Source organism: Sorex fumeus, unplaced genomic scaffold, assembly GCF_029834395.1.
Source record: "Sorex fumeus unplaced genomic scaffold, SorFum_2.1 ptg000044l, whole genome shotgun sequence".
Taxonomy (NCBI): Eukaryota; Metazoa; Chordata; class Mammalia; order Eulipotyphla; family Soricidae; genus Sorex; species Sorex fumeus.
This window is the reverse complement of record NW_026606101.1, coordinates 64,668,417-64,787,440: the sequence shown is the minus strand read 5'-3', so window position 1 is coordinate 64,787,440 and position 119,024 is coordinate 64,668,417. Positions and strand designations below refer to the sequence as shown.

The window sequence follows — 119,024 nt, the reverse complement described above, 5'->3', positions numbered from 1 at the left end:
AGCTAAGGATGCAGGACATTGACTTCCGGCTCCCAGACTCCCTTCCCGTGGTGCGGGCGCAGTCACCCGCTCAGGGGCTGAGCCCACTCTGCTGGGAACAGCCTCTCTTCACATTTCTAAGACTCAGCAAGTGTTCAAAGTCCAGTTTCAAACAAAGCCAAGGGCTTTCTTTCTGGAAAGCTGGACCGAGTCTGCTGTGTGACTGAGCACTGTCTTACTTACAGCTGGGTGGGAGCCAAGTTTCCGTTCCCCTCTGTCAATGCTGGGATGATTTGGGGGAGTCCTACTGTTAGCTGGAGACCCCTCCCCGGACGGTGTGAGGGTTTGGGGGACAAACTCAACAGTCAGCTCTGCCTCCAACCTCAGCTCCTCCACTGCCCAAATGCCTCTGACAAGTTCCTCAGTCTCGGACTTCTCTCAGCCATCAAATGAGGCGTTCATAGCATCTTCCATCTGAATTTCTAACAGGGATTAAATGAGTCAATGTAGACCCGGAGAACAAGGTGTGTTCATGCTCCACGAATCCAAAGGCCCCTCATAAAATCATGGTAGCCAGTGTTGTTGAGCACATCTGTCAGAGCATGTTGGACTGTTAGAGTACGCGGGACTCATCTGTCAGAGCATGTTGACTCGTCTCTCTGTTAGAGCATGTCAGAGCATGTCGAACATTCTGTTAGAGCATGTTGGGCACATCTGTCAGAGCATGTTCAACTCCCGCAGAGTCCTGCTCTAGACTGGGTGTCTGAGGTGCTGGTATAACAGCCACAAACCTATAGACAACAAAGGGAAGCCCAAAGAGGAGGAAAGAAAAGGAACGTTTCCCACCCAGAGATCTTACAAGCCAAGAACATGCAGAAAGCTCCTGAGGAAAAGTTATCAGACAGAATAATACAGTCTTTTGATTTTACTCACATGTGGCACTTAAAGAAACAAAACAAATGGACTAAATTTTTAAAATTAACATTTAGACCAAACTATGGTTACCAGAGGTTTTGGAGGATAATATCTGGGAAAATCAGGCAGAGGAGTCAAATGTATGCAGATGATGAGTGAGATTCTGCTTTTACCGATGAATGGAATACATTAGAGATACTGACATATACTATTCTAAGATGATTTTATAAACCAATGACCTCAATAAAAATATTTTAAATTTATTGTTTATAATATGAGACTGACACCCAAGGACAGTAGAGACAAGGGCCAGGAATACCATTCATGGATGGAAGCCTGCCTCATGAGCTGAGGGAGAAGGCAGCGGGAATAGAGAAGGGATCACTAAGTCAATGATGGTTGGAGGGATCGCTCAGGATGGGAGATGTGTGCTGAAAGTAGATAACGGACCAAACGTGATAGCCTCTCAGTATCTGTATTGCAAACCATAATGCCCAAAAGTAGAGAGAGCATGGGGGAATCTGTCTGCCATGGAGGCAGGGGGAGGGTTGGGATGGGTAGGAGATACTGGGGACACTGGTGGTGGAAAATGTGCACTGGTGGAGGGATGAGTGTTCGATCATTGTATGACTGAAACTCAAACATGAAAGCTCTGTAACTATCTCATGGCGATGCAATAAAAATAATTTGATGTTTAACTATTGGTTTTAATAAATTATTTTATAAAGAAAGATTATCTATATAATCTGTACCCTGAAAGCTGAGACTACCCCCCTAATTCACATTAAACACCCTCCAACCTGACTGCCCGGGGGAAAACCTGGGGGATTCCTCTCTCAGAAAACTGACCAGCCCAAGAACCATGGTTCTCAGGGGCTGTCCCTGGGCACTATTCCAGCAGAGGCAGCAGGGCCACCTCAGAAAACTGACCAGCCCAAGAACCATGGTTCTCAGGGGCTGTCCCTGGGCACTATTCCAGCAGAGGCAGCAGGGCCACCCCGGGAAGGAAGCAGCGGGTGTAGTGGTCTGAACATGTATCCAGATGTGGCAGTAAGACTGAGTGACTCACTTTTTAAAGGTGTATAGAATGTGGCAGAAGAAACAGAGGGTGATATTCAAGCCTAGGACATAAAAGGTCATGGTCACTTCCTCTGTTCCTCTCTCAGCAAGAGGAGTGAGTTACCATGTCACAAAGACTCACGGCGGCCATGAGTGGGGAAAAAGTTTTCTCACCACACACCAGAAAGCCCAAGGATCCAAGATATCACCTCACACCACTGAGAAGGTCCTGCATCCAAAAGATGGCAAATGACCAGAGTTGGCAGGGCTGTGGAAAAGAGCCTGATTCACTGTGGGTATAATGCCATTTGTTCAGACAATGGAAAATTGCACAAGATTTGTCACAAAAGTATGAATAGAGCTTCCATCTATTTTTTGGATCTCCCCCAAGGGCATAAAAGCATTCATTTGAAAGGATATTTGTGCCTCTTAGTTCACTGTAGTATTGTACACAATACTGATATTCTAAGATCTGGAAACTATCCAAGAGGTTAGAGGCCAAAATATTTGAGTGAATAAATAAATTGTATACATTATATATATACACACACAAGTTCTATACATATATATGTATAAGTAGATACATATACACACACAGCTTTTACAACTCAGATTATAATACTGAGCAAAGTCAGTCAAAGAGGACAAATAGATATGATCTCTCTTGTATGTAGAATGTAGAAAACATATTAGGGGAATAAATGGTGGCCATTGAAGTGTGTGTGTGGGGGGGGGCGGGGAGTTGAAGACCTAGAAGAGTGACAGTAGTATTCTGATGGCCAGTGAGATATAGCAGCATTATATCTTGAGATGTTAATATTAACACTGTTTTAATTAAAAATTAATTTTTTAAGTTTTAAAAACTCTCAAGTATTCCATGGAAAAGACCATGTGAAAGAAACTGAAAGATCATTCTATGACTGTCCCTCTCCTTCTCACTAACTACACTCGCTATGACACTCTCCAGATGTTTCTACATAGTAGCAAATTGGTTGATTTCATATTTTTATAGTTGAGTAGTATTCCACTGTATATGTACTGTAGTTTCAGATATCAGGTATCTGTTTCTAAACATATTCAGATATCTGTTCTTGGACACTGGGTAGTTTCCAGATTTGGGTGATTGTGCTGCAAAGGACATCAGGGTAAAAATGTCTTATCTAAATAGGTTTTTGGTCTCTTGGGGTAGATGTCAAGAAGTAGTATTGCTAGGTCATATGGAAGCCCAATTGCTAATTTGGAAGGGTTTTTTTTGAGAAATGTGAATATTGTTTTCCAAAAGACTAGACCAGTCGACATTCACACCAGCAGTGATTAAGGGTCCCCTTTTCCCCACCTCCATGCCAACATCATGGGCCGTTTGCCTTCAATTCTATCATTGGAGTATGCTGGGTAGATGTGGTGGCAGTATTCTTCCCAATCTAAGGAGAACTTTTAATACTATCACCCATTCAGGATGATGTTAGACACATATTCCTGAAATAAATTAAATTTTGGTTGCTTTACATCATCCATGTGGTATGTCATTAGATTCTATTAGATAATACTTTCTTTTAAGCTATTACATCTGTGGTCTTGAAAGAAACTAGTCTGTAATTTCCTTTTCAAATGCCCTTGACAGGTTTGGTATCAAGGTGATAAAATGAGAATTATTTCTACCTTTGTCATATTTGTAAAACAGTATCAAATTGTGTCTTCCTGAAAAAGGCAGACGTGGTCACTGGTGAAACCATGCCCACTGATGCTTTCTTTGTGGGAAGTTTTTCAACTTGGAATCAATTTATCTCATTTATTTAAAACTTTAGATTTTCTGCCTCTTGTCTCCTTTTGCGTGTACTGTACCAAAAGAATTTATCTGTCACTGTCACTATCACTGTCCTCCCATTGTTCATCGATTTGCTCAAGCGGGCACCAGTAACATCTTATAACAAATTGTGAGACTTGTTGTTACTGTTTTTGGCATATTGAATACATCATGGGCAGCTTGCCGGGCTTTGCCGTGCAGGCGAGATACTCTCGGTAGCTTGCCGGGCTCTCTGAGAGGGGTGGAGGAATCGAACCCGGGTCGGCCGCATGCAAGGCAGATGCCCTACCTGCTGTGCTATTGCTCCAGCCCTTTACTTATTTTTTACTTTTATTGGCAAATAATTGTTCATTTTATTAGTGTTCGTAGTCTTTAACTTTTGTTCCTGATATTGGTATTTTAAGCCTTTTCCTTTCTTTCTTCATCAGTCCAGCCATCGATATAATCTATTTTATTAATCATTTCAAATAAATAACTTTTGATATTATAGTCTCCACTAAACAATTTATAATTCATTAACTTCTGCTCTTTATAACTTCCTTTTCCTTTTTTTGGCTTTAATTTGTTATTCTTTCCCAACTTCTTGTTTTTTGGGGGGTTTTTTTGTTTGTTTTTTTTGCTTTTTGGCTCACACCCAGCTGATGCTCAGGGGTTACTCCTGGCTCTGCACTCAGGAATTACTCCTGGTGGTGCTTGGGGGACCATATGGGATGCCGGGGATTGAACCCAGGTTGGCCGCGTACAAGGCAAACGCCCTACCCGCTGTGCTATCACTCCGGCCCCCAAACCAACTTCTTGTTTTTTGCGGGGATCCACAGCAGTGCTGGGGGGCCAGTAGGGACACATCTGGTGGTTCCAGGAGATCACGAGGTACCACAGATTAAACCTGGGGTGCTGCGCATGTCAGGCATGAACTCCAGTCCCTTAGGCTCTCTCCCAGTCGCTAACTTCTTAAGATTTATATTTACATTACATAATTTATTTTCACAATTTTTTCTTTTCTAAAATATGCATTTAAGGCTAAATTTTTCCTTCAAGTAAAACTTTAGTGGCCTAATAAAAGTTTTATATGCAGCAGTTAATCTAATTTAGTGAAAAATATTTTCTAATTTAGATTTATTTTTTTAAATTGCATGTTTCTTGGCCAGGGATATAACTCAGTGTTTGAGCACTTGCCTCACCTTTATGAGATTCTGGATTTAAACCCTGGCACCACATAGTCCCCTGAGTTCTGCTGGAAGTGACCCAAGAGGACCAAGTCAAGAGTAGTCCCCAAGCACAGCCAGGTGTAGCCCAAGAAACAAATAAGCAAATAAATATGCTTCCAAATGTATTACCTAATTTCCCATACCTTATTATCAAAGTTATCTTTAAAATATAATTTACTTTTTAATTCTACTTTTGTCAGGGGACAAAACATATCCAATATTTTGGCATTGTTGAGCCTTTCTTTATGGTCCAAATTTTGTTCAGTATTAATAAATGTCTCCAATGCTCTTGAAAAGCACAGCCTGAAATTCTGGAATGGAATCTATTTTGTATGTCTACTAATTCAAGTTTGTTGATCTAGTTCAAGTCTTTTTAAAAAAAATTTAACTTCTGGGCACATCCAGTGATGCTCATGGGTTACTCTTGGCTCTGTGCTTAAAAATTACACCTGGGGAGCTCAGAGGACAATATGGGGTGTGGGGATTGAATCTGGGTCAACTGCATATAAGGCAAGCATGCTACCCACTGTACTATCTCTCCAGCACCCCCCTAATCTCTTGCATTTGTGCTTTTTAATCTTTTGCATTCTTGTTTTTTAATCAACTGTCTCTTAAGTGTTGACAAAAAAATTATTGAATTTATCTAGTTGTGTATCTGCTCTAGTTGTGTATCTTATTTCTTTGTCCTTTGATTTCCATAAGCATTGCTCTTCTGTGGTTTTATTATTATTGGTTGCATATAAATTTAGAATTTTAGGCACACACTCCATAGCCGCCACCATGTCCAGTTAGCTAGCGGCCCTGTACTACAGATTCATAATTAAATCTCTGAGGAGATACAAGCCCAGATGCTAAAATTCATGGTTACACCAGTCTCTTGGCTGAAAGCTCTGGGGCACCCTCAGGAGGAGGGTAGACTGAGTCCCCACAAAGTTGAAGCCCCAGCAGCCACACTCATACCCTACAGCTGCCCCCATGACAACAGCCCAGCTCCACTGCTTCACAACTAATCTCTGCAGAGACACCAAACTGCAAAAATTCCAGGTACACTGGATTTTAGGCTTAGAACTCTGGGGCCTTCTTGTAGTGGGGGATGAACAGAGGAAGAAACTGCCCCAAGCTACTAGGTGTGGAGCTGGCTATGAGGCCCTCCCTGCCTTTCTCACACCTCACATCCCTGGGTCCCACTGCTCTGGGCCTCACCAGTGATGTGGGTAGCTAAGGGCACGGGTCTGTTTCTGCCTTGCAAGGGGCACAGAGATCCTGGGATACAGAGCAAGCTGGGGCCTGTGTCACCCACCTACTAACAGACCTTAAGGAAGATACATATATACGTCCCAGCAACATAGTGGTAGAAAGGGACTTTAACGTTCCTCTATCACTGCTGGATAGAGCCCGTGGGCAAAAACTCCTAAGGAAGCACTAACCTTGAAGGAAGAAATGAAAGAGATAGACCTAGTAGACATATATAGGGTCCTTCATTGCCCAAAATATGTCTACACTTTCTCCTCCAGGGCACATGAGACAGTCTCCACAATGGGTCACATGTTGGGTCATAAAAACATATCTCCAGGGGCTGGGGAGATTGTACAGTAGTTAGGGCCTTTACCTTGTTTACAGCTGAACCAGGTTTGATCCCCACAACTCCATATTATTCCTGAAGCACTGGCCCAAGATTGATCCTTGAACACAGAATCAAGAGTAAGCCCTGTGCACAGTACAACAGTAAGCTCTGAGCCTGGATGGGTGCAGCCCCAGAACAATAATAATAATAATAATAATAATGATCATGATCATGATCACGATCATCCTGTTATTCGTCGATTACCTCAAGCAGACACCAGTAACGTCTCCTTCGTCCTAGCCCTGAGATTTTAAGAGGTGCCATATTCAAGGCTCTTTCAGGGTTAGGAGAATGAGACCCATCATTGTTAGTGGTATTTGGCATATTGGGTACGCCAAGGGGAGTTTACCAGACTCTGTCATATGGGCAGGTTACACTTGGTAGCCTGCCAGGTTGTCGAAAGCAATAATAATAATAATAATAACAAAAATAAATTTTAAAAAATGTTTAAAGAAAAACCACATCTCCATAAAGTCAAGAAAACAGAAATCTTATCAACTCTCCTCTCCTAAGACAATGCTTCAAAACTGGACAAAACATGAAAGAGGGAGGCAGGGAAACCCAAACTCTTACAAATTAAACAAAAAATAAATTAGGATTTTCTTATTTAAAAAAGAGGAGCCTTAAGAAATAAGAATCTCAAGGGGGAAAAAACATATTGAGGTAAAAATGGCTAGAGGCAGCAGAAGTGGAGAGTTGGTGTAAGGAACAGAGGTCACTTGGAATAGGGGGTAGAGTGAAGAAAGGGTGTTTAGGACAATGGTGGGGGAAGGCGGCATTCAGGTGGAGGGTGTGGTATTGGGCTCATACATGCATGCATCCCCCATTAACAGTATTGTAGATCCTGGTACTCCGATTAAAAAAATAATCTTGACATGCTTGAGGCCTTCAGCTCCCAGTTCTGGAGCACAAGGGGAGGCCATCAGAGAAATGGGTGAGGGGGATGGATGGCTGTGAAAATGGGAAGGTAAAGGGGCCCCCCAATATTCCAGGGAGGGGGATAGCATGCAGCCTTTTGGTATAAGTTTACTTCTAAGGAATAGTAATGAACACTGAAAATCTCTGGATTGCTGAACAAGTTTGAGAAATATAGATCTAAGCAATAGTTTGGCCTGTAAGATACAGGAATTGCATGAAGTTAGACAATGTATTAGTGTTTAGTCTTTCAGGAGCAAAATGAAGATGAAAAGCACGGGGTACATTCCTGGTCTGTACTCAGTGTCTCAGGTCAAAGAAGGGAGGCTAAATTCTAGACCATCTAAAGCTCCCAACCCACTGCTCTTGGCCTAGGACTTATGAATACTAGCAGGCTGCTGCCAGGGTTCCTGCTGGACTGAAGGGACCTGCCAGCCGCGTGAGGGTCACCATACACCACTGGGCTCCTGCCCTAGCCGAGGCTCTGCCACACACCGGGAGCAGTGCCTTGAAGCGTCCTGCGGAGGGGAGGAGCCAACCTCAGGACTCTGGGAAGAAGCAGTTTGCTTTTGTTTAGGGCATAGAATTTGGGGCTGAGGCTGAGCAAGACATATCCTGGGGTGCAGGAAGGTTCAGGGGTCAGCGGTGTGCTTTAGTTTATGTCACCCCAGGGGCAGACAAATCAGAGACATAACCCATGGCTCACTCTGCACTCCCCATGGTACCTGTTTCACGCAACATGAGGCACTCCAGTTCCAAGTTGCAGCAAACTGCAGGATTTCATCCCTCCCTTCACCCCTCCATTTCTTTCTCTCTCCCTCCCCTCCCCTTCCCATCCCTTGCCTTCCTCTTCTCCTTCTCCTTCCTCCCCCCTCCCTTCCTCTCCCTCTACCATATGCACCTCCTCCAGCCCCTCTCCATTTCGTCTTTTCTTAGGACAATAGTAGTTCACTTTGTGGACCATACCATAACTTCTTTAGCCACAATCCTTTAAAGATTTCAGGGCCAGAAAGATAGTATAACAGGTAGAGCACTTGCCTTGCACACAGTTGACCTGGATTCAATTCCCAGCACTGCATATGGTTTCCTAAGTCCAGCCAGAAGTGATCCCTTGGTGCAGAGCCAGGAGTAAGCTCTGATCACTGCCAGATGAGCCCCCCCCAAAACAAAGGTAAAGGTAAAGGCCCTCCCGTTGATCGTCGATTTGCTCGAGCGGGCCCAGTAACGTCTCCATTGGAGACTTTGTTGTTACTGTGTCTGGCATATCGAATACTCTCGGTAGCTTGCCGGGCTCTCCGAGAGGGGCGGAGGAATCGAACTCGGGTCGGCCACGTTGGCCGCTTGTAAGGCAAACGCCCTACCCACTGTGCTATTGCTCCAACACCCTTGGAGACATTACTGGGCCCGCTCGAGCAAATCGAAGATCAACGGGAGGGCCCCAAAACAAAATCAATAAATAAAAATAAAACCCAGTCCCATTTGGAAATTATTGGGTTCCTCGACTTTCTATCTCCCTAGGAAATAGAAAACTCTTTTGTGAAAATTCTAGTCCTGAGACTTATGGTTCTTTACCTTTTGGTTCACAGATGTCTAAGTCTGATGAGAACTCCAGGCCCTCTCCTCCAGGAAATAAAAAGGACACGTGCCTATTATTTTCTGCACTTGCTGCCGAGTGTTCCTGCATCTTTTGCCACTGAAGCACCCACTGCCTTTTCCAGCTTCTCCTTTTTCCTAAGAGGAGTATTAACCTCTTCTGACTGAACTGAAAAGTTGTTTGATCCTGGTCTTAGTAGGCAACATAAAATCCCCAAATTCTAGGTTCCAAAAGGAAACTTACGGTTTGAATGACCAAACTGCACTGTGGGGAAATAGCTTTCAGGAAGATTTTTAGCGACCTGTAGGTCTTCATTCCTGCATTCCTTCCATCCAACATGGGCTGCTAGAACATTGCAGCCAGGTCTAGGCTCATCTTTTCTCTAAACTGCACTTCAACCGTTTTCCATCAACCAGGATGATGGCCGTAAAGAGGAGCTGTACAAAGGCTTTCACTCTCGTTCGGAAACATCAGATCTCTCCAGTGCTCATGCACCCATCAAAGGCTCACCTGCCACGCAAACAAAAGCTCTGTGGAAGCCATTTCATGTTGATCTTGTGGGCCGCAGAAAGCTTTTGGGTCTTCCTCAGCTTTTGCACTTAGAAGCCTCAGACAGGGACTAGAGAGAGAGGGAACAGCAGGTAGGATGCTTGCCTTGTATGCAGCCAGCCCTGGTTTGATGCCTAGCTCCGCACACAGCTCCAGGGCCCTGGCAGAAGGAGGCTCTACACAATGCGGCCATTTTTTGCCACAGCAGCTAGAGAAGACATGTTTCTGAGCCAACATTTTCCGCCCTCACTTTGCTCTGCCTTGATTCTACCCTTGCTTTCCTTTTGAATAATTTTGTAGCAAAAGTGAGCGTCTCTTTCTAGAACAGGCCCAGACATTTTTTTCTAACCTTGCAAGCACTTCTACACTGGAATGGCTTGTGAATGTTAAGTATTTTTTTCTTTCTATTCAAGATGGGCTGCAGCGATAGCAAAGCAAGTAGGGTGTTTGCCTTGCATGCGGATGACCTGGGTTTGATTCCTCCACCCATCTCGGAGAACCTGGCAAGCTATTGAGAGTATCCCGCCTGCACAGCAAAGCCTGGCAAGCTCCCTGTGACATATTCGATATGCCAAAAACAGTAACAACAGGTCTCACAATGGAGACGTTACTGGGCCCGCTCGAGCAAATCGATGAACAATAGGAGGACAGTGCTACAGTGCTATTCAAGATACTTTCATGGTGTTTATTAGCCAGGCACTGTTTTTAGTATTTTATAGATACTAACCTTGACTAAAGTCCTATGTGGTAGGTCTGACTGTGTTGCTGCCAATCTATAGTAAGAAAGTTCATTAGGTGAGCCAAGGTCACGTAGCTAATCAATTCCTAGAATTGGAAGAGTTTCAAGCTGTATGCTTTCAACCCTAAAGCCAAACAGCCTGGGCTCGAAGGCCCCAGGCAAGTCATTTATTTCCTCTTTGTCATTTAACAATGACATAACTGCCTTCTAGCCTTGCTGAGTTCGAATAAAGCTCCATGGAAAGACAAGAAGCAACCCACAGTGAGATCTCAACTTTGTCCTCATCAGCTAAAATCTGCATAAAAGCCAGACAAAACTTCATGGAAAATTCTCGCCAAGAGGAATGAGAGGATTCACCCCTCCAGTCCCTCCACCCTCACCACCGTCGAAAAGGGGCACCCGATTCTCTGAGAACACCCGGGGTGGGCTTCATGTCTTCATCTCATTTGGGTAGCCCGATTAGTGAATTAGTGATATTAAGAAACTAACTCAAATTTGGTTTAGACAATTTTAATATTTGGCATATCTTTTGGAAAAATGAAGCAGAGATTAAATTACAATAAAATGTTCTGAAAAATGTACGCAGTTTACTACTTTGAGTTTAAATAACATAGAAGATGCTTAAGGAAGTACATAGTATCTCATGATTGCTTAAGTTCTTCCAGTGACTGCAACGTCTGCAACTCCCTCTCCGAGTTAGCACAAATAATGAAAACTTCAGGGCCAGGTTGGGCTCTACACACTCTAAGCTCAAGCTTGGGATATTACACTAATACCAATCATCGTTGGGACAGTTCTTTACAATCTATAAAGTCCTTTCAAGAAAATGTTTGCAGTGAATCATCAAAATCCTACGAGATAAAAGCCCAATTTTACAAGTAGATAAAGCAGCGGCCTGAAATAGTAGTTATTGTCATCCACTCAGTACTTGTTCAGTTCATGTATTGGACAGCCTACTGGCTAAGAATGCAGACGGGACTAGCCCCTGCTTTTAGGGAAACGTAACGGGAATGAGCATTTAAAGAAGCACGATGTGTTTAGTGCAATGGGAAGTGGAAATTCCAAGTCTCCAAGAGAAGGCAGGTAGAAGCGTATGGAAGAGGCAGCTGGCCCGAGGCACAACACGGCCAAAGGCACAACCCGGGAAAACGTCTGTCTGGAGGCCAGACATCTGCCCATGAGTTCAAACTACCTGAGCTCCTCGGGTTGGGTGATGAGAACCCCACCGTGAACCAGACAGGCAAAGGGCTGCCCTCAAGGAATCTGATTCTAGAGGTAGAAAGAGACGAGAGAGAAATAAGGAGAATGATCTGATGGGTGAGAGTATAGCAACTACAGCAGGGTAGTGAGCTCAAGAAACGGGAAGGTTTGGGGTGCAGTCAGGGCAGCTTTGCAGTTCAGAGTTTTACAGCAGATGCGAGGAAAGAGGATCAGCCACTCCTGAGCGAGGGGAGAGAAAGAGATTGCAGGTGAAGAGTCAGCTGTCCTACAGAAGCAGAAAGGAGGCCGGCATGGCAGGAGCACAGCTTAAGGCACATAAAGCAGTGGTAAGCCGGGCAGGCCCAGACCAGAGTCCTGTAGACTGGCAAGCAACTGAGATTTATCCCAACTGCAAGTAGCTGCCTCTGAAGGGGTGCAGAGATATAGTGGGTGACATTATTGCCTGTAACTTTCTAAAGGGAATTGCGGGAAGTGCTGTGGGGAATAAATTACTGGGACTGGGAGGAAGAGGAATGCTTTTTGCCAGAATGTCAGTGACACGGGGTTTGCCTGGATCAGAAGTGTGATCATGGAAGAAATGGCTGAATCTCAGATTCTGGAGTCACGACTAACAGACCGCCCAATGGTGTGGTATGGGGAAGAAAGGCATTAAGGAGAACTCCTAGGGAGATTCCAGGACATGTCACTATCCACTTCCTGGTTGCCCTTCCTTACTGGAATTAGGCATCAGCAGCTACACAACTTGATCAATTTCAAAGCATGATGAATGGCATGTAGAGAAACAGTACAGGGATTGCATGCGGCCAACATGTCGCAGCATCTGGTGCCTGGACACCATCAGGAACGACCCCTGAGCAAATACTATGGAACCAGTGGAAGGCAACACACAGGAAACAATACAGCATGGATGTGAGGCACAAGAGAGCAGAGAGGACAAAGATGAAAATGATTAAACTGCTTGGTCAAGAGAAGCATAGTTTTAAAACAGCAACAGGTACCTTTGGAGACATGTGAAAGGAAGAATTCAGGCAGGAAAACTATCATCCAAACAGAAGCACTTCCCATTGCTGAAACCTTGCCTGTGGGTTGGAAAGAGAAAGGCTCCAAGTAAGGTCATGGAAAGAGAAAGGGAATGCTGAAGAGACGCCAGCTGCTGGACCTGCTTCCAAAGCATCTTGCAGCCTGACAGTCCGCTCACACCCAGAGCCTGGACACTCCAGTAAAGGCCTGACCTTCGATTCCCACCGTTCTGCAGGCACCTTTTACTTTCACTTACTTATTCTTGGTCTGGGGGCCACACCTGTTGGTGCTCCGGGTTACTCTTGACTCTGCATTCACGAATCACTCCTGATGGTGCTCAGAAAATCATATGGGTGGGAGCTGGGGGCCAAACCTGAGTCAGCTGCATGCAAGGAAAACACACACTCTCCGATCTCTCCAGCCCCTCCTGAGGCACCTTCTGGAATAATCTCTTGCTGCTCAGCCCATCAAAGTGGACCCCAACCAACTTAATTACATGCTTTCTACCCTGCTGCTGGCTGTCTCCTACCCTCCTGAGACCTGGGACGGAAAGCTGCCCTCCCCCAACTTCTGCGACCTGTAACCAAGCCTGTGATTTTAAAAGAAGAAAAAAAGAGAATTCTTTAGTAGAGCACATGTTCTGCAGGCACTGGATTCAATCCCTGGCTAGTGCCAAATTTAAGAATAATAGGCAACATTGAATAAGAGGATCCTTTTGGATGTTCAACAGAAAATGCTTCTCAGATACTCCAGTTAAAATACCTCACATACAATTAGGCATCTGAGAGGAAGGGGAGGTTAGGTATGGTATTTAAAGGCACAAGACCAGGATGGGTGCTCGAAGGAAGAGTGCGATGAGTAAAAAACTCATTTCAAAGCCAAAGGGAAGTCTTTAGGAGAAGAGCCAGAAAAGAATGTGATGAAGTGGCCAGAGAATAGGAAGGAAGGTGGAAACATTAATCAGTGGCTCCGAGAGAGAGAGAGAGAGAGAGAGAGAGAGAGAGAGAGAGAGAGAGAGAGAGAGAGAGAGACCAGCCCTGCAAATGCTGCTCAGAGACTGTGAGTCAGTGTTGAAATCGAGAACAGAGAGCACATCCCTAGTGGGGATGAGGATGAAGAGGGGCGAATAAGAATCACACTGCAGATAACTTGCCTAAAGCAGTAGCCTGAGGCAACAGAGAGAGACTGGGAAACTGAGGTTTGATTTCACTTTCAAGAATAAAAAGGACCGGATGTCTGTGTGCGGACAGGAAGGAGCCGCGCCAAGCAGGGAGACTTCTTGTCTCTGCATGCGCTGTCTTCGCGCCCGCCACTCCAGCATCTGGGACCCTTGGGTGCAGCATCCTCGGGGTGCCAGGCCCTGCCTTCTGTCCCTCTCTTGCCGGGTAGCCTTCCCGAGCAGAGCAGATCACCTCCCCAGGACTTCCCAAGTGCCCCGCTAGACTTCAAAGTTTGTTTTTTTAGACACGCCACAGGCATCACGTACTTAAGCCAAACCCATCCCTGCAGCCCCGCCTGCCTCCACCTCTGAGGGCTCTTGGTCAAGGTTCTGCAGTAAGCGAGGCCTGCTAGCCCCTTCCTGCCTGCACACCACCTGCCCGGTCAGCAGCAAAGTACATCAATGAAGATCAGCTTGACTCTGGAATTCACACTTCTACCACATACTTTCCTTAAACAAAGTTCCTGCAGTTGCTTTATTTTAAAGAAATATCATCAAATCCTTATAGTCTACAGCATTCACATTTAAGTCAGTAAGAAAAAAATATCACTATGACAGTAAGTATACTATTATGAGAAAAGATCAGCAAAGTGGTTTATTACTGCTAGAAGTTCTTCTAGCAAACCAGCATGGTTAAGCCCACGAAGTACTGGCTTGCTGGGGTTCCGGCTAAGTCCTTTCGAGCGCCTCACGTTGGTAATGCTTCTGTGCTCATGTCTACAGAGCTGTTTCTTCAGAAGACAGTTGATTCTCTGGGTTTATTTCCAAACTGATGAGTACCGAAGCAACTACACAAGGGCTCTGAACTGTCTGACCGTCTTTTCACTCTCTCTCTTTAGTTCTTCAATATGGGCATCCAGGCGCTCTAGAATATGATGAGACCTCAGTTCCTCCTCCTCCAAAAATCTTGCTGCTACCGAACCCAGAGGAGATACAGGTACGGGACACTGTAAGAGAAATGAAAATTGACATATAAAATCAAATATTTTCTAACTAGTAATATAAAATGTGTTTTTTTTAAAGCACTCTTATCCTATAGACAAGTAGGAAAATTAAATCAGTAGGTTCAACAACATCTAACACACCTAATTATTTCTGACCAAAGTTGTAAAAGTGAAGTGCCATATAAGTAGTTGTTACAGGCCTGGAGAATACTTCCATTTGGATTTGTACATCCTTTCTCCTGAATACATACCTGTTATTTCAAACTCACTTTGAATGCTTCTTTGTTTTTAAAGTATAGAAAAACCAAGCAACAATAAAATTAGCTATGAGTTAAATTCAATGTTTTCTCCCCTTTAAAATTTTAATCCCAAGTCCCTTACCTGAAACCCTTGTGGCCAGTGGTATTTCAAAATTCAGATTTTAGAAAGGCAATAGTATATATACTTGACCCTCCTTTCCAATAAAGGAACTAGTGAGGATAGAGAGACATTGGCAGGGCTGGGGAACCTTATTTCCACCAAGGGCTATTATTTATAATATCAGACGGGATGACATGAGAAACAGACGTGTCATGAGCCAGGAACAAAACATGTGACTTCCAAGGTGTCAGATTTTGCAGACTGGACACTCCCTACACCTGTTCTAAGGGATATGGACATGCACAAACCCACACCCATGCATCAGGGGCACAGACACACATGGGCACACACAGGCACACACACCTCGTTTTGTTCTCACTCTGAAAACAATGCATATGTGTCAATTCTATTGTCTCTATTTGATAGGAGGAAATGGATGGGGGAAAGAGCTCAAGTGACAGAGCACATGCTAACACACATGAGGCTGTTGGACAGCAGGCAGCCCCTGGTGTAGCCCTGGTGGCCTCTAGACCTGCAAGCACTGAACCACAGGCCAGGGGTTCTCTGGGTCAGAAATGGCAGAGGGTGGAGGCAGTTCTCTGGGTGTGGCCTCAATTTTTAAAAGAAAAGAGAAAGAACATAGTCAGATCAGCTCAGGGATTTGTCTGAGACCCCACCAACGGCACCGGAATTAGGGCTGAAAGCCCACAGCCTGCGCTTCTTGCCTCCCGCTTGCTCCCTGCTGCTGACTCCATCCTCTGCCCTCCCTGTATGGGGGCGGGGGGGGAGGGGGCTTCCTGGCTGCCCTTGGCCCAGAAAGTCTAGGGACTTAGATGTCCCACAGCCCTGCACATATTCCCAAGTAAGCGTGCTGGTGAAGGATTGCAAACAGCTTCATGAGCACTCAAATTCACACAGATGAAACCTATGGCTGATGAGGATCAGCTTTATTACCCTAACAGAACCTGGGGTCACTTGATCACTTGATACCCCGTTACTCATTGATTTACTCAAGCGGGTGCCAGTAACGTCTCCATTCATCCCTGTTGCATGCTAGCGTAGCCCAGTGGCATCTGCTCGTTCTAGGAACATGAAGAGCCTCAAACCAATCATTCAGGGTCTTGACGAAGAAGTCTGACCATCTCGTAGGTGGGCCTCCACGCGATCTTTTGACATCCCGTGGAATCCAGTCAGTAATGGCTCTAGTCCAGCGGTTGTCTCTAAACCTTATAACGTGTCCAGCCCATCTGATTTTTGATGCCTTGGCAAATGAGACAGCGTCTCTGATTCTTGAGCATTGACGGAGATCGGAACTCCGGATTCTATCTCTCATTTGAGTGAAGCGTGATACTCCAAGCATAGCTCTTTTGATTCCTCTTTGAGAGACCCGAATAGCGTCCTCATCCTGTTTGCATAAGGCCCAGGTCTCTGAGGCATATGTTAATGCAGGAAGAACAGTGGAATCAAAGAGATGTGCTCGGAGCTGGAGGTTCTTTGTCCTCTTAGTTATTTCTTCAATGCTCTTGAAGGCATTCCAAGCCTCTCTCTTCCTCCTGCGTAACTCAGGTGACAGGTCATTCGTCATGTTGACTTCTCGACCTAGGTATATATAACTGTTGCATTTGGAGATGGTTGTTCCATTGAGTGAATGAAACATCAGGAACAAGATTGTTTCTCATGAACATTGTCTTTGTGAGATTCAGTTGTAATCCGACCTTTCCACACTCACGGTCGAAGTTGGTCAGCCATTTGTGCCGCTTGGCTGATTGGTGTTATTAGAACGATGCCATCAGCAAAGCGGAGGTGGTGTAGTTGCTGACCATCTATCTTCACTCCATCCCATTCCAGTCATCGCATGATGTTCTCGAGGGTGGCACTGAAGAGTTTTGGTGAAATGGTATCACCCTGCCGAACGCCTCTCTTGACATGGATGATTACTTCTTTGTAGAATGGTGAGATCCTGGTAGTGAATCCGTAATACAGCTCACGGAGGATCCTGATGTATTGAGTTTGAACACCCTGATTGGCTAGGGCTTCGATGACCACTTCCGTACCAACAGAATCAAAGGCGTTCTTTAAATCAATGAATGTTAGACAGAGTGGCATCCTGAACTCCCGAGAAACCTCAATGAGCTTGGTTATCGTGTGGATATGGTCGATGGTACTGAATCCTTTGCAGAACCCGGCTTGCACGCATGGTTGTCCTTCATCTAGTGTTCTGCCAATCCTATTCAGGATGACTCGAGCGAACAGCTTGTAGATGACAGACAATAGGCAGATTGGGTGATAGCTGCCAATGTCATGGATGTCTCCCTTGTATAGTAGTACAGTCCTGCTGATTTTCCATTGGGATGGAACCTTGCATTCAGACAGGTTGCGTGTGAAGAGAAACTGGGGTAATGTTCCATAATCAGCTACACTGGTAATGCTAAGTAGAATGAGGAAGTGTCTCTACATCATCCCACGACTTCAAGTTTCAGTACCAAGGAAGTTTTGCTGACCACCTTAGGAAGCAAGCTGGTTTTCAGGATTGTTGTTGAATTTCAAAATTTACTTTGTTTTTCATGTTGGGGGTCAGACCCAGCAGTGTCAGGGGCTCTGCGCTGAGTCTACTCTCAGGATACTGCTGGGGGACCGAGCCCAGGACACCAGCAGGCAAAAGGTATCTCAGGGCAATGAGCTATCTAGCTCCCCAGCCCAAGTGATTTTGGAAACTAAAAGCAAATCTTTCTGTGAACTTCTTGATATATTAGGTAAAAGGTAAAGGCCCTCCCGTTGATCGTCGATTTGCTCGAGCGGGCCCAGTAACATCTCCATTGGAGACTTTGTTGTTACTGTGTCTGGCATATCGAATACTCTCGGTAGCTTGCCGGGCTCTCCGAGAGGGGCGGAGGAATCGAACTCGGGTCGGCCATGTTGGCCGCTTGTAAGGCGAACGCCCTACCCGCTGTGCTATCGCTCCAGCCCTTGATACATTAAGCAGGGGAAAAAAAAAACCCTGAACTTTTATTTGTATGGGATCATATACCTAGTGATGAGAAATAAATGGTCCAAATCAAGTGCTTTCGCACAGAGCGCAAAACGGCGGTGTGCCAGCAGCCGTGGGAGCAAGGGTCCAGCAGCGTGAAAGGAAAGGCTCAGCCACTAGGTCCAGCATCGGGCAGAACCCAGTGCTTGGCTAAGTCAGAAGCCGGCCCTTCCTCCAGCCCCACCAGTTCCCTCCCAGGAGTCCCTCTGTCCTCTTCACTAGGGTGCAGGACCATCTTAGGCTCCAGATCTGTTTCTTGAATGCACCTCTCCCATGCAAAACTGGCCTGTCTGGAAAGGGCAGGAAACAAAATTTCAGACAGGGTCAAAGATGAAGGAATGCCCACTGCTTAAATTTTGGAACTTAGATACATTTTGAAAATTAACAGTGGCTGAATGTCTCTTCCTCCACAAGTGAAACTGTAAGACAGAAATACCTGAGCTTAAGAAACCCAGTAAGAAAAACAAAAACTATCACCCTCCTCACCCTTAAAACTAAAAAATAAAACTAAGTAAATGAATAAGATCAGAACATTTTCATACCAAAGGTAGCTCTTCTGCGTCACTTATACTTTCAGATACAGTGTCAGAAAAATTGGCTTCATTTATATCTAGGACTGAAGGCAGAGATTCAGTTTTATACTGAAAAGTGGAAGGCAAAGAGACCGTAGAGCTGTAATGGCTGGTGGAAGGACTCAGAGGGCTGAGGACCCTGGACATAGGGTCTATACTATCCACTGCTTGTCCTCCTGAAGAATGAAGACCTGCTGTACAGTGTTCAGCCTTTACTCCATCATGTCTGTGTTGGCCAGGGATTGGCCTGGATACAGATTGAAAAAACAAAACAAATTTAAAAAAACTGTAGCAAGTTGCCTCTCCTTTAACAGAAGTATTGTAGGCAATTCATTTGAAATGGAACAGTCAGAGTTAATAAGACTATGATTTACAAAATGAGCAGCCCACACAGATAACCCTTAACTCCACATTCAGGCCCCAAATCTCCACTGCGAGGCCCCTGCCCTCACAACTTAAAATAGGTCAAGGAAAACAAAGCTGCTGCCAAAGTGACCCAGGGTGGGTCATGCAGGACAGGGAAGTAATGTGCATATAAGAGCACATAAGAGTAGCTGTCTGGCTGGACAGACCACAGTCAAGAACAGCCTGAGCACTACTGGGCATGGCTCGGCCCAACTCCCACCAAAAAAAAGGGTACCGATAGTGTTGGGGGGTGAAGCAGGAGTGGGCTGTGTCAGCAGAGAATTTGGTAGGAAACCATGTAAGCCAGATAGTAAAAGCTGAAGCCAAGGGGTTTACTGCTAAGGAAGCTTTCTACGCACAGCCAACCTCCCATGGAGCAGGTGGGATTATGGAGGTGGAGAAGGTCTTAAAAGCTCAGGAGAGCTTTTTCCCATGCTGGGGAAGCCAGTGTTCTCTCCTGAGCACATTACCTTCATCAACTTCTCTTATCTCCCTTTATCTCCCTGAAACTCATTTTACTTTAAAAGGTAGGAAGGAAGGGCGGGAGGGAGGGAGTAAGCTCAGGGGAACAAGGATGTCCTTTTTGGTGACACTCAGAGTACCAGACACTAAAGCCTGATCCATAGAACCTCCTCCACTTTTAACCTGGTAGCAGCTGTCCTTGTGCACACGGAACTTCAGGAATGAACACAGAATCCTCTGATAAAAACTGATTTTTGTCAACTGAAAATAATTTTCAAAGAAATGAGAACGATATTACAGTAATGCACTGTGAAGAAATTTTACTTGAACTCTGTATTCTTGATCTCAGGTGCTTTGCTGTGTGTCAGTTGAAAGACAAGGTCAGGGGACTTTTGGCACTTCTGAGTAGAAAGCTCCAGCTTAGATTTGGTGTCCATCAAATCTTTCTGTAGTTGTTGATTCTCGGACACTAACTTATTTAATGCCCCAATATAATTCTCCTGAAGGTCTGTTAGTGAATTCTCTTTAGCCTAATAAAAAGGAATATGACAGTCACTTAATTTACATGTGGGTACTAGTGATTAATGATACTAATGATGGAAAATTACCTTTCACTCAGTTCTAACTAGTTTATCTGCGGCTCTACTTAAATTTATTGTTCCAATATTTGTTTTTGGCTCTCATATGAATCAGAGAGAGGGCCGAATGATAGTACAAGGGTTAAGGCACTTGCCTTGCATGTGGCCAAACCCAGTTTGATCCCTGGCACCACATAAGGCCCTGGAGCACCACCATGCTAATCTGCGGGGTGTTCTGTTTCTTGCGGCAAATGGGGATGGAAAAGTTTGAAGTGCCTTAATGCTCCAAGAAAAACTCCAGAAGCTAGATGAAGTATGAAAGCAAAATGGAGGAAAGTGGTAAGAGAGAAACAGTTAACAAGGAAAAAATAGCAGCCATAGCTTCCTCCTTAGGAAATAGTAGGCCTACTTCAAGGGAAAAAATGTGAAAGGAAGATTCTGAGAAGAAATTCTGGCTTGCAGAATTCTTAGATAAATACTTCATTCAGGTGTCCTATGAAATTACTACTTGCATCTGGTCTGAGTTCTGTGATCATAGACTCTATTGCTCTTCAACTCTAGGAGTTTCCTGTATTTTGGCAATACGGTACCTTGGGAAAAAAAAAAAACAGGAGACTGGACAAATGACTGTCCAGATATAATTATTTTTCTAAAGACAAATCATTTAAACTAGCATTCCAAAAAAATTATGGCAATCTAATTATGGCAATTAGATTCATCTTTTATGTAAAGATTTTTCTGAATATCTGATATTCTAAATATCTAATAATATTTACTTAAAATAACATAATTTTTCAACAAGTTGTCAATGCTAAATAAAATCTCAAAATAAGTCAACAGTGAAGCTACAAGTCCCAATGGGGGATGTAGACTCGTGAGCTGTGTGGTCAATGACATGAGCATTTTATTTCACAGAGAGCAGGGTGCCTGCCTTCCACACAGCTGACCCGGCCTTGATCCCTGGCACTCATGGTTCCCTGAGCACTGCCAGGAGTGATTCAGGAGTAAGCCCTGAGCACATCTGGGTATGGCCCCAAAACTACATAAATAAATAGCTATAATTAGCTCAAGAATTTATTTGTAGAAGGAATTTCTAGGTAATAAAATGCAATATGGTCCTTCCTTCATGGGCTGGAGCGATAGCACAGCAGTAGGGCGTTTGCCTTGCATGCAGCCAGTCTGGCCAAGACGGGTTCGATTTCTTCGTCCCTCTCTGAGAACCCGGCAAGCTACTGAGAGTATCTCGCCCGCACAGCAAAGCCTGGCAAGCTCCCTGTGATGAGTTCAATATGCCAAACACAGTAACAACAAGTCTCAAAATGGAGACGTTACTGGGCCCGCTCGAGCAAATCGATGAACAACGGGAGGACAGGACAGATACATATATACACACATATATATTGGGCTGGAGTGACAGCACAGTGGATAGGGCTGTGCCTTGCACGCAGCCAGCCCGGCCAAGCCGGGTTCGATTCCTCCGCCCCTCTCGGAGAGCCCAGCAAGCTACCGAGAGTATCTCGGCCCGCAGGGCAAAGCCTGGAAAGCTCCCCATGACTTATTCGATATGCCAAACACAGTAACAATTGTCACAATGGAGACGTTACTGGGCCCGCTCGAGCAAATCGATGAACAACGGGAGGACAGTAACTTCAGTGACTTCACAGTCCTTCATAATAATTCTTCGTAATGAATATGTCCACACTGTGTTCAGCTTCAAAACCAAAGACGTTTGAACTCCTGACAGGGTTTCCAACAGACTTTGCTATCATTACATGCATAGTTTAAAAAAGTAATGATTACCTTTTCTGGGCATCCTTAATTTTTTTCTTAAACATAATGTTTTATTAGTCATAGTTACAGCTAATGGTGTGTGGGCAGTAATATAAAAAGCGAGGTGTGCAGCGTACCCCTACCTAGAAAGAAAGGCCAGCAGCTCGCCACGGGAAGGTTCTGCGGCAGCAGCTAGCAAACACCATCTCGGGGACAGGCTCACTTACGCTAATCCCTAGGAGTGTCAGCTCCAAAACAGGAAGAAGTAATGACCACAGAAGACACTCTTCAACCAGTACTGCAATATCCAGGACCCCTGCAGATTCTGTGGTGGATTAAGGTTAGTTCTTGCTTCTACCAATTTAGAATTGGCTTTACGTGAATATGTAAAGCAAATCGATGAACGGGAGGACAGTGACAATGACTTTCCTTCTTATTTAAAAAAAAAATGTTTTTGTGCCATACCTGCTAGTGCTGAGGAGACCATGTGGGTGCTGAGATTGAATCCGGTCAGCCATGTCAAAGGCAAGAGCCCTCCCTCCCTGTTCCCCTTCTCTCTTCCTCCTTATCCCTTCCCATATTGCCACCCTCCCACTTCCATTTTCCATAGAAAATCTTTAGCTATTGTCTCCTTTTCTAGAATTTTTTTTCTCTTAATCCTTTCATTACAAGTTTCAGAAGGATTTGAGGAGGGAACAAGTAAGATTTAATACATGTTTTCATCCGCCACTTTAAATGACAGCACAGTGTAGTGTTTCGTAGATAGAAAGTCACAAAGAAACACTTCTATAGGTTAACACTTTATCAAAATTTTGGATATTGCAAGTAACACTACAAAGACCAATTTTACACGTTTGATCCTATAGAGTGGATTCTTTTGGAATGCAAACTGACATGTTCCTTCTGGAGAACAAGTGAGCAATAATTATCAAAATTAGAAATACATGTAACCAGGGAGTTATAGGCTATATATATTTACAAGTTTGATACATTTGGCTAAATTGTCCTTTAGAAAAGCTTTATCCATTACCTTTCTTATTAATAATACATGAGAATGCCAATTTCCCTGATCCTTACCAATACCAGAGATAATGACTTTTAAAATATCATTCTTAATCCAAATAGTGAAAGAACATTTATCCATTTTGTTATGATTCTTAGTGAAGTTGACAGCTTTCCTTATTTACCAAAGCTTAGAATTATTTCCATCAGTTACCTATTTTTGTTCTTTTACCCATTTTTCTATTGAATTATCTTTTTATTATTTCAGTCCGTTTGTTTTCCCTCAACCTAATAGTCACTTTTATGGGGTCTTTTGCCTTCCAGAAATTTCACATTTTTATGTTGTAAAATTCCTTGTGCTATAAAACTCTTTATGGTTTTATGATGCTTATAGAGAATCTTCCCCTTCCAATAGATTATCTTAAAAGTTCTGTATTTTCTTTTAACTGAAACATAGTATTCCCGAGCTTTCCCCAACCCTCCCCCCACCCCACCTCACAGCCTGCTTAATCAACCATGAATGAGAACTGTTTGGGCACAAAGGGCCACTATCTAACTATGCATCTTTGGAAGCAAACACTCTGGAAACAGGAAAAAAGTATTTTTATAATCTCCAGACATGTGACCTACATCAAGAAAAGCTGAGTCAGAACACAGGATCATTTTGCAAATTATAAGAATTTCATAACAAATTAGTTAAAAAGAGCATATTTATAACTCACTGTACAATCAAGCACTAATCAAGTTCTCTTAAGTTTGACAGGAGCTGGTATACATTTCTTATCCTTCCTCCCAAATTAATTTCTATCTCATGGGCAAAAATCTTATTCATCTATTCTGTGTCTATTACCTACTAAAATGCTTTGAGCATAAAATATTCTAGAATATTTTATTTTACTTAAAAAAAAATACCTTCAAACCGCTGAAGTAAAGAGGAATATTTTGCACAACTGCACCACTGTCTTCACTTTTTTTTGTTTGAGAAAGTTTCTGTAAAAGGATCATTCCATAGTATAATCTTAACTGCATCTGTAAATATCAGTATCTAAAAAGAGCTTTCTTTGAAGTATTGAACAGTAGAAAACTTGAACTTTCTTTTTATGTACTTCCGTACCTGATGTAAACTCAACTCCAGTTTCATCACCGTTTCAGAAAGATGACGGTTTTCTAATTTAAGTGACTCCAGCTGATTCACAATCTCCTGAGAAGGGAAAAGTAAAAAAAGAACAAAAATAACATCAAATGCACGTTACACAATTTTTCTACATGTAACTTTCATTGGGTAATGTTGTATTCTTCATATATAAGAAAAGGACATTTAAGTGGATAAATAACACAAGCAATTATTCTAAGAAAATGAATTGGCTCCCTGGCAAATCCCTAACAGCTCTCCAACGTTAGACTCCTCTAATTTGGCTTTGACCTCCAATATCATGTGCTATGTATTATGTACTACATTCACAAAATAAGTTGTTTTTAGTCCTCGTTCTCCTTAGCTTTTCTGCTCAAACATTCCTTCTTGAAAAGATTCCTACCTTCTTTGGGCTCTACTTCCTTAGTTAAAAATACCTGGTTTTCTTTCTTTCTTTCTGCTTTTCTTTAGTTATACTCCATACCTTCTTTATACTTCAAATGAATGGCATCCTACGGTTGGTTCAAGTCTCTGCCCTTCACATACAATGTTTTCTCATTATAACCTTGAAGTCTCTCAGAATACGTTTCATCCTCATGCAGACTTCCACAGCTCAATATCATCCTGCTTTTAATCTCTAACTTCTAGGCTTTGGTGGAACTGATTACTGGAGACTTCAAGCTTTTCTGTCAAACCAAATATGTCCCCTCTGCCAATTGCCCGACATTGTGCTTTCCCTACACGTTCATCATCTTCCCCAAACTTGCTCCTTATCCTGTATTCCACTAAAAATTAGCATCATGAACCACGTGACAGTCCTACTTGAATCCAGAGTGCATCCTTCCGGTCTCATGGAGTCTTCCACAGCGCAAGCACCTCACTCTCTCTATAGGAGTCTCTACTTGTCTGTACTTATTCTCACCTACTCCCCCACAGTGCTCACTAAAATGGTTAACAATGTCCCTAACAAGGTTGGACCAAGATGGAGGAAAGGAAGTGTTCTCTGAAAGTTCCTGTTCAATACAAAAACGTGTTAAGAGCTGAAAGAAACATAGTACCCCACAAAGAGCTCCCAAAAAAAAACCCACTGGAGAAAACAGCCATTACTCAGGGAGACTCAACTCCTCAAAACAAAGAACTGTGGGCAAGTTCTGCCCTAAGGAGCGCTTCTCCTGGGTGGGGGAAGGGGAGAAGAGAACTGAAAGACAAAAGTGACCAGCAAACCCAGCAAGCTGGTACCAGACAGAAAATGCCAATTTAGGCAATAATCACCTCGTAAAGCAAAGGTCTTTTAACAAAAATGTTTTTTAAAAAATTTTATATACATATATATATACACATACATACATATATATCTATATATATATATATATCATTAACAAAGTAAATCTTAAAAAACAAACCAAATCGGGGCTGGAGTGATAGCACAGCAGGTAGGGCATTTGCCTTGCATGCGGCAGATCTGGCTTCGATTCCCAGCATCCCATATGGTCCCCTGAGCACCACCAAGAGTAGTTTCTGAGTGCATGAGCCAGGAGTAACCCCTGTGCAATGCTGGGTGTGACCCAAAAAGGAAAAACAAAACAAATAACAAATAAAAGCATTTTTTCCTTTTTTATCTATTTTTTTCTAAGATTTTTTTTTTCAATCTTCACCTTATGCTCTACTGCTTTTACTTCTGCCTTTTGGATCTCCTCTTTGAGTCGCTTTTCCATATCAGAGGAAGAACTTTTGGTGGAAGCAATGGTGATATCCCGCTGGTGCAGTTCCCGGGTGAGCTGGGAGATCTCCATCTTCATTCCCTCTAGCACAGAGTTGTAACTTTGGTCAGTCTGTAAAATTTGTTCTTTCAACTGCAAAGGAACAGAAAGGAAAATGTAAAAGGTTGAAAGAAAAAAAGTATATATATATATGTATATATATATATGTATATATATATAAACATTAATTTAAATGAGGACATTTCTATTACTGAGATCTTGCCTCAAGCTATGAATTTTTTCTCTACATAAACTGCCAAAAGGTATTTACAAAATTGTGTTATCTGTTCTGAAGGTCATGTATTAGATCTCAAAACAGGCATAGACGACTTACTCAGAGAGGCTGAGAACCAGTACCCAAGTACAGAACACAATAGTTAGGGTACAGTTCCAGGAACTTCCATTCTTTTTCAGTAACTACAAATCTTAAAAAAAAAAAAAAAAGAAAAAAAAGAAAGAAAGAAAAGAAAAGAAATCACAGTGCCTATTTGGTTCCCTGGTCCACCAAAAGACAAGAGGAAAAAAAGGCTGGAAGTAATCCCAAAGAAGTAAAACAAAATATGAGTCAACCACTTGAGATAGTACGGGCCCTGCAAAAATCTTAATGATCAAAGGTGTCTACTACACCCAGAACAAAAGAACCACAGTCACCACTAGGTAATGCTAGCTCAAATAGTTTATAAAAAAAAATTATAGCTTTCAGAGATTTTTCATCAAAACATGATTAAAGTAAGTTCAAGAATTCAAAGGCAGCAAGTTTGCAATATATGGAAAGTATTTCAGATCCCTGATGAGTCAAAATTTGCCTAAGCACATTCCAGATTATCAAGTGGCCCTCTGGACTATCTTTTTCCTTCTTTCAAAATTATCCTTGTATAACCTTCCAACCCACACCTCAACCCATAAACTAATATAACTTTGTGATCCCAGATATATACCTTCTTTATTTCTGCCCTGTATTCATTGTTATATATTTCCATCTTCTTCAATTCTTCGTATTTTATCATTAGTTCTTGGCTTAATTGTTTACATGTGGAACTTACAGATTCCAAGCTGTACAAAAATAAAATAACATATTTAAACAAACCCCCCCAGATAAACTGATAAACCGAGTTATCTAGTTTACCTTCTTGATGTCCAAGAAAAATCTTAATTTATCACTTCTTCCCAAATAATAAAACTTACTTTCCACTCCCTTATCACTAGAAGCAGCTAAATCCAACAGAAACCTTTAGAGACCTTTGCTTCTGCTTAAAATTTAGCAAACTAAAAAATTCTACAGACTAATTAACTTAGCAAATTTGTTCTCTCTAGTTGTACAGTAATTGCCACCAACATTTCAGCCTTTACATACTTAATTACAACTCCATCCTACACAAACTTGCCAGAATAATCTAGCTGCTCAAAGGAATATTAAATTTGTCATCATTCCTAAGAATAAATTCCACTTCAAGTTTAAGAACCTCAGGAACACCATGTCTGTCTTGTCTCACAAATATTTTTGCTTCTAAATCAATACTTGACTATCTGGTATGGGTGCTTGCTCTGCTATGGGTCATGAGATATTTGATCCAACAATTCCACTTTTTAGCATTTACCACAAAAGTCCCAAAATGTTAATTCAAAAAGATGCATGTACTACAATGCTCACTGCAGCTCTATTCACGATAGCCTAGATCTGGAAAGAACCCCTATCCAAGAACAGATGAGTGGATAAAGAAACTGTGGCGTATTATGCATAGCAAAATACTACTCAGCTATTTAAAAAAAAAAAAAAAAGGATAAAATCCTGCTGCTCCCCGAGGGTATCATGCTGAGTTACATAGGTCAAAGGAAAAGGGACAAATACAGAATGGCCTCTTGCATATGGAAATGTAAGAAAGATAATAGGGAAATAATAAAAAACAGCCAATGGTGACAGAACCCGAGAGTCAGTCTACATAACTGAGTTCTAAGGCTAGAGAAAAAGGATGGCAAACAAGATGATTGCTTTGCTCAGATTATCTGGGTTCAACACCTTGTCATTTATATAATCCCTTGAGCCCTGCTAGGAGTGATTCCTGAGAACCTCTGGGTATCTCCCCACGCCCACGCCCCGCCTCCCCCCAAAATCTGGGCTTTTAAGGGAGGTAAGGAAGGAAACCTGGACACATGGCTAGAGGCACACTAGCCCTCCAGTGGGGGTATGGTGTTGAGGACATTGTGTGTCTCAAACATTACTTTTTTACAGTTAATACAGCACGGTAAATCACACTGCCTAAATAAACACTGAAGCAATTAAACAAAGAAATGGGCCAGAGCTATAGTACAGGAGCAATAGTACAGTGGATAGGGTGTTTTCCCCATCTCCTCTAACACGCCAGGAATAATTCCCAAGTGCAGAGCCAGGAGTAACCCCTGAGCATTGCAAGGTGTGACCCAATAAAACAAACAAACAAAAAAAGAAAACACACAAAGAAAGAAAAGAGAGAGAACAGACGGACCATGGCTCAGCATCACATATGAATCTGGCCCCCAGGAGTGATTCCTGAACAGAGCCAGGAGTAACTGAGTTGTATTTCCACTGACTGGCTTTGAGTAGTCCACATTTTGGACTCCATTTGGTTCATCGGTCCCTGAAGACTTGCATCTTGTTTCTTACATGTAGTGTGACCTTAGCTTCTACAGGTCACTGTTTCCTAATTAAAGAAAGGCCAAGATTATCCCTGACTTGCTGTTTTTCTTTTGTTCTTATGCCACACCCAATGGAGCTCAGGAGTTACTCCTAGCTCTGCATTCTGGGATCATTCGTAGTAGTGCTCAGGGGACTACGTGGGGTGTCAGGGTGGAACCCAGGATGGTTGCACGTGTGCAAGACAAGCACTGTACCCGATGTACTATCTTGTTGGCCTCAGAAGTTAGGCCATTTATAGATGTTAGATTTAAAAAAAAAAAACTTAAATTTTCATGAATTCTATTATACTACTTCACCAACAAAATAAAATCACGTTTACTAACTTGAACATTGCTTGAATGTGTACAGAATTATGTACCTGGTTTCTAAACGAGTCACCTCTGCCTGCAGTAGCTCTTCACTGGTGTGGGTGAAATCCAGTTTCGACAGCACGTTCTCTAAATCCCCATGCCCCTGACATGAGTACTTCCTTTCTGCTGTCTGAGACTCCTCGAGTGACCTATGAAAGCACACAGGACTGTTAACCTTTCATCTTTGCAAACCAAAACAACGCAAAATCATTTTGTATTTTCCAGCTGTTTCTGGTAAAGACGTCTGTGGAGTCCCTCCATTTTTCTCTTTTTGAAAAGAACACTGGAAGAATAAAGAGGCAAGAGAAATTTTCTTCCAAAGACAGCAGCAGCTCACACCTTCCTCAACTGGGATTTGGTGTTTTTCAAAGGAAGTAAGATAAGGTAACTAAAAGTCACTTTGTTCATACTTGAAAGCTTACGTTAAAAAACTAAAAAGCTATAGGAGAGCTCTGGAAGAACAAAAATGTGCATCAGATTTAAACTACGTAGAGCTCCTTAAAACAAAATGATGACTGTGCAATATTCAAACTGATGCTTAATGTCAAACCAACAAGTGGCTAAAGGGACTAATACCTAGACTCAAAATACTTTAGTGGAATCAAACAGATGAACTAAATAAAACAAAAATAAACTTCTTGACTGTACTGGCGGTTAATAGAAGAGAAAGGGTAAGGGTGGGATAAATCTTGACAAAGGTTACAAATGCATGATGAAGTCCAATTCTGGATTTTCAGTGCGAAACTTAATGAAGTATATATATACAAGCTGATATTAAAAAGTTTTCAGCCCAATAATGGCCAAAGGATTGTTTTATGTATCACAGTACATAAATTAGAGACCGTAAAAACAAAAAATATAACTAAAAGTATAAAATAATTACTTTTAATCATGCACAATTGTCATTTGTGATTCTAAAATAATTCGTAAATAAATTATTGTTATGGCTTGTGAGTCTAAATTTTATAAAGAATAAAAAGACCTTTATTGTCAAGAGATACTTCAAAGATGTGAAAACTATGTGAGTAATTTGTGAATATAAATCATTTTTGTTCGGTTTTGGGTCACACCCAGCAGCAGTCAGTGCTTAATCCTGGTTCTGTGATCAAGGCTCACTGTCGGCAGTGCTCAGCAGACCTTATGCAGTGCCAAGCATCGAACCTGGGTTGGCTGCATGCAAGGCAAGTGCCTTCCCAGCCATACTCTCTCTCTAGCCCTTTGTGAATATAAGTCTTTCAAAAAAAAAATAGTCAAAATTCACTAAACTATGCCTCATATTTCATCAGCATTTGTATAATTAGTATGCCACACACATATTTAATATCTCTGAAAGCTCACCTTTGTTTGCTGAAACAATTTTTAGATTCTAAAAAGACTGAATATACCTTATGGTTTCTACTGTGTGCTGAGTATCAGTAGCCTTTAATTTTACTTGTAATTCCTCCTTTCTCACTCTTGCCTCATGGATGAAACTTTGAGACTGAAGTGTTGCCATCAGTTCTCTCTTCTCTTCCCGTAGAACCTGCAAAATATTCAAGGGGGAAAAGTCAAATGTAATTAAATTTTTTTCTTTCATGTGATAAGGAAGTCAGGAATCTGGCTGTAAGTTGTATAAAAAGCACAATATAAAATTATTAATGTCTGATCCACCAGCTACAAGGTGGGGAAAAAAAAACAGAGACTTTGGAACTTAGTTCTAGATTATTTTCTTGTGACACAATACTGGCACTGCAATTTGAGTTTCTTGCTACCTGGAGACTTCAACACTTTTTTTCAACAAATGTATAAGTTAAATTTTGAAATTATCAATAAATAAATTAATTTCAGCTCTATGGCAGCTTTTTCTATTTACCAAACAAGTTTAATAAATTATTATACATTTGGCAGTACGATCTGTCTGATGTGACATCAAAGTGTGAGCCACTGATGCTACATCCTGGTGTCACATGCTAAGATTTCTCAAATTACAGTAATTTTAAAACACACCTCTAACAGTTTTTCCGATTCCCTGAGCTTCTCTTCTTTCAGTCGCTGCTCCTGGATAATAGTCACGTTGGTTCCAAGCAAGTCATTGACCCTCAGGGTAAGGCGCTCTATTTCCAGCTCATTGGCACAGATAGTGTCGTTGGCTCGCTGCAGCTTACTGCTCAGGTGCTGAATTTCTGACTGGCTGGACATCTCCATAGACTCTAATTTCTGTTTCCGATTGGCAAGCTGAGCCTAGCAATAGAGATCAGCAACAGGTTCAAGTGGAACGATAAAAGAATAATCGACGAATAAGGAAGACTAAAAACTAAATTTTACTTTCATATCTCCTCCCACTATTACTTTTCAATATTACTTAGATGCAATAATGCAGAAGGAAATACATATTTGGAAGACAAAGATGGTCTCTGTTAACAGATAGCACAACAGTGTAGCCAACCTAAGAAAGGCAACAAAAAGAATCCCTGGAATTAATAAGCAATTACATTAACAGTTATGAGAGACACAATTATTCTGTAACAATGAACACCTGGAATTTGAAATTAAAGCACAACACCATTTGCTTTAACTTTTAAAAAATTAAAATGTTTAAATATAAATCCAACAAAATATATAAACATAATCTATACAAGAACTATAAAATTCTAATGAATAAAGTCAAGGAACTAAATACATGGCACTCCATATTCGTTAAAAAATTCAGCACTGTCAAGGTGTCAGTTCTTCCCAACATGACATACAATTCAACACAATTAATCAAAAATCCAGGAATGGGGATCAGAGGATAGCCCAGTGAGCATTTGCCTTGCACATGGTCAATTGGGGTTGGATCCCCAGAACTGTATGTGGTCCCCTGAGCTCTGTTAGGAGTGACTGCCAAATGCAAAGCCAGGAGTAAGTCCTGAACATGACTGGGGGTGACCCCAAAACGAAACAAAACAATTCCAGGAAGAGTTAAGGCAGATAGTACAGAGGGAGGGGAATATGCAGGAATATGCACATCTTATATGAATGAGGCCTTGAGTTTGATTCCCAATGTTGCATGGCCTGAGAGTCCTACCAGGCCTGGTCGTGGTAGACCTTACCACCACTGGGCCCAAGCAGCACTGCACTGTTGGAACCACATGGTGAAGAGTGGTATGGGGGCCCCTGAGCAATGCTGAGAGGCAATCCCCCAACCCCCCCAAAAAACCCAACGAGTTACAAATATTGACAAAACTATTTTCAATTGTACACAAAGGCAAAAAATGCAGGATGGCCAACATTATATTGAAGGAGAAGAACAAAGTGGATGGCTGATGTAACCCGACTTCAACAATTAATGTAAAGTTACAGTGATCAAGTTAAGTGTAGTTTAGCAAAAGAACACACAAACATACCAAAGACACAGAATAGAGAGCTCAGAAATAGACTGGTAAATAGCGACAATTAATAAAGAAACAAGGCTGGGCTGGAGAGATAGTACACAAGGGAAGGCATTTGTCTTGCATATGGCTGCCCTTAGTTCAATTCCTGGCATTCATCCAGTCCCCGAGCACTGTCAGGAGTAATTCCTGAGTGAAGAGCCAGGAGTAAGCTCTGTGCATGACTGATGTGGCCAAAAAACAAACAAAAAACCCAGAGGTGACCTTACATTATACTGACTGAAACAATCCTTTTTCTACGCTTATATAGCTAACTGCATCTAATAATGACATTGTTTTAACAGATTACTAGATTAACATTAAAACATAACACATTTTGCTCTTTAACACTCATTTACTCTTCCAAATAAATTTTGCTTCAGCCAAAAAGAAGAAAGAATGACAAGACTGGTTTTGTTCCAAGGGTACAGTTTTTTAAAGCTGAAAAAACTCTACAGAGATCTGCATTAAAAAAATTCATGTGGTTGGGGCTGGAGCAATAGCACAATGGGTAAGGCATTTGCCTTGCCAGCATCCATATGGTCCCCTGGGCACCACTAGGGGTAATACCTGAGTGCAGAGCCAGGAGTAACCCCTGTGTATCGCCAGGTGTGACCCAAAAAGCAAAAAAAAAAAAAAAAAAAAATTCATGTGGTTAACATTACTGTTCTTAGCTTTCTATGACATGATTAAGATGGTGAATTTAGATTTGTTTGCCATAGTAAGACAAAAAGTTGGCAAAAGAGGAACAATTATGAATGCTGAGTAATGGGCACACATATTTACTTACGTCATCATGTTTCCCAAATGATGACCAGCAGCATTAAAAATGAATTACAGAAAGATTTAATTTTTCTTAGTTTACTAAAATATTTAGGAATATAAGCAATTTTTATTTTTGAAAAAAAAGGCACCAGAAAATAATAATTTCCTTCAAAGGGAAAACAAATGTTGGCTTTTTAAAGCTTCTTATTGTCACCTTAGACAACAACTATAGTAAATTAAAAAATCTCATTGTTACTAACAATGAAGTTTTAATAATCGAGAGTAATTATGGAGGCGATTTGAAAAAAGGATCTGCAATCACTAACAAGCACATTTCATAGATGAGTAACTGAGACTCAGTTTTTCTTATCAACCTGAAGACTACAATTAGAATGTAACAATATCTTATAGCTCTTCATGTTTGTATAGACTTTTAGTACTGAGCTCAAAAATTCTGGCCTAGATATCCTGGATTCTGTTGGCTGCTCTGACTGCCTAACTTGTTGCAGCCCAGAGAATCATTTTTTTTCCTGGAGGCTGCTGTGGGCCCTTCCTGCCAGAATCATTCAGGGAATAGCCATTCTAGGTAGTTTATTCAGTCACCTGATATTTCAGATAGATGATCAAAGCCAGTATGCTAGTAAGACATACAGCAGCACATAATGAAGATTATATAAAATCCCTCCAGCTATCTTAATTTATCCAGTCTGTTCCCTCACACTGTAAAACTGAGGAAACCACTGCACTTATTGGATTTCTCATGATACCAAGCAGACAATAAATAACTGCACCTTAGATAACTGCATCTGGAAGAAACACGGAGCCAGGGAGACAGTGTCCAGCACATAACAGATGGTCCCGGATATTCATTTCTATGTTCTTTTCCCTTTATACTCTTGGCTTTTAGTTTAACAAGCAAATAAACATATTCTAGGAAGAAATATCATCGATGACTAAGTGGCTTTTTGTTTTTGCCTAAGTTATTGATTCTCCCCTCCAAAGGGCTGTGGATGCCAGACACCCCTGCTTTGAGGCAGTGCACACTCTGACACGGTGCAAACACATCTCTCAGCGTCTGTGTTCAGATGGGCAGACTGGCTCAAGCGTCTGGCCAAGGCATTCTGTCCACTGTATTTCCCCAAATCTCAAGAAGAACAAGACACAATCAGAAGGAGAGCCAAGGCAAGGGGCAGGGACAGAAATAAAAGAAAGAGGAGGGAAAGAGGAAGAGAGAGAGGGAGAACCCAAGATTAGAGAGTGAATATAAATTTGAGATTGGCCCGCGCATGGAAGGAGAGGAAGCACAGGTGAGGGAGGGAGCCTGCAAGTGGGAGCTGTATTAAGGTAGTTCTGAAGTTTAACCCAAACCTCTCAGTTTCTCATTATTTAAGAATGTCTTTTAACCTACCTGAATTATCTCTGATTGTTCAGCCAGAGCCTTCCTTTGTGCCTCCAAAGAAGATACCTGCTGCTGATAAATCAAGCGTTGCTTCTCCCAGTCCAGTGATTTCTGACGGAATTCCTAAAGAGGCAATTACAGTACTTAAACTTCTAAGTGCTTCCCCTTGCTTGTGCTGCTTCCCAAGCTCCTTTCCTCTCACTCTTCTCCGCATCCATGGGGACACACACCTTTCTCCACAGCAGGAGCCCCGTTACTCACTTAGCTGACACAACTACAGCACAATATTGAATTCTTTGCATACTGTGCCCCTGGATATGTCTTTCTAAATTTAACACCCTAATGGTGAAGTGCATGAAACATTGAACACATGGTGATTTTCACAGATTTGCTGCCACCTAAGGGTTGTTATAACATTTTAGTGATTTTTTTTTCTTCCAGAAGACCTATGCTAACTAAAATTTCATAGTATGTTGATAATCATACAACCCTCACTACCCAAATTACTAATATTCAAAACCCTGTTCAGGAGTTGGACAGAGTGAAATTTTAGCTAAATCACTCAGTAGCCCAATTATTACTTCTTAGTATCTAACACTCAGCTACCAAACAGATTCAGATGACACAAGAACATCCTTTGGTATTCAAAAGTTCTACAATCTTAACAGAACTGCAAACTCAACTAACAAGAAAAATCTGTACTATAAGTTAGTAGACAAAACCCAAACAAGTTGCATAAACAAGAAATGTGCCCAGTGTTTCTGAAAAAGGAGCAAGTGAAAGGGAAAGAAAACTCAATCACTCATTCACAGGATCTTCAACTCCTAAAGCTTCTTACAGCTTGGGGCAGTTACAGGTAAACCAATTTTCTTACTATTCATTCATTCGATCATTCTACTGTATATGCTGTGTTGAGCTACACCCAAAACAAAGAGAAATCCTAGCCCCACTACACTGGAGGGCAGTAGCCAATACATTTATTGTGTAGTATATTACATAGCAGGGCATGCTTTACAGAAAATAAAACTTGAAGTGCTCAGAGGTTTAAGGACAAAATTTTTAAAAAGGAGAAACATCCTGGGGTTGGAGCAATAGCACAGCAGGTAGGGCGTTTGCCTTGCACACAGCCAACCTGGGTTCGATTCCCAGCATCCCATATGGTCCCCCGAGCACCGCCAGGAGTGATTCCTAAGTGCAAAGCCAGGAGTAACCCCTGAGCATTGCCGGGTGTGACCCCCCCAAAAAAGCAAAAAAAAAAAAAAAAGAGGAGAAACATTCAGAGAGATGAATATGAAGTTGTAGTTTACTAGACAAAGGGAACAGCAAGCACAAAGATGCTGGAGTGGAAGACTGGTATGTTTAAGGAAGAACAAGCAGGCGAAGGTATCTGGAGTGGCATAAAAGAAAAGACAAAGGCCATTTAACCAAAGTGGGTTATTAAAATAAGTTTGACTTTCAAGAGATATCACTGCAATGTTTTTTGGTTTTGGGGGGGTCACATCTGGCAGTGCTCAGGCCTTATTCCCAGCCGGTTTCAGGAATTACCCCGGTGTGCTCCAGGGACAATATGCAGTGCCTGGGATCAAACTGGGGTTGGCCATTTGCAGGCAGGTACCTTAATTCTTGTACTATCTCTCCAGCCCATTACTGTAATACTTTTGTATAGGAGAGAACATGATTTGATTTACACTATAACAATCATTTGCTGGGTTTGCAAAGAAAATATGGGTAACTCCAAAGTTTTATGTTCAAGCAAACTAAGGAAGGAAGTTGCCATTATGTGAAACAGGAGTATTGCTGGGAGGACACCGAAGAGAAAAATCAGGACCCTTCTTTCAGTTATGCCAGACTGAAGGCAGCTTTAGACACTAATTCGGAGATTTGAAAGAAGTTGGAAATTATTCTGTTGAAAACAGGTACTAAAATCCTTGCGAATTATGTTGAGAAATAACATGTGAGAGAATAGCAATAAACTAGGAAGTGATTTCTCTGTAATCCTGGAGGATTCGAACATGAATACTTGACTACTTGGTCTATATAAATGAGTTGGTAAAATGTGGCTAATGACAAAAAAACTGAAGATGAGATTTTTGAAGTAGGAAGAAAAGACAATGGTGGGGCTGGAGCAGTAGTACAGTGGGTAGGGCATTTGCCTTGCACGTGGCTGACCAGGGTTCGATCCCCAGCATTCCATGAGGTCCCCCCGAGCACTGCCAGTAGTGATTCCTGAGTGCAGAGCCAGGAGTAACCCCTGAGCATCACTGGGTGTGACCCAAAAAGAAAAAGAAAGAGAATGGTATAATTAACAGTACTGTAAATCATGGTACCTCAATAAAAAGGGTAAAGAGAAAAAAGCAGAAATAGCACCCCCACTGACTATATCATCTCGCTTGTTAGCAGATTGCTGGGTTATAGAATAAAGGTTATTCATGGTGGCAAAACAATATTAGCAGAAGTCAGACATAAAGCGAGTATTGCCAAAAACAAGATGTTTCCATAAATTATATCACTATTCTGAATGCAGCTACTACACAGAATGAAATGCCTAGATATAGAAAAATGATTACAATTTTGAAAATGTCAGTTATCTACCTATCTATCTATCTATCTGGGTAAGCAGCTATGCACAGACAGAGCCAGAAAGGCAATACAGCAGGCAAAGAGCTTGCCTCACACCACATACATCCCCCAAGCACCATCAAGAGTGATCCCTGAGAACATAAAGTAACAAAATAGGAGACTAATACCTAAGAATAGCCGAGATAAGTACCAGGAGGTTTACTCCATGGCTTGGAGGCCAGCCACACACTCTAGCGGTAAAGGCAGCTCAGACAGAGAAGGGAGCACCAAATAAAGGGTGTTGGGAGGATCCTCCCAGGATGGAAGAAACATGCTGAAAGTAGACTATAGACCAAACATGACTGCCACTCAATGCCTCTTTTGCAAACCACAACACCCAAAAGGAGAGAGAGAACAAAAGGGAATGCCCTGCCACAGAGGCAGAGTGCGATGGGGGCTGGGAGGGATACTGGGATTAGTGGAGGTGGAGAATGGGCACTGGTGGAGGGATGGGTACTTGATGGGTACCAAGCACAAAAATTTGTAAGTCTACAACTGTACCTCATGGTGTTTCACTAATAAAAATTTTTAAATAAAAATTAAAAAATAAAGAGTGATCCCTGAGCACAGAACCAGAAGCAAGCCCTGATGACTGCTTAGTCCCAAAACAAAACAAAACACAGACAATACAGCATAAGTCCTTTTTGTGTGTGGAAAAAAGTGCTCTCAGTTTCTTTGTTTAATAAATGTTTAATTATAAACCAAATTATACCAGTGAATATGTGTATAATTCATACCAATAAGTATGTCTAATTTAACCAATAAATGTATGCATAATTGTAAACAAAATTTCATTTGTAGTATAAATCAGTACAAATTTTATTACTAAAAGTCAAAAAAAGAGAGAAACATAAAGAAGTATAATGAAGAGCAAGAACATGAGAGTGATGAGGTGGGGGTAAGTGTGACTACAGAGACTGAAGAGAAATGTAGCAAAGAAACAAGATACATGTAAATGCTCTGATAAGCAATTCAAATGTATGCAATTATTGAGATCTAAAAGAATAAATTTTAAAAAATGTTAAATTCAGGTACGGGCTGGAGTGATAGCACAACAGTAGGGCGGTTGCCTCGCGCGCAGCTGGCCCGGCTGAGCAAGGTTCGATTCCTCCACCCCTCTCAGAGAGCCCAGCAAGCTACCGAGAGTATCTCGCCCACACAGCAAAGCCTGGCAAGCTCCCCGGGACGTATCTGCTATGCCAAACACAGTAACAACAAGTCTCACGATGGAGACCTTACTGGGCCCACTCGAGCAAATCGGTGAACAATGGGAGGACAGTGACAGTGAAATTCAGGTATATAATGGGATTGATGGAAGACAGGTCACTCTGAGGAAAAATGATAACAAAGATGCTTCAAATATTTCTCAAATTAGTATTAGCTAGAAAGCTGAATTAAAAAAAATACAGGTTCCCACGTCCCATGCCACACACCTAAATCTGAATGTGGGTGACTCTCAGCCACTCCAGAAAACCCGTGACACAGAGAACAGAAGATGCGAAGGCGGAACCCTTGTGCTGCTCCTCGTCCCCTTTCAGCGGCAAGCACTCACTCTTCCCCGAACCCACCAGAAAAATCAGTATTGACAACATTCATTCTTAACAATAAAAAGGCATCAAAGAGGAAGGGCAAAGAGCTTACTACTTCTAAGTGGAAATAAAATGAACAAGCTGATACGCAGAATATTCTGTACAAAAATGTCCTGAATTTTCAACGTTTACTGAGTCTATCTACTCCACTAGGTGATACTTAAGGACACTGCCCACAAAAGTGATCATAGGGAACCACTTCTCAAAATTAGCACTTGGGGTACACAAACCCCTCCTGTGTGGAAGAGAACCGAGCAGCTCCAGAATTCCTCATCCGTCCCCTAAACGCTGGTTTCAAGTCCAATCATTTTTTTAAATCCCAATGATTTTAAAACCAAAACACGTCTCCAAACATTTCCAAGAGTCCCTAAGGGTCGTGCTGCCCTGTTGAGAACTCTTGATAGCTAGGAGTGGTCAACCACAGGAAGCAGCAGATGATAGGATGATACACAGAGGACCACTCTCCCACAGCTCCAAGAGCTCAGTGGCAGTCCTGGAGAGGGTAGAAAATTGGTTTCAGGAAATAGCACTATTACAAATCGCATTTTCTTCCTGAAGGCTGACAATCGCTAGGAACAGATTATTACTGTGAACATACCTCTATTTTTCCAGTTAACCTCTCAATTTCAGACCGATCTTCCCTGTGATTCCTGGCGCTGCCTCGGAAATCTCTCACATGCTTTTTCTGTAGTTTTTCATAACTTCTCTTCAGTTTGCCTAACTGTAGACACAGTTATTTCTAGAGTTAAAATTTAAGAATTTATAAAGACAGATGGGGGAACAAATTGAAAGCAAAAGTAATGCTAAATAGTACTATTGATAACAGATTAAGTTAGAATTGCACATTAGAAAAATAATTCAAAACGACATATAAAAAAATAAGTACCAAACCACCCAGGGATGCAAAAAAAAAAAAGTACCAAAGAAGAGATATATTGAGAGGGGGGAAAAGGGAAACATTAGAAGTTTAAGGGAAAGTTTTAAACAAAATCCTAATTTTATTATAATAGCCTTGTTCTAAAGAGCCCACAACTTACCTCACTATGGGAAAAACAAAAACACAACTCTGTTGCTTGAAACATTTTCCTGGTAAACACTGATATTCAGAAAGCAGAAGAGGGATACTTAGGAATTAAAATCAAAATTAAAGCAGGGGCTCAAGCGATGGTATAGCATGTAGGGCACTTGCCTTGCACGCAGCCGACCCTGGCTGGACCCCTAGCATCTCATATATCCCCTAACCCCACCCCTGAGCACTGCTGGGTGTGACCGCCTCCCCACCCCCCCCCAAAAAAAAAAATTAAAGCAGATTTTGCCCAAATTGAAGCGTAGAATAAAACTGAGTAAATAAAAAAGAAGCTTTTTTTTTGGTATTTATCCCAAAACACTTTTTAAAAAATTTATTTATTGCTTTTTGGGGGATCATGCCCAGCGATGCTCAGGGGTTCTGCACTCAGAAATTACCTCTGGAAGTGCTCAGGGGATCATATGGGAATGGGGCATCCAACCCGGGTTGGCCATGTGCAAGGTAAATGCCCGCTCCACTGTACTCTCTCACCATCACCCCAAAACACTTTTGAAATATTTGTATCTATTGTTTTATATCTTCAAAATTAAAATATTAAATATAAGTTTTGGTATAAATACTTTCACAGCATTACACAAAAAAATTAATCTTTTGGTCCCTTATTGAGAAATATATTTTAGAATTTCTGTCCTATAAATAAAACATACTTAGACAGATTCTTCACCTGAATTGAAAAAAAGAAAAATAGATCTCCACCTCCTTCCTCCCCTAGGATATTTATTGCCCTCTTTATGAAGCAGAAACTGGCCTATTAACAAAACTCTCAAGGATTAAGGAGATTTATACAACATATAACAAGATTAATCTCACTTCTTCCTGTAGTTTCTTTAACTCCTGCTTATATTCCAGAGTCATTTCCTGCTTGTTTTTTTCATTTTCTTCTATCTGCTGATTCAACGTTCCAACCTAGAAGCAGAGAGGTGACAAGATATATTACTATCGGCTACTCCTCTGACTAGACCTTCCCACTCTGTTGCCCCTTCAAAAGTAACAGCAGCAGAACTGCCCTTTACAACCAACCCAATCCCAGCAGTGTAATCAGAAAACTCATAAAACATTCACTTTCAAAATGAATTGTTTACACTGATACACTTCTGAGTAAATTCTGTAGGCAGACTAGAGCTCATCAAACTGCAATCCAAGACAAGAAAAGGAGCATGAGGCAGAATGTAAATCAACCAAGTCATGAAATACACTGTACAGTAGCATTTTATATAGCAAAATTTTCTATGAAGTAAAGAAGATGCAATGTATGGAATTACATACACATTGGTCGGGGATGGGTTTGGGTCACACCTGGCTATGATCAGGGCTTATTCTTGGCTCTGTACTCCAGGGACCATCTAAGGTGCCAGGAATCAAACAAGGGTCAGCACATGCAAGAGAAGCATTTTAATCTTTGTGTATCTCTCCGGCTCATCAAAATTATATTTTAGGGGCTGGAGTGATGGCACAGTGGGTAGGGCGTTTGCCTTACATGCGGCCGGGTTGGATTCCCAGCATCCAATATGGTCCCCCAAACATAGCCAGGAGTAATTTCTGAGTGCATGAACCAGAAGTAACCCCTGTGCATCGCTGGGTGTGATCCAAAAAGAAAAAAAAATTATATTTTAAATCCAGCTTTTACATTCATCATGGATCTGTCACCTAAGCAGCACTGACTTACACCTATATTATTTCTAGGACTGCAACTTTCAAACAAATACAAATGACAAAACCTTAAAGCCCTATTTTCTAGTTCTCTTATCATTCACTGTTCAAAGTACATTATAAATATGTTATTACCAAGACAATTTCACAAACTATATAAACTAGATTCCCATTATAAGTGTTTAGAAAAGTACTTTAAACTTAATTAACTTTCAGCAGCCAATCAATGAAGCAGTAAACTGACCAGACAGCTACAATTTTAAATTTTATTTTGATGCCCCAAGGCCAAACGCATAATCCTCAAATTTTTACTGGAACCTATCCATTCAATCCCTTTAATTTCTCTTTAAGGTATTAAATAATGGCAATGATGTCCTTGACATCAAAACTAAGTCTCAGAAATAAATTTAAACAGCCTCTGAGTGTCTCGATATTTTCATAATCATACACACAGGAATTTTCTAATAAGTGACTTGGAGACCTTTATAAAAGTACCTTTCTTGGGCGGGCAAATAGCATTTGCCTTGCACATGGCCAACCCTAGTTTGATCTCTGCCACCACATAAGTGTTGTTGAGCTTTGTGAGTGGTTTATTTATCTAGAAATTAGCTCTGTATGGTGAGCAAATATTTACTTCTACTTAGTATGATGTATTTTATTTAAGCTTTTTTTACAATCTCATTTGATTACTTTTTGTTTTCTTAGTCAATGTGCTGAAATCCTCTGAAGTCATGGAAAGTTCTGCCTCTGTACCTTACAGTGTCAGGTCTAATATAAAGGTCTTTCATCCATTTTGAGTTCACGAGTGGGTCCTTTTGGGAACCAGATTCATTATTTGTATGTTGCTAACCTTTTCCCAGCATCATGTTGAGACTTTCCTGCACCACTTCATGGACTCGGCTCCTTTGTCATAGATTAACTTCCACAAAGCTGAGGATTTAACTCTAGCCTCTCCATGCTATTTCATTAGTCTATCTTTATTCCAGCACCACGCTTTTTTTATTACTATTGTTTTGTTGTATAATATAAAGCCAGAAAGGCAATGCCTCCCATTTTCCTTTTCCTCAAAATTCCTTTGGCTATCTGAGGAGTTTTATTACTCTGTATAAACCTTACCAGTACTTGTTCCAAGTCCTTAGTGAATGCCATAGGAATTTTGATGGTGAATTATTCAATCTGTATAGTGTGATAAGCAAGATGGTCATTTTGACTATGTTAATTCTTCCCATCTATGAACAATAAATATATTTCCATGTCCTTGTATCTTCATCTATTTCTTTTAAGTGACTTATAGTTTTCTTTATAAGTTACCTACTCAGTTTATTTCCAGGTACTTGATTTTGGAGGGGACACAACTGAAAACACAATCTTTTATTTATTTCTCTTCTACCTCATTGATTGCACTTAAAAATGCAATAGATTTCTGCGAACCGATTTTATAGCTTGCCATTTTAAGTTTATCATTCCTAGAAGTTTGACTGGGGTAGGGATTTTTTTTTTGCATACTCTTTAAGAATAAAACAAATCATTTCCAAACAGTAATAGTTTGATTTCTTTTCCTATTTGAATCCTTTATCTTTTCCTTGCCTAATTGCTGTTGCAAAGACTTGCAAAGCTTTGTTGAATTATAGTGGACAGAGCAGTTATCCTTGTTTTGTGCCTGATCATAGAGAAAAGACTTCCAATGTTTCAGCATTGAGAATATTATTAGCTTTGTATTTGTAATATATAATCTTTATTTTTTTGGAAGCGTTTAGTCCCACTTTGTTGAGAGTTTTTATCATAAATAGATGTTCGGGGGCTGGAGCAACAGCACAATGGGTAGGGCGTTTGCCTTGCAGGCGGACAACCCGGGTTCAATTCCCAGCATTCCATATGGTCCCCTGAGCACCACCAGGAGTAATTCCTGAGTGCAGAGCGAGGAGTAACCCCTGTGCATCGCCAGGTGGGAGACTCAAAAAGGAAAAAAAAGGAAAAAATAAATAAATAGATGTTGAATCTTGTTGAATGCTTCTATGCATCTACTGATATGATCTCATGGCTTTTATCTTTCCTAATTAATGTGGTTTATCACATTGACTTGCATATATTCAACCATCCTCACAGTTCTAGAGTAAATCCCACTCGATCACTGATCATTGTCTACCATCTTTTTAATGTATTCCTGAATTCAGTTTCCTAAAATTTTGTTAAATCTCTTTGCAGTTTTTGCAGTTTATGTTCATCAAGGTCACAGCTCTTTGTCATTTTAAGTAATATCTTATCCGCTTTTGGCATCAGGGTTATGCTGGTCTAAAAGAAACTGCTCAATAGGATTCCTTTTTCTTTGACTTTCTGGATGAGTCTGATGATAGAAAGCAGGTCCTCCTTGAAGGTTTAAAGAAACTCACTAATGAACCATCAGGGATTCCGTTATGGGGGGACTTACAATCACTCCCTTAATTTCTCTGCTAATAAACAGCCTATTCAGAAATTCTACTTCTTCATTATTCCATCTTCAGAAGCAACAGGTATGTATGGTGTTTAGTTTCCAATTGAGTTTTTGTTACATTTTGGTTTATGGTTTATTTCCATCTGCATAGTTCTGTGGTATAAGAAGATCCTTGGTATGATTTCCATCTGCTTGAACTACTGGACATGTTTTGTGTCCCAGCATGTGCTCTGTCCTGAAAGAATGTCTCATGTGCACTGGAGAAAAATGAGTTCTTGGCTTTAGGGTGTGAACAGTCCTCTATATTATTAAGTACCTGGCAATGCTCAGGAGGCCATGTGATGCTGGACTGGGTTTATCAAGTGCATGTACCATCTCCCTGATCTTAATGTAATTTTTAAAATATGATTTATGAAGTTTGTCTTTGCTGGCTTTTTTCTTCTCCTATACTATACTTTCTACCTTTTATGCTTTCCAGTGATCAGGTTCCAATCACTTTTCTTGGTTATATTTTTTAAGTATCTTTGCTTTGAGATTACCATGTGGTTTACTTCTGCGGTTTTGGGCCTGTATCCCCTCTTAGGTTCAAAGTGAGTGAGTTTCAAGTATATTGTACGAGTCCATTATTCCTCTCCTCCTCACCTTATTTAGCTTTTTTATCTTACTACCTCCAAATGGGTTTCTTTGCCTTTTACAAAAGACCATCTAGTGCTTCTTGAAAATCTAGATTAAGGGTCATCAACTTCTTTAGCTGATATTTGTCTGTGAAGCTTGTGTCTGATCACTGCATGACTGAAACTCAAACAGAAAAGCTTTGTAACTGTATCTTACAGTGATTAAAAAATTTTTTTCTAATAATTTAAAAAAGAGATCTCAAGAACTATCATTTTAATTATGATAAAATGTGTCCTTTTTTCATTTTGGAACTTGCTTTTTACAAAATATTTTTTAATTCGGGTTACTTTGTTTGGGACTCTAAACTTATTGAGACCAGGTAAACAATTTGATCCACAGACTGGGGAAGTTTTTGGCTACAATTTCTTCAAACAGTTTTCTTTCCTCATCCTCTGCACTACTATAATCTGTATTTTTATTTTAATTGTCCCATAAGCCTTTGTATTTTCTTCTTCTTTTCGAGCCACTGCCAGTGGTGCTCAGGACTCATTATTGGCTCTGTGCTCACAGATCACTCCTGGTGGTGTTCAGAGGACCATATGGGGCACAGGTCAATCGCTTACAAGGAAATCACCTTGCCTGCTGTACTATCTCTCTGGCCTCTTATTTTATTTGTTTTAAAAATTCTCTTTTAGGGTAACTGCAGCCTCATGGGATAGGGGGCAGAACCAGCACATCCTTCCCGCCCCACCAAAGCTGAGAGTTGTCCCCCACGAGCGGCTCTCCAACATGGCCATGGCCCCAGAGGCACATGGACCTAATTCAGAGCCCAGCAGCTTCGGCAGAAATGTGAATGGACTGTGCATTGAACTATGGTGCCGGGCTCGCTGGGGAGGGAAAGGGTGTCTGTCTCTTCCGCCTTCCCTCGCCTCCTCCCCGTCCCCCCCACAGCCCGGTGGCTGCCACGTCAGAGCTTATTGGACAGCCAGGTATAAGCCACGGGTGATGGGGCAACTGCGGCCTCATGGGATGGGGGGAGGAATTGTCACGTCTTTCCTGCCCCACCAAGGCCAAGAGTGCCCCCCACGAGCGGCTCTCCAGCACGGCCATGGCCCCAGGGCACACAAACCAATCTCATGCTTTTGGCAGAAATCCCTCCAAACTTAATTAGTAAAATATCAGAAATCCAAATTCACGCAACTGCAACATCACATGGTCTTCATAACCCGCAATAGAAAACAAATTATTTCACAATGCCTTTTCGGCAGGTCTGATTGTTGGGGGAAAATTCCAAATAATAATGGTGCATCTTTTGTCGAAATAATGAATGTAATCAAAGTAGAAAGAGAGTTAGGTGAAAATCATCTGCCTCACAGGCATCAGAAGAGGTGGGATGGGGGTATATTGGGGTTCTTGGTGGTGGAAAATGTGCACTAGTGAAGGGATGGGTGTTTGATCATTGTATGACCAAGACTTAAACCTGAAAGCTTTGTAACTTTTCTCACGGTGATTCAATAAATAAATTTAAAAAATAAATAAATAAATATATAAAAATCTCTTTTATTTGGTTGTCCTTCAATGCTTATTTATTTGAGGGGGAGGGGATAGTAGTGGTGTGGAGCTCCCAGGCCATACTCAGGAGGTCCAGGGCTGACTCCCAAAGATACCTGACTAACCTTTCTGGCACTTCGGTGCTAGAACCTGAGGATGCAGTACTATTCAGGCCCTGTGCTGCTGAGGACCACCAGTGCCATCCCAGCACTGTTCAAAGGTTCCAGGGTCACATTGAATGAGCTGATAACCTCCAGGGCTATAGCCAGCATTGCACAGGAGACTCTGTGGTGCTGGGGATCAAGACTAGGTCAGGCATATGAAGACATACACCCTAACCCTCATCTCCAAACGCAGTTTCGTACAGCCCATCCTCATGCCTCCCAACCTGTTGTCTTTTGCCTCTTTGCCCTTGAATCTTCCAATTGATCACCTGATCCCCCGTTATTCATCGATTTACTCAAGCGGGGTGCTAGTAACGTCTCCATTCATCCCTGTCGCGTGCTAGCGGAGCCCAAGGGCATCTGTTCATTCTAAGAACATGCAGAGCCTCAAACCGATCAGTCAGGGTCTTAATGAAGAAGTCTGACCATCTTGTAGGTGGGCATCCACGCGATCTTTTGACGTCCCGTGGAATCCAGTCAGTAATGGTTCTAGTCCAGCGGTTGTCTGTAACCCTCATTACGTGTCCAGCCCATCTGATTTTTGACTTTTTATTTACATTCATTTAATTTTTTCAGGGTATCTTAAATATCCCACCCACACGGCAGAGCCTGGCAAGCTATCCGTGGTCTATTTGATATTTGATATGCCAAATCCAGTAAAAAAAAAAATGGATCTCATTCCCCTGACCCTGAGTCCTCCAATTACTTAAAAAAAAAAAAAAAAACCACTCTGCTCTTTATTTCGATCATTTCTAAGGGCAGTTTTTCAGACTCTACCTCATACCTTCCCCTTTCACTAGGCATCTCTTCTACTGCTTTCCTCAGTCACTTTGAAATTGTCATAGCTCTTAAGTGCTCAGGAACCATTTCAGGTTTTTGTTCCATTATTTTGGGCGGGATCCTCCACTTCTTGTCTTCTCTACTGGAGGTTAAGGATGAGGGTCAGGCCGGCTTATGCGCAGGCTTGATTGGTAATCTACGGCTCACATCTGTCAATTCCACAGAGAGCTTTTGGAGCTGAGTTTGTGTCACTTCCAAACACTGCCACATCTCTTCAGTTCAGCCCAGTGCTGCTCCCCCTCTGTGTTCTTATCTCTCAGTGCCTCATCCTGCGCCCCTCGCCTTGGTCCTTATGTGTGGACAGCCAAGCACAACAGAACCAGCCTTTCCTTTTTCTCGGAGCCAGCCTCTTCTGACTCTGAAAGAACCTCTGAACTCAGATGCAGTGTGGCGGAGGGTACGACCCTTCTCTTCTCCTGGAGCAGGCAATGTTGATGAGTTGTCTCACTGACCAAGGCTGCGGCTGTGCATCCCCTTCAATTGATGGCCTGAGACTCTTCCAGACCAGTCCCACATGCTGCTCAGGTTTTGTAAGGGTAGACATGCAGAAAGCTACCAGTGAGCTTTTCAGCCCACCACTTCCCTGGCTAAAATCTGTTCCTACATTTCTCCTTTCTTGCCTGCCCCAGAACACCCCCTTCCTGGGGTCACACGAGCAGGGCTCATTGCAAGATTCTCCTGAAGACTGTCCTTTCCTGAGCACTTCTGTGGGCCTACAAAGCCATTTCTGTTTTGTGGAAGTTTGAACTCAGTGCAATTCAAAGGGCTGATCATTTCCTACCAGCTTGGCCCTGCTTCCTTCACTCTTTATAAGAAGGCATGTACATGACATATGTGATCAAGATAACATGATCCTCAAAGACAAATTTTAAAAAAAAATCATGATTCTTGATACATTAATGTTCTTATGTCACAATTTTCCTTGTAAAAGAAACTATCAAAATTAATACAAAACAGAAACTTTAGAAATGCTTTACACATATACTTAATATATCTAGTGTAAAAAGCAGATGTAAAGGCATTGTAAAATCAAAAAGAGGAGTCAATCAACAGCTTTACCTCTTTCTGCTTCATCTCTAACTGACCCCTCAGAGTCTTAACTTCCTGTTCACGGATGTTCAAGCAAGTTTCAAGCGCATGTGTCTGTCCCTCCCATTCAGACTTTTTATGAGCCACCATTATGTCAATTTGTTTCATGAGCTCCTGTAGTTCTGCTTCACAGGATGTCAAAAAGCCCCTAAAAATATAAACAACCCTTGAGATACAGAACATGTCCAAATGGCTTTTCACCTTTCACGCAAAAAACTAAAACAAACATAATCTTAAACAAACAAACAAAACAAACATAATCTTAAAATAGGTACGATCCTAGAGAATGTGAATAATCAGAAGCAAAGAAGATTATTTATTCCACATAATACTTTGTTTTCCTCCATGGGCCAACCTAAAGCCTAAGTCATCTGTTGATCACAAGACTGTTGTTAAGTCTGAACGATGAATTAGATCTCTACAACCAACATCCCTTTTATAATATTTGACAGAAGCTTTCAGGAAGAATCCAGGCAAATTTCTGTCACATTCTCTGGTGGACAAAATAAGAAGCCTAGTAAGCAGGCTAACTACTCACAATTTTACTGAGAAACTTACCCATCATGTCCCCGATTTTGTATTCCTTCCAACAAAGCCTCCATCACCAAATCTCCTTTGTTTTGGCAACTAGGAAAAAAGAAAAAAAAGAAAATTCATATTTTAGGTTCAAACATACCAGCTAGTAAACTTAATAATGTGAATGATGCAGGAACCAGGGAGGTGACTAAGGGGTGGAGCATAGGCTTGGTATTTGGAGCTCAAAGTTCAGCCCTCAGCATCACAAAGCCTCCCAGTGGGAGGAGTCCTAGAGACACACCAGGTGTGCTCACCTCCCATAAGAGAGAAAGCACAAACCACACGGAGAAAAGTCTTGTGAGGGTACAGGAAAATCAGTCAAGGACTATCACTTCAAGAGGGACCACGTACACTGCTGTCTTAAAGACAGAACCGTGTAATTGTCTCACTTCCGTCGCCATTCTCCCGTGTGACTGAAATCAAAAATCTCATTGTTGTATTTCAAAGGTAAGGATGGATGAATACAGGAGGTACAGGCACTGGCAGAAACCCCCTTATGACATGACAGGAAGAACTACGGAGTCATACAAATTAGAGGAAAAGCACAGCTGTAAGAGATGCGTAAAGTGTTAAATGTCCTGAATGTGAACTCTGTGGTTCATCAGAGACTCATCCCTCAGATGACAGGCAGGCAAAGCTTTTAGAATACTACTCCACTCCCGGGCACGCAGGCTACATGGGCCCTTCTCTCCTCAGCAACTTTTTAATCTTAATCCCAGGTCTCTTCAAAGGAGCAGCGCACACTAGAAATTACTTTACGGAGCACGCTTTTTCTGTCTTCATCCTTCTAGGACAGAAAACCAATTTTGCTCATCTCCAGCTCCAGGGTTTAGTAGAGCTAAACACGGCACATGGTAGACAATTACGGCTTAATTCCCATCTCCATTAACTATCTCCTATGTGCGCTGGCCTGGGAGTGATGGCGCAGCGGGTAGGTAGGGCATTTGCCTAGCATGCGGCCGACCGGGGTTCAATACCTCCACCCCTCTCGAGAGCTTGGCAAGCTACTGAGAGTATCTCGCCTGCATGACAAAACCTGGCAAACTACCCGTGGCGTATTCAATATGCCAAACACAGTAACAGAAAGTCTCACAATGGAGACGTTACTGGTGCCCGCTCAAGCAAATCGCAAACAACGGGAGGACAGTGCTACAGTCCTATATGCACTGGCCATAGCTGGAAAGCTATAGAGAAGAGTCTAGCAGTGAAAGGGGGGAGATGGAAAAAACTGTCATACTACCGAATGTAGCCGCCCACACGGCAGAGTCTGGCAAACTCCCCGTGGCGTACCCAATATGCCAAATACCAGTAACAATGATGGTCTCATTCTCCTAGAGAGCCTTGAATATAATCTCAGGGCTAGGATGAAGGAGACGTTACTGGGGCCTGCTCGAGGCAATTGACGAATAACAGGATGATCTGTGATCTGTGACTACAGAGGGAATGACACGCTGTGAAAAACAGAAAACCCAGACAAAAGACCACCCTAAAATTCACAAGTGCTAATGAAAAAATATCTGCTAGAGGTTTTTCTTTTTTTTCTTTCTCTCTTTTCTCTCTCACTCCTCTCTCTCTCTTTCTCTCTCGCTCTCTGAGCCACAGTCAACTGTGTTCAGGGCTGACTCCTGGTGGGCTCAAGGGACCAATCTGGGGAGCTGGGAATTGAACCCAGGTCAGATGTGTGCAAGGCAAGTGCCTTATCTGCCATACTCTCCATCTGGCCCAAGTTTTTCAACCTCTTATGACAAATCTTCATAAAGCTAATCAATGTCAAATCACTTCTCACTCCAGAAAAGTGATTTTTCTCAGACTCAAGCCTGAATTAGTGTCTTTAAACAGCCCTATGCTTTGTATGAAAATACATTGTTCTGAGAAGGGAATGCCTTTTAGTCAACAAAGAATTCCAGGTTGTAACAATCACTAAACATATCATGATAAAAAGACATGTCCCTTTTCTTTTTTTTTATTGTTTGTAATTGTTCCTTTTATTTATTTTTTAAGACATGTCCTCTTTCAAAGAATTGATAGTTGAGCAAGACTTAGAATGAACAACTAAAATTGTTTCCCCAATATGACAAACACAATGGCAAAGCTATGCACAGAATGTTCCAGAGAACCAGTATAAGAAAACTGGAAAGCCCAACCCCTGCATGATGTTGATATTTCTCAAGTTACAGGTATATTCAAATAACTTTTCATGCAGATCTGACAGAAAGGATTTTTCATTTAGCTTATCCTTTATACCACACTATCAGACACAATGAAGACCTAAAGAAAAATTTTAATGTTAAAATCTACTTTCTACCAACCACAACACAACACAACCCATATTCCACATTTTGACCTCCCCTTCGGGAACTGAGAGGTAGTCCTCAAGTTACTACGGAGATACAGATGCAGGATCTATTAATCTCCGCAACTGACTAGCTCCATGTCCCTGAATATCAGTCTTTGTACGTGTAAAATAAGGGGTACAAAATATCATCTCCATTGCTTCTTCCAGTTTTTTGATGGATTCTCCTTTAGTTCTGGGCAACACCTGGCAATGTTCATGGATCGCTCCTGGAAGGCTCGGGGAACGATATTGGGTGCATGCAAGACAAGCAGCCTGCCCACTATTCTATCACAACAGCCCCAGATTTCCATGCATTCTTACAGCAAACTAAATGTCCACTGAATGCCCTGCCACAGAGGCGGGGTGGGGGGGCGGGGATGGGGGGTGGAGTGGGAGGGCTACTGGGATTATTGGTGGTGGAAAATGGGCACTGGTGGAGGGATGGGTACTCGATCATTGTAGAACTGAAACCTAAGCATGAAAGTTTATAAGTCTACAACTGTACCTCATGTTGTTTCACTAATTAAAAAAAAAATTAAATGTCCATTGTAGATGTCCTGTTACAAAACACAACTCTGCATGGATATTAAGTACCAAGGACAGTTATTAAAAATTACCACTGCGAGGCTGGAGAGACAGCACAGTGGGTAAGGCATTTGTCTTGCATATGGCCGACCAGGGTTTGATTCCCAGCATCTCATATGGTCTCCTGAGCACTGCCAGGAATAATTTCTGAGTGCATGAGCCAGGAGTAATCCCTGTGCATTGCCGGGTATGACCCAAAAAAGCCAAAAAAAAAAAATTACCCACTGTAAAGTTACTTTATTTAGGGCTCAGGGTCACATCCAGCAGTGCTCAGGGGACCATGTACTGACTGAACCTGGGAAGGCCCCAAGTCCCCTAGCCATTTGAGTCACCTCTCCTGTTTCTAAAACTGGACTTCACTAAGTCAATTATTCTTAAACATTATCATGATAATATATATTAGTAATACATTCACTATTATGCAATACATTAATTTACTTTCTGGGTATCACTTAATACATTAGCAATATTTATAATAAATGCTAAAATGTCATTGAATGTTCAGCCTTATACGTTATCACTGCCTTATAAGACAGTATATTACATATTATCTTATTATTGCCTTATATCTTAACTGCCTCACATATTATCTAATTCAGTTTCACAACACTCATAAAAGAGTATTACTTTTTTTGAGAGGCAGCACATCCAGACTCACTAGTTTGTTCAGGGAACCACACAGTGCCAGGAACTGAACTCTGGGCTCCCACAATCAAAGTATTGTGCTCTATCACTCTAAGCTATCTCCAAGACACAGGCACTTCCACTCTGAGAAAACAGTCTCAAGAATTCAAAAAGCTACAAACTATAGTCCTAGAATTCAAACCTAGAATTGTAGTCCCAGAATTCAGTAGAATTCCTCAGGTTTAGTCCATGTGCACTATTTAAATATTGTATAGTTTAATAATGTTATAATACACCAAATATTAATATACATTATTACATCTTTTTGTTTAATAGGGAAATCCAAGTCTAAAGATGGGAAAAAATACAAACAGAAGTATGGCATTGCCACCATCACCACTAGATGGCAGCAGCACAATGAGAAATGGGCATTTCAGATATCAGAACAATGGTGTAAAATTAGGAGATCTCTACATTAAAACGGTGGGAGTGGGGGTAAGAAACATTCTATGTGAAAAAATCTTACTAACGTGGAATGTGCTTAGAAATACCTTCAACATCTGCGTGAGCCATAGCCAAATACCATCACCTCAGATCCAGTTCCTTAGGATCAGGTTAAGTAGCAGACAGGTTTCCTCTTTTTCTGAGTTTCTTAGCTACAACACTATTAATGTCCCTACCAATCTCAAGCAAACACTTGCACAGTCATTTTGTTTTTTTCTTTTCTAGCCTGCACGGCAGAGCCTGGCAAGCTCCCCATGGCATATTCGGTATGCCAAAAACAGTAACAAGTCACACAATGGAGACATTACTGGTGCCCACTCAAGCAAATCGATGAACAACGGAAGGACAGTGCTACAGTACTATGTAATAATTATACAAAATTAGTCCTTGCTTGCAATATTAAATATAAGTAATCACTGTTTGAAACCCTGATATTCTTTGGCACCAACATAAAATGCTAATATGGTTAAACAGAAACTGTGCAGCACTATAGCTGATATAATCTTTGTTGTATCTGCAGTTAGGCCAAGACATCAACAAACAGAAACTATTTTAAGCCCTCCTGTGGAAGAAAGGTGTGGTTTTGATTTTTTGTCTTTCTTTTCACCAAGTACACGAAACAAGGAAAATCGGGAACAGAGCCGAGGAGACAGCACTTGCCTTACATGTAGTTGACAGGTTCATCCCTGGCAACACAACCCAAGCACTACCAGGCACAATCCCTCAGGAGAACCACTTCAGAAGTCAAAAAAAGAAAAGAAAAAAATCAAAACAAAAAACCCAACAACTTAATTTTAAAACGCTGTCCTTTCTTTGGCTTAAAAATCCAAATACGGGGAAGCAGTAATTAAAAAGGTACTTTTTCCCATGGGAGAGCTTTTAGTAAAAAGACAAAGGTCTTACAGTAGAATTTGGGAGTTCATCACAAAATGTCAACTATTCAAATACATATAGAATTCCAAAAATCAAGGGGACTGTGGAGCCAGAGCAATAATGCAGTGGATAAGGTGTTTGCTTTGCAAGTAGCTGGCCTGGGTTCAATCCCTGGCATCCCATAAGGTCCCCTGAGCACCACCAGGAGTTAATCTTGAGTACAGAGCCAGGAGTAACCCCTGAGCATTGCTGGGTGTGCCCCCCACCCCAAAGTGGGTAATTCCTGAATGCAGAGCTGGAGCCAGGAGGAAGCCCTGAGCATCGCTGGATGTGGCCCCAAACAAAACAAACAAAATGAAGGGGAAGAAAATTAATTTTTAAAAAAGGGCAGGAAATATGAACAAATATCTTGACAGGATAAGAAACGTAAATGAACTTAAATATTAGGAGATTTGTCAACCTTGCTCAGAGTAAGAGAAATGCAAAGTTACATTACATTACTGTCTTCTGTATTATATAATCCAAAAATGAGTCTGACAATATATTCTGATGACACGACTATGGGGGATGGGGGGAACTCACATGTAAAATGGCATAGCCACTGAAGAAACATTGGCAATAACTAGCAACTGATAAATACACATTTATTCTTCAGAGCCAGCAATGCCTGTTCCGGATATCTATCTCAAAGAATCACTGCCTCCCAACTGCCCCACCCCCCAATTTAAATAAATAAAAGGTTTGTCAATTAAATGCAACCAGAGCAAGCTCCTGGGGAGAGGCACAGACAGAAGGTCCTGTTTCATTCCTGTCCTTTTCATTCCTGTCCTGTGGCTTTCGGTGGTGTTTAAGTAAAAATGTTTTGCTACTGTTTAAGTGGACTGCTGACACTGTTGCCACTTCCAGAACTAATGGAAACAGTGTATCATGTGCAAGCATTACAAATTAACTTTTAAAATCTTAATCTACCTGGGACCTGGGGGGCAGTGCGTTCCTTGTGGTCCTCAGACCTTAAATTATGCTCAACTCAAGTTGACAAGAAGACAAGGTAGGCCCTGCCCTGAATCTAGTTTAATGCGCTTTATGAAAATTTACTAACCTCTAATCCATGTTAATGCCAGCCTCATTTTTAAATAACTGTTTATCCCTGATAATACAAAGGGCATTTTAAGAGCTCAGAACACAAAGGAAGATCACATTTCAAGTATGAAAATGCAGCCACCTTGTTAAGCCTCGACTATAGTAAATACTAGTAAATATCATGCCAATGTAAAATAACCATCCTTATTATTTGCTCTCACCCATAAGACAACGGGAGCGAGGCTGGAGAGTGCTGTGGGTAGGGCGCTTGCTTTGCACGTGGCCAGCCTGGGTTCCATCTCCAGCACCCACACTTGTGATCAACAGGATCACACTTGTGGAGCACCCCGAGTGTGATCAACAGGGGTGATGCCCGAGCAGAGCCACAAGTAAACCTTGTGCACAGCCAAGCGTGGCCCAAAAACAAAGCCAACAAAGAGAACAGGTGGGGAATTTTATAAACATCAGAAACCTACCCAGAGGAGGGGGCTTTTTTTAAGAAACAAAAGCATTAGCTATAAAAGCTCAAGGAAGACTTTGCAAACGTGTGTGCTGCCCATCAGCCTGGTCTTTGATGATGCAAGGGACAGAAGAAAAGCCTTGGTGGGGGGGAGGGGGGCCTTCAACTTCAGTCTTCCAACAGCTTCCCGACCGACGCGTTCCTAAAGGCTCACGCCCCCGAGGCCGGGCATCTTCCACCCCGATGCGTGCGGCCCACTGCGCGAGCTCGGCTCCCCCGCTCCGCTCGGCGGCCCTCGCCCCTCGCCCGACCCGGGACCGCGCCTCGCCCGACCCCGGCGCGCAGCTAACCAGGTGAGGCAGCTCGGGCGGGAAGGCGGGGGCCGCAGGGAGGCCGCGCCCGGCCCGCGCCCGGCCCGCCGCCCGCCCTCCCGCGCCGGGCTGGGCCCGCGGCCGGCCGGCACGCAGCGCGGGGCAGCGCCGAGGCGGCCGCTGGGCTGCGCGCTGGCGGCCAGGGCGAGGCGTCGGGGGCCGCAGCGGACGCGGGCCGGCGGGGACGCGCCCGGGGAGCGGCGGGAGGCGGGGCTCGGGGGCCGCAGGACGGCGAGGCCCGACGACCGGCGGACGGCTCGGGAGGCCAGCGCCGACCCATTCGGCTTCAGAGCCGGCCGCACCAACGGAGCCGGGCAGACCTCCCGGGCTGGACTCGAGCGCCCCGGGGCCAGCCTGCGGGCGCACATGCGGTTACTAGGCGGGCGCGCTCCCGCGCCTTCCCGCCGTTACCTCCCGTCAGGACGCGCGCGCGTCCCCGCCAGCCTAACGTTCAGCCTCCGGCGTCGGCACGTTGGTTCCGCCCCCCGGCCCTGGCTTTGCCTCCGGACGTCCGCGCGGGCCACCCCTCCGCGCCAGCCCGTGGGCCCGCCCGAATCGGAACAGGGGACACGTGATGGGGGCGTGGTGCCGTGGAGGCGTGGCCGTGCAGCACCACGGGGTCACGTGGTGTGGGGGCGGGTCCATACAGCGCGAAGTGTGGGGTCACGTGGTGTCGGGGGCGTGGCCACGACTGGCAACCGGCTCGGTGACGGTGGGAGGGCGTGGCGACATGCCGAGGCGGGCGTGGTGACGCGTGGGGGGCGAGGCTATACAGTGGGGGGGGGGTCACTCACTAATGCAGAGAGTGGGATCACATGTGCCGGGGCGTGGCTACGACGCGCGGTGGGCGCGGTCACATGCCGAGGCGGGCGTGGTGACGCGTGGGGGGCGTGGCTATACAGTGGGGGGGGGTCACTAATGCAGAGAGTGGGGTCACATGTGCCGGGGCGTGGCTACGACGCGCGGTGGGCGCGGTCACATGCTGAGGAGGGCGTGGTGACGCGTGAAGGGCGCGTCACGTGGTCACACACTGACCATACAACGCTGAGAGTCAGGTCACGTGGTTCAGGGGCGTGGCCGCGGCGTGCGGAGGGCGTATTAACATGCGGAGGAAGGCGTGGTGACGCGTGAGGGGTGTTGGCCACAATAGCGCGGAGGGCGCTGTCACGTGGTGTGGCGGGCGTGGCCTTGAGGAAGCGGATCCCGCGCTGGGCCGGGTGCCGGTAAGGGTTTCCCGCGCTCCTCCCTCGGTCCTTAAGGGGCGGGAAGGAGCGTGTCGTTGAGCGTCGGACTTCGCATTCTCAGGTCCGAGTCCCGGGTCCTCACTAAGCCCTGGACCTCCCCCCTGCATGACGCTAGGTCGCGCCGGAAGTCGCGGCGGCGGCGGGGCGCCGGACACCTGTGCGGACGGTGGTGGCCCGCGAGGGTCTTTTCAAGCGAGGGCCAAGGCCTCCCTACTTTGATCCTGCAGGCTTGAAGAGCCCCAAGCACAGAGGTGGAGAAACGCTCCCCCTCCGCGCGAGAAATCGCGGCCACGGAAGGGCGAAGGGTGTCGCGTGCCGTGGGAAGGGTCATCTGCTGGTGACCCCAGCTAGGTGTTTGGAGAGAATAGGGGCTGTTAAAAAGTCTTCCAGGCTCTGGAGCTGCACAATAATTTAAAATTTTAAAATCGAAAAAAAAAAAGATTTGTTGGGACATCATCTGTCTTTGGTATTTCATGCGCCCCCAAAGAGTGGTTGGTATGTTAGCACCTGGCCTTGGAGTTAGATGCTGGCCCCTCAGTCTGAGGTCCACTGGGATGTGTAACACAGCAGGAATTAGTGCTGGAGAAAAAGGCGTTTAAATACAAAGGCTAGCAAATGTGACAGGTGAGGAGACACAGGCCAGATTGGGCAAAGGTGTGCTGAGTAGTATTTTTTTATTATTATTTTTAATTGATTATCCATGAGATAGATCATTGCAAAGCTATTCATGATTGGGTTTCAGTCATACAATGATTCAACACCTTTCCCTCCACCAGTGTACATTTCCCACCACCACCATCTCCTGCCTGTTTCCCTCCCAGCATCCTCTAACACAAAGCCTGCCTCTGTGGCAGACACTTCTTTCTCTCTCTCCTTTTGTGCATTATATTTTGCAGCACAGGAACTAAGAGGTCATCGTGCTTGTTCAGGGCATTCAGTATTTTTATCAAGATGGTAAGGCTGCAGTAGCTTTTTAACTGGGTGGCAGCTTTGGGGGGGTGGATCTGACTGCCGAGGCTTCTGGAAATGCTGGGAGGAGGGGAGAGGGTAGCCCGTCCTGATCTCGAGATTTCAGTCACAAAACCCGTATACCCAAATGCAGATCGTATCTCTGTGAGGTTGGTCCAGAGATGATGGAGTCTGGCAGGGGGTGTGGAGGTGATTTGGGATTGCGGAAGCAAGCAGCTGCCTAAAGTTCTACTTGGGCAGGCACCTCTCCGATGTACCCTGGTCTGTTCAGCAATGCACAGGTCTGAGATTAACTGCGCCTTTTGGTCTCTCTCAAGATTTATTTATGGGTCTCTGAAGCAAGGAAAGGCTGGTGAAAGAGCTTATATGGTGGCGTTGGAGTTGGCTCATGGGGGTGACTACTGGTGTTTCCAGGAGTACTGGGAAGTGGGGGGAAGTAGGCCATCCCAACTTGGAGATTTCAGTCACAAAACCCACATACCAGAAGATTCAGCAGATTATATCTTGGTGAGATTCGTCCTGAGATGGTGGAGTCGGGGGGATGGTGGCAATTTTGGATTGTGGGAGCAAGCGGCTTCCAGGGTCTCTGCTTGTTCGGGCACCAGGCTGATCCCCCACCCCCCGACCTACCCTGGTCTGTTTAGCCTTGCGCAGGTCCAAAATTAACTGCGGGTTTTGATCTCTTTCAAGATTTATTTATGGATCTCTGAAGCGAGGCTGGTAAATGAGCTTATATAGCTGAGCCAGAGGTGGTTTGTGGGTGTGGCTTCCACCTACCTAACTTTTAGCCATTTAATTTCTCAGAAACTTAGTCCTGAGTTGCTGAGGTCCAGCCAGAAGCACAGCCGCAATTTGGGGGATCAGGAAGCCTGAAGACATCATCAGGCTGCTGATGTACCCACCCTGAGGGTACAGGTTGACCTGCTGATGGCACCCAAAGTGCTGAGTAGTATTGACACAACTGTGAGCCAGGTGACATGTCAGGAAGCATTGCCTGGAGGACTGTAGAGTGGGATATAGCGAGATGTCCCCAGAAGAGCCACCCTTTAAGCTTAATATATCTCTTAACTGTTTTCATACAAAATGAGTAGAAATATTAGTAAGAAATAAATTTAACACGATTGTTTAAGTGGATTACTAGCTAAGGAAAGGAGAAAGCAATCTGCCCTTAGATGGAATCCCGCTGTGGAGCAGATCTCCTAGTAATCTAGAGTGCTGAACCCCCAGATGAGATCTTGTACTTGAGTTAGTCTCCTAGAAAACTTCCCCTGAGGGAGGGGCTTTATATCTGCTTACTGTTATGCTAATCTTAAACCTCACCTCTGTGTACCCCCACCGGTCTCAATTTCTACACAACTAATGCTTTGATAGAATGAAAAATGGCCATTGATTACCAAATAGCCTGTGGCCCCATTCCTTTGTTCCCGTTTCTTCATTCATTTGTCATCATTGGCTAGCCAGGGGATGGAATACACACACACTTTGAACTCACATAGGACTCTTGTCAGTATGACACTGCCGAGCCAGTTAGTCTATCAACTTTGCTGGGTACAGTATACACAGCAAGGCTTCTGTCATCTTGGGGTCAGGGGACGGGAACGGGGATATTCAAGTTGTCACAGGGCCTGCAGAGACAGATGAGTTGACTTACCCAGAGTGATGTTACACCAGAAGGCTTGAGCACCTAGAAGTCCCGGTCCGAGATAATACCATTTCCTCCATCTTCAGGTTTAAAATATAAGCTATTTGGCTTACAGATTGACACCAAAGCTGCCAGAGAATGGACAGTGAGGTACAGAGAGATGGAAGAATCTTGGATTTGATCGACGATGCTTGGCGAGAAGACAAGCTGCCTTATGAGGATGTCGCAATACCACTGGTACGTTACGGTTTATGCCCAGCACATCACCTGGCAAACTTCGGTACACAGGTAGGGCATGAATGGCACATCAGCGACAGAACAGGGAAGCAAAACTTTGCAAAACTTAACTTGAAACTTTTGAAGAACATCTAGATCAATGTTATTGTTTGAGGAGAACCATGGTTCGGCGAGTTGGCATGATTGGCCCAGTTAGGAGCATTCCAGATCCAGAACCCAAGATTTTCTGAGCCACATTATGTTGGGTTCACATTCCAAAGCCAGAAAACGAGGTGATAAGAGTTTGTGCACCAGTTGGGAAGAGACTAAAAGCAGTAGTATATCAACTTTCTTTATCTTTGTCTTGTTGCTGATATCGTTAGAAAATTCTTGGAAGTAGGTTCCCTAGAAAACATTTGGAAGACACCTGGCTTTCCTTTAGACCAGTTTGCTCCCAGAATATTCTTGAGTACCCTGGAATAGTTTCTCTGGGACAGTGCCCTGCAAGAAGTTTGTTAGGCCTCCGCAATAAGGTTTTCTTTTATAAATGTTTATCCAAAAACCAATTTATGGGCCCAGAGCAATAGCACAGCAAGTATGATGTTTGCCTTGCATGCAGCCGACACAGGTTCAATCCCCGGCATCCCATATGGTCTCCAGCATCACAAGGAGTAATAACTGAGTGCAGAGCCAGGAATAACCCCTGAGCATTGCCAGGTATGACCCAGAAAGCTAAAATTAATTTATTTTAAAAAAGAAAAAAAACACCTGAAGTTATTTATAGAAGCAGAACAAAGAACAAGAAGAACAGTGTCCAGGGACTGTTTTCTTTAAAGCATGCCAGTCTCCTAAGAAAAACTTATTTAATGAAAGACAGTTAAGGTAGATTGCTGCTGTTTACAGAAAATCTATAATGTAGTTCACCTAAATTCCCATTTAAGAATAAGATAAATGGGTCCTGGAGATAGCTCAGAGGCTGGAGCCCCAGGTTCAATCTCTGGCACCATTTAAGTCCACTGAGCATCCCCAGGAGTGAACCAAAAACTTAATAAGGTCATATGTTCAGTATTAATAAAGCTGTGCATTCCAAATGATGAGTCACGGTTGCATTGAAATTAAGAATAGGTAAATGAGAAAGCGTAAGAATGACAACTAAGGGCCAGGGCAGTCGCTTGCCTTCACACAGCTGGTCTGGGTTTGATACCCGCAGCACCTCGTTTGTTCCCCGAGCCCCTCCGGGAGTGATCCCTAAGCACGGAGTCAGGAGTAAGCGCTGAGCATTGCTGGTTGTGGCGCTTCCCCGCAACTCAAATTAATTGCAGAGGATTCAGAGGCCATTTCAGTGGTCTAAGCAAGGGCAAGACATGGAGGGGGTGGTTGGCAAACTCTGGATATATTTATGGCAGGACTTTGGTACTATGTGTGTGGTAAGGTGGGAGGGCAAGGGAACTTTTCGTGCTGACTCCAGGTTGCAGCCTGACCCTGCCACTGATCCATGATCTTTGTGACAGATGGTGTGGCTGGTTTTTGGGATGCTACGTAACACCATCCCCGAATTTGGTGGCTTAAAAACTCCCTCCGTAACTTTGGAGCTCAGCTTTTGATCTTCCTCAAAACCCATCCAGTGGTCCTCAGCTTGGGCAGGGCCTGCTGGACTTGTTTGCACATGGCCCCCTTTCCGCCGACCTGCTCGAAGCTGGCTAATTCAGGACACTTTCCCATATCTAGGAGTCAGTCAGCAGGCTGAGCTAGGATGAGGAGATAACTAGGCGACAGTCACATTGTCCAGCAGACAGCCCAGGCATCTTTGCACAGACATCTCAGGGCTGCAGGAGTAGCAGAGACGAAATGTTCGGCTGCTTGGCTTGCTGTTGGCCGGGACAGGTCTCATGGCCAGTCTGAATCTAACTGCAAAGAACCTGGCCATTTTTGCAGCAGCCATAATGATTGTGTCTGTCATACTCTGTGTTCTGGACACGTCAGCAATTATGTGCTAGCTTCCCCTGACAGAAGTGACAAAACCAAAGTCATATGATAGAAACCATACCACAAATGGGAGGAAATCAAGCCAATGGTTTAAGTAACTTACTAATATCAACTATGAGTAATTATTGGAACTGAACTTTCTCTTTGAAGATATAATCTCTTTATAATAAATGATACACTTGCAGCGTGTATGTTTGAACCTCATTTTATATTTTAGAATAGAGCAAGATATATCTGTAGGTATTGTGAGTGAATTACAGTATTGGCCATGGTTCTATTCACGTTACTACATGTACTGTGCCATGTACTACAGATTAGAATCTAGTAGAAAATTCTAAGTCTGGATAGTGTTCACCCTTTGAAAAAGTACAAATTTAAATAACTTAAAAGAATATGTTGGTATTGATAAACTGGTACAAAGCAGAGTACTGGTAAGTCTTGAAGTATAAAAAAGACTCTCAAAAATTTTCACCAGGGTCAGAGAGATAGTATAGTGGGTCGGGCACTTGCCCTGCAGGCAGCCAACTTAACACATTGTTTTGTTATGATGTGAATTTAGTCTCAGTAAGTTGGGAAAAAAGGCCAAAGCTATTGCAGATTTCCCAAGTGTTACCCTCTGGCTTCCCATGATCAGTCTTGTCATATGTGGCCCTGCTCTGTTCCAAGGGGGCAGACGCATCCAGTGAGTTACATTTTCAGTTTCCCTCACTGAACCTCCCTCCAGTCTAATGTAGTTGTAGACATACAGGTAGTTTCATGATGTTCCTTGTGTTTAAGAAATAGGCCACAAAGTACGGTTTTCCGCTTAAGCAGGCTCCAAATGTAGAGCACTGGGTCATTAGCACTGGTTCCTAGCCACTGTTTGGAATAAGTCTAAGTCGGATCTGTGCATATTGTAATCCCCATCACTGCCACAGAGTGAGACTGCAGAGCTGTTCGCCAGCTGCCTGCCCGTGCTGTGTGCTGTGTGAGGAGCTGACCTGACTAGTCCTGGGACGTGAGGGCTGCTTACTGCTCCTGTTTGCCAGAGAGGAAGCAAAGACTAGGGGTTTGAGTACCGTGCCCAAGTCACCCAGCAGTGGTCGAGTGCTGGGCGTGGCTCCCCAGGAATTCCAGAAGCTTCTCTTCTGGCCCTCCACTGCCCAGCCTCCTGCACTTGTGTTAGAGTCCTCATGCCTTCCCCTGCTGGACTCGGACTTGTGGACACCTGAGCCCTCCCATCCTCTTTTCCCACACCCCTCCCCCCACACACACCCCTCTTCATCCCGAAGCCTGCTTCTAGGCCGTCAGGGGCTGTCACAGCCGAGTATGCTGTCATAGTGAATGTCCACTTTACCTTTTTCAGAATGAGCTTCCCGAACCTGAACAGGACAACGGGGGCACCACGGAGTCGGTTAAAGAACAAGAAATGAAGTGGACAGACCTAGCTTTACAGTACCTCCATGAGAATGTTCCCCCCCTGGGCAACTAACAGCTGGACTTCCCCTCCTCCACTGGTCATCTTTCAGAAATACATGGGTACAAAAAGGTTTCCGTTTTGTCTCCTAATTCAGATCTTCTGGTGCTAGAGCAGCACTCAAGAAGGTACACTGCTCATGAGAGACGGGTTGAGATTTCTCAGGAATGCAGAATAGTTTGCTCTTTAAACCTCAAGTTCTTCATTCACTAGCCCGTGTTTGAACAGCAGTTGATTAAATGTTTGCCTTTAACTCTGATTTTGTCTTATTGTCGGTGTTTAACACTTCAGACTACTTATCTGTGTCCTCTGACACAGGTGCCTGAAGATGTGAGAGGGGAAATAGGAAAGAAGGAGGAAGTTGACAGGAGCAGAATCACTCCCCCGTGTGCCTCAGGAGGAGACGTGTGTGAAGCCTGTGGACAGATTGTACATTCCACTCACCTCTTCCTGACACAGGGATTCCTCACATTCCCTGTGGCGTGTTCAGGCTTCACTACGTTTACATATGAAAACTATGACAGTGACCTCTGTTCTTCCTACAGAGGTGACTTGGAAAAGGTCTTGGGCTAGATGCACCATTAGCTTTATCCAGTAATAGGATTTCTTACTTCCTCAAGGTCCGTAACCTGTAACTGAGATGCCATGGGGTCCACAGCCATGCGCTTGTATAAGAATTTATACCAGGCGAAACCTAGACATTTATCTCCGTCTCCAGAATATTCGCCTCTACCAGATGCTCTCATCCTCTGCCCAGATTATAACTTTGTGCCAAGACACATTGGCTTTTATGCCTTTGATTCCCTTGTTGAGAAACCGGAAATACAATACCAGATGATTGAAATTTCCCTTCTAATTCTTTTCTGCTGGGTCTTTTCATTTGGTCTTTAGGAGAGGAAAAGTAGAGCAAAAAAAATAGAAATTTTCCAAGCTCATCTAAAGCAGAGAGGTAGTACTTCCAGTACTGTAGACCCTCCCCCACGATGCCTTCTGTGACTGCCCTGTTCTAAAATGGGAAGAAATTCCAACAAACATTAAGAACTTCGGAATGTTTATTTTGTCTCTGTAGTTGAGATCAAGAACTGAAAAGATAAATTTTAGTGGGAACCTAGTGGTCATGAAACATTTTAAAAAATTCATTCCATTACCAAGTTAATATATATATAACTCATAATTTTACCACCATGAGTCATAGTGTTGTCACTGGGTTAGAAATTCCGAGGGTGTATTTTCATATGTGGTTACTTCTGAAGTGGGCCTCTTAGTGTCAGTACCCCTATTTCCCCAGCAGGGGGCACCAGGCACCTTTGAGAAAACTGGAGCCACCTTGAGTAAATCCTGAAAACTCACATGGATAAATAAATACGGTGTTTTGTTTGAAAGTGATTCTCCTAACTGAATCTCTCAGTTTTCTGGGAGAATCCCTTCAAACCTGGCCAGCCACATGTGGACTGGGTGGCTCACCTAGTGAATTCTTAGCCTGCACATTGTGGGGGTCTGCAGGTGAGAACAGGAAGTGAAAGCGGCTCAGATCTGGGGCACTTTCAGGAAAAGGTAGTCAGAATGTGGCATCTTGCCCTCCTGTGGTCCCAACGCTCTACCCTGAAGCACTAGGGACGCTCCTCGGATGAGATCGCTTGGATCATTCAGGGATCATCTTGGGAATGGGCCGTTGGACTCCAAAGTTTCCTTCCTGGTGCTGACCAGATTTTACTTGCAGGTGAAGTTACTTCCTAGTTCCTTGCAGTTAGCAGTTGTGATAGGAAGTATCGGGGCTAAGGGCTGACGGGGCCGGGGTGGGGGTGGTGTAGGCAACAGGAGGGTCTGGGGGGCAGTGGGAATGGGGAGAGTTTCCCAGTTAATGGCTTGGGATGGTCCCGGCTAGTGCCTCCGGCCCAGGACAGGTTTCTGGGCGTTTGGCCCATACAGTCACGGGGCTCTGCACTGTGGGGTCTTGTTATTTAGCTTCTGACACTTTTTCTTTCTGGCCTGGGCCCTGAAAATTATGCAGCTGGTCCTCAAATCTGTGGCGCCATCTCTAGCCACCCAGGTAGCTAGTGATTAACCCAACCCACAGGTGACTCACCTGGGGGGTGAGAATTCATGACACCAGGCCTTTGGGTGACAGAAAAATGGACAGACCTAGTGGAAGTGGCCAGAGAGAAGCTGGAGCAGACTCCGCTCCTGCATGGCCTCCTAAAGATGACCAGCTTCCTCCCTGAGTCCTCCGGAAGGGTCATCCTAGTTGTTTTCTGAGCTCAGCCAAGTCTTCAGCCTCTGAGTGACCGTGCCTAAAGCAACTCCTGTCTGGGGCCGGTGTAGCAGGACCAGACGTGTACGTGGCTGTGTACGTGGCTAAGAACTCAGCAGAGCATCACCCAATCCACAGCGTGCCCTGCCTGCCTTTCCTCTGCCTCCTGAGCAACTGCTCTAAGAATCTGTCAGCGTCAAGTCTCTTAGCTGGGGTCGCGGGCGGGAATCCCAACCACAGTCATGCAAGAAGCATTTCTCCCTCAGTTTTTGAGTTTATCCTTTTGTGTTGAATCACATGAAAAAAAGCGGTTTTTTCCAGGTTAAACAGTCACAGTTTCCCGTGTTTTTAGCTAATATTCTTACTTGGAGCCAACTGTGTAGTCATAAACACACAAACACACACCCCACACCCTGGTTTGAAATGGGAGGCGAAGGGTGGAGAATTCGAGGACAGCCCAGTGACTGGAAAGGAAGTGAGGTGGGTGGATGCATAAGCACCCCGGTTATTCCAGGCCTCCACGGTGACTCAGATCCCCTTTATCGTGGGGCTGGCACCCAGGGGCGAATGGGGTTTTCCAACATCCCGGCCAGGATCTTGCCTCCGTTCTCGGCACCCCTGTCCCTGCTTCCTGCCCACCTGCCGACTCGGTGCCAAGCAGTGCCCTTGCCCTTGCCACCCCTCTTGCTTACAGGCTGCCGCCATTTTTTTTTTTTTTTTTTTTTTTTTTTTTGCTTTTTGGATCACACCCGACACTACACAGGGTTACTCCTGGCTTTGCACTCAGGAATTACTCCTGGAGGTGCTCAGAGGACCATATGGGATGCTGGGAATCGAACCCAGGTTGGCCAAGTACAAGGCATATGCCCTACCTGTGTGCTATCGCTTCAGCCCCCACAAGCTGCCCTCTGACCAGTGGGACTTCTTGGGGGAGAGTGGGAGACACCACCCCTCCCGCTTTCCCTGTTGGGGACGCCAGCACCTATCACTGACCAAGACCACTCTGCCTCCCCCAGCCCAGCCCAAGCAGAAAAGAACCAGGCTGAGCCCCGTCGGGCCCTTCTCTGCCCTGTCCAGTGTGGGTGCCATGCTCACTGCTCCATGCCCCATGCTCGCTCCTTCCCCACGCAGACCTTCAGAGGCCAAGATCGATGTCCAGTTCACATTGTACCCCTTAGTGTGAGTACTCATTTGATCATTATACATCGATGTGGAGGCAGAGCTGTAGACTGATTCACGTAAACTTTTTTTTTTTTTTAAGACTAGAGGGTAAGAACAAATTATGGGGAGTCCTATTCTCTAGCAACAGGTTTAAAATAGCAGAGAAAGACATTGTCACGTCTTAATTTTTCTCATTCTGAAAAGGTGGTGGGGTTATGCATGACTCTAGGGGGGAGGTTTGGGTTTGGGGCCACACCTAACAGCGCTCAGGACTTACTCCTGCTTCTGTGCTCAGGGATCACTCCTGGCTCACAGGAATGCAGGGTGGCAAGGAATCATATCCGGGTCAGTAGTGTGCAAGGCAAGTGCCTTATCCACTAGACTGTCCCTAAGGTCCACATCATTGTTTTTAGAATAAAGTCACTACTAGAAAACTCAAAAGAGCACCGTTTTGAGGCCATGGACCGGAGTCCCCGCCTCTTCCATCCGAGGCCTGTGCTCTGTCACTGAGCCCCAGCCCCAGCCCAAGAATAGCATTGCTTGAGGAAAAACAATTTTCCACTGTCTTTGAATAAAGAGCTGGAAGGTATATAAAAACTGTCAGGATTCAGAGCCCGCAGTCCATTAACATTCAGCAGGAATCCAGGCTTTGGGCAAAACCGGCTGGGAGATATAAGGTAGATGAGATGTGAGATTCTTCTTGAGACACAAAGCGCAGAGTCATATTCTCAGAAGAAAGAGGACACTGTAATGGGGCACAATACTTCTGAAGCAGAGGGACAGATGGCTGGATTGATGGCGGGAGGGAGGAAGGAAGGGGATAGAAAGACAATGTCCCGGAGTGGGGAATCAGCAAAGGACCAGCTCCTGCCAAGTGAACTTCGCAAAGCTTTGTGAGACCGGTAAGATGGACTGGGTTTGCATATCGAGATTTTATTGTTGGAAAGGTGCCTTCTGGTGATATTCTCTCACTTTTGGTTCTGTCCCGGTTTTTCTCCCCCTCACCCTGCCTTCCCGCTACGGCGAAGTCCTGGTATGCTTGAAACATACGAAGTTCTTTTTAACTGTTGTCAAGAAGGGGATGTCAAAACATACTGCATTTCATGCCTGTGAAGCACTAAAGAAAAGTGCTTTAAAGTGCTTTTCATGCAGTAAAGAATTGTTCTGTCCAAAACTGAGAAACATGGTGGGCAAGATAAGCATCATAAACAGGTTATTACAATGCCAGCGCGCGTTGACAGCTACCTGCACATTTTCTGCTTTTGTCAGCAGAATCAGATGAAGTGCCCTCAAAGGAAGTGGGAAAGAGTGAGGAGCTGAACCCCTTGAGGCAACTCAGCAGAGATTAAACAAAGCCTAATCGAGATCCCCTCCTGATTAGCTGATGACCTGCCTATCTCTTCTTTAGGAAATGACAAGCCCCTATTTTAAAGACTCTCCAAATGTGAGGTGATAGATGAAAATTTAAGCATTTACATGGGGGGTGGGGGGTAAACTTTTGTTAAAGCATAATAAGATAAGTTTATTGAATAAATTATGTGAAATGGTTGATTTCCCATTTAGGAAATTAAAAACTAGATGAGAACCGTACCTCATACCACACATTGGGAGTGGTTTAAAGAATTAAATTTTAAGGGTCCGGAGAGATAGTACAATGGGCGTTAAGGAGCTTGCAGCCGACCCAGTTTATATCCCAGCAACTCCATATGGTTTTCTGTGCACCGTCAGGAATAATCCCTGAATACAGAGCCAGGAGCAAGCCCTGAGCACTGCCAAGTGTGTCCCAAAAGCCAAAACAAAAAAACAATAATTGAATACTTCATAAAATTTGAAGTGGGGTTGCCTTCCTAAACTATACAACCAGGATCCAGAAAATATAAAAATAGATAAATTTGAAAGATTTCTACATGACATGGGGCTGGAGCAATAGCACAGCGGGTAGGGCATTTGCCTTGCACACGGCTGACCCAGGTTCAATTCCCAGCATCCTCTGGGGTCCCCCTGAGCACCGCCAGGAGTGATTCCCGAGTGCAAAGCCAGGAGTAACCCCTGAGCATCGCCAGGTGTGACCCAAAAAGCAAAAAAATAATAATAATAAAATAGATTTCTACATGACAAAAGCTGCAACATTAAAACAACCAGAAGGTGAAGTTTGGGAGGGATGAGGGGGATGGGATCACACTGAACTATACTCAGGTGTTGCTCCTGGCTCTGCGCTCAGGAATTACTCCTGATGGTGGTGCTCTGGTGGCCATAGAGGATGCCAGGGCTCAAACCTGGGTCAGTTGTGTGCAAGGCAAGCATCCTACCCATCTTACGATCTCTCCAGTCCCCAGAAGGTGATTGTTATATAATAGACAAAAGGTTTTGTTCCAGGTAACCTGTTTTATAAATTAATTTTTTAAAAATGAGCTAAATAGAAAAAATGTGCAGTAGACATATTCATAGGGAAAAATATAAAAGATCTTTTTAAAATCCATGAAAATGGGATCATGGTAGATGTTTCCGATTGATTTGCTCCTTGCTCACCTCCTTGTAGCCTGTCTCGGGCCCTGTTTGAATCTTCCCAGGCTCTGCTTGTGAGCTGGCTTTCCCTGCAGAGATTTGAGTGGTGGCACAGGGGGTTGAGGGCATCTTTATTCTTTGTGTTGTCCGAGTCAGCTCTTTTCTGACATCAGGGTTCTGCGTGTGCAGCGCCGTGGAGAGGATGCAGGGCACACATGCAGCTGAGACCTTCCTTGTGGTCCTGGAGACCAGCCTTGCCGACGCTTCCTGCTCGCCACCTTGCCAAGTCAGCAGTTGGGGGCTGCTTCCACAATCCTGTTTCCTGATCTCAGCAGAGATGCAGTTCCTGTGGTAGATGGACCTGGCCGGAGTTCGGGGAATCAGTCCTAGGCGCTCAGTCCCGAATCTGCTCGTCCGTCCAGTTTCCTTTTTAAGTTTTGGTTTTAGAGCCACACCCAGCAGTGCTCAGGAGTTACTCCTGGCTCTGCACTCAGGAGTTACTCCCTGTGGGGTTGGGGGACTGGATGGAGTGCCAGGGATAGAACCCGCATCTGCCATGTGCAAGGCAAATGCCCTACCCGCTGTACTCCAGCTCTCAGTTCCCTATTTTAAATCAAGCAGTTCCCTTTTCCTCTTTTTACCTTTGCACAATTAATGTTGCTTTTGTGATCTATACATACGTGAACTCTGACACAATGATCAGCCTTATTTGTGTAATCACAAAATAAATAAGTGATCAGGGCAGGCTGGTGATGTGGTCTCTCTCGCTCACCACGTGTGTTTGATGGCCAAGAGCCACTTCCCCCACCCCAGCCCGCAGCCACTGCAACCAATGCAGGAAGGAGGGAATAGGGCCAACAGGCTGGTTGGTGATCAGTTGCCGTTTATTCCATTCTCCTCACATGCCTGATCCAGTCTCACTGAGCGCCCCATTCCAGTCTCACACTGGGCCTCATTCCCATCTCCTCCTGTCCCCTACGCTAGTCTCTCTGCACTCTGTCTCGCACTCTTGGTCTTCGGTCCAACCTCCAAGCATTCTGGGTAGCAACCATACCTAGGTCCATTAGCACAATCAGCACATGAAAGCCCTTCCTCATCTGCAGCCAGGAGATCTGCTCAGGGTAAAATATCACCTAGGGGTGTGTTTCTCCTTTCCTTAGTCCAATAAACATTCAAACATTCTTTAATTCTACTTCTTAATATTAGTCATTTTTTATGGATACAGTAAGAGATACATTGGACTTGTAGGGTGGCTCTCCTGGGACATTTTGCTATAGATCTCAGACCAGTGGTCAGGGCAGATTAATCTTTCCAAACCCCAGCAGGGCCCTAATTCAGTTGTTACTCTTTGGATCATGACAGAATTTGTCCGTGACCGTGCTCTTAACTTATAGTTAAGTATTATGACCCTTGGCCTGGCCTGTTTCGATGTCAGGGTAGATCACAGCTTGCCCTGGGCCCATCCAGTCCCTCGTTGGGACCCTGCTTTTGGAGTGCTAGGAATTAAGGGCAGCTGAGGCTTAAGCTGAGAAACCAGATGCCCAGGAGTGAATATTATTTAGAGCCAATTAACTCCCAAGGTCCAAAAGCATAGCATTAACTGTCTTCCTGTGTCTATACAAAAAGGACATTGCTCTGAAGTAAACTATGCAAAAGGACATAAGAGAAGGAGAAAAGCAATATTTCACTTACAAATACAAATCAACAGAGTTTGATTTGGGAATAAAGGTACTGGTTGCGGAAGCAGAGCACAGAGAAGAGGTTAAAGATAAACACAGGAATGGGAGTGCCTTGGGAGCTCTGTGATGGGTGTAATCCAATAAACCTAAACTTCCTGCAGCCAGGGAAAACGACAAACCAATGTTATCCTACACTTATTAATATCAAAAAAAATGCATGTTTGGATAGGAGTCTTATTAAGAAAGCAGCTGGGCACTCAAATTCAGGTACCTCTTGAATCATGTCCAAAGAAATGTAGGCAAAACCAACAGTCAAATTATTTCTTATTCTTCTGAGCAAGAAGTCTTTAAATGATTAATAAAAGCCCTAGCTGGATGAGGGGAATTGGGCTGGCTCCTGGAGGCTGTGTAGATGGGAGCTGGCCAACTCTAATTACATCCAATCCAGCTCCCCACCTCCAGACCTCTGTCAAAGAGAAATACTGCCACATCTCAGGGAAACATTTTCCAGGACTACGAATTGCATCATCGCAAGTCATGGAAAAATAAGAACAAATAACTTAAATGTCCATCAATTGGGAATAGTTGAGAATATTATTGTATGACTGTTCTTCAGAATCAGTACTCTGAAACAGTCAAGAATGAGGCAGAGCTCCAAAGATGAATATGGGAAGATCTCAGACATCTGAGTGAAGAACAAACTGCAAAACAGCATGTGGAGTGTGAGCTCATTTATGTTTAAAAACACTTTATAACCGAAATACATGTTTCTGTTTTCGCCTGTACAAACACTGATGGAACTCAGGAAGACACAAGCCAGCCTCCCCTGTGGGCTGGGGGGAGCGCGGAAGGCTGAAATAGCTCTGCTGCTTCCGCTCAAGTGTTCTGTCCATTTCAACGTTTAGATATTTTACAAAAATATACTCATTTATTACACAGTCATATTAAGACATGTAACTTCGAGGGCCAGCAAGACAGTACAGGGGGTAAAGCTTTTGCCTTACAAGCAACAGAACTGAGTTCAGTCCCCAGCACCACATACAATCCCTTGAGCACTGCCAAGAGTGATCCCTGCCCCCCCCCACACACACACACGACATATAACTCCAAAGTTTTTTTTTCTTTTTTTTTTTTTATTACACCCGGCAATGCACAGGGGTTACTCCTGGTTCTGCACTCAGGAATTACCCCTGGCGGTGCTTAGGGGACCGTATGGGATGCTGGGATTCGAACCTGGGTCGGCCACGTGCAAGGCAAACACCCTACCCGCTGTGCTATTGTTCCAGCCCCTCCAAAGGTCATTAAATAAAAGTTATTAAATGCTACAGAGGCAAGATTCCAACTTTCAAATGTCTAAGCAAAAGAGATGGATCCATCTACCTATGATCTGTCTCAAAATGAAAAGCAAACAGGACAAAATATAACTGTTGGTGCAAAACGAAGGGACATAGGTTTCATTGTACTATTCTCCCAACTTTATTAATTTTTTTTGTAATATAAGACTGGAAATAAATACACATCCTGAGACACACACACACACGCTTCCTGTTGAAGCAGTGTTTCCCAGATGTGGGAGTGAAGACTAAAGCATGCCCAGCTTCAAGCACAGCCAGAAGTCACTGGTGGTCTTGGAGTGGACTCCTGGGTGCAAGCACTCCTTGAGTGGAGGTGCCGTGGTATGGGCCGGTAGGACGATGTCCCTCTGCCTGACCTCTCTGCAGGCACCCAGGGCCAGGGCTGTCTGGGAGCAGGACCTCACTGCCCTCACCCCTTCTTCCCACAGAGGCAGAGTGTCCAGGGCCCAGGACCCCTTCAGTGTCCCTTAGACCAGCCCTGGTAGATGTTGATGGCACTCCATGAAGGGTGAGGTGACAACTGGTCACAGAAGGCCACCTTCGCACATGGCCACCGCAAGCGTCTCTGCAAAAACACCTTTGCTTGAGTTGTGTCCTCAGAGCCCCTTGCTCAGTCCCCAATCTGGCAGTTTGAAGAGAGTGGGGGTGGGGGTAGGAGAAACGACTTTTTTTTTTAAGGAATTTACTTTTTTTTTTTTTTAGGAATTGGAATTTAAATGAGAGCCATCTGGACTGTTTTGTCAAGGGTGCATATGTTTGGTACAAGAAAGCAATTCCTTAGCTCTCATGGAATGAGTGGAAAAGAGAAGGGGAGGAAATTGTCATCCTCTGCTTATTCCCCCCAAAGGATGGAGAACAGAACCATCTACAGCACGCACGGGACAGAGGCTGGGGGTTCAGAAGTGCTGCAGGCAGAGAGGTTGGGGGGAGCAGCGGGCTGGGGCAGGAATGCACCTCCCAGGCCAAGAAGGCTCAGAGGAATGGGTTGCGGTGGGCCCTGGGCCAGCGCCTGGAATCTGGGTAACCATGGAAACAGGCCCGCGGGTGACAACAAACATGGGATGGAATTTCAGCTTTCGCAGCCAGGCCACTGAGGAATGGGAAAGTTGGGGAAAGTTTTTTCTTGGGGGGAGGGTGGTGGGGAGGCCGGTTGTCAAGAGGAGAGGGAGGCAGGATCCCGGAGCCTCAGTGTCCCCAGGGAAGGCCCACTGCCCAACACCTGCACCAAGTCCCGGCAGCCAGGTTCTCACCGAGATTGTTTTCACTTTATTTTCATGATTCGCAGCCCCGTTGCATTTCGCCAAGGATTCCACTGGGGTCCAGAGTCACGCCCGAGGGTTGCCTGCACACAGCCAGCTCCCTGTCCAGAGCCAAGAGGCCGCAACATAAGGCCATCCACGTCACGAGGACAGCCACCAGCACATCCTTCAACTCCACCTCGCAACAGCCCTGCGGCTGGGGTGGCCAGGGCACCCCCGACAGATGGGGAAGGGGAAGTGGGCGAGCCAAGATTCCCCAGCAACTGAAGCCACGCTGCCCGGCCCGGCCTTCCCCTCCCTACCAAGCCACGAGTCGCTGTAGTATCAGCATTTCTGGAAAGTAAAGCATTTTACGTTGATCCGTGTACAAATGTCAACGAACCCTAAGGTTAAAGCTTGAACCCTCCTGGGGCTGGAGTGATAGCACAGCGGATAGGGTGTTTGCCTTGCACGCAGCCGACCCAGGTTCGATTCCCAGCATCCCATATGGTCCCTCAAGCACCACCATGAGTAATTTCTGAGTGCATGAGCCAGGAGTAACCCCTATGCATCGCCGGATCGCCGGGTATGACCCAAAAAGCTTAAAAAAAAAAAAAACTTGAACCCTCCTGGATAGAATGAGAGAAGATGGATGTGATGGAAAGAAAGAACTACCAGTTACTGGGCAGAAAAATTAAACAATAAATGGACTCAAAATTCTCTTCTCTGAGAGAACAAAAGGGAATGCCCCGCCACAGAGGCAGGGCGAGATGGGGGGGATGGGGGGTGGGAGGGATACTGGGATCCGTGGTGGTGGGAAATGGGCACTGGTGGAGGCATGGGTATTTGATCATTGTATAACTGAAACCCAAGCACAAAAATTTGTAAGTCTACAACTGTACCTCTTGGTGTCTCACTAATAAAAATTTTTTTAAAAAATTCTCTTCTCTGGGTTTTCCAATGTGGGACCATAAAGATCTCTTACTTGGAGCCAGTTGCACATGGTAGCCTTGGCTTGTCATCCCTGGCACCTTGTCTGGTTCCATGAGCCCCTCCAGGAATGATCCTTGAGCACGGAGCCAGGAGGAAGACCTGAGCACAACAAGATGTGCCCCTCACCTCCCAAAAATGATTCCCTATTTGGCAAAGGGGTAAGTTGAGGCAGAATCAGAACAGGAACCCAAAGACAAGCCCATCATTGACTATGGGGGTATGAAAATGAGCATTGGTGAAGTGGTATGAAGAAACAGGATTAAATCAGGAAATATCAACTGTTGCCGAGAAAAGGATCCTTAATTTTCTGGGGATTAGAAAACGGAGAAAGTGCATAATAGATTGGCGTTCTTCTAAGCTGAGATCAGTGTCCTGTAAAGTCCGCTTGAGTTTTATTGTTGTGACTATCTGGAGCTAAGAGGGAGCTTCCATCTTTAAAACAACAACAACATAGAACTATAAGACATTACTCAAGGAATGACACAAAGGAAAGGCATCCCATGCTCACGGATCAAGAAAACAGGCATTATTAATATTATCATCTTACTAAAGCAATCTACAGTTCAATGCAATCCCTATAAAAATAAAATATCAATGGTATTTTTTTAAGAGACTCCAGTTCTTTTATTTTTTCAAGGCCTTACAGAGGCAGTTCTGCCCCCAGCCCTACAATTTCCCTCTAACTGCTGATGTATGTTACAAGTCATGAATCAATCATAACAATTTCACCGCATTTGGGGAGTGAGCAAATCCAGGCATATGTATAACCCCTTATCTAACAAAGTAAATGCATTTTCTAGTTGACAATTTTAATTTCTGTATGAAACAAAGAGAACTCCTAGAGGTCAAAGAGGTAAAACTAAACCAAATCCAACGCAAATGACGTCATTCACAACCTCAGGGGAATCCTTCCCTGGGACCATCACATCCCTAGTAAGATCTAATTTTTTTTTTCCACTTCAAGTTCCTAAAAAATAACAGTTCACTCTCCAAAATCAGATTTTGTGCAACTGACCAACAGAAGACACTCACGAACCACGTTCCCAGAGAAAATGGCTTTGCTGACCTCTGGTGTCCTGTCAGTAGTACCCAGAGGGAGGCTGCTGCTTGTAGCCACAGTGTCCATACTGTGGGAGGTAGTAGGGGTCTTGTCTCTGCCGCTGGTAACTGTTCCCCCAGGATCGTCCGTGCCACTGACTCGATCGTCTGTCATTGGACCACCCCCGTCTGCCATCCCCTCTAAAATGTCCATTGTCTTATAACCAGTTGCCTCAATTTCTTTGGTTCCCACCAGCTCTGCTATTCCCCTCCTCGACAATTGGAGGGGTTTTAGGTGTTCCTGAAAGTCCTGGTCCTCTTCTGTGAATCTCTTGGCAAACATCTCTTCGAAATTCCGCGCTGCTTTAGAAGTGTCCGTCATTTTGATATTTGTAGGCGCTCTGGGGCCGACGTGCTGCAGGGATGAATCCACTCTGCCACACTGGCAGAATCCCTCAATGACATTTTTTTAAAAAGTAGAACAAGCAATTCTAAAGTTCTAAAACTTTATTGTTCTTGTACGGAATAATTATAGCCACACAGTGATTCAAAGTGACTATGAGGGAAAAGAAGAAAATGAGGGCCAGAGAGGGAACTCAATAGATCGAGTACATGCATTGCATACGGGAGACCTGGGTTTGATCCTCAGAACCACATCGTTTCCCAGCACTTCCATGAGCAACCATCAAGCCCTGAGCCAGGAATAGCCCCTGAGTACTCCTAGGAATGGCTCCTGACTTCAGCCTATCTTAAGAAACGATGGTAATTAAAACAGTGAAGTATTCAAACAGAAACGGGTATGTAGACCAGTGTAACAAAACAGAGAGCCCAGAAATAAGTACACACACACACACCTAGGACAAAGAAGACAAGTCCACACAATGGAAAAAGGAAAATCTCTTCAATAATTGATATTGGGAAAACTAGACAACCACATATTTCTTTAAAAATATAGAGAGACTACAACTTAATACCACTGACAAAAATTAGCTCAAAATGAATCAAAGACTTGGATATAAGATGTGAAAACGATAAAATACATAGGAAAAATATAGATGATATATTCCAGGACCTGAACATCAAGGATTATTTAGAGACACAACTCCAATGGCAAGGAAATCAAAAGAAAAAACAAACAATTGGGATTAAATAAAATTTAAAATTTTCTACACAGCAGCCACGAAAACAAAAAGGCAAACTAGAAATTGGGAGAAGGTATTTGTGTATCATAATATGACAAGGGTCACGGTCACGGTCCTCCTGTTGTTCATCGATTTTCTCGAGCAGGCCCAGTAACGTCTCCATTGTGAGACTTGTTACTGTGTTTGGCATATCGAATACATCACAGGTGGCTTGCCAGGCTTTGCCGTGTGGGCGAGATACTCTCGGTAGCTTGCCGGGCTCTCCGAGAGGGGCAGAGGAATCAAACTCGGGTCGGCCATGTTGGCTGCGTGCAAGGAAAACGCCCTACCCGCTGTGCTTCCAGCCCATGACAACGGATAACGTCCAAAAATATGTAAAGAACTCACACAACTTCCCAATAAGTGAAGAAATACAAATGGAAAGTGGGCAAAAGACCAAAATAGACACTTCTCTAAAGAGTACACATAGGTGAGCCACAGGCACATGGGAAAATACTCAAATTCACTTATGATCAAGGAAACACAGATCAAAAGCACGAGGAGACATCCACTTATCCTAAGGATGGCCTTTATCAAGAAGGTTGTGACCAATAAGGGTTTGGGGTATGGAGAAAAAGGAATTCTGCTCTACTGTTGGTGTGACAGTAAATGATACAACTTCTATGGAAAATGATATTGAGATTTTGTTAAAAATAAAAAAGAAATTTCATATCATTCTGTTATATGATCCTGAGACATAGGGAGTCTGAAGGACATGAAAACATTAGTTCAAAAGAAAACTTTTTACTCCTATGCTCACAGCAGCCAAAATGTGGAATCAACATAAAAATGCACATTCTCAGAGGATTGGAGAAAGAAGCTCTGGTAGAGATACTTTCTTCTGTCATCATAGTCTGATGTCTATTATGACATAAGACTATTCTGGCATTTAAAAAGATGAAATTGTGGACTGGAGCGATAGTTCAACACGTAGGGTGCTTGCCTCGCGTGTGAAATACCCAGATTCAATTCCCAGCACCATATATGGTCCCTTGAACTTTACCAAAAGCCATCCCTGAGCACAGAACTAAGAGTGAACCCTGAGCACCACCAGGTGTGGCCCCAAAACAAAAGAAAAAGAGAAAAGTGTGCTTTTTTTGAACAAAATGGATGAAACTTATTTTTGTTTTGTTTTATTTTTTTTTTTGTTTTGTTTTTTGTTTTTTTGCTTTTTGGGTCACACCCGACTATGCTCAGGGGTTATTCCTGGCTCTGTACTCAGGAATTACTCCTGGCGGTGCTCGGGGGACCATATGGGATGCTGGGAATCGAACCCGGGCAGGCCACGTGCAAGGCAAAGGCCGTGCCCTAACTGCTGTGCTATCACGCCAGCCCAAAATGGCTGAAACTTGAGGTGATTCTGTTCAGAGCAACAAGCAAGATCATGGAACACAGTTACAGGATGGTTTCACTCACATGAGGAATATAAGTAACTAAATCTTCAAAGTGAATCCCCAGACTCAGTGAGAACAATAGTAATTCCCTGAGGGAAAATGGGGTTGGAGTGTGTGTGTGGGTGGGGGGGAATGGGTAGGGGTCTTCAGTGAAGGGGTGACCTAATATTGAATGGTGGGTGGAGTCAAGCCCAGGTACAGTTTTGTGCCTGTGCCCTGAAATTCCATAATGTTGTAAAACATGGAAAACCAATAGAAAAATACTAAAATACAAAAATTAAAAGAGAAAAAAACTCAATAGTTAAGAATTTAGTGAAGAAAATAGTTTTAAATCCTCAAAGTTGCACAATTTTCTAACAGTTTGAAGAAATCATCTTCAAACTTCATTAGCAAAAAATGTCCTGAAATAAGCCAACAGGAAAACAGAAGTGCCAGGAATTTCTGGAAACCGGAGAGTATGATTTTGTTTGTTTTTAAAGTGGAAAAGAAAGTTTTTAAGGAAAAAGGAAGCCCTGACCCACATAAAGATAGGGTTTCAGTGAAACTAATTTCAGAGCAAGAGGCAAAGCCGGACCTCTCTGCAGAGGAGTCAGTGTCCGGCCAGGGGCTGTGTGGCCTTGCTGAAAACAGCAACAATCCCAAAAAGGGGTGCAGAAGCAGTCAGCTTCCCACTAAATAAGCAGCTTCCTTCACCCAAAATCAACAGCTCTTGGCGAGCCTGGCCTTGGCCCTGGGGAAGTTTAGTTACTACATGGGGAATTTACAAACGGTTCCAGCACTGAATCCAGAAATAGTTGCTGTTCATCCTCAAGTCATCAATTTTTTTTCCTGCTGTCTGAAATATCCGGTTTCCCTCTTCTGTGTTTGGACACACGGGTGGAAAGAGCGTGATTGTGGACCGAGGGTCCTAACTGAGCTACTATCCCATCTTGCTGCTGCCTCTGGGCTCAGTCCCAGATCTGAGTTTTTCATGGTAAAATGCAGAGTCTGCATAAATTTGTGAGCATCTCATAAAGTGTTGAGTGTTTCCTACCTTCAAATACTATGCAAGCTTCAAGAGGCCACTGCCCATTCCTAATGAGAATCTTCTGTTTATGATTCATGGAGTAAACCCCCGTAAATGGCTTTATGTACATGGCCAAAATATGCGGACCCACAAGACGTCCAAGAGTACTCATGTGATACTCATGTAAGTATGCATCTGCTCGTGAGAAAGTGTGTGTGGGAGGGAGGGAAGGAGTGCACACTGTTTCTGTTTAATTTTAAAAAGCTGGGGGGGGCAAGCAAAACCTATTGGAACACATACATCCGCCAAGGAGTGAGAGTAGAGGGTGGAATGATGGCAGAAAAAATTCGTTTCCAAAGAGTTTGTTTCCAAAGAGTTCGTTTTCAAAGAGTTCTCTTTCAATGGGAAACTCTATGCTGCTTTTTATTTTCATGGTGATAATAACATAGTTTTGTTTTTTGTTTTGTTGTTGTTGTTGTTGCTGTTTGTTGGTTTTTTGATTTTTGGGTCACACCCAGCGATGCACAGGGCTTACTCCTGGCTCTGCACTTAGGAATTACTGCTGGTGGTGCTCAGGGGACCATATGGGATGCTGGGAATTGAACCTGTCGGCTGCATGCAAGGCAAACGCCCTACCCACTGTGCTATCACACCAGCCCCATTATTGTTGTTTTTCAATCTTTGTGATATTTACGTTTTCATTAAGGGGGGGGGGGGCGCTCAGCCACACCCCGCGGTACTCAGAGGATGCTCCAGGGTGCTTTAACCAGGGGACCATGAAATGCTAAGCATGTGAACAACAAGCCTTTGGAGCTATCTCCTTTTATACAAAGCAAGCAAATAAAACCCTACCCTGCTGCAGAAGTGTTTATTTAAAAAAAAAAAAAGCAGGGGGGACGTGTTGTTTTACCAGTTTTTTATGATCTCAGTGAGAACTCCACTGAGAGAAATGTTCCTGCGGGCCTGGTAGGGGCCACACCATATGTTACACAGAACTAGCCCAACTGAGTTGAATGCTCTGTTGGCACAAGGGTCCAGATGCCAGTGTTCTCCAGCCAGGGCATCTCATTCCCGTTGGGTTTGAGAAGTAAGACACTGGATTAGCTCTGTGTGACCCTGCAGATATCCCCTGGTCAGTCCCTGGTCCGGCGCGCAACTCACTCTTCACTTTCATGGGAAGAAGTAACCAGAAAAATTGGAGCTACTACTCAGATGTCTTATATTGAGCAAAACTTAAAAGAACACTTTTGTTTGGGCCAAAATGCCTCCATGAGGCCATATTATTGGACAATTACTGACAAAAATGATGAAGCAAAACCTGTTGAACTTAGTGTGGTGCTATCCAGATGTGAAGCTCTCATCCTAATCAAGAAACATAATCTGTCCAATCAAGATGAATATCCTGTATTCAGCAGAGACTTTTATAATATCGTTGTGCCATGTGGGATGATTTTAGCTGCAAGTAAAATAAAATTCAACTCAGCAAAGCTTAAATCATTAAGGAATTTATTTCCCTAGATCAACCGACATCCATGGTTGTTTAATTCCAACCCAGGTTCTTGTTCATCTTTAAAGTTCTTGTGACATAGCCAAAATCTGAAAACAACCCAGGTGTCCAGAAACAGATGTCTGGATACAGAAACGAGGGTACGTGTACTTAAGGCATACTATTTGGCTGTAAGAAAAGATGAAATCATGCAATGCAATTTTTTGCTACATGGATGATCTGGAGAGTACCGTGCTGAGTGAAGTTCGAAGGAGAAGGACCGACACAGACTCTTCTCTCTCATGTGGGATACAGAGAAGCATAGCAAGGAAAAACAGAAATACCCAAAGGAAACAGCAACTGAGAACTGGTTTTCAGTAGGAATCTCACCACAGTAAGGGACTGGGGGCTAGGATGAGGGTAAGGAGACACTGGAACAAAGCTGGAAGAGAGTGGACTTCAGTGGAAGGTGTGCTGTGGCATGTTTTATGCATGAAACCCTACCATTAACAGTATTGTAAATCATGGTGCTTAAAGGAGATTCTAATAAAAATTTTAAAACAAATAAAGTTCTTAAGTCTTTCCCTCACCGTCCTCAAGCCCACGGCTCTGAGCAATATATCGTCAACTACATAAGAAAAAAGGGGCTTTGCTTTTCCCCTCTGGTTCCAGAATGGGAAGAGGCAGAATCCAAGCCAGTGAAAACTTAGTTGAGAAAGTGAAACATAGAAAAATAGCTATACTACGCATGAAGACACACACACACACACACACACACACACACACACACACACACAATGGATTGCCAACAGCCTTCTTGGAACACTCTGGTGATTGCATGTCCAAGGACGTCCTGACTGTTAAGGACGTTAAGAACTGAACCAAGCCAAGAGATAGGGTGGCACTGGACTTGAATGGCATTCTGGGTCATGCTCTCCTGTGGCTTTCTTACTTCCTATGCCAATAAGTTCTGCATAACAAGAAAGTTCAGACAGGTTGTCTTTGGCTTGTAACAGAGCCTTCGCTCATACACATACACCATCCTTGTTTAACTTCTCCAGCCCAGCACTGGCCTTCCAACTCTTGTTTGATTTTTTTTCAACTATTATAGGTTGGGACATTCTGCAATGACTCTTGCCAGTACTGACCAGGACGTGAAGAACAAAGACTGAGAAATAGTGAGAAATTGGTGAAAAGTAAGGAGAGCTGAAAACTAAATGCAATGTGGTATCCTCGAGTGATGGAAATGAGAACTGATGTCAAAACTAGGAGCGTCCCATAAAGTCTGTTGGTGGAATCATCTCTTTGTTCCTTTCTTCGTGTGACAAATGTGCTGTAATTTAGAAAGTGGCAGCTTTAGGAGCAGCTGAGTGAAAGGTTTACAGGATCTCTCCATACTTTCTCTGCAACTTCTCTGTGAATCTAAGGAATTCCATAATAAGATTTTGTTGTTGTTGTATGGTGTTTTATTTTCCCCTTAACACTCTCTTTTCCAGGATCCAGTCCAGGGTACCACTCACACACGATAAATAGATGATATAAATACAGATACAGATAGAGAGATAGATATCTTCTGACCTATAGTCCTTTCTCTCCAGCCCTGGGAAAATACACCTTTTATTGTGGTCACACACACACACACACACACACACAACCCTAACTGTGGTTGTCCAGAGATCACACACTGTTGTGGAACTAGGAGGGGCCCAAACTGAGGAGCCGCTGGCAACACACTTGGCACATGGGTGGCATGGCCTTATGCACACAACTCAGGAACATTTGTCATGGATACATCCCTAGGGCCCTTGAAATAAATTTTTTAATAAGTACTCCAAAGTTTAGTGAACATTACATTACACTGATTTCTTCCAGACACAGGCAATATTAAGTCTTAAAGTGAAAGTACTTGCCCAATATAATAGTGTCAACACCCTCACTCTACCACCTGGGTACACAACTCTCACCGCAGGCCTGGCTGGCACCTGGCATCTGCTGGGTCTGGGCACATAGGGTTTTGCTCGTTTCCATGGAAACAGCCCAGCAAGAACACCAAATTCCTTGCTGCTCTTCATATTAGCTCTGGACCATTAGATTTCAAAGTCTGCTTTTCACATTGATAAATGACACGATTCTAGCAGTCCAAGAATGAGCTGTAACATCATGCACAAGGAATTTGAAGCAGAAATGTAAACTGCCATATGGTCCATGCATTAGCATTCTCCATAAATAGAAGCCATTACATTCTGTGGGACCTGACAAGCATGCTTGTATGAAGCCAGCATTTTTTCTGAAACACAATACATGAATTCAACCGACAACATTTCCACAGACAGACTTTATAGGGCCTGTAACTGAAATAACTTCGGCAGGCCTGGTCGTGGCATTCAGTCAGAAAGCAGAGGATGCCCCAAGTGGTTCTGGGGACAGCCGACCCTGATACCAGGCTTGTTTGTAAAGTTTGGAGAAAGTGTGTTTTATGAAATGTGAAGAAGTGGAATGAACCCTAGTCCACCAAGAGTCATGTCCACTTGTGAAGATTCCTCCTCCGAGAGTTGAACCCACAGATCCAGATGACTGAGTCTGACCAGGGCCTCCTGGTCCCCTCAAACATGCTGGTCCACTCGGATGTTCTTCTCTAAAGCTTCCATCACCCATAGCCTGGTGCTCTGAGCTGGGCACAGAGTCAACTGCAAATGTCAATTCCCTCCTTTCCTCTTCTCCTCACCCCATAATTATTCTCTTCCATCTCTGAGCCCCAGCCCTGCTGCAGAGCCCAGGCCTGGGCAGCCTCTCATCACAGAAGGCCAGAGCCAGGGGGATCCCTGAGGAGTTTGGCCATGCCAATTAGCACCCATCCCTGTAATGGCCAGGGATTTGGGAATTATCTGATCAAAGTGATGACAGCATGCCCCCTGCCTTGGCACCAAGACGACTTGAGGAAGCGTATCCTCCTAGAGGCAAAAGCCACAACTCCTGTGGTTGGTTACAGTGCCTGTCATTAGCTAATGGTTATATAGCAGAAGATAAAATACACGGCTTTGACAGGCAGGAATAATGGGCCCTGAGTGACAAAGTGTCATTTGGAAGGAATGTAGGCAGTGCCTCAGTGAGGCTCCTCAAAGTGCATTGCAAGGCCCAGGAGGCAACGGAGGGATGCTGGCCTGGGAGTGGCAGCGACAAGTCACTGGCTTCAGGAGAGGCCGTTCTCTCAACAGCTTCAAGAGACACCAGCACCATGAAGATGAGTCTGCGAGTGATGGTGTCTGCAGGAAGGTGTGTCGAACCACAGTGGGCCATATGCTTCCCGGGGAATATTTGCCAACTCAGAAGAGGGTTGGTGACACAAGGTTAAGTGAAAACAAAAAGGGAGAAGAAAAACTCAACTATGGGTTCCAATTCTAGTTCCTCCGAAATAGATGCATCAGACCTTTAAGGAAATGATGACCAGATTAGTTGCCCACTGTTCAACTGACAGAGTATTACTATCCAAGATCTACAAAGCACTGGTAGAACTCTACAAGGAAAAAACAAAATCCAACCCTATCAAAAAATGGGAAATAGAGATAAACAGGAACATCGTCAAAGAAGAAATACAAATGGCCAAAAAGCATATGGAAAATGCTCTATATCGCTATTCATCAGGGAAATGCAAATCAAAACAATGAGATACCATCTCACACCACAGAGACTGGCACTCATCAAAAAGAACAGCACCACCCAGTGTTGGTGATGATGTGGGGGAAAGGGATCCTCATTTCCTGCTAGTGGGAATGGTGGAAATGTCGGTTTTGGAAGACAGTATGGACATTTCTTAACAAACTAGGATTTGAACTTTCATATGACTCAGCAATTCCACTCCTGGAAATATACCTCAAGGGCCCAAAGGCACAATTCAGAAAAAACATCTGCACTCCTATGTCCATTACAGCACTATATACAATATCCAAAATATGGAAACAATCCAAATGCCAATGAGCAGATGATTGGAAAAAGAAATTATAAGTATACACAATGGAATACTATGCAGCCTTTAAAAGATAAGGGCTTTTTATCATGCAATTTGCTGCAACATGGAAGGATCTGGAGAGTATCATGTTAAGTGAAATCAGCCAGAAAGAAGAGAAACAGACTCAGAATGATCTCTCTTATATGTGGATATAAAGAAACCTCACAGGGAATATCAAATGTTCAGTGACAATAGAAATGAAGAGCAGAAGAACTAGAGCAGTAGGAAGCAGTAGGAAGCTTGGCACTGGGGCAAGGGTGAGGGGGATAAGTTAGGGAAGGTAAAACTAGGACAATGAGCAAGGGGGGAAAGTGGCACAGCGGCAGTCTGGGGAGAGGAAGAAAACTGGGGACATTGGTGGAGGATATTGGGCGCTGGTGAAGGGACTGATATTGGAACAATGTATGTCTAAAACTCAATCAAAAATATATTTTCAACTGTGTAATTCATGGTGATTCAATAAAAAAAAATAGATGCATCAGGAAAAAATATCAGGAGAAGGCACAGGCTTGGGTTTGAATATTCAGAGCCCTTAAAATTGGAATAACAGTGTAAAAGTGGTAAATGCTTAGCTTTAAAATATTCCCTCTGGGGCTGGAGCGATAGCACAGCGAGCAGGGCATTTGCCTTGCACACGGCCGACCCGGGTTCGATTTCCAGCATCCCATAAGGTCCCCCGAGCACCGCCAGGAGTAATTCCTGAGTGTAGAACCAGGAGTAACCCCTGTGCATCTCCGGGTGTGACCCAAAAAGCAAAAAAATAAATAAATAAATAAATAAAAATAATAAAATAAAATATTCCCTCTGGGGCTGGAGCGATAGCACAGCGAGCAGGGCGTTTGCCTTGCACATGGCCCACCCGGGTTTGATTCCCAGCATCCCTTAAGGTCCCCCGAGCACCGCCAGGACTAATTCCTGAGTGTAGAGCCAGGAGTAACCTCTGTGCATCGCCGGGTGTGACCCAAAAAGAAAAAAATAAATAAAATAAAATATTCCCTCACTTGCGCACATGTTCACACACACACACACACACAGAGTGAAAATTGAGGTTGCTCACATTGTTCCTCTCACTGATCCTCCTCAGGTATAACCTGAATTAGCGTTGTGAAATAAACCGGATTTGACCACATCTAGAATTTACTAGAAGCAACTGTTGCTTCAAGCAGTCTTTAAAAGATGTCAGTGGATTTTGCTTTCCTTGTAACTAATAATCTTTCAATTCCCTGGAATGAGCAGCACTTTTCTAACAAATGACATAAAATGAATTGGCGTTTTTATGCACTTGCTGACAAAGCAGATAGGGGAGCCCAAGGGAGACCCCAGAACCAGCTACTGTCATGTGCAGGCAGCAGTAGGGGTCGGGGCCTGTACCCGGCAGTAGAGGCCAAGAGCCGGTCCACTCCAGAGGTTTTCAAAATGGCTGAGGGGTAAAGGGTACGAGGCAGAGAGACACTGAAGGCTGCTCGGGTCCAGGCTTCCCAGTCTGCGCCAGGCCAGTTGGGTAGGGCTGAGTCAGAAGGCGATATCTTGTCAAGGACGGGAAAGAAGAGCTTGGTAACTTTGCATGTTGCACTGGAAAAACCAGTGTGAAGGCATTCCTTTCCTGAAAAGTCTTCTCAGTTCTTCCACACCGACACCACCACGCACAGCTGAGTAGGCCCCGGGTTTGTCTCTAATAATCATGGTCCCTAAAAGGAAAGGGGAACTTAGGGTCATCTGAATTATCTTCTATATGTTATCAGAGACAGGAAGCTTGGGGGGCTGTCTGGGGCTGTCTGGAAGGACCAGGAGCGGCCTTGCAGGGTCTTGTCATGGACTGACTGAGCATCCGAGAGGATCAGAAGCAGGACCAAAAGGGACGCCAACCCTGAAGCTAGAATTCCTAAGAGAAAGCTCATATAAAATGATACAGTTGATGGGCTGAAGTGATAGCACAGCAAGTAGGGCATTTGCCTTGCACGTGGTCAACCTAGGTTCGATTTCCAGCATTCCATATGGTCCCCAGAGCACTGCCAGGAGTAATTCCTGAGTGGAGAGCCAGGAGAAACCCCAGTGCATCACCGGGTGTGACCAAAAAAAAAAAAAGATACAGTTGAAATTCAGAAGATGAATGTGGCACGTTCTGTTTGTTAGTGCATTTACTAGGCAGAGGAGAACATATAACATACACGTACACACATTTGCTGTAACCCCCAGGGCCCCACCACATGCAGAAATGGGAAGGATGTGAAGAGAAAAATGGCCAGTACACAAATATTAAGACATTCCTTGTTTTGAGGGAAAGATGCTTCCTTTCAGAAAACTCAAGTCTGCTTTCCTCCCAGAGAATTCATAATAACATCCATTAGGAAGCATTCCACCAGACCCAGAGGGACTTCTTGATATTGGTGAAGAATTCAGAGCTCACCTCTTAGAATCTTGTTGGTTCCAAAATCTCCCATGAGCCCAGAGAGCTAACCCAGAGGGTGAGGCCTTGCCTGCCACAGGGCTGACCCTGCTTCTCTCCCAGGCATCACATCTAGTCTCCTGAGCACTGTCAGTAGTGATCCAGAGCACAGAAGAAGAAGTAAGCCCTGAGAACGGCAGGGTTTGTCCCATCCCAAAATAAAACAAAAACCTGGGCCAGATACTAGAAGTTGTTAAATGAGGATAAGGAAAGTAGTTCGGGGACTTCGAGTGCCTGTCTTGCAAGGTCCTGAGTTCAAATCCCTGGTGTACCACATGCGCCAAGCATAATCCTGGAGCTCTGCTGTTTGAGCCAAGGAGCTCTTCCTCTCTGCATCGGTGGCACCACAAGGAGTATCCGGCTGCACCACCACCAGATCTGTCTGTGTCCCCATAAAGGGCTGTGACCCCCCCTGGAGAGCTCCACTACTAACGCTGTGTGAGTACCACTGCCCAAAAGTAGGACCCCTGATGGGCCCATTGGTGAGCACTGTCACCGGAAACCATGTTCCTCCACTAAAAGCATCAGAGTGGTGTGCCCAGGGAATCAAGCAAACCAGGGGAGCACAGCCCCTGGTGAATGACCAGCGCAACCAGATGCTGCCAACACCCCAGTCCCAAGCCCCACAACCAGACATGGGCAAGACCCCCAGTTGTCACAACATCATCAACGAAAACAAAAGGAGAAGGGAGGGGAATTAATCCATAAATAGAACTTATGGTGAAGATAAGAAGGGATAAATAAATCCAGTTACTGACACCTTTGTAGCTGCGTTAGAAATCTAACGGTTGTTCTATAATGACGTTGACTTTTGGAGAGCTTCGCTCCCTCTTCCCTACACACAACCACCAGCTTCTCTCCTCTTTGTTATTTCTGTTGTGCTGATCAGGGTCCACAGACACTTGCTCGCAGTGTTGGAGTATCAGACATGGCATGTGGGACGATGCCAGGGATTGAACTCTCAGCTCTCCTCCTGCAGGGCAGGAACTCTGCTCTGTGCTGCATCCAAGACTCCAAGGAATTTTTTTTCTTAAAGTACTGCAAGCACTTAAGAAAGTCTCATAAGAGGCCATTAAGTACCTTAAAAGGTAGAGCACAGACACTGCCATGTGGGAAGATGGGGTCCAGTCCCCTAAGGTCTACTGGGACTGACTCCTGAGCACTGAGCCTGGATGAGCACCCTTAGAGGTGACCAAAAAAATGGGGGGAAGTCCAAGAAAATGAACTGGTAATTTTAGAAAATCATTTCAAGTGTGGTTAATGTCCAGAAGACTAAATGTTTCCCAGCAATGAAAAATGACTGGGATAATTTCATTTGTTAAACAGTGTTTTGGTTTACAATTCTCGTGGTATTGTATGAGTGGTATAGAAACAGGGACCCCTTATACTTACCAGAATCTTAATCTTTTGATAAACTTGGAATATGGATGAATGAACCATTAAACAAAATGCAGGTAGAGTAATATTCCATTCTCAAAACTCCTTACACATTCAGTAACCATTTGAGCATAGGTTTGGTGTCCAGGCCGGTGACCAGGCCAATGTTACTATGTGGGCTGAGCTGATGACCGCACATGTGGGCAGGAGTGACTGCGGCTCCAGCCCAGCCTGAGGAACCCTGGCCTCTATAGGAGACAGCACCTGAATGATGAATGGTCCCTGCTGCTAATAGATTTTGATCTCTGGCCAGCAGAAAGCACAGTGGTCAGTGTGAACCTCCAAAGGTCAGCCCAAGGGGCACTAGCATGAATCCAGCACATAGATAGACCAAGTTAATCTGCTAAATAGAACGATGCCAACCTCTGGGCCATATCATCCTGGAAATTTTTCTGACATTTTCATTTACATGAGCAAACACATTCCCTTTGTGACAAATTAATTTGATTTGAATTTTCAGGCATTTGTTCTCAGAACAGTCTTAAATGATACTCGTGTATGTGAGGATGACTTAAGAGGATCTTGACATTTCACCAAGCGAGAAATTGGTGAGGTAAACCTGTGAAGGCTAGAAGACTACATGCTAAGTCCATTCAAATGTCATGTCAAAGAAGGTCACTGGATGACAAATGCTCACACCAACGAGGAGCCAAATAAATAAAGTTGTCCTGCAAAGGGACCAACTCCTTCAGGGAAAGATGGAATAGTCCAGTCAAGGGTGCATGACCACCTGACAAGGATGATGAGATGCCTTCACTGGGTGGGAAGCATGACTTTCACATGACTCTCCTGCCTCTAACAGTCAACTGAGAGTAGGAGAAATCATCCTTAAGGGAGGATACAACTAGAAAGCAGAAGTACTAAGCACTGCCATCTTTTATAAGATGAGTTGTTTAAATGAAATTCTGTTCGGAGGTTGGAATACTAGTTTGTAAAGGTATGTCTATTGACTTAGCTAAGAGAAGAATAAAATATGAAAGAGAACAGCCTGAAGCTTGGTGAGGATTAATGATTCTGGATATACCTGCATGTGTGCATGACTGTGAATGACCAGCTAGCTCAAGTCCACATCCTGCTATCAGTCAGCAATGCCTGCATCCATGGCCACCTAGTGCTGGATGCTTAAAGCAGGCACAAAACAGTACAAGTTTTCTTAGTTTAGTGTGGCCAGTCTGTGATTTTCACTGTATAACCTATTCAGATTTCTTCCTCTCCCCATAGTTGACTATACTTCTATACTTGGGCTTTCTTTTAACTCCTCATTCTTGGATGCCCTTTCCTTTCTTTAGAGCCTTGGTTTTAGCTCTTTCTTCAGTCAGAGATCGCTACCTTAAGGTCACTGGAACTTCCTGAGATTGTCCAGTCATTAACTCAAAGCACACCTCTTTGGGTTCTTTCCAGCCCAAATCAGCAAGTCTGTCTCCTAGAGGTGTCCCTGTGCAAAGGGAGCCCGTCTTCTCCCAACACATTAGCTCTTATATTGTCTTTCTGAAACTCATCACCATTGCCGGTCGTCTTTCTTGCTCACTGGTTCTCAGCTTGTTTACTCTTTCCATTGCAACCAGGCAAGGAGCATGTGAGCTTTGTCCACTATCACACCCTCAGCTCCCAGTACCGTTCCTGGCACCCAGAATGGCATCATCCGTAGCATCAATGTATGTTGAATGAATAGTGAAATGAACATACTCTTCCTCCCCTTTAATTTTAGAGAGATTTCTCTCCAGATAGTATCATGTTTTCTGGGTGTCAGAGCAAATGAGAGAGCAAAACTCAGAAAGTCATTTTACATTAAAAGAATTCATCCTTGGTATGGAAACTTGCCCCTGAACTGACTCTGTGTCTTGAGGAAAGTGAGGAGGAAGAGTACTTTGTCAGAGGACTTTATCCAGAGCCCTGCTCTCTCGGAGAGCACATCTAACAAACTCAAGGGCCAGCTGACCTCGTTTTTCGAAGGCGCCTCCGCTCCTAACAACCAGCACGAAGGATGGTTGTTAGGATGTGCATGTCTGTCCGGCCCCTTCGTGGTCTTTGCCTATGGAAACCCAGTGAGTCCTGAGTTGAACCGAACGCTCGAGAGTGGCTATTGTTTTTCCTCTTGGTGTAGACAAATAATTACTTGCTAGCTTGCCCAAGTGCCTAAGCTAATTGATAGAGGATGGCTTGTAAAGTATGCGTGCACACCGCCAAAGCTGGGCTTGGAACACCAGCCAAAGGACTTTGCCCCACGGGGAACTTCTGGAACGTTGGCAAGAGGAGACCTGTAATTATTTAAAGGACAGAAGATGGGAGGAGTATTCTGCAGAATGTCATCTCTCAGGCTTTCTGGAGTTCCATGTAATCCCAGGGCGACCTAAACATCAGCCAAGGACAGAGAGAGCTGCCTGTCGCCTCTTGGGGGAAGCCTCGGTACAGTAGGTGGGGAAACAGACTTCCTTCAAGGAACATTACGAATCTTGCAGGCAGGAATGTCATCTCCAAGGGAAGCTATTCAGGCAGAAAAGATGGCTCAACAGTGGTGAACTGACATCGTATCGTGACTATTTGAAAGATGGCCACAAGAAGCGTAAACTGCTGCTATGCCTTTTCTGTCTTAGCTTGCTCTCCTAACTGCTGGAGTCAGAATCGGAAGTGAGCCTTCTTGATTTCTTTATTCATCATCCAGAGTTACTGAGTAGCTGGGATGTGCCAGACATTTTGGGTCTAGAGAATCAGCCATGAGCAGAACGAATAGCTCCCTTCCTTCAGATCTTACACACTGGCAGTGAGGATGGGCCATACAAAGGCAAGGAAATAACCACAGAGACAATCGGGTTAGTATGATCAATGCAAGGAGGACGCATCAGGCCTGTGTTCCTAACTGCCTCCACTCTGCATGGGAGAGAGGCAGGTCAAGGCAGGCACAGAAGCCGAGGGGCCCCCACCTTTCTCTGTCTCTCTTCCTGTTCTATTTGTGCTCTGACGGGCCAAGTCATCACCGAGCAGATCATAGCTAGAGCACCCCATTCTCCAACTAGTTTTCCTCCTCCCTGACAACTCTGGAAAGCCATGACTTTTCCAACAGACTTTGCAACAAATGATGTCAGCCTGCCTCAGACATAGATAGCCCAGTGGACACGTCCTGCATTGGACAGAAATGGTCCCTCATTAGGCCGGAGCGATAGTACAGCAGATAAGGTCTTAATTTGCACATGGCCTAACCCAGGACCCCACACAGCTCCTGGAAGACTACTGAGTCAGCCCTGAGTGCAGGACCAGGAGTGAGTCCTGACCACTGCTGGGTGTGATCCAAAAAATGAAACCAAAAAAAAAAAAAGGAAAAAAAGAAAACAGAAATAGTCTGGGAGGAGGGCTCCTGTTCACAGTGGGTGGTTCTTGCTGCCCAGGAGAGCATAGCCTGGGCAAAACTGGGGCAACAAATTCAGATGGCCCAACAGCTTGCAGCTAGGAGTTCACTGCCCCCTGTGGAACGGTTCTCTCCCGATAGAGGAGCTAACCAGAACACCCCACAGAGACCAGTTCCAAAGTACTCTCACCCACAACCCCTTTCTCTCTGATGTGCTTGTCAGGCAAGACACAATCTTCATCAGCAGAGTCTGTGACTCCTGGAAAGACAATTGGGTAAGGTGAGGAGGGGTCCAGGCAGGCTCTCGGGGTTTAGGGAACCTCTAGAAAGATCATCAAGCTTTGAGCAGTGCCAGTTACAATGCTGAGTCAACAGCACAGGAGACACAGGTGACTTCCCTCGGGAGTGCTGGCCAGGTAGGCAGGAAGTGGCTGGCTGCCAGGGACGTCCACTGCGACAACCCAGAGGCTCAGGGTAGCCCAGGGCAGCTTTCCTAGCTTTTGTTTGACAAGCTGAGCTCATCCTCCTTGCTTTCCTTCTCCAGCAACCTGTGGGAATCCATACACCTGCTGTAACAAGTGCTCACCTGCACCCAAGGCTATTTATCACTGCACTAATCCTTGGTGGGTTCTTAACTGATATCCAAGAAAAATCTTGAAAATCATCTTGGTAAGAAATCTAAGAGTTAGGGGTAAGAATGAGAGCTCAACACCGAGAACATACTTTGCATCTGGATGTTGGGACTTCATTCCCACCCTACATGGTCCCCGAGAAGCCCTCTCGGCAGCAGCCCCCAAACACAGAGCTGGAATGTTCCCCTGAGCACTACCTTGTGTGGCCCCCAAACAAAACCAGACAAAACAAAAGAGTTAAACTGAAACTATCTTAAACTAATGAGAAGTCATTTCTCAAAGTAGATGAGAAACATTATCTTTATAGATTTCATATAATTAGTCGATTCTCAGGGATTTCCTACCCACTGGTAAGAATCCTGTAGACCAAGAACAATAGCGTGTTCTGAGGGGAAAACACACAAAACTCGGGGCTGAGAGATAGTGCAGTAGGTAGTAAGGAGCTTGCCTCGAATGCAGATGACGGTGATTCAAGTGATTCTGAGCTCTCCCTTTCGGACTATTTGTCCCTATCCCAATGCTGCCTCAGTGTCCTTAGGAATCAGTGCTGTTGTCCCAGCCATGGGAGAGACGACAACCAAGCTACTATTATGCACTATTAAGGAACACACAATGCTGCTAACTGTGGTTGTTTGTTATTTATCCTTTTTTTTTTTTTTTTTTTTTTTTTTTTACTTTTGGGCCACAGCCAGCAATGCTGAGGATTTACTTCTGTCTGTGTGCTCAGGGATCACTTTGAACATACACGGGGCAGGGGATCAAGCCCAGGCTGACCATGTACAAGGCAAGTAAGTGCCTTACCACCTGTACTATCTGTCCAGCCCCATTTATCATCTTTATTTGCATTTTTGTCCTAAGCACCCCATACTGACGGACAGTTCTCTATTGGGGCGCCCTAGATGTCAGCAAGAGAACCCATGTATCTGCAGACAGACAGACAGATAGACAGACGACAGACAGACAGACAGACACACACACACACACACACACACACACACACACACACACCTTGCTGATAACCAGCTCTTTCTCCCCTGCTGTGTGGCCTTGGCAAGGACACTCGAGAGGCAGCCTCCCTGTGCCTCAGGTCCCCAAGTCCCCATAGGGATGACTGGCCACTCCTTGCTCTCAGCCAGCCTCCCTAGAAGTTTGGAGGTTCCCAGGTGCTGTCCCACATGGGCTCCCAGACTGCATCCGCCTCAGCATCCTGGACTTCTTGGTGCTGGCAGAGGGGCTGCAGCTGGTCCGTGGGCTACCTCTGCCTTGAACCTGTTTCCCAGCACAGAAATCCCCGGGGCTGCTCTTCCACCTCTCCTCAGAGCCCCGGCCTGGCCTTGTGTGCAGAGACCCCTTGCCCGGATCCTGACACCCTCCCGGGACATCTTGCAACATCTTGCCTCCCTGGCCGCCCCACCAGCCCAAGGCTGAACTGTTCCTTTCAAAATAAACACTTCGCCTGCCCTCAGGATGACCCTTTCAGAACAGTCCTTTTTCTCTGTTTTGAAAAGGAACGATGAAAAGGCCATGCAGACATACAAGGGGGTGGGGGGTGGGGGGACACGGGGCAGGGAGACGAACACCACCACATTCTGTGACAGTACAGTCCTGTATGTGCCCCCCAACCCCCGTCCTCTCTGTTTCCATCTCCCCTGAGCTGAGCACCCTGGGTGGGGAGGAGGCTGGAGGGGCCAAGCCCCCCACATCTCTCAAGAAAGAAGGGCCACCACTGCCAGCCCATGCCCTGACCTGAGAGACTGGGGTGCAGGCAACCCCTGCAGCGGGGTCCTGAATTTCACAGGGAGAGAAAAGGAGGGGCCCAGGGAAGGAGCCCCTGACCTGGTCACTGCGTGTGCATCCATCACAGAAGTTCTGTGGACTCGGCTAAGAGACCAGCCCACACTTTCTTGGTAACTAGGAAGGGATTTCCAGGGCCTTCTCGTCACCCCAAAGAAGGATGGTGTCCAGGATGTGTGGGCAGAAGAAAGTGGCCAGTGGCCAGTCAGGCTGGCTAGTGCCAAAGGTATTTGGGCCCCAAGTGAAGGAAGGAAGTGTGAAAGCAGAAGGGAAAGGAGTAATGGAGATTCCCACCCCCAGCTCAGCCTCCACAACACATCCTGCCAGCTGAGCCTCCTTCTAGGCAAGGAGAAGGGAGTGCAGTCAAGAAGCAGTTGGTGGCACGTAGGTGCCACTCGTCCCCGAGCATGCCTGCCCTGGTCCGGGGAGGGAGTGCTGAGCCCTGGGCCTGCTGGACACCCCTGAGAGCTGGGCTGCTGCAGGGAAATCTGTGGAGCATTCACAGTCCTGGACCCCGCTCAGACATGGCTCCAATCTTCGGGGTGGCCAGAGCATCAGGATTTATAAACCTCCCAGGAGAATCCCAACCTGGGGCCAGAAGGAAATCTGTGTTCAGACTTAAAAATAAACGGTGGGAGTGGGGGACTTGAGAAACAGCCAGTTCTTTTCCGTTCTACTCTCAGCCCACACTCGAGAAATTGCAACTGCACCCCTGAATGCTCAGTTCTCTGCCGAGCCCCCTTCCCCAGCACCACTATCCAGTGTCCTGCCCAGTTCCCAAATCCTCAGTCTGGGGCGCTCTGCTAAGGGCCAGCCCCCCTGCCGTGATGGTGAAAGGTATATCCTTGTGGACAGACATGTGTTGGGGGACACACCTGCTGGTCCTCAAGGACTGTGCCCAGTGCACTGGGTGGGGTCATTTTGGCGGTGCTGTGGGGGCCCACGCACTTCGAGAATCCAGTCTGGACTCCCACACACAAAGTATGCGATCAACCCTTTGAAAGCTCCCCCAGATCTGATCATGATATTAAAAAAAAAATTCTATTCCTTCTAATAATGAAAGAGCAGCTAGTACCAGACCTGTCCTTGCACTTAAAAAGATAAAACTAGGGGCTGGAGCAATAGCACAGTGGGTAGGGCATTTGCCTTGCATGCGGCCGACCTGAGTTCAATTCCCTGTATCCCATATGGTCCCCTGAGCGCCGCCAGGAGTAATTCTGAGTGCAGAGCCAGGAATAACCCCTGTGCATTGCCGAGTGTGACCCAAAAAGAAAAAAAAAAGATGAAACTACAATGTTAAAGGCTAAAGTACACAAAACCGCTGCTTTAAATGCTCATTCACATGCGGCACAGGGTTCTGATCCAAGAAAGTCAGCATGGAGAACACGGGTCCTTTGGTGGCCCAGGAGCCACTTGTCTTGACAGCAGTGCCCCAGAAGGAGCACAAACAACACTGCAGTCAAGCCCTGCAGGAGAGATCAGAGTTCAGAGAGGCTGACGCAGCTAGAATGCAGAGAAAAAGAACCAGAGAGAAAAGAACTATGCAGGGAAAAATTCCAGGAATCTCCATGGGGTCTCCTTGAAACTACTGCTGAAAGCTGAGCTGTGAATGCAAAAGGGGAAGAGGGAACCCGAATGCTGAGTACCCCTGCCCTCCCAGGGGGCCCAGGATGGTGCTCTCTGGGGTCTCCCCAGCAGACAATAGAGCCACACAGGGGGGCTGAGCAGAAGAACTGCAGGGCCGCCTCTTGGCACTCAGCTGAGAGACCCAACACCAAGGCTGGCCTCTACCGGCCTCGCCAAAACTTAAAGGGCAAATCTTCAAAACCATTGAGTTCATAATAAAGCAATAGTCTTTCAAGAGAAAAATCAAAATCATCCACTCAAAAAGGCAACTCCCAGTTAAAAAAAAAAAGTCGTAGGAAAATGTGACTAGAAACATTCCCACATTCCCAAAGGTGGGAATGTGACAGGGATTTTGTGAAAGTTGGTTTGGGGTGGGGTTTTTTGGGGGTGGGATGGGGGCAGGAGTACTTACTCAGTGGTACTTACTCCTAGCTCTGTGCGCAGGGGTCACTCCTGGCAGTATTCGGGGGACAGTGTCAGGAATCCCGGTCAGCCATATGGGAAGCAAGCGCCTTACCTGCCTCACCATCTCTTTGGCCCAGACAGGGATTTGGGACTAAGTAAACAGTCTGTAGGGGCCTTGCTTCTGGTCTCAATGGCGGTGACCCTGGTTGGGATCCCTGGCACCATAGATGGTTCCCTGAGCACCTCCAGTCATCACTCCTGCACAGAGCACCATTGGGTGTGCGCCCTCCCCCAAAAAAGACAGTTATTATAAATATGCTGGCAGAAGGAACATAATGAGAAAAGAAATAGAAGATGTAAGAGAAAAATAGAAGCTGCGGGGATAAATAATAGAAATTACAAAATTTTAAAAGTATTTTCTAAATTGCTGACAGGTTAAAGCACTGCAGAAGAAAAACTGCAAGTGAATTCAAGACATAACAATAGAATATCTCCAAAATGACATCTGGAGAGAAAAAAAGTAAGTGAAAAAAAATTAAAGAATCTGTTAGTTTTAGAAAAATAGCTGAAAACTTGAATTGAAGCATAAAAGATTTAGGAGCAGAGAAATCATTTGGAAAAATACAATGTCTGCAATGTTTCCAAGCTTGATCAAAAATATTTTAAGGGGCTGGAGAAATAGGAAGGAGGTGAGCTGTTAGCCTTGCGCGCAGCTGACCCTTGTTCATTTCTCAGTACCACAGACGCTCTGAGCATATCAGGGTTTCTCCTCAACACAGAACCGGGAAGAGCCCCTGAGCACTGGCCGCTGTGGTGTGGTGTGTGTCGTGTATATGTGGTATGTTTGGTGGTTGTGTGTGTGTGGTGTGTGTGGTGTGTGTGTGGTGTGTGGTGTGTGTATGATATGTAGTGTTTGTGTAGTGTGTGTGTGGTGTGTGATATGTGGTTGGTGTGTATATGTTTGGTGTCTGGTGTGTGTGTGGTTTGTACTTGGTGTGTGTATCTGTGTGTTTGGTGTATGGTGTGTGTGTGTGGTGTATGCTTGGTGTGTGTATCTGTGTATTTGGTGTGTGTGTGTGTGTGGTGTGTGGTATGTGTGTTCAGTGAGTGCATGTGTGTGACATGCAGTATGTGTGTGTGGTGGTTGCAGGATGTGGTACGTGTGTATCTGTGTCTGCCACCCCGAAAGCGGTGCCGTACCCTCACCGAGGCCCTCACACCCCTCAGTTCTCTCTCTACAGCACTCTGGGTGCCCCGGGATCTCAGTGCCTGGAGTGCGGGGACTCAGTGTGTGACCCAGGGCAGCAACCAGCGACAGGAGGCTCCTCTGTGCCTGTGCCTGTGTTTGCCTGACTGAATCCCGGCAGCTGTCTGCCGTGCCAACCCAAGCCCTGCGGCCTCTGTGAGCGCTTTGGGAGCGCAGGAGGACGGGCCACGAGCAGCCTGGCATGTGGTGCTTCTGCCAGGGAGGGCAGCGGCCTCCAGCTCCATCGGGCAGGTTTGGAAGGGAGCGCCTGGCACCAAGCAGCAAGACCCAAAGTAGCGACAGGTCACCAGTGAAGGATGGCCTTGTTGGGCGCCACGGTCTCTCAGAGGTGGGATCTTCCCCTGACTCTCCCACAGACTGCCACACCCTCTAGCCTCTGCAAACGCCACCTTGATCCTGGAAGCAACAGCTGAGGGGAGCTGAGACCCAGCACGGGCTCCACCGGCCCCATCCAGGAAGCCAGTCTGAGCATTGCTGACCCGAGCCGGACTCATCAGCCCCGACTCAGTCTCTGCAAACTGCTGGAACTTTCCAGGCTGGTGAATCCAGGGCCACCTCCCCATGAAGAGGCGCCTTGGTTTCTGGGGCCTGAGATTTGGTGGCTGGGAGGAAGCCATAGCCACGGCCAGCAGTGCCTGATCTCTCTGGAGGGGAGGCCAGGACTGTCCCCCTGAGAAAGGGCCCCTCGCTGAGCTGGGAGGGAAGAGGGGCTCATGTGTGGTCACTGTAGGGGCATCCAGGTGGGTGCGGGACAAGGTGCTGAGTCCCACTCCCCAGCTCCAGGGCTCACGGTAGAGCCTCTGGCAGAGTTGGGGCTCACAGCCCACTGAGAACAGAATCCCACCGCTCTCTGGCTCCCTGAGCAGAATTCTCCTCAGGATACAGCCCACCCGGCTTCCACCCACCCCAGCAGCCTCTCTCACACCCTGTTTCCAGCCTCCGTCCGCCCCTCTAGCCTCCCAACCTTCCAGCCTTCCCATCCCTCAATCTCTCAGCAGGAATCAGCTCCCGGCTCTCCAGGCCCTGCCAGACCCCTGCAGGAACTGCCCAGCCCCCACTGTTGGCTACAGATTCATGATGGAGACTTCGGGTAATTGTGGGGGACCCTCCCAGATCCCCCCCACCGTGGCCAGGGATGTGAGCTCAGCTGATGCTGGCCTGGGTCGTCCCCCTGTCTTGGCCTGTCATGGCTGTGCAAGGACCAGAGAGCAAGGCCACAGAGAGAGTCATCAGCTCTGACCCCCAAGGGAACCCCCCTGGGACTGGTGCACACCAGCTCCTGTGGCCGTCCGGGGTTGTCAGCAGCCAAGCAGACATTCCTTGAGGGCACTGGGGAGAAAACCCGGCTGGCAGGGAAGCCCAGAGACCCGCCTTGCTCTCCTGTGGTGCCCTGACTCACCATCCAGACGGCAGTGACGTCCTCCCCAAAGGTGCTCATCACCCAGAGGGTGACCACCCTGAACGCCCCTGCCCCCCCCCCCCCCCAGTGATTCAGTCCATGCCCCAGCCGCACTTCCGGCCGCCGACTGCCACCGAGTCTGAGGCCACCGGGGCTGCCCTTCCCCAATGCATCTCTGCCCAGAGACTCCGGGGGTTGTCCTGGCTCTGTGCAGCGGGGATGGAAGGAGCCAGAAGGATGGAAGGGCCCAGAGGCCAACCAGTCCTGCCCCTGGTGCCTTTCCAGAGGTCAGCGGAGTGGAGAGCCTGGGCCCCACCGCTGTGTTCCGGCCCCTCCGCACTGAGGTCGGAGCCTCCCTGCCTCCTGGGAGGGGGAGCGGGTGTGAAAAGCCGGAGGCGGTGTGAAGGCCCTGACCTCGGTGGTGACTAAGCTGGCCCGCTGTGCTCCTGAACCTCCAGCCTGCAGAGCTGGGTCACGGGGATGCTCGGACCCCAGAGTCTAGGAAGGCACTCCAGAATCACAGCCTGTTTCTCCCAGCCGCCGGGCAATAGACTTGGCCCCAGCTACAGCAGGTGTTCCGGGCTGGGGGAGATGCAGCGCCCCCATTCCCTGCCCCCACCCCAAGCAGTGCGGCCCACTGCCGGGCCTGTCTTTCCCATAGCACCTCACCTGCTCTCTTCCTAGGTGCTTTTGTCCCCAGCGTGTCTCCTGGGCTGCTCCCGGCAGAATTCTGGTCATTGCAGATGGAAGATGACCCTAATTTCACAAGCAGGGAAACTGAGGCCTGAACACGCTGCTTGAGGGCCTAAAGTGGTGGTTTTTTGTTTGGTTTGTTTTGTTGCTTTGGGGGTCACACCCAGCAATGCTCAGGGGTTACTCCTGGCTCTGCACTCAGGAATTACTCCTGGCAGTGCTCGGGGAACCATATGGGATGCCAGGGATCAAACACAGGTCAGCCACGTGCAAGGCAAACACCCTATCCGCTGTACTATCGCTCTGGCCCTAAAGTGGTATTTGTGATGCCAACCAAAGGAGGAGTACAGGAGGGTTCCCTGCCAACTGCCTGAGGGTAAAGCCACCCTGTTCCCCCTCCCAGCCCTCGGGGTGGCTCATGGTCCAGCAGGAAATGAACCCAAGTACCTGAAGGGCACAGAAGGCGAGATGGGGACATGGAGGAAGACAAATATGCAAGGAGGAGTTGCCATGGCGGCAGGTTGTTTGAAACTCTTCCCTGCTGGCGAAGGGGGGCGTTCTGGTCCGTCCTTCACGCCCTACCGAGGTCACCAGTCACCCCCCACGAGCGGCTCTCCAGCACGGCCACGGCCCCAGAAGCACAAGGACTTAATGCAGAACCCAGCAGCTTGGAGCAGAAAAGTGAACGGACTATGCATTGATCCAGCCCATCAAGTCTGCCGGAGGGGAAAGGGTGTTGCCCCATTCGCCCTCTCCTCTCTGGAAAGAAAGATGGCGGCCACATGGGAGCCTTGTGGACAGCAGGTATGAGCCGGGAGTGTGGGGGCCGACTAAAACCTCATGGGAAGCGGGGCGTTTCGCTCCGCCCTTCACGCCCTACCGAGGCCACCGGTTGCCCCCCGCGAGCGGCTCTCCAGCACGGCCAGGACTCCAGAACATAGAAACCAATTTCTTAACTATCTGACTTTCAGTAGAAATACTTCCAGGGTCAATAGGTAAAAGAGCAGAAATCCAAAACCAACATTTAATTCTTGAACCCAGCCTTAGAAAGCAAATCACTTCACAATGCTTTTTCAGCATGTCTGATTTGGGGGGGGGGGGGGGTAAATTCTAAATAATAGTGGTGAATCTTTTATTGAAACAATGAATCTAATCAAAGCAGATAGAGTGTTAACTAGAATTCATCTGCCTCACAGGGACGGGGAGGGGTGGGGGGTGGGGTTTTATTGGGGTTCTTCATGGTAAAAAATAAGTATTGGTAAAGGGAAATGTGTTTGATATTTGCATGACTGAGACATAAACCTGAAAGCTTTGTAACCTTTCCCACAGTGATTCAATAAATAAAAAAAAAAAAAAAAAAAAAAAAGAAACTCTTCCCTGCTGGCAATGGTAGCGGCCAGCAGCCTCTGGACCTGAGCAGAGGTGGGCAAGAGAATTTCCAACCTTGGAGTGTGGCAGCCGGGGCCAGGGGCTCACCCTGGACCGCACGGCAGTGAGAACCCAGTGGGGCCGAGAACAGAGTCACGGGTGAAGAAGGTGAGGGGCTTGTCTTCCTGCCACACACTTGGCAGTGGTCCTTACACACTTGACTGTGGAGCTCGCACACTCGCATGTGGTATCCAGATTCCACTGTTTGCGGTGCGGCAGTCACAGTGTCAGTGCCAGGCAGTGCCAGCACAGGGCCTGTGGGGTGCTTCCGGGGAATGAACTCAGGGCCTCCCACACAAGTCAGGCTCTTTGCCACAAAAGCCAACCCCGGGGCTCCTCCTTGGTTTTCTTTCCCCAAAGCATTTTAATTTGTTTCCTTTTATGTTTCTCTATTTTAGAGCTGCCGTTTGGACTCTTTCATGAATGTGATGGAGGAAATGATAAATTAGGTCCTAAGAGACAGTGCACCAGGTAAGGAGTTTGCCTTGTGTGCAGCCAACCTGGGTTTGATCTGTGGCACAGCATGTGGTCCTCTGAGCACTGCCAGGAGTGATCCTTGAGCACAGAACCAGGAGCATGCTGTGAACATCACAGGATGTGATCCCAAAACAAAACACACAACACCCAAAAGATAAATTCATTCATTAGGAGGAATAAATTTGGGAGAGAAGTATGCACCTTGGTCACCACTGCACTGTATTTCCAGAGAATCTTGGTTCTGTGGTTCTATATTGAGCAGTCTGAGGGCTGCAAGGGTCCAGGGAGTGAACAGCGGCCAGGAGCACTCTCCACTGACACACACTCCACTGACCTTCCCCCTGTCCTTCCACCAGTTTCCCCACTACCTGGGGCCCTACAATAGAAGACACAGTACTCAGGGCCTGCAGAAGCATGAGTCGAGGGCAAAAGACGAATAGTGAGTATTTCTAGCAGGCAGTCAGGGGCTTCCTGAGCATAATACCAGGCAGGGAATTACTAGGGAAGATGGAAGTAGACATGTTTCTAGGGAGAGGATGAAATTATCATCATCGAACATCTAGTAGGTACCAGGCGATTAAACAAGGCTCTGAGTTTTACCCTATATTTTCCTTCAATCTCTTTTCAGAGCAGCGGGTAGAGTGCTTGCTTTGCACATGGCCAACCCAGGTTCGATCCTGGGCATCCCATATGGTCCTTCCAAGTCTGCCAGGAGTGTATCCTGGGCACAGAGTCAGGAATGACCCCTGAGCACCACAAACAAACAAAATGTAGGTTCCAATTGCAGAGATCTTATTTACCACAGTTTCCCTACTGGCTGGATTAGAGCCAGGTCTATGATGGTTTATAATTTAACACATGATTGTTAGATGAGTGAATGATAAAAACCACCACCATCATCATGGTTTGATTAACACATTGATAGACCAGTATGCTGAGGCTAGGAAGGCTCCCACCTTGCCCAAGATCAGACAATGGGCAAGTCACAAAGCTGGAAGCTGAACCCAGGTCTTCTAAGTCCTTCCATTGTCCCACACCTACATGACACACAATTGTCATTTCAATTCCTCTACACCACTCCATTCGAGAGAGAATGCTCCAGTCTGGAGCCAAGTGGCTCAACTTACAGAAGAACAGGCTTCACTGGAGGGAAACATAAGCTGGACGTGTCTGAGTTCAGTGCTGAACCCAGGACTTAGCCAAATTTACCCTGAGTCAACAACACATGGTGAGAAACAAGGGCAGATAAAGTCCACAATTATAACGGCTGGATAGGGCGGGATGCTGGAGGAAGGGCCCGCCCAGAGGCAGGTGGGAAAGTTCTGGCCTCTAAATTCCGCTTCTAGTCTGTGTCTGCACAACAAAGGCTTTGCTAAGGTGAGACCTTTGAAGTCCTGAGGGGCTGAAACAACATCTCTTAGGCTGTGGATCCCAAGTTCTATTTTCTCCTTTGTCCATAAATCAGGGGCAAGATGCACATAGCTAAAATATGGGAACAACCTACTGGCCATGAGCGGTGAGTGGATGAATAAAATGCAGTTTACTCATTCCACGTAATATCACTTGCCTTTTTAAACTGTAGGCACCCCTGCCATAGACAGCACAGGGTGAGGTGGACGTGATGGTTAACTTTGCATGTCAGATAGCTGGTGAAACAGCATTTCTGGGTGTGTCTCGAGGGTGTTTACAGCAGGAATTAATGTCTGATTCAGTAATCCCCCTCCCTGATGTGGGCAGCAGCTTCCGGTCCCCAAGGGCCTGACTGCGAGAAACATACCAAGGCAGTGCAAATGTACTCTCTCTTCTAGAGCTGAGCCGTGCCGCATTCTCTCTCTTACATCAGAATTCTTTGGATTCCAGAATGTTCATCAGCAGACTGGGACTGGATTGCAGTGGATTTTCTAGTTCTCTACCTTGCAGACAGTGGACTGTGGGCCTTCTCAGCCCCCACAACCATTTCATGAGCTCATGAGCCCATTTTCTCCTGATCTCTCTGTTATTCTCTGTCTTTCTCCCCCTCTCTCCTATTGGTTCTGTCTCTCTGGAGAACACTGACTAGTACACAATAGGCCTAAAAGACGTTACACAGCATGATCTCTCTTACATGTTTTGTTTAACTTTTTTTTGAGTGGCGAGGCTATCTTTTTTGGTGGGGTTGAGAGAGAAGGGTTTGGTCCATTCCCAGATGTGCTCAGGATTTAGCCCAGGCTCTGTGCTCAGGAATCATTCCTGGCCCTGCCCATTGTCTTATCTCTCTGGCCTGCCCTTTCACAGAATTCTAAGTGTGTTACAATACAGCATTGTTAACAAAAGCTGTGTTGGATAATAAATCCCTCGCCCAGACTTTACTTGCCTCTCATACCCAAAACTTTATACCCTTTGGCCATTACCTCCTCCCCCAAATCTCTAGCAACTTCCGTTCTACTCTATGCTTCTGCGCTTCATTTCATTCTATTTTGCTTTATTTTATTTATTTTGGGTGCCTCTGAGGCACCAGTGTTCAGAGTGCTCAGAGTCACGGGTAGATATGTCAGGGATTGAAAGTCAGTCAATGGCAGCTCAAGTGGCAGCTGTGCACCCATCCTCAAGGGGCTCGTGGTGCTGTTTTGGCCCTGCTCTGCCAGAGTCTCCACACTTTATTTTAGGTTAAACGTCAAACACTACAGGGCTGGAGAGATAGTACAGTGGGTAGGGCGCTTGCCTTGCACATGGCCAGCCCGGGTTCAATCCCAGCATCCATATGGTCCCTCAAGTCCACAGGAGTGCAGAGCCAGGAGTAACCCCTGAGCACTGCTGGGTATGGACCCTGTCCTCCTGTTGTTGTTCATCCATTTGCTTGAGAGGGCACCAGTAATGTCTCCATTGTGAGACTTGTTGTTACTGTGTTTGTCATATCGAATACATTACAGGTAGCTTGTCAGGCTTTGCCGTGGGGGCGGGATACTCTCGGTAGCTTGCTGGGCTCTCCCAGAGGGGTAGAGGAATCAAACCTGGGTCAGCCGCGTGCAAGGCAAACACACTACCCGCTGTGCTATCACTCCAGCCCTGGTATGGACCCTAAGATAATTAAATATATATAGTAAAAGGAAATATCTTCAGTGTTCTTGTAGTAATCATAATACCACATGATATAATAACAACAATAATAATAGGGGCAAGCAGAAACGATAGGAAGGGCTGGATATGTTTTAAGGCCCTGAGGGTAGGGATGAGGGTTGTGGTGATGGTTCCATGGGTATATACTTAGCTCCAAAATAATGCAGTCGTATGCATTAAATATACAACCTTTGGTGCTCGATCATACTTCAGTAAGTTGGGTTTAAAAAAGCAAGCAGGACCAGCAGGCTCATGGAAAAGTGTTCATTGTCACTTCTTGCCAGAGAAATCCAAAGCAAGATAATCATGAGAGAACATCTCATGCCAGTGAGAATGGTATCTATCAAAAAGGCTTGGAATAATCTGTGCTGGCAGGGATGTGGTGAGAAGGGAACAGTGCTCAGCGCTGTTGGCAGGAGTGTTGTCTGGTTCAGCTCTTATGGAAAACATTATGGAGAGTCCTCCAAAAACTAAGAATAGAGCTTCCATGTGACCCAGTATCGCACTGCTTGATATCTACACCTGAGACACACAGATATTCACTCCAAAAGATAGATGAGCAGCTGCCCAGCCGCTTTTCCTGTTCCCTGCGACTCTCTCCTTATCATTCCACTGTGCAGAGAGAGGAGTGGGGGAGGATTTCTTTCCTTGATATGAGAGATGGGATGCCGACCTCTAGCTTGGAAGTGAGTTGACTTGGCGTTTTTCTTTAACTAGCTTCCTCCCACCACGTTTATGTTTCTGCCTGAATCTGTGGACCCTTTCCGCCTAAGGGGCTCAGTATCTTAGGCAGGGTTCCTGGTGTCGAAGGCCCCTGGAAGGCAAGAGGGTCCCCATGAGTGGTCCCTGCACCCCAGCCTTACTCAGCACCCCGCACTGCCTCGGCTTTTCCTATCCCCACCCCTTCGTTAACTCTGGTTTTCACTAGAGAACCAGACATTTGCCATGTAGACTATGGAAAGGAATCGTGGGTCGAAACCTCCTGTTTCACACTGTAGCTTGGGATCCAATCCCGGGATGCTGTTGAGAGCTGCCTCCCAGCAGCCTTCTTTCTGGAACACAGATGCCTCCAGCCCATCCAGGCCATGGGCCCATTCTCTTTCTTTCTTTGTGTGCCATAAAGCCACCACACCCCCATGCAAGGCACTTGCCCTGGCTCCTGTTCTCTCTCTCCAGCCCACAGCCGCCTGGTTTTCCACCAAAGCCCCACGCCCACCAGAGAAGCCCTGCCAGCTTTGTCCTCACTTCTCTGGAGGTGACCACCTGCTAGAGCGATCCAGAAGGAGATGGCAGCCAGAAGCATCCCGGGACAGATGAGAGTGGTGGAGGCCTGACAGAGGGAAGTTCACTGGCTGGAAGAAGAAACGGCTTCCGCCTGGGCAAAGGCTTTCTGTGGAGTCGGCCAGCACCGGGGCCACAGAGAGAGCTGGCGGGGGAGGGGAAGTGCAGCCCTGGAAAGGTAGGCCTGTCCGAGGGGGATAGCACCCTCAAGTTTGGTAAGAGGGACGTAGACTTCTCCTTGCAGGAAGCAGCGGCTCGCCTCACAACTCCCACATCTCCCTCCAGTTTTTCTATTCTCGCCTCTTCAGAACCCAGATATAGTGAGAATTCGCTTGACAGCAAAAGAAACACAGCAGTGGTCTGTGCCCATGGGTTTCCTTCTAACTCTTGGCGCCACTGCCCAGAAGCAGCCCACAGACTGAATAAAGGCAGAGTCACAGCCCTAGCTGGGCGACAACATTTTAAATGACAGGGTTCTGCCCTCCAGGATGTAGCCTGGCCTTTGACTCAGCACCCAATATAGGTATGATGCTGCTTTTCCTGTAGCCAGGAGACACGGGTTTGGGAACCAAGGGCAGACAGGGGACTGACTCCTCTCACTATTATTCAAGCTTCCTGTGTCAGAAACGTGGCTTCCCATACTTACAACTTGCAGTTCTGCTGGTCTGAGGTTCTGTTCCCAGGGAACATAAACACCGATTCCATTGGACTGGAGGACCCAACGGGCCGTTTGGAAATCCCTGAGTCTCTGAGCCAGTTGAAGGACTTTACTCTATAGGCAGAGATAATGGTCTCTATCACTAAGGGGAAATTGGACCATTAAGACACAGTAGTGATAAAGAGGAGCATGTCTGGACCCCGGACAAGTTCTGGTGCCTCTTGGCATGTTGATGTCCTAAGAATGAGTTAATTGTGCTGTCATTAAAGTGAGCAGGAAAGTCGTTATCTGGAAGTAAATTCTGCACAAGAGCCTGTACATCCTGACACCTTGCTAGGGCAGCCATCAAATTGTGCTCACTTGACCTGAAAGTCCTAGAAGCTGGTCCCTACCACCACATCCTGGGAGCTGCCTTTCAGTTACAAAGTTGCTTGTTATTTGGTTTTAGTTTTATCCAATCCCTTCGCCAGTGTATATTTCCCACCAACAATTTTCCCAGTTTCCCTTCTGTACCCCCCCAACTCCCTGCCTCTGTGGTAGAACACCTCTCTCTCTCTCTTTCTCTCTCTCTCTCTCTCTCTCTCTCTCTCTCTCTCTCTCTCTCTTCTGAATTTTTTCCACAGGAATAGAAGAAAACCAGCCCCAATCTCCACCGAAGTCCAGACCCTTGTCTTTCACTGCAGAAAAGATTTTCAGAAGACAAACAGTAAAGCTGAAAAGTTCTAAGGAAGTCTAATACACTTTAAAGAAAGAGTAAGGGCTTTTCCAGAGAGAGGAGAGAGTGTTACAAAGTAAAAGAGATTACAATCCCCCTTAAAGGTACCGGCAACTGCAGGATGGAGCAGGCAGAATTGATCTGAAAAGCTGATTGTACAGTCTTTCTCACACTGCCTGAAACTGAGTTCTCAGTGCCCTGCTAGGGAGCTGCCAAGGACAACCTTTGAACTCTTCATTCTTGAGTCTTATCAGAATTTTTCCTTTGTTCCAGCTGAATTGTCTCCTGGGGAGGGGGGGAGGGGGTCTAGCCTTTGTTCTGAGCTGGCCTGTCTAGCCAGGGTAAAATGTCTCCTTTTCAGATAAGATCTAATCTCTCTAAATATTTCCTGGTTTAGTGGCTTCCTGAAATTCACCATCAAGAGGCTGACCAATCTGATTGCCCTCCTCAAAGGGAAATTTAGTGATAGGAGAAATTCCGGGACTGCTGAGGACTCCTCGCACCATACAGGTGAGGGGCCTGGATCAATCCACCAGGTCTAAACCCAGAGCTATTTAAGGACACAGACTGGTTCCAAGAAGAGGGAACAGCACTGCAGCAATGGGAACTGTAGCAGCTATTCACTTAATGTAAGGAATGCTGATGTTTGATTATTAGAAAATAATCAGTGTGGGATTGGGGGAGAGCTGTAGAGAGAGAGAGAGAGAGAGAGAGAGAGAGAGAGAGAGTAAGAAACTTATTTCACACATGGCCTACCAGAGGTTCAATCCCCAGCACCACATATGGTCCCCAAGCACCGTTAGGAGTGATCCCTGAGCACAGAGCCAGGAATAAGCTATGAGCACTGTTACGTGTAGCTCAATCCCCCCACCCCATAAAAAAAAACCCAAAACAATAAAAATAATCAAATGGAACTGTGACTGACTTAAAAAAGGAATGCCACCCAAAGACAGATAACAGTGACAACAGCCCAAAGATGAATCCAATATTAGAGGAAATGTTGTCTGTTTATTTGGAAGGAGAGTCGGAGCACCTTTGATTTTATGAAGGATAACTGCACCGTGGAATAGAGAAGCATTGATCTGTGACTGTTGTATGAGAGTTGGGGTATTTCTAGAAGAGCCAGTTACCCAGGAGGGAACCAGAGCTGATCATTTAATGATTCTCTCTCAACCCCAAATCTGTCCATCCACAGTCTATTCTGATTCTGTGATTCTCTGCATACTCTCCCTCCTTTAGCTAATTGGGGACCCTTTCAGATACCACCAAGGCCCTCACTGCCACCCCAGAAAGAAGCCTTGGGTCCGAGTCACCAATCCCACTAATGTCCTGCCCCCTGCCCCGGGGAGAAGTCTCTGGTCTCAGTCACCAATTCCTTCATAAGATCCCAGAATCACGCTCTGTGTATCCTCCTTTTGAGGTTTGAGGAGATGCCTAGCAGAGCCCCCTCAAGAGGTCTTTGTCCCAACAGTTCAGGCAGGCCTGTCTGCATATCTAAGAAATGCTAGTTTGATAACGCTGAGTTCTCTTTGTCCCCCACACCAAGAGGTAGTAACTGTTCTCACACTTATACTCCGGAGGCATTTCTCGACACCTTTCCTGCACAGGAATATCTCTTCAGATGTTTGCTTTGCAGACAGCTCAGAAGGTGTAGATAGTACTGCAGGCAGGTAGGTAGGGAAGACTTGGCAGTGAGTTTCTTGAGAAGTGATAAAACCAGATGTGTTTTAAAGATGTAACTATGTCACCAGCCCCCAAGTCATGCAGGCTGGATCCCCTTGGCGAACACAGGAACTGAGACAGGTAATGCTCAAACAGGTGCTGGTGCTGCCTCTGGAGGAGACTGAGCCCCTCAGAGAGGAGGAACTTCAGCAGGAACAAAGGAATAGAATAACAATTGAAAGAAGACCACCCAAAGGTCAAAGTGTTTTCCCCTGAAGGACCCTTAAGAGGCTCTAATCTACGTGGAATGCCCCAAGCAGGTGTGGTAGTGGAGAGACCTATAAAACCAACTTTGCAAAGGCAAGTGGCACACATTCTCCGTTCTGGGATTCAGCTGTATCTCAATTTGGGATGTGTAATTCCCTTCTTTTTCTGTATGGGTTGCCTCAGCTGCCCTGTGGAGAAGCCCCTGTACTTCCCCCCTCATTCTTTCTCTCTCCCCCTTCCCACCTTATCACAATCCTTAAACAAACCTGTTTCACTACACAATTTATCTCCTGAAATTCTTTCCTGTGAGGGTGAACAACAGACCTGGAAATCATCCAATAGGGTCCATGACTCCAAATGAATGAAGAATGTTCAAGCATTTAAAAAATGGAAATATGAGCAAAGGGTTAGACTACTTGCCTTGCATGCAGCCAGTGCTGGCTTAATCCCTGAGCACGACCGGAAGCGAGCACAGAGCCAGGAAGAACCCGCTGGACACCACCGGATATGGCTCCAAGTCACCCAGAGAATAATTAATCGATTGCTTTAAAAGTATACAAAGAAAAACAAAATACTATGCAATAGGAAATAGTAAAATGCATTGCTCTAAGTGACTATTAACTTTTATACCAGGTGTGTGAGCATGTGTGAGTATGTGTGTTTGTGTGTATGTGTGATTTTTAGAACATTGGTTGCAAAATAAAATGCATATATATATATATATATATATTAGCCAAGAGTTCATTTATTATCTTACCTCATTTATTATCTTTTCTTTTCAGAGATGTGGGCAAGTCCCAATTGAGTGTGGCATATTTTATTGTATTGGTCAAACAAATATGCATTGAGCAGCTGTTATTTGGAATCTGAAATTGGTGTGTGCCCCTCTGGAGTTGATGGGAGATAGTTGGGTGCACTGATAAGAGTCTAAATGGAAGATAGTGAGGCATGTGGTGGGGGTGGAGTGGGTGGGCATGTAAGAATACAAGAGACCCACTGGATGAGTAATGGGCTGTTTGGAGTGCTTGCTCTAATGGCATTTTCTTAACATTTCAATAGGTTTATCAAAATGTAAAACATATTGTTAAAACCAACACCACAATAAGAATTTTTTTAATTTAAGAAAAAAAGACTTTTATTGCATTCCTGGCTCTCATGTCACACCAAGGGCTGAGGTTCAGGGGTAGGTTTGGGATATCTGTGTAGTTGGTCTTCTGGTTATTCTGTTTATTTGTTTTGGTTTTGGTTTGGTATGTTTTTCGAAGCCTGAAGTTTAAAGATTGGGTTTTAGGATGAGTCAAAATGTCCCTACGTCAAAACAACTGTGTGTGAGACAGCTGCCACAGTTGCCTTCAAAATGGCGGCAGGAAAATTCCATGGGCCTTCCCTGTGGGAGCCCCAAACACAAACTCATTTCTCCACTGTGCCAATTTGAGGTCAGCGTGGCTGAAAAAGGGTGGCATTTGTGTCAGCCCGGCCCGGCCTCCCAGGCGAGAGCTAAGTAAACAGGAGACCTGGGGAAGACCATTTCTTCACGGGGCCCATGGTGGATTTTTCCAAGGCAATGAAAGACTCCCTTTGTGCAGAGGAGAGGAAAGAGCTCCTGCTAGTTCAGGCTGCCTGTTCTCCATGACCTCACCAATGTTGACTTTTTCGGTATTTCTGCTCCCTTAGAGTTAGAGAGAAGGCAGGATGGAGACTGAGGAGCGCCACTTCACCATGAGAATGGGCAGGCGAGGCAGGGGAAGTACCTGGCTGCCTTTCCTGAGGCCAGGTGACAAAGGGCTAATGGAAAGAGGGGCCAGTCATGAGACCCTCACATTCAGCTGCCTTTTCCCTGGACAAGGTATGCCTAGATTTTAAAAAGCTCCCAGTCAGACTTAATTTTTCTGGCCTGAATATCTTTTCTCAGGAGGAAACAACACGGAAATGACCATGGCACTGTAATTTCGGCACTTCCTGGAAAACCATAATTAACCGGCACATTATAATTACCCACCTGACCACCCTTCCATCTGGAACTCTTGCTTCAATGAATTCTATTCTTAAAATCCTTCCCCGCCTGAGAAACAAGACAAAGCACTTTAAATACCCTTTTAATGAGCCCTTTACTCCTCCAAGGAGCTTTTTATACTCTTGGCTACTCCTTGAACTTCAATTTTAATTTTCCTATAAATGAGATTATTTTTCTAAGAGACTGAAAGGAGTAAGGAGTTATTGTCCGTGACCAGCAAAGAATAGGACTGAATGTCATCTCTCCATTTTGCATCTTTTTAAAAACATCTAGAAGGAATTGAATTTCTTCAGGAGAAGCCATCCTAGTGTCAATCATGCCATCATACAACTATTTGACCTTGCCAAGGTCAGATCTTCTCCAGGGTTTTTCCATAGAAGAAATGAGGAGGAAACTAAATTGGCATTTGCCCAAGTGCAGAAACTAGGACATCAAGGATTTTAGCTGGCTTAAGAACAGAACATCAAAGAACTTGAAGGCTAACCTGATGCTTCATTTTAAATATAAAAATTTTATTAAAAATTTAAGCCTTCTTGGCGGCTCAGTGGCCGTCATCCTCCAGAGGCCATTGGACAGTCAGGTCTGAGCCCACAGTGACGAGACATTTTGGGCCTCACAGGATGGGGGTGGAGCCGGGCCTGTCCTCCCCACCCCAACGAGACCCCAAGTCATCATGAAAGGCCTCTCTGGCTCCTGATCAAGCTGCTTAATGACCATGATCCCAGAGACTCACAAACAAATCTCAAAACCCAGCAGCTTTTGGCAGAAATGCGTCCTGGTCTCCCTGTCCCAACGAGACCCCAAGTCATTGCCCACAAACGGCCTCTCTGGCTGCTGATCAAGCTGCTCAACGGCCATGATCCCAGAGACTCAGGAGCAAATCTTGAAACCCAGTGGCTTTTGGAAGAAATCCCTCCAGATTTAAGTGTTAAAATTTCGGAATTTCAAAACCACATGGCCCTACTGCAGCCACGCGACATCATATGTTATTCATAACCAGCAATAGAACACAAATTGTGTACTGTTGCCTTTTCAGCAGATCTGAGTGTTGGGGTAAAATCTCAAATAATAATGGTGGGTCTGGTGTCGAAATATTGAATGTGATCAAAGTAGAGAGAGAGTAATGTGGAAATCATCTGCCCCACAGGTAGGGGGAGGGTGTGGGATGAGGGTATACTGGGGTTTTTCGTGGTGGAGAATGGGCACTGGTGAAGGTACGGGTGTTTCATTGTATGACTGAGACTTAGATTCGAAAGCTTTGTAACTGCTCTCACAGTCGTTCAATAAATAAAATTACAAAAAATGGGGAAAAAAAGTAAGGTGGAGTTCATGCACAATTCAATCAGCTAATCAGTGGCTGAAGAAATAGCAGTACTCCTACACACAAAAAAAATTAAGCCTTATAAATTTTTGTTGTCAAATGAGCAAAAAAAATTGTTGTCATGTGAGCAAAATATATATGTATTTCAGTTTTAATTCACATTTTCTTGAAGGCTGGTGTTTTGAAAATCTTTTTTGTTTCTTGGCCATTCTGAACTTCCTATTTCTATCAATTCCCTTTTGAATTGGTTTTGTTTCTGTTTGGTTTGGGGGGCATACCCTGCAATGCTCAGGGCTTACTCCTAGATCTGTCCATAGGGATATTTCCTGACAGTGCTTGGGACAACAATATGTGTTATTCGGGATCAAACTAGGGCTTGACCATGCAAGGAAAACACCTTAACCACTCTACTATCTCTCCATCCCAGTAATTTTGGTTTTTTTGTGTGTCCTCCTAGCAGTGCTCAGGAAACCACCTGGTGCCAGGGATAAAGCCAAGGCACCCCACATGCTCTGCATTCAGTCCATCAAGCTATAAATGTCAGGCATTATACTATTCTTTGTGATCATTACGCTTTTATTCAATTAAAAAATTCCTATGGAAAATTATGCTTAAATACATATATTAATTTTGTGAATATGACATTGCTGTCTCAAACAAGATAAGTCTTTAAGACTTCATAAATATCTCTAAATGGATCTTGAATTTTTCATACTACATTTCTTTATAATCACCATATATTTTTTGGCACCTCAGTGTAGAACTGCTTTCCTACTTCTCTAACTTTCTCCTAACATAGGGAAAGTTCCTATGACATCTTTCAAGGCACTTCCCAAAATATCCTATAAATCCCCAGAGGATTTTTTCTTAAAGCCTTTTTTTTTATTTCCCAGGGGGCCAGAGCAATAGTACAGCAGGTAAAGCACTTGCCAGGAGGAAGCCATGAGCATGGCTGGATGTGTCCCCCTCCCCCCCAAAAAAAGTTAAAACATGAACATTATGGATTTTCTAGGTGAACTACATAGTCAGACAAAAGAAGAGTAACAGTTTTATTTCCCCTTTTTCTAATCTTAATAACAATTATTTCAGTTTCTTTTATTATTGCAATTATTAGAACCTCTTAGTAATGTTAGCCATCAATACCGAAAACTGATACTATTAGCAAAAATATTGCCACAGTTGGTGGGTTCTTGCTTTATGATGGAACAGCCATAGCTAAGGAACTTAATATCCTCCAGCCTGGGTTGGGGGGTCCAGGTGGTGGCCAGGTGGGTCTGGGCTGGAGCCTTGTCCTTATATGGTAAGCTACAGGAGAGAGATCATTAGGATTCAAGTCTGGTTTGGTTTCCTGTAGGCCCCAGGTTGCTGAGCCCCACACTGAAAAAGAGTTTTGGCAATGATTCTTGAAAAATTACAAGGGATAATAAAATATAATAGTATTAATTGCATAATAAAATATAACGATGGTAAATAACACAGTAGTCCTGTCAAGTTCCTAATTTGGGGATAGACAGGGCCTCCCATGTGGTGCTGATGGGGAGGCATAAGGGCTACTACTCCCAGGGATGCTCAACCAACCAGACTTGAGGGTTTGCAGCTAGAACTGGAAGACAAGGTGGGTGGCGCTCAGGCCCTGTGGTGCCAGTGCTAGAGACCCCAAGGGATCAGTCCAGATTGTAGATATGTGCTGAAAGTGGGCAAATGACCAAACATGATGGTCTCTCAGTATCTGTACTGAAAATGGTAATATAATGTCCAAAAGGAGAGAGAGAGAAGAAAAGTACCTGCCATAGAGGCAGGCTGTGGGGGAGGGGGGCATGGCAGGAGGGATATGGGGCATACTGGCGGTGGGAAATGTACACTTGGTGGAGGGATGAGTGTTGGAACATTGTATGGCTGTAACTCAATCATGAAATCTTTGTAACCATATATCATGATGACGCTATGATTCAATAAAAAAATTAAAAATGAATTACAGAGAAATAGGAAGGAAAATTTAGTGACTTTTAATTACAAACCAATTATTTCTTGTTCATGGGTCTGTGGATTGCTTAAAATCATTGTTAAATATTCTTGTATACATTTTGAAAATCATTTTTATTGAAGATTATCACACACATAGGAAGGAATACATAACCTAAGTGAATAGACTCAAATAATTACATGTATACCACTCAAGTCGAGATAGAAGATATTTTTACTATTTAGTTGTTTGTTTGTTTGCTTTTTGGGGGACTCAGCAATCACTCCTGGTGGTCCTCAGAGGACCATATATGGTGCCAGGATGGAACCAGGGTCAGTGGTGTGTAAGGCAGGCACCCTGTATGTACCATCACTCTGGCCCTATTTGCTAATATTGTATAAGGAGTTTTGGCATTTAAGAGTTAAGTTTGTACTCAAGTCATTTGGGCAAGCAGAGAGTTGCCCTAGTTCTTGACACCCACCTCGACCAAGGTTTTATTTAGATCAGAGCACAACTCACCTGACCTCTGACTTTGGGCCATGTGAGTTACTTTGGTCTGTAGAAAGGGGCACATGTCATATTCAGCCCTGATGTGAGTTGGCTTCTTGCAATACTCCCCTTGAGTAGACTGTTTCCTGAATGGGGGAAAACAGGAAACATACTCAGCCTGTAGCCTGAACCAAACATGACCAAGTCCAGCCAACCTATAACTGGGCCACAAAACTGGACTCTGGGTTGCAAGTCCAAGTCCTTATTGCAGAGGAGGTGTGGCAATAGCTAGCTTCATTGAATGAATTGGGATTACATGCAGCCTATGGGCTGATGCTGGGGTTCAAACTCTACAGGCAAGCACTCCACCATTGGGCTATCCCTTGTTCAATTCCATTAGTTTTAAAATAGTTTGTTTTATGACTTTAGGTCTTTCTAATTCACATATATAGAAACATATGAGATAGAAATAAATGTAAATAGGAAGACACATTTTAAGAGCAGCAACGTGGGTGGAGCGATAGCACAGTGGTAGGGTGTTTGCCTTGCACGCAGCCAACATGGCCGACCCGAGTTCGATTCCTCTGCCCCTCTCGGAGAGCCCGGCAAGCTACCGAGAGTATCTCGCCCGCACGCTAGAGCCTGGCAAGCTCCCCGTGACATATTCGATATGCCAAACACAGTAACAACAAAGTCTCCAATGGAGACGTTACTGGGCCCGCTCGAGCAAATCAATGAACAACGGGAGGACAGTGACAGTGACTTCATTTTACAGAAAAGTTGAGTGGAAAGTAGTTTCCATATATCCAAGAACCCCTCTACACACAGGCCTCCCACTTTCACCAGTGGCCAGCAGAGTGCTACAATCGTTATTTCATGGACCTATAATGACACATCATTAGCCCCCACATTTGTCCTTGACTAATGTAACACAAAGGGGTGAATCTTGGTGGTGTACATTCTTTGGGTTTTGAGAAATATGTATTGATGTGAATCTACCATGATATAGTCATAGAAAATAGTTTTCCTCCCTGAATATCCTCTGTGTTCTTCCTAATCACTGCCCGCCCCCCCGCCTCCCTCCCCCAACCTACCTCAAACCACTGATCACCTTTTACTTTCTCGGAAATTTTCCCTCTCCAGAATATCATAGAGTTGAAATCATACATCTAGTCTTTCCAGATTGGCTTCCTTTGCTTAGTTATATGCGTTAAAGGGTTTTTCCCCCTCTTTAATGTCTTTTCATGGTTTGATGGCTCATTTCATTTTAGCACTGAATAATGTTCTATTGTTGGGATGCACCACAGTTTTATTTTATCCCCTCCTCTGCAGGAGGACATCTTGGTTGCTTCTAAGTTTTGGCAATTATTACAAAGCTGCTATAAACAAGCATGTGCAGGTTTTTATGTGGACATAAGTTTTCAGCTCATTTGGGCAAAAACCAAGGAATGCAATCACTGGATCATATGGTAGGAGTATGTTTAGTTTTGGGAGAAACTGCCAAATTATCTTCCAAAGTATCTGTGCCATTTGCATTCTCTGTACACATTGCATTTTGCAATGCTGACTTGGGGGTCGCAAAGAAAGCCGAGCTCATAAATGGATCCGCAAATATGGAATCCTAGAGTAATAAGCAGAGACTAATGACTTTCTTTCCCCTTTTGCCTTTTCTTATTTTTTGCAGGTTTCTATTTTTACACCCCTGCTAATTGGAAATTCTATTCTATACTTCCATTTTAGTACTTCCCTGCTGGTTTATTTATGTTTGGGGAGCATATTTTCTTGAATACTTTCATCAAATGGGACTAACTTCAAATGCATTCTTTTTCTTAAGCAAATGAATCACTTGATCAGGCAGAGCCTGCTGAAGCAGTGTTTCTCAACCAAGAACCATATGCCCCCCATGGGCTTTCCGGGGGCGGGGGGGTGCACAGGTGAAATTGCATAAATGGGGGATATGGGATAAGACTAAGGGATCAACTAGTAAATCAGAGGTGCCAGAGGAAGAAAGGACTGGACCCCGCCGATACAGGCATGCTGCCACTGGCAGAGGCCTTAGAAGAGGGGTTCTCTGCTGAGGGTCCCTGGGAGTAGCCCTCTCTCAGGCACTGGATACACTGTTTCAACAACTTCTTGGTGTGTCTAAAATAAAAGAGAGAGAATCAGGCATCTTTATCCAGCCCAGTGCTGGCCTTTCCCAGGCGTCTGAGGGCTTCTCTCCAGGATTCCACCTCCTTCCAGAGCACCTCTTTCAAGACTCCAGTATTTGAGAAAGGATGGAAGAACGACTGAAGAATGACTATTTCTCACCCTTTTTACACATCCCACAATTATTTATTTCAAGAAAATGCAAAAAAAAAAAGTAAATCAAGGGCCAGAGAGAGTACAAGGATTAAGGCACATGACATGCAGCAATTGTCCATGTTTATATCCTTGACACCACATATGGGCCTCTGAGCACCACCAGGAGTGATCCCTGAGCACAGAGGCAGGAATAAGCCTTGAGCACTGGCAAGTAGGCATCCCCTCTACCACCAACCCGGCCCCCACGAACAGTGTGGCTAGAAAGAGAAACACCTGGATTCAGGTTACTATATCCTTCAAATCACTCCAAAAAAAATTTATTTTAAAATAAACAAGTATTTAAAAGCATGCACTGTAGCACTGTCCTCCTGTTGTTCATGGATTTGCTCGACTGGGCCCAGTAATGTCTCCATTGTGAGACTTGTTGTTACTGTGTTTGGCATATTGATTACGTCACCGTTAGCTTGCCAAGATACTCTCATGCAGGCAAGATACTCTCAGTAGCTTCCCAGGCTCTCCAAGAGGGGCAGAGGAATCGAACCTGGCTCAGCCGGGCAGACCACGCACAAGGCAAATGACCTACCACTGAAGGAAAAAAAAATTTTAATAAAAGCATGAACATTTTAGAAAATTACATAGCACTGTAGCACTGTCCTCCCGTTGTTCATCGATTTGCTCCAGCGAGCACCAGTAACATCTCCATTGTGAGACTTGTTGTTACTGTTTTTGGCATATCGAATATGCCACAGCGAGCATGCCAGGCTCTGCCGTGCCGACGGGATACTCTTGGTAGCTTGCTGAGCTCTCCAAGAGGGGCGGAGGAATCAAACCTGGCTGGAGGCGTGCAAGGCAAACGCCCTGCCCTACCTGCTGTGCTATCACTCTAGCCCAAAGGACACAAATAAGAAAAAAAAAATCTTAACAATTTCAAGTTTCTATAACTTAACATGTCAAAACTAACTTCATGGAAACCTTACTGCCTCAGGGTCATAAAGGCCACAAGCTACCAGAGAGCTCTCAGTGTATGCAGTGTATGTGCGCGTACTAGGAAGATCCAACTGAACTCTGCAAGAAATTCCCTAACCTTACAATATGGATCTAAAGCTTTACAAGTCTTACTTTTAAAACATGACACTTAAGGTATCGGCACTGTACTGAGATAAAGTCTATCTTACTCAAATTGCCATACAGGTAATGCCGTCACAATCATCTGTGAAAATTTTCAACAAGAGTACTTACTTTTCTCCAAGAAAAGGAAAAACATTAGTCAACTTGAATTTTCCAAGCTACTGGAAAAAGGTTAATATACATTTTTTTTAAATACAAAGGAAAACTCCCTCCAATAAAGATCTGCTAGAGGTAGAAATTTAAAGCAGCAAACATTGTTTTAGTAGTTGGAAAATTTTATTTCCAACCACTGGGAAACAAAATTGGTGTTAAAATGAAATCAATGGGGGACTGGAGCGATAGCACAGCGGGTAGGGTGTTTGCCTTGCACGCAGCCGACTCTGGTTCGATCCCTGGTATCCCATATGGTCCCCCAAGCAATGCCAGGAGTAATTCCTGAGAGCTAAGCCAGGAGTAAGCCAGGAGTAACCCCTGAGCATTGCTGGGTGTGACCCAAAAAACAAAAAACAGAAACAAACAAAAAAAAGAAATTAATGGCGCTGCTCTCAAAAAAGAAGACACAGGCCATAAGTAGTCATTTTCCCCTGAATTTCATGTTCAAAATTTTGCATAAAAATATTAAATAATATTACATGTAGATAATATTGCATGTATGTACCCACATGAGGAGACTCGTGCATACATGGATGTGTGTGCATGCATGAATATGTATGCACGGGTGTGTATTGTGTGCAGGTTTGCATGTAGACGTCTGTATTGGTGGGTATGAGTGGGGGGGGGGGCTGTGTGCGTGCATGAATGTGTGTGCGTGCACGCGTACATATATACGTATAGATGTGTATGCGCTAGCGTGTATAGCTGTGTGCGGCCGGGATGTGTGTGCGTGCGCCCAGC

General features: G+C 44.9%; 2 protein-coding genes and 1 pseudogene across 4 annotated transcripts; 1 reads left to right on the top strand and 2 right to left on the bottom strand.

The window, feature by feature from the left end:
• Positions 1-14,296: 14,296 nt before the first annotated feature.
• CEP63 (centrosomal protein 63) lies at positions 14,297-56,026 on the bottom strand. 3 transcript variants are annotated; one of them, XM_056121459.1, is made up of 15 exons: positions 55,891-56,026; positions 48,630-48,698; positions 48,042-48,219; positions 40,542-40,637; positions 39,243-39,365; positions 34,446-34,559; positions 30,870-31,103; positions 30,269-30,405; positions 28,892-29,032; positions 26,798-26,912; positions 25,755-25,952; positions 24,082-24,168; positions 19,942-20,147; positions 18,721-18,997; positions 14,297-14,793 (listed from the first exon to the last, which is right to left on the bottom strand). In XM_056121459.1, exons 2-15 carry the CDS (start codon positions 48,671-48,673, stop codon positions 14,635-14,637), a joined length of 2,109 nt encoding a protein of 702 aa, XP_055977434.1. In that variant the 5' UTR covers positions 48,674-48,698; positions 55,891-56,026; the 3' UTR covers positions 14,297-14,634. The 3 variants fall into 3 exon arrangements, with proteins under 3 accessions (XP_055977434.1, XP_055977436.1, XP_055977435.1); XM_056121461.1 differs by lacking the exons at positions 18,721-18,997; positions 19,942-20,147; XM_056121460.1 differs by lacking the exons at positions 14,297-14,793; positions 19,942-20,147 and having other exon boundaries at positions 18,835-18,997; positions 55,891-56,024.
• A 580-nt stretch (positions 56,027-56,606) lies between these two features.
• ANAPC13 (anaphase promoting complex subunit 13) lies at positions 56,607-63,251 on the top strand. The gene is made up of 3 exons (XM_056121855.1): positions 56,607-56,702; positions 59,450-59,571; positions 62,882-63,251. Exons 2-3 carry the CDS (start codon positions 59,473-59,475, stop codon positions 63,005-63,007), a joined length of 225 nt encoding a protein of 74 aa, XP_055977830.1. The 5' UTR covers positions 56,607-56,702; positions 59,450-59,472; the 3' UTR covers positions 63,008-63,251.
• An 11,826-nt stretch (positions 63,252-75,077) lies between these two features.
• LOC130030561 (RNA guanine-N7 methyltransferase-activating subunit-like protein) lies at positions 75,078-75,594 on the bottom strand (annotated as a pseudogene).
• Between the last annotated feature and the right edge of the window lie 43,430 nt (positions 75,595-119,024).

Coding starts and splice junctions, on each gene's coding strand:
- CEP63 (XM_056121459.1), bottom strand. CDS start 48,673: ATGGAGGCTTTGTTGGAAGGAATACAAAATCGGGGACATGATGG. Junction 30,406..30,869: donor AATCGGAAAAACTGTTAGAG/GTGTGTTTTAAA, acceptor AATATTTTGCAG/GTTCTACGGGAAGAGAAGAG. Junction 26,913..28,891: donor GTGACTCGTTTAGAAACCAG/GTACATAATTCT, acceptor ATTTTTGTACAG/CTTGGAATCTGTAAGTTCCA.
- ANAPC13 (XM_056121855.1), top strand. CDS start 59,473: ATGGACAGTGAGGTACAGAGAGATGGAAGAATCTTGGATTTGATCGAC. Junction 59,572..62,881: donor AGGATGTCGCAATACCACTG/GTACGTTACGGT, acceptor TACCTTTTTCAG/AATGAGCTTCCCGAACCTGA.